The sequence below is a fragment of the Cibotium barometz genome, chromosome 1, assembly GCF_041138505.1.
Source record: "Cibotium barometz isolate CiBa-2024 chromosome 1, ASM4113850v1, whole genome shotgun sequence".
Taxonomy (NCBI): Eukaryota; Viridiplantae; Streptophyta; class Polypodiopsida; order Cyatheales; family Cibotiaceae; genus Cibotium; species Cibotium barometz.
Genome location: NC_141046.1, coordinates 9752570 through 9896748, shown reverse-complemented (window position 1 = coordinate 9896748; position 144179 = coordinate 9752570). Strand labels below are relative to the sequence as shown.

Sequence of the window (144179 nt, the reverse complement as noted above, 5' to 3'; positions counted from 1 at the left end):
GGATGCCCCTTTGTCTAGTCGCACTCGTTCTGGCTCTCATGGTGCCTCTTATGCGTCAGATTGTTATGCATTGGCTGTTTCTAGTATGTGCGATGAAAGTGACCCTGTTTCATTTGATGAGGCACAAAGTTCAGAAAATTGGATGGCTGCTATGCAAGCAGAATACGATGCTATTATGAAGAATGGTACATGGTCTTTATGTGACTTGCCCCCTGGCAAGAAGGCCATTGGCACTAAGTGGGTATACAAATTGAAGCGTAAGCCTGATGGCACAGTGGATCGCCATAAGGCTAGGCTTGTTGCAAAAGGTTATGCTCAAGAGAAGGGCATTGATTTTGATGAGACTTTTGCTCCCACATGTCGTATGACCACTGTTCGTAGCATCTGTGCATTAGCAGCTCATAATGGTTGGAATGTACATCAGCTGGACATAAAGACTGCGTTCTTAAATGGAGATTTGCATGAGGAGGTGTATGTATCGCAGCCTCGTGGTTTTGTTCAAAGAGGGCAAGAAAACAAAGTGTGCAGGTTAAAAAAGGCTTTATATGGTTTAAAGCAAGCTCCACGAGCTTGGTATGAAAAAATACATGCATATTTGACTGCACATGGGTTTCAGAATAGTCCAACAGAAAGCACTTTGTATGTTAAACGTGTGGATGGTGTACATCTAATCATTGCTCTCTATGTCGATGACATGCTGCTTACAGGACCAAATAAGAGTCATATTGCTGATTTTAAGGCTGATTTGAATGCCTCTTTTGAGATGTCAGATTTGGGGCATTTGCATCATTATTTGGGGATACAATTTAAGCAGTGTGATGGAGGTATTGCTTTGTGTCAGACAAAGTATATTGAAACATTGTTGCGGAGATTTGGCCTTGAAGACTGCAAGCCTATTGCTACTCCAATGGAGACAGGTTTGAAGTTGAGTCTTCATGATGCTGGAGATCACTTTGATGTCACACTCTATCAGACAGCTGTTGGTTGCCTCATTTATGTATGCATTACGAGGCCAGACATTCAGTTTGCAGTCTCACAGGTGAGCAGATTTATGCATAGCCCAGGCATTAAGCATTGGCAGGCAGTGAAGCGTATCTTTCGCTATTTGAGTGGTACTCGGCATCTTGGGTTGTTTTATCCCAAGGGGGGATCATTGCCGCCAGATTTACATGCTTTTTCAGATTCTGACTGGGCTGGTTGTTATGACACACGCGTGTCCACGAGTGGTTTTTGCTTCATGCTTGGAAGCTCATGCATATCATGGTTGAGCAAGAAGCAGCCTACTGTGGCCACTTCTAGTTGTGAAGCTGAGTACAGGGCAGCTTTCACAGCTACGGTTGAGTGTGTGTGGCTCAGACGCCTTATGGCTGATTTGGGTGTTGGGCAGCCATCTGCCACCACCATCTTCACTGACAGTCAGAGCGCATTGGCAGTTGCGCGGAACCCAGTGTTCCATGCTCGTACGAAGCACATTGAGGTGCACTACCATTATGTCAGGGAGAGACTCTCTGCAGGAGAGATCAGTTTGGCTTATGTGCCAACACAGGATAACCTTGCAGACCTTTTCACAAAGGCTCTGCCTCGTGAGAAGTTCGAAGCTTTTCGCAAAGCTTTGGGCTTACTCCCTTTTGTGGATTCGTCCACATAGCTAGACACTTCCCTATACATGAGTGCTAGCTCTTGTTCACCGCATCACTCCAGGGGGGATTTGTTACCATATTATAGTAGTGATGTGTGTGAACACACTTAGGACCGCCGGGGCACTTTTTCCCTCACTAGGAGGTTTTTTCCCCCGTGCATTGTATATACGCCCATTATCTTCTAGGGCTTGTGATCTTTCATTTTTGGCACTAATAATACACTACTGTGTTATGCTCAAGCTTCCTCATCTTCTTGAAGTTGTGTGTGCATTCCTGCAACCCTAATTCCAACAGTCGCAAAGGTCTATTTCCTAATGGAAGTTGAGACCTTGTTTAAGATCAGCTACTCTTTGCTTGTTCATTGGTTCTTTGTTGGCACCTCCTCAAGGATAAGGATGATGAGCTAGAAGAATCAGCATGTGGCAAATAATAGTAGGTTGGGGACATATTAGAGGTCATTTAAATTCTTGATTTGGAGCTGCATCTCTGTGGTGGGTGAGGGGTGTGGGGCCATCAATGTAGGGAAACTTATATAGCTGGCCCTTTTCCTTCCATGCATAGAAACTTGCACACTTGATATGAACTTGGGGATTAATGCTGATTATTTTGGGTGTGACCATGTATTCCCATCACATTTAGTTATCATTGAGTAGATATTAGGCATGCACCACTTGGGTTAAACTCCTATGGGACCTACCGGGTGGCTAGGTAGTCCTTGGGATTCACAAAGTGCTAACCTTCACTAGTGTGTTAGGTGATTCATCTTCCACTAGGGCAAATAGGTGATCGATGTGTTAATTCACAAGATATATTTTGGCCATGTCAAGGGGTGTGTCTAGGTGGCTATGGATGTTGGCTTAGAATGTGAGATCCCACACGTTGTTTGCGAGGGGTATGTGAGCTAATGATCATCACAAGCCCTCCATCCTTAAATCATTCCACAAGGGGCTAGATCTCAATAAGAAATCACTAGAAAATACTTAGGAGAAATGCAGTGAAGATGACAGGAAGGACCGAGGTGTGTCCTTACCTATCCGATGCGGTTAATGAGGGGGTTTCGTTGACTAAGAAGGTTGAGACATTAGGGTTAAGTGGGGGATAAGGTCGAGGCTCCCATATAGAAGGTGCAATAGGTAGCATAATGAAAGGGTTATGGTGGGGGTAAAGGTGGGTGGGTTTAGCTCTGGGGGATTTGGTTTGTTGCCCAAACTATCCTAATAAAGGGGGCTTCATTGGCTTGTGGGGGCTTCTTCTCTGAGAAGCACTAGTTTCCATTTGAGAGCTTATCATCAAGGTCATCCTTCACATAATTAGGCTTATGGATTTGGTAAAAGCCAAATCCTCCTATGCATTGTCCATAGAGATGTCCTATGTGGTCAGGTAAGCCACATGGACATTCTAAATGGTGGCTTTGTCAATGTGGCAAGGGCTTATTTGAGGTAAGAGTAGACTATATGATATAGTTGATTACCTTTGTTGAAGTAGCGTTCTCTTCAAGCAATTTCGGAGGCTCCTCCTTGAACATAATCCCAAAATTCAAGGAATTGCTCATTCTAAACTTACATGCATGGAAGTTTTTCTTATCAAGCTTCTCATTGACAATTTGGTTGATGTTCTTAGACATCTTTGCTTTATAAAAAGAACTAGAAATCTGTAAAAAGAAATTTTTTATATACAACCTACAACACAACAGTATCTGTTGTAACTCCTGGGTGATAGAAATACTTTTGTATAATCTATATGTCAGTACATGACCAGAGTACATGTACATACACCCACAATCAACAATACATGTGCAATCGCTCTTTGGACACTCAAAATGCACTACTGCATCCATAATCAGCCAAAGTTTGGATAAAAACAATTCCAAACCAGGACTTCCTTGAAGTGTTTGAAAACACATTGCAAACGGAGGCAAAACGTGCCCGAAACGCAAATCTGGCTACAAAATTGTGGTACAAAGTATTGCGCAGCACAATAGGCACCTCCACACCTACAAAGACACCTCCTCAATTGAAAATGTATAGCTTCCAAAGCTGGGTGTCGTACCAAAACAAGAAGGGAAAGAGATGATGCTGCTCTTACCCATGTATCGCTTAAAAAGTGTCCTTTGCCTTCTTATCTTCCTTTGCTTGTCGCTTAGCTCCTTAGCCTAAACCAAGCTCTAATACCATGAAAAGATTAGGGGAGGAGAGAGATCTTTAGCTCTTACAAGCACACACACACTCACACAACAATGGATAAGATTCACAGAAAGATGGAAGGCTGAAATCTTCTTCTTCTTGTTTCTCTCAAATTAAGTCTCTAAAAAGATGAGTGAAAAACAACATAAGTACTAGAGTAATATGTACAAGTCGTCCATAGTGAGCTTGACATCTCAACAATTACTAATCTCAATTAACAGAATTCCCATAGCTTAAATTGTAAGAAAGAATTCTCATTTGCATAAGACCAAAATTTCACCTTTTATAAAAATCATTAAAAATAATATGTGTCTGTTTTTGTAAAATAATTTGGTATTTTTCTTTGATTTCTTTGCTAATATACCATGACCAGCTTGAAATCAAGATCTATCAGCATAACTCTCAATAATGGCCAGCTTAAAAAAAGTTATAGTTTTTTACCTAGTAAAAATTCTCTTGTTTAATACTTACCACATTGTTCCCTTGTAAAATTTATATATGTTGTTATCTATCTCTGATTATTATCGATCTCTCAATCTTATAGTCAAAAAGTAATTTTATATCTCATTTATAATGGGTAGCTTAAGATTTTTCTTAGCCAACTATAGGGGAAAATTTCATAAGTTCAAATTTTACAACATAGGAGCACAATACTAAGGAGTACAATACACTAAGGTCACTAGATATAGAGAGGAAGGGACCTTACATCCTTTCCCCTTGAAAAGAACCTCAGCTCAAGAAATTGCAATAAGCATGACAAATATCATTAGCCTTGTTCCAAGTAGCATCCTGTAATGGCAAAGTGTTTCCACTTTACCAAAATCTTTAGGAGAAGTCTACTCTGAGGAGGCTTCTCTTAGAAGTCTAATATCTATTATAGCTCTACTTGAAATTCTCCTTATGATCACCAAGGCATCGTCTAATATATGGTAGGTGTCGGCCACATACCTCTTAAGGAGACTTACACATGAAAGACATTGTGAATCTAAAGATAAGGAGAAAGTAGTAACTCATAGGCTACCTTATGACACATATGGACCACAATACATAGGAGAGAGTTTCCAAAATGTTCCCATGGATAGGGAACTCTTATTTGATTTAAATAGGATAAACACCATGTCTCCTTCTTTGAATAGCCTCTCAGATCTTTTTATGCATGCATAACTCTTTAATTGATACTGAGCTGCTCAAATCACCTTAACCTGGTGATCCATTTCATTTGTAGCCTTAACTCTAATCAAAGGATTTGAATAAGTCAAATGTGTAATACATTCTTACCCATATAAGACTTTAAAGGGACACATTTCCAAGCTTCTATGACAAGAGACATTATAAGGAAAATCTAAAAGGATGCAAAAATTCAAACCAGTTCTTAGGTTCTTGCTGGAGTGAGCCCTAAGCATATCTTTAATAACCTAATCAACCCTCTTGGTCTATCCATCTGTCTCTCGGTGATACCACAACCTCAAATAATGTAGAGGAGTGAACTTACTAATCTTATCACCGTGACAATGCGATGAGGAAATCCATGAAGTCTTACTATTTCTCTTATAAAAAATATGGGCAATGTCAGCTTCTAAAAAGATCATCATTTACTGGTAGCAAATGGGCTACCAATCATCGTGATTGGAAGAAAATGGGAAATGCTACTAAAAATTTCATTGTGTGATTGGTAGCAAATAGGCTACCTTAGTCAATTTATGATGGAATCATAGTTATCTACCATAAGTATGATGGAATCATAGTTATCTACATAAGTATGATGGAATCATAGTTATCTACATAACTATGATGTAATTGTCGCGTGAGACTGGTAGAGAAAATGGGCTACCTTAGTCAATTTATCTACTATAACTATGACAGAATCATATCCACCCTACACAATTGGAAGCCCAACGATGAAATCCATACTGATATATATTCCCACTTCATTTGCAAAATCTCTAAGGGGTGAAGCTTCCCTGGAAGCTTAACTCTTTTCACTTTAATCTTCTGAGAAGAAAGGAATTTCTTTACATAATTCAATACATCCTTCTTTAAACTTGGCCAAAAGAAACTCCTTCTAATTGAAGCATAGGTCTTCACATAACTTGGGTGACCTACTAGAGAGGATCTTCTTTCTGATCTCCTGAGGGGAATGCATAATCTTTTTTAATAAAATAGGCATCCATTCTCCAAGGTAAAACCTTTAAGCTTTGGATCCCTTCGATTTAAAATGAGAGTATCCATGATTGGCTAAAAATGAGGATCTTGATTAGAGATGGCCATACTAAGACATTGACAATTGAGAGCATCAACTACCTTACCAAGATAGAGTTTAATCTCAAAATCAAACTCTTGAAGTATTTCAATCCATATCTTCTGCCTCATCATATTAAGATCAAACTAAGAGAAGATCCACTTTAATATTTTATGGTGGGGTTAATTGAAATCTACACCGTAGTAAGTAATGTCTCTAGATCTTAAATACATGAACCACTGTGGTCAAAGCTTTCAAGACTCATAAGCAATAGGAAAACCTTGCTACATCAAGACAACACAAATGATAATACCACAAGTATCCATCACCACCTTGAATGGTTTGTTGAGGTTTGAAAGCTTTAGTATAGGTTAACAAGTGCCACTTCAAGCTTCTCAAAATTACTTTGGAATGGTAGCTCCTTGGTTGAGCTATGAAGTAAGCAACCATTGGTATGGTAGCTCCTTGTTGAGATGAGAAGTAAGCAATGCAACTATTGTGGAATAATCTTTTACAAATATTCAACACCATCCTATTAAACTCAAGAAGCAGCATAATCTTTTACAAATATTCAACATTGTCCGGTTAAACCCAAGAAGCTCCTTGTTGAGATGAGAAGTAAGCAATGCAACTATCGTAGCATAATCTTTTACAAATATTCAACGTCATCCTATTAAACCCAAGAAGTAGAATAATCTTTTACAAATATGTAGCATAATATTTTATAAATATTCAACACCATCCATTTAAACCCAAGAAGCTTCAAATATCCCTAGTTCACTTGGGAATCGACCAATTAACCACGTCTTGGATCTTAGTAGGATCTAGAGTAAACCCTTCGTTTGAAATTATATGACCAAGATAATCAACTTTATCTACAAAGAAGATACATTTTATCTTTCTTGCATACAACTTGTGCTGCCTTGGAGTGTCCAAAACCTTGCTCACATGCATTTCATGCTCTTATTTATCCTTCATATACACCAAGATATCATCAAAGAACATGAGCACAAAATCATCCAACTTCTCTTGAAAGATGTTAGAGACATCAATTTGTTAAAACAGTAGTTGGAGCATAAGTAGTTAACCCGAAAGGTACCACCTTGAATTCATAATGACCAAGCAAGAATTGAAATCAATTTTTGGAATATCCTGCCCTTGAATCCTCATTTGATAATAACCAAATTTCAAATCCATTTTACTCAAGTACTTGGCACCATGCAACCTATCAAAAAGCTCATCAATGCAAAGAATAATGTATTTATTCTTGATCATGTATAGGTAAGACCTTAATAATCCACGTAGGGTCTTAAGGTGTCATCTCTTTTCTTATGGAAGAGAATGGGTGCTCCCCAAGGTGATACACTAGGTTGAATAAAACCTTCATTAATTAACTGGTAAAGTTGCTCCTTAACTCAATTGCCTCTAGGACTGACATCATATAAGCTCTTCTGGCCACTAGCTAGAGGCTCTAGCTCTATCTCATGATCAACTTCCCTACAAGGTAGTAATTTTGTAAGCTCCTCAAGGAATAGTTCTACATGTTCATTAAGCCATTATGGTTACCTTTGACTAAATGGGCAGCTCTAACTATTTGTAATCTAGCCTTACCATCAACCCCACATTTCCTTGTACTCTACTTGAGGATGTATCAAGGGAAAACACATGTCCCAACTTACAATGAATATCTCAGCATCATTCCTACCAAGCTAATCCATACCCAAAATGTCATGGAAGATTCCCAAAGCAATAACTTTGAAAGCTTCACAGGGAGGGTGGATATCAAAGAGAAGTTAAACCTCATTGGTCTCCTATTTAAAGAACTCCAGGCATCCACTAGCCATTTTTTAGTTTCCTTAGACTTAATACAATTCATCTTTCAACATGGAGGAATCTACCTGAATCAATCAAAAACCAGAAACTTATACCTTTGCCCAAGATCTCGATGATGACAAGATATTGCCTACTTGGCCCTTGAGTCTCCACAGCTGCATGAACACGAGCCTCTTCTACTTGATCTTCCTGATTGCATGTGCTACACTCCCACTAGACTGCTTATTTTGAGATTTGGAGTGAGAGTTAATTGAAGGGATCAAACATTGATTCATCGTAGAGAAGGGGGAGTTAAAGTCAAGGGTCTCCCATATTCACAAGCCTTGTGGTTCTTATCAAAACACTTAAAGCATCGGTTCACCTTCCCTCACCCTTCAAAGTTCAAGAGTAAGATTTGAAAAGGAGGTAGCAGACTTTCCATCTCAAGTCAAGGGGCCTTAAAACCTTGGCCCGGAATCGGATTTCCCACTTCTAGGAGGAGAACGATGGCACATTCTATTCAAAGGGTAAGGCTGATCTTAGGCCCTTCAAAGTTCAAGAGTAAGATTTGAAAAGGAGGGAGAAAACTTTGCATCTCAAGTCAAGGGGCCTTAAAACATTGGCCAGCATCGGATTTCCCACTTCTAGGAGGAGAAGGATGGCACTTTCTATTCAAGGTAAGGCTGATCTGAGGCTTGACTTGCCCTAAATGGTTTCTTCTTTAGCCTTAGCTCAAATTAGCATCAAAGATGGAGGTTGGTTGAAGAGCTTCAGTTTCAAAATTTAGTAGATGACCTAAGCCACTGATAAACCATGTTAGTCACTATGCATCGGTTAAGGGAGGTGCATACTTAGAAACTTGGATAAACTCTATAGGGTACACATCTAGAGATCTACCTCTTCTTTGACATTCAAGAAAGGTATCCATATTTTTTAACTCAAAGTTGACTAGGTGGTATCTCTATTTTAAGTTGACTGGATGGTATCTTTCTTTAAGAATAGCTTTGATTTTCTCCCAGGTATTATTTTCGTTATTAATAAGCTGGGTTTGACATGTGGACTTCCACCAAGTCTTGGTTGGACTACAAAGCTTTAGAGAGCCATGATTGATTTATTGGTTGCATTATAACCTTCCATGGAAAAGTAACCCTCCATGGAGTCTATCCCTTCACCTAGAGTCTCCCCTATGTTGGGGCCTTCACCTAAGAATATCCTAGGTTGGGCTCCACATGCAAGAGACATGTACAACCCCTTGAACAACTCCACTGGCTTAATGAGGCATGGTTTTGAAAAAAAAAGAGAGTACAAAACTCTTTAGCTAACTGAATAACCCTTAGAAGAGAACAATTTCCTAGGTTGGGCTCCACATGCAAGAGATCTTGGAGGTATCATGTACAACCCCTTGAACAACTCCACCAGCTTAACGAGGCATGATTTTTTTTTTTTAAGGAGAGGAAAAAACTCTTTAGCTAACTGAATAACCCTTAGAAGATAAAAATTGGGAGAACAAATGCTCACAAGTAAAACCTTTCTACATACAAAATATTTGCATCACTCAAAAAGCTTGGAAAGCTTACTTACATAGAAGGGTTTCCTTTCCCAAGTCTTGCTAAAAGTCCCCAAGACCTTGAAGCTTCCTAATCTTTTTAGATATGACTATTTTATGGGCATGAAGGAGATATCTAAGCTCATTGATTTCTCCTACAAAAATGTCACTTAAGGCGCCCAATAATAGTCAATGAGTCAAGACTCTTCTAATTCATGATAGATGGTGATGTTTTGAACTAGCATTTCTATATCCCCAAATGGGGATCTTCACAATACAAAGTCAATATTGGTTGTCCCAAAATATGGGTCCAATTAGCCCACCCATTATCCCTAAGTATCTCCAGTTCGTGCTCCAAAATTTGTTAGACGGTGCAGATACCCTACCTTGCTTGTAAATTATTTACCCTTTCATTATAAAGGCCCTCAAGAAAGACATTACTTGGCCTTCTAGCCACCATAATTCCTCAAAGGTAACAATCAATATTCTTAGTTTTTTCATTCTTTTTCCAAAATATCATTATGTCCATGGGCTCATCTAGAGGTAACTATTGCCAAATGCCATGACAAGATGGAGTCAATGAAGATGCAGATCTTGACTTTGCAAAAAACTCTTTTGGCGGCACCTACTGCTTCTACCAAAGCAGTTGCTCCATTATTTGCACCAAAGGTGTATGACGGTGAGAAAAAGGAGAAGACTGAGGAACGTGTAGATGCTTGGCTCAATAGGTGGACTACACACTTTGCCTTTCATCCATTCACTGACACGCAAAAGCTACAGATGGCACAGGGGTTATTGAAAGGGAAGGCATTAACTTGGTGGAAGGATCTCAAAGAAGATTCCATTCCTACCACTTGGCAAAGTTTTGAGGAAGCTTTCAAAAAAGAGTTTGTCCAACCAAAGGATGAATTTGAAATAATTGCCAAGCTTGTTAAAAATAGCATGGTAAATTAGTCTTTTGACAACTATGTGCAAAAGTTTAGACAATTGGCTACCAAAGCCAAGTTTGATGATCATACCTTGTGTGGGATTTTCATAAATGGTCTAGCTCATGACTATCAGTGTACGAGGTAAAAAAATGCAAGGTTAAAATTGCTGAGGATGTTATTCACAGGAAACTCAAGTTTTTCATAAGACTATGGTCGGCGCGACCACTTCAAAACCATCGTCTAATGAAAAGAAATACACCTTCACTTTTTCCAATAGTGGACAAAAAAGAAAGTTGGTTTTCACACCAAAACCAAAAATTTCAGATAACGACAGCAAGAAATAGAAATTTGTGAGCAAGGATAATATCACATGTTTCAAAAGCAAGGAAAAGGGACACACGAAGAAATTTTGTCCTTTGAATGGAGCTACAGCACCTTCGGTGCCTGAACAAAAGGCGACACCGAAGAAGTTTATACTAAAGAAATCCGTGCACATTACAGAACTTCAAGGTAAATTTTTTGAAGTCAATATTACATATCTTGAAGGAAGCCAATGTTCAGATTGTACTTTTAGTAAAGACGTTTTTGGTCCAAATGAATTATTTCGTTTTTATGGATCAATAAATGGATATCAGGTTCATATTTTGTTTGATCCTGGTAGTACTTACAATTTTATTGACAACATTGTGGTACAGAGGATGAAGCTGAAAACCACACAGAATGATCACATGTACAAGGCCAGGATGGCTGGAGGACAAGTCCAATTTTGGGACAAGAAGGTATCAAAACTATCATTAGACATCCAGTTATACTCGGATAGACTTGATTTTCATGTCATGAGCGTGGGTCATGTAGACATTTTTTTAGAGATGGAATGGTTTCATTGAACAAATAAGGATTTTTCTGTTGATTGGGTCAAACATTTGATGTCTTTCCATCACAATGGAAACCTTGTTACTCTTATGGGAAACATTATTGTCCCCAAGGAAACTTTTATTAAATGAGCTTGAGTTAATGGAAAATATTTTTAACTATGAACTTTTCTAATTGGTTATGGATCTAGTGTCTTCATGTGTTCATTTTGATTTCTTTGGATGTTTGGAAAAGTAAAGTGTTAAATTCTATTAAGAGTGAATTTCAGGATATTGTTCCTGAGTTACCTCATGGATTACCTCCTAAATGAGAGGTGGACCGTAAAATTGTGAGCTAGTGCTGGATGCAGAACTTGTTAGTATTCCTCCATATCAGCAGCAGCCAGATGGAGGAAGATGAGGTAGCAAAGCAACTAGCTGAATACTTGAGGATGGATCAGATTAGAGGAAGTAAGTCTCCTTGGGGTGCACCAGTTCTCCTGGGGTTAAGAAAAAAGATCAAGGTACCTGGCGAATGTGTATTGATTACAAACATCTTAACAAGGTTATAATTAAGAATAAATACCCATTTCCTAGATCAGATGATCTTATTGATAGGTTGCAAGGAGCTAAGTATTTCACAAAGCTTGCTTGGCAAACCGATTATCATCAGATCCGTATTGCAGAGGAAGATGTTCTTAAAACTGCTTTTAGGACACGTTATGGCCATTATGAATTTTTAGTCTTACCCTTTGGCCTCACTAATGCACCAGCAACTTTCCAACAGATAATGAATGATATACTTCGGGATCTATTAGGAAAATACGTGGTGGTTTTCTTAGATGATATTTTGATATATAGTAAAACTTTGGCTAAGCATGAGGATCATCTTAAAGAGGTTCTAAGAAGGCTCAGGAAGGAGAAACTGTATTGTAAATTATCTAAGTGTGATTTATTCAAGAAGGAATGGTTATATTTAGGGCATAAGATCTCTCGAGATGGCTTAAGAATAGATTTGGATTGGATCCAAAAGGTTTTGGAATGGCTAGTTCCGCATACAGTCAAGTAGTTAAGATCTTTTTAGGTTTCATGGTATTTCTTCGAAAATCTGTCAAGGATTATTTGAAGTTGACAGTGCCTTTTACCAACCTTCTTAAGGGTAAAAATAAGAAGTCTAATTCTTCGATTGAGTGGAAAGAGAAGCTATAGGGAACTTTTGATACTTTGAAATATAAAGTTCGAGTTGCTCCTATGTTAGCCTTACCAGATCCTAGCAGGCGCCTTACATTGTTGAGACTTATGCTAGTGATTTTACGGTAGGTGTAGCTTTGTTCTAGGATGGGAAGCCTGTGGTGGCCTTTGAGAATAAGAAACTCAACAATGTACAGACTAGGTACCCAGTTCAGGAGAAAGAGTTGTATGCGATCATTTATGATTTAAAGGCATGGAGATAGTATCTCTACGGGTCTCATTTTATGTTCTTAACAGATAATCAGTCTTTGCAGTTCATTTGTGATCAACCGGACTTGAAAGGTAGAAAGGCCAAATGGGTTAAATTGATGCAGGACTTTGATTTCATGATTAAATATAGAAAAGGTAGCTTGAATAGCATTGCTGATGCGTTAAGTCGAATTGGTGAAGTTAATGAACTTAGCTTCACAAAAATTACTTCTAACTCAGGGGAAAATGCAGTACAGATATATTCTTTGGAAAATATTAAAATTTGACAAAATCAGGCTCCAACTATGAGGTAGATCAAAACCTAGTGAATGAAGAAAAAGCCAACTAATTTTTTATTCAGAATGGTCTTTTATTCTGAAATGATAAGGTTTGCGTGCCGGATGTGTCGAAAATTGAACCGAGGATCCTATTTGAGTGCCATGATGCACCATCAACAGGACATTCGGGCATATAGTGTACCTTGGTGGCTTTGGTTAGAAGGACTTTTCATTGGCCAAAAATGAAAGATTTTGTTCAGAATTATGTGGTCAAGTGTCATCAGTGTCAGATTAATAAGGTAGAGTGCCTTAAATCTGGTAGGTTATTACATCCTTTGGATATTCCGTCTCGAAAGTGGGAAAGTATATCCATGGATTTCATTATAGGACTTCCACGTACCAGCAGGGGTCACGATGCCATTTGGGTAATCATGGATAGATTGACAAAGATGGCTAGGTTTTTACCCACAAAGACAATAGTTAAAGCATCAAAATTGGCTGACTAATTTGTCGAGAAACTGTTTAGACCGTATGGTCTACCTTCTGATATTGTGAGCAAAGTTCACGGTTCATTTTTGGAAGAAAGTTTTTAAGAAATTGGAAACTACTTTGAGTATGAGTTCCTTTGATCACCCATGATCTGATGGGAAAACAGAACGTGTGAATTAGATTGTAGAGGATATGCTTTGTGTATATGTCTCTGGAAAACCATCGAGTTGGAAAAAATATCTTCCAATGATGGAATTTGCCTATAACAGTTCTAAGCGTACGACTACTGTTTATAGTCCGTTCATGCTTATTTATGGGTATCAACCCAGGGCACCCTGTTGATGTCAGTCTTAAGGACATTGAGCTTGATGCATTGAGGGATTTCTTGCATGATATGCAAGAAATGTTGACCCAAGCATTCTATCAGGAGTGCTTAAGATAGAGCACGGTTTTATGCTGATAGGGGATGCTCACCTTGGTCTTTTGAGTCACGAGTGTTGGTTTATTTGAAAGTTCCTAAAGATTCTCAAAATTTGCCAACAAGAAAGTGCTCAAAATTATCTCCTAGATATTGTGGTCCATTTTAAGTTATACGTCGGATTGGCATGGTTGCGACATGTCAGAGTTTATCTAGTCTTTCATGTCAGGAGACTGAAAGAGAAGCTGGGAAGTGAGGATAACACAGTTACTCCTCAAGAATTTGTTGAAGTTGAAGATTTTTCTTATGTTGCACATGAACCTGAAAAGGTACTTGAATTCAAGGAAAGGAAACTTTATAGTCGCTTAATCCCTAAGGTTAAAATTAAGTGAAAAGATAGGAAAATTGAGGATTCGATTTGGGAGTCAATTGAGAATGTTCAACACAGTTTTCCTTCTTTTCATTGCAAGAGTGCAATGTTTTGAGAAAGAGAAGTATGTTATGTGCACATTATATGTGCATATACTAGGAGGCTAACCCACCCTAGGCAGGTGAACATGGGAGCATGGGAACATGCTCTAGTGGGGCAAGGGTTAGGTCTAACATTGGGTTGAGGTTAGGGTCAGGCAACCAAGGGTCTCACATGGAAATGTAGAGTCAAGAGTCACTTGAGGGCCCTCCTATATAATAGGGGCATGGGGCACTCTCAAGGGATTTTCTCTTGTGTAGAGCATTGTATCTACTATCTTGTCATTTCATGCTAGAGCTATGTGCTTGCTGGAGTGAAGTCATATTTGTTGGTGGTATGGGACACCAAGGTAAGGTATGTGGTACTTCATTATATTTATGTGTGCACCCTTGGGCTCGGGGGTTGTCGGGTGGATGGGTATATGCCTAGTCTATGCATGTTTATTTATGGTGATTAGCTAGAGAGATCTTTAGGGTTTTAACAACCAGATTACATAAGCCAGTGCTATAACTATGCCATAACTCTAGTACACGAAAGTGGCTATCACGTAACCTGAAAATCACTCACAACATATCACCCTAACCTCACCAACCATGCCAGTGGCGTAAGTGCGGAAGTTATCGCACCGAGGCGCGTCATCAATGTCTATAGCACTAGTTGAGCTTGTTGATATCTTGACATGAGGCTTGTGAAAAACTCTAAGGTTCCCTTACTGGTTCTATGATTGGCTCTAGGATAGGGTCTAGGATATGCTCATGTGGGGTTAGGGGTTTATGCTTGATCACTTTCTCTAGCACTCACTCTAGTTTAACTTGCACCTTCCTCACAAGCTCTTGAGCTCTTGGGCTTGCTTCATTCTCTCTTTCTCCAGCATGGGGTTGGAGTACTTCTTCAGTTTCTTTGGAAGGTTCTCATAATCTATAGGTTTCTTTTCTTTTGGAAGAGCAGGTTTCATTAGGAGATTGCTGGCTATCTCCCCAAGGGATGTAGCCTGGGAGCTTTCGTTTGAATCACTTTTAATGGTTATGACATTTGTTGCACTTAACAATTATTGTACATTGTGTTTCCTCATGTTTTCGCATGCTTTTTGAGGTCTTCTTCTTTTGAACCTCTCGTGCTTGGTCACTAGCCTTTTTAGGGGCTACTATAGCCTTTAATTCAACCACAGACTTGGTTTTTTTTTTAAAGTTACAATCTTGCTACTTACACCATGTTAGACCTTTTCTTTGCTTAGAGGGGCTATTTTGTTATTGTTGCTATTCACATAGGTCTTATTGGTCATAAGACTCATAACTCCCTTGTTCTTGGTTTTTGGTCTCTATCAGCACGGTCACTGAGTACTCATACTTCTTGTAGTGGTGTTGTGTGATTCTTGGAGGTGCAGGTGCAGGTTCAAGTGGATATGGTCACTAAGATGGTCTATACATACCTTGCAATAAAGGGGTTTTATTAGGTAGGCACTAGAGCTTGTGACTATTAGGGAGTGACTCATGGGGGTTGGAAAGGCCAATGGCTACCTTGGAGTAGGGAGCATGTCATGGTGCCAAAGTCCACCTTACGCTAGGTTTTTATTGGTACTAATAATGAGTTGTGTCATGGTTCTTGTGGCATTAGAAATGAGCACAAAATTATTGTTATCTAGCATTGGGCACTCTACACTAGTATGATTTTGGTGGCAAATTGTATACACCAAACCATATCTCTTCATGGGAATAAGTGTGGGTGTCTTGCTTAAGGTGCGGGTTGGGATTGACCCTGAGGTTGCCCTTAGGGATGGCATCTGCCACTACTAGCCTAAATAGTTTAGGAGTATCTTTGCCAATTGATCCATGCTCATGTCCTAGCACCCTTGGGCTAATGAGGCTTTGGATGATGCATTCCTTCACTATCTCTTAGTTCGGGTGGATGAATGTCTTGAAGATTATCTACTAGGTCTATTGCCTCAAGGTAACACTCATCGAAGATGTAGTGTCTAGACTAGTAGAGATGGTTCTAAAGCCTCTTCCTCTTGAGACTGATCATGAATTGATCAATGTGAGCGACAAATTATCCAGTCGGGTGTTACATCTCATATAGGGAGATACGTGGTTCTACCAATGTAATCCCACATTGTTTCTCCCTCTTTCTTGAGGTTATATATGTGAGAAATGGGACTTAGATACATAAATCAATCAATGGGAGCAACAAGTCATCTAATCAGGTGTTTCACCTCATAGGGAGATACTTGGTCCTGACAATGTAATCTCACATTGTTTCTCCCTCCTCTTGATTGAGGTTACATATCTGAGAAATAGGACTCCATTTGGCTACACCACTAGATGAGAATCCCACAATGAAAGTGTGTCTCAAGACCTCATAGTTGTTCAAGTGGGTTAAAGACCTAAACCACTAACGTGTTTGGCTCTTATTTCCAAGTGTCCCACTGTTCCTCCACTCACATCTATGTTTTGTTGACTCATTTCATCCCATAGCTCCTCACTTGAGGGGGATCCAAAAGAGTCTAGTCTTCTTGTTAAAGTCGAGTGCTTACCTTAGCCTTCCCAAAAAACATGTATCGTTGGGTCTTTCCTTAGAGCCATAAATTGTAAGTTCACAATGTGGGTGTGCTAGCTCATCCATCATATCCTCACTCTATTCTCACCTACTACTGGAATGCACCTTTACTAATGGGGTGGTGTAGAGAGAGCTCTCTATGGCTCAAGCAAGCATTCATGAATCTAATAGCACATAAGCAATCAAGAAGAGGGAAGAGGAGAGCTCACAAGTAAACTACATTAGGGAAATCTATGTTACAGGTAGGAAAAACCCTAGATTTTGTGGCGATTTGCATGAAATTAGAGCATAAGAGGCTTAGATTTCATTACTTTGATCTAAGAATTAGCTTAGAAATTGTGATTTAGGAGTGGAATCCACTCCAAAATTGAGCTCCATTAGGTTGAATTAGAGTGAAGTTGTTAATTTTTGTTCATGCATTTCATATTTTATCATAATTTATTCATGTATTTTTGGAATTGGTAGAGTAGAAGCATGCTAAAACTTCAAAAAAAAAATCAAAAAACACTTAATTGGTTGTATTAAAATCTTTAGTTACGATTAAAAATATTATACACAACCTATCAAGTAAAAAATCACAAAAAACACCAAAAACTAGGCCAAACTAGCTCGCGGAACGTAAGTCCATAGTCCCATGTAAAAAGACGTAAATTTGGGCATGTAAGCCATGAGCCTAGGCACGTGAGCCATGAGCCTACAGACATGTGAATCTATAGATGTGAACCTAGAGATGTGAGCCTAAAGGTAGGTATGGCTAATATAGTACGGACCAATTATTACACAGCCATAAAAACCCATATGGACATAGTTAGCCATGTCCTTGGAATATTTTCTTACCAGTGAGTGATAAATCATTCAGTCCTTTGTGAGTATTGCATCTCATGTGGAGATGTTTGGTTCTAGCAATGTAATCATGCATGGCTTCTCCCTCCTCCTGCTTGAGGTTATATATATGTGCAATAGGACCCCATCTAGCTCATGAGGCAAAAATCAGTATGTCTCAAGACCTTGTAGTACCTGGTCTTCTCAAGTGGATTTATGACCTAAAGTTGTTTTTCCTCCAAGGAAAATTCCAAATGAGTAGATCTTGGTGGGATCATCAATCCATCCCATGGCCACACAAATTTGATTGAATTTCTCTAGATACTGAATGGGATCTCTAGTTCCATCAAATTTGGTCATCAGAGCCTTGAGATGTGGATTGGCTTGGTTTGCCCAACTGTGAGCTTCTAGGTGCTATGTTGGGGTTGGAAACCCTCTTTCCATTTCGAGTGCCATCCTGAGCATGTCTTCCACGTGTTCATGTAACAATGGAATGTAAGGAGATTGTTGTGTAAGACCCTTTGGGTATGGGATCTCTTGCCATGTGGGGTTGGGATATATGGTTTCCAATGGCACTTTCTCTTTGCCAACCTAGCCATGAGGCTACGTGCTCACTTTACGGTGGTGGTTGAGGCCACATTCTATGAATGCTCACATGGATCCCTTTGGTTTGAGGTAGTCCCCGACATTGGCTATTTACCCTTCCCCATGTTCCATAATCCTCATTTAAACAAAGAAGAAGTAGAACTTGTTTCTATGGTAAAGGCACTTCTACAATGGGCCCCTGTGGAGAGCGGGACTCTTGCTTGCATTGTGTGCCCTTGCTGTCATATGTATTATGGAACATTTATCCTTAGTGGTATAGAAAAAGAGACATGTCCCGTTTGTCATAACTATGGTTGTTGGCCTACTTGGTGGTATAGGAAAAGAGACATCTCCTGTTTGTCATAACTATGGTTGTTGGCCTACTTGTTGTTGTTGTTGGTCATGGTTTACTTGGGATAAACCTAGCTCAATATTGACACCAAATGTTTGAAACATTGTGGTATCAAACATGGTTTGGTCCCTTTTAGTGGGAACGAACCTTGAGGTTCTAGGCCCTACTCCTGCTCCTTCACATGGTTTACTTGGGATAAACCTAGGTCAATATCGACACCAAATGTTTGAAACATTGTGGTGTTAGACATAGTTTGACCCCTTTCAGTGGGAAAAAACCTTGAGGTTCTAGGTCCTACTCTTGATCCTTCACTAGAGCGTTGCACCCAAAGATAGGGCGGTTGAATGCTTTCTTCATAAAATTTAAGGCATTGTTTATAGAGCCAGTTGGTGAATCTAGAGTTCAGAGGATTGTAGTGGCACACTTGTTTCTAGGTGTTTCAGTGTTCCTCCACTCATGTTGGCTCATAGCTTCTCGAAGGAGTCTACCTTCTTAACTAGGGAGAAACACTTGTCATTTGCTAGGATTGAAGGCTTAGTAGGTTTGAGGAGGTTTGGTTTGATGTGTTGTAATTGACTGTATTATCATTTCCAATAATTAGTCTAGATCAGGTTCACATCAAAGGTCTTGGGTGCTTTTGGATCAGGTCTAAGAATGGTTTCAGATAAGTTTTTTTTTCTTAAGCTATTTTTGTTATTGTTTTTTTTAACGTTGCTAGACTCACATGTCTAGGCTCACGACTCTAGAATCACAACTTTAGGCTCATGTTTATCTGGTTCACATGTCCACGATCATGGCTCACGTGTCTAGGCTCGTAGCTCTCATGTGTCCAGGCTCATGGCTCATGTATCTAATTCACATGTCTAGGTTCACGTGCAAGCTCACATCGTTTTCTAGGTTCACATGTCTAGGCTCATATATACAGGCTCGCGCATTTTTTTATATGAACTTGGCTCATGTGCTTCCTTGGCCATGAAATAGGCCTAATTGGGATACATATTCTAGAAATTAGGCCTATGACATGGTTGGTGTGCACTTATTGGGCCCTAATAATTGTGAAGGACAATAGTTTTCCTTAGAAATCGTAAAGAAGGAAACAAAAATCAAAGAGATTACTGAGCCTCAAGAGGAAGATTTAAGGCAAGTGTCTGAGTATTTCAAGTCTACAACATTGGGGATAGAGTGGAACACAGTGGGAAGGCTCAATGGAGCCTGGGCATAGATCTGCATGCTAGGTTCACATGTCTAGGTTCATATATACAGGCTCGCGCATTTTTCTATATGAACTTGGCTCACGTACTTCCTTGGCCATGAAATAGGCCTAATTGGGATACATATTCTAGAAATTAGTCCTATGACATGGTTGGTGTGCACTTATTGGGCCCTAATAATTGTGAAGGACAATAGTTTTCCTTAGAAATCGTAAAGAAGGAAACAAAAATCAAAGAGGTTACTGAGCCTCAAGAGGAAGATTTAAGGCAAGTGTCTGAGTATTTCAAGTCTACAACATTGGGGATAGAGTGGAACACAGTGGGAAGGCTCAATGGAGCCTGGGCACAGAGCTGCATGCCTTATATAATAGTCCCTTCAAGGTCAAATAAATAAACCTTGCTAGCCCAAGTGAAGTACCTAAGCCAATGTTAATTTCCAAGGACCTCAACCCTAAGCAAGAAGAAGAATTGAGTACTAATGTTCATTACCAACAAGGACCTCACCCCTGAGCAAGAAGGAAAATTGATTACCTTAAGGAATTTCATGATGTGTTTGCTTGAAAATACATTGACATGAAGATAACTCCTCTGAAAGTGGTAAAACACACCATCCCTCTGCTTGAAACCATCTAAATAAAGGGCATGCTAAAAGTATGGTCAAATTGTCAGACAAGCTCATTGTTGATGCAAGGTTTGTGTACAAGATCGAGCATACCAAGTAGGTGTCTCTGATAGGGATCATTCCTAAAAAGAATGAAAAGCTTAGAGTGCGTGTTAACCTCAAAAAGATTAATATTACCATAGTTCATGATCACTATCCCTTGCCCTACATAGACCATATGCTGGAAAGTCATTGGAGGAGAAGCTTACAACTTCTTGCATAAATTCTCTAGCTAACCAAGTGATGATAGACCCAACAGATCAATATAAGGTGACAATTTTTACGGAACGGTATATTGTGTCATGTCATTCGGCTTGACCAATGCTCATGCCACCTTTCAACCCTTGATGTGTACATCCTTTAAGGATCTCCTTTGAAAGAACTTGGAGATATTCATTGATGACCTATGCCTGTACTCCAAGTGGAAGGAGCATCTTTGCTCATCTTTGACTATCTTCAAAATGTATATAATCTATCACATCTCGTTGAACCCATTCAAATATCAATTATGGGTTAAACATGGTGTCATTCCTAGACACATCATCTCCAAGAACGACATCTCCACCACTGATGAAAACAAGATGTAATTGATCTTAGAATTGCCACCACCTATCAAAGGGGTACAAAGATAGATACATTTGACACGTACAAAGATTCATGAGACATGTAAGATATTATAGAAGATTTATCTTCCTATATGCCATATATGCCAGACCTTTATATAAGATGTTGTTGAGATTTGAATGGACATACTAGTATGGCTCACCTTAACCCCCCTTAAAACACATCCAACAAGAGATTACCTGGTGAACTACAACTATCATGAGGATCTTTCCAATGGTTGAGCTCATAACCCTTGAGGTCTCCAAGCTCTGTAACTCCTTGAGAAGCAATTCTACCGTGCCTCTCGCAAGCGTTGTCACACCGCTCCATTGTACTATGCGCGTACAACTATCATGAGGATCTTTCCAATGGCTGAGCTCATAACCCTTGAGGTCTCCAAGCTCTGTAACTCCTTGAGAAGCAATTCTACCGCGCCTCTCGCAAGCGTTGTCACACCACTCCGTTGTACTACGCGCGTACATGTCCCTCCTCTCACCTCACATCACTCACACACACTTACTAGCATGCATTAGTAGGGAGAGAGATTAGCAAGAGGATTAGCAAGAGCAAGACTCAATTGCACAATGGGAGAGTTATATACATGGCCATAAGTGTGCACACTCAAAGTGTGGCCGATTGGGCACTTTAGGCTCATAAGAGGCCTAATGCTATTACAATGACTACTCTCATAATATCCATGAAGTACATCACTTGGGACTTCATCCTAACTTGCTACCACATGCTCTTGAAGTGGGAATTTCCCTAAGTATTATGTCATACCATTACGGGTGCCCGTCCAAGTTGTAGCTTTGAACACCATTACTTCATATCTTGAATGTATGACCTTTTGGTGTATCTACCTTGAGTCCTTGATGTAAGATAATGTCGGTAGCTCTTGTTATTCCTAAGAATGGGTTAACATTCCCCCCTTCTTGATGGTGATTGCATCCCCATGAGATCGCGTTGAAGACGTTTATGTGGGGAGAATTGATAAGCTTTGTCAATGGCTTTGATGCTGAGTGACATTCAATGGTCTTTGTTCCTCTAGAAGGAATAAGAGAAGCTAGTTAGTGAACGAAAAGGTTAGTGGTTTATTGGGAATTCCTAACAGGGTGGGAGGCTGGGGTTTTTTGCGAGTGATTGTATTTTTATATTTGTGTGAGCATGTTTTTTTGGGGTTTTCTGCTCACTTTGTTTTTGGCAATCATAAGCAAGGTTACATGTGATTTGTGATAGACTTGGGGATACTAAGAGATGTTAATAATGGGAGAGAAGAGAGGGAAGCATCTGGAGGAACGTAGACATAATCATCAGGGAACGAGATGATGCTTCTCAGTTTGTCATTTGATTAATTGAAGCAACATTCATCGTTTGAAGAAATTGGCCTTCGATGATGTTCCTTTTGTGTGGCAGGATTCTTGTTAAATGTTGTTTAGTAGTAGGACTTATTCCTGCATGCTTCTTCCCATATGCTTTTTTATGTTTTTATATATATTTAAGTGCTCTTAGGAAGCAAATATACATGAAGTACAAGAAGTGAGCCCTATAGACTCTTACTGAACTGCTTTGTGTTGAAGTAGCCACTCATTGGTGAAACTTTGAAGAATTACGTCGACTTGCGATACCCTTTGCAACCTAGTGACATTTATTTTTGAAGTCTTTCACAAAACATCCTTGAGGATTGAACCTCACTCTCTACTAAGGATTAGAGATCATTGTGTTGTGAAGATTTTTGTTTGGAGAGTTTGCAATTTAAAAGAAGGTTCCAGAGGCGATGGGTTATACCATTGACTAGGCTTTCGCCCACCATGGCCCCCTCATCCAAAGATGTACTTGGAAGTTGTCGATGGTGAGGCTTTGGTACAAATGTCCTCCAATGCACATGAGTATGGATATGTACTCATAGAGCATCTGCTACATTAACATAGCCAAAAGAATAGTAAGCTATAAGCTTAACAAAATGGAATGGATATTTAAATCCTTGGGAGTTGTTTGTGATATTCTACCATTTTTAGGGAGGCCATATGTGTGACTCCCTTGTGTTTTTTTATTTTTTTATTTTTATTTTTTGTTACCACCTTGCGAGCAACAGGTTCTTGTGGCTACTCTCCTTTTTGAGAGAATAGGTTCTTATGTCTGTCGCATAGCTTTTGCACTTACACTTCACATCCAGAGGCGTGAAAAGAGCATTGTGAGTTTGTCTTTGATGCGCTCATAAGTCTCTATTGCAGACGTGGGAATTGATTCTTGAATTTTTGGCTCAAATGTTGTCGAGGTGGTAGGTAAGACTGCTGGTTGGTTACCATTGGGGTTGCTTGAACACACAAGCTCATGTAGGTTCTGAATGCACGAGAGTGGTTGAGTGACTTGCTTAGTGTTGCTTGGGCCTCCATTCTTGTCGAACTTTAGGTGAAGCTATTGGGGTTAAAGTCGATAGCGAGGGTGTCTTCACTTTTTTCTATTTTGCAACCATATGATGGGATTGCCACCATAGTATCCTTGTTATTGAAGCATGTGCACAAGCACCCATCTTTGATGAACATTATAAATTGGTGGCTGATGCCTTTGGTGCTGATGTTTGTTTCTTTGAACATGCTTAGGGGACTTTTTGATGCGCTTGGGAATCTAAGCTTTGGTATTACTTTGGTAGTATCCTTGTGCTTGTAGTAATTTTTTTGGTATCCACACTTGTTGACTTGGTGGAGTTCTTTGAGGAACTCATATAGGCTTTTGTGGACGATGTTGTGGAGTACTTTTATTTTTCCTAGGCCTTTGAGCGCTGCGTTGAGGAAGAGGCTTTGACTGTCAAGGCACCCAAATTTGATTGGTACCTTTGTAGTAGCCTTGAGCAACAAGTAGGTGCTTCTCCACCTACATATTGATGCCATTAAGATACCTTGATTTTTGTTGTCTTGGTGGATTTTTCTTCTTGGTTGAAGTGGAAGGTTGTGAGCCCTCCTTCACGTTAGTTGGTGCTAAGGCTACAGGTTTGTGACTCATGGTAATTTTGATGATGATGAGGCTAGAGTCTCTTGTGGAGTGGCTGTCACGATGATGAGGCTTTCGAGCATGCGGTTGTCTCCTTTGGTGAGGTTTGTCGATGAAGAGGCATAGGCTCCGGGCTTTTCCTTTGAGTTCCTTGTGTTAAAGATAGATGGTTGCGCATGGGGAACTTCTTCACAAGAATAGCTGCCAACTGCGAGGTTTTGGCATCAAACTTCGTCCGTTGTTGGTGAGGATGGGATCGAAGGAGTAGATGCTTTATTGGAGTCAGTTGTTGACGCAGATGGGAGGTCATTGTGTAGAGGGGCTTTTGTGGAAGAGGCTTATAACTTTTTGCATTCAACATCATAGAAATCCATTAGGGTTGGATCCTCTTCCTTGCTATTATTAACTTTGTGCCGTTGACCATCATGATGACCCTATCATTGGCAAAGCACAATGGTTTTTGGGTAGTAGCAATAGTCCATTTATGCCTCAAGATCTAATATGCTTTCAATACATACTCAACCACAAAAAATCGTGCAAGTAAGGGGGTTAGTTTCAATATACATTTTATATTCAAAGTACCCCAAACATGGCATGTTCAATTCTTGTGTAAAGGAAATTCTTTCAGGAAGATGAGCCGTGAGTGTTGGTTGACCTAACAAATCCCATAACTCGAGGATTATGAGATTGTGTTCTCGTGTTGGTAAAGTTGTGCTTGAGCTGTGGTGATTTTATTGGAAAGTTCCAATCCAACCAGAATCCTAGGGATCTTTTCAATAAGATATGTTGGAAGTTCCAGCTCCTCCAAGGTCTCTTCTTCCCGTATACTGATTGTACAATGCCTGCAGGAGTGTTCAAGGTCACTGTTTGCATGGATTCAGTAATTGAATACAACGAATCATGTATCCAAGTTCCACCAAGGATGACATCATACTCAAGGAGATCTGTGGTAACATGGAATCTAAATTCCACATCTCCATTGATTGTTTGAGTAGCATAGCTAAAGTAACCGAGAACTTCACTGTTATTTCCATTTGCTCCTCCTACAAGACCATTGTCTGTGGGGATGAGTTTAGGTTATCCCAATGACACCTAAGTGTCTATTGTCATGATGTTATGACTAGCTCGAGGGCTAATCAATGCGTGTTTGCGCTTAACATCATTGCCTGTAGGGAAATCTAACCATACTATGATAGAATCTTCAAGAGGAACCATGGATGTTTCAGTTTGTGTTTTAGCTTTAGATCTCGATTTTGTTTCATATTCCCATTCACTTTTGTCCTCTTTTTAGCTCTCAACTTTTTCAAGAGTACCCAATGTGTACAATGGTACACTTGGTCCTCTGATAACTGAGTTCTGCTTGGAAACTTGTGAATCCTCACAATCATGTTTTATGGTGCTTTTTATGTCTTGGTATAAGTCATGTTAAGCCCTTAAAGGTACAAGTGTTGATGCTATGTTGGCTTCACCAACCATGAGAGAAGAGCATTTGTCCAATTGAGGTTTTGAGAGACTGCTTTAATTTCATAAGGGATTCATCGAATTCTTCACGTGCTTTTTCAACCACATAATTCATGCAATCTGTCCCTAATGACTCTTCTGTAGAGAGTGTGTCTTTCCCATGAAAGAGGAAGCGGTACTCCTCCAGGTTTTGTATCTTGGTTGCTTTTTTAGGATTGGCATTATGAGGTTCAATTATAACCGGTGATCCTGTAAGACACTCAACCATGCTAAGCATGCTCTCTTGAGCTTGCTTTTTATATTCCGCGTATTTCATGTGATCATGATTTTCAATTTTGGGTGGTTGGGCGGGTTCTAGTTTCTTTATTGTTTTATTAAGTGTACTGAGTGATGAATTCGAACTTGTTTCACCCTTATTAAGTGCATACTAGAACTTGTTTCATCTTCTGAGTTTCTTTGGATTATCAGGTTTTTACTATGGTTGCCCATGCCAACAAGATCGAATTCGGGTTTTTGTATTTTGTGTTGCACATATGGGTGTTGTGCTTTGTGTGGTAGCCTTTGAGATGGATGCTTCTACATCATGTGTAGCTTTTGGCTCATTTGGGTTTAAGTCCCCTTTTGGATTTATGTCCTCCACCCATAGGCTCCTTTTACTTGTCCTTTATTTCAACTTTGGGTTCAATAGTTTGTTGTCCCTTGTTTTTCTTGGGTTTAGAAGGTTTTGCTTGCTCTTTTGGTTTCTGCTGTAAAGCATGCTCTTCCACCCATTTCGAAGTGTTATCTTTTACGTTCTTTTTTACCATTTTGCATGCCTTGGCTCGCAATCACGTAAGCACATTCAAGGGTACCGTGGACAATTGCCTGTTTTGTACACTTAAGATGTTTAGAGTTGTTTTCTGTGAGATAGGTTGCACAATGAAGCAACTCACCTTGGGCAATCTTAGAACATGTGGTCGATACCACAACGTTCACACATAGGTTGCAAAGTGTCAGTGATTGTGGGCATGGAAGTATTCCAAACTGTGCAATCAGCCACTTTGTGAGGTCCATGACAATAGGAATACTGAAATGTTTGATTAATTGCTTCTTGAGTGATTTCTACTCTTTGGACTGTTTCTGTTTGGTGCACAGGAGGTAGAGGTTTTGAGTCGGTTGTTGATGAATTGGGACACTGGGTAGTATCATGGCTAAAGGTTTTACAATATATGCAGTATAGGAAAACAGGTGCCTTGTATGCACAATGGAGATTGGGATGGTCGTAGTGATTGCACTGAACACAAGGCATTTCGCTCTTCACTTGTAGAGGCATTAAGGATGTTTGGCTTTGAAGGATTTCATCCTCTCTTAGAGATGTCGATTGAAAGCTTCTAATCAAGGCTGTATAGAATTTGGGGAATGACAATTCCGAGATCAATCGTTCTTTTGCCATTGCTTGACTTGGTTGAGATGAGGAACATCTCGTATCATAATCATCTTCCATCATGTTGTCGTCTAAACGTATTGCTTCTTTACAACATTGATCAAATGTTTCTAGATTGGATCCCAATGATCAAGTTGTGTAAGTTATTTTTCTTTAAGCCCATCATGAAACATCTCTTCAATTGAGAATCGTTTGATTTCTCCCATGACACATCGTGAGTCCAAGAGTTTTATTCGAAGGATAAAGTCTCTAATGGTTCCGTTTGGTTTACGCTCAATTGAATAGAGTTCTTTCACTGCACTCCACCGATCACCTTGTCTTGAAAAGTCGTGGATAAAGGTTGTTTTCAAGGTTCTGAAGTTGGTCTTAATTATAGGCATCAATGTGATAAACCATTGACTAGATTTTCCCTCTAAGCATTGGTTCAACGCATGTACCTTGGTGGGGCAGTTTGTATTTCCAGAGGCTTCACGTCTCTGTTCAAACATTTATATGAATTGAACAAGATCAGTCGTTCCATCATATTTACCCATAATTTTGGAAATCTGTACGGCCGTTGTATGAGTCATTGAGGTTGTATGTGAGTGCTCTTATGGGTAGGGACTCACTCAGTCCTTGGGCAACCCCCCTTCCTAGACTAGTCAATATGTCCAAGGTGTGGGCATCCAGGAAAGGGTTAGTACCTATAGGATTCGTGGGAATGTTAGGTAAAGGACCAAAGCCCAATGGGATTGAAGTGAGACAGGGGGTGCGAAACCCATGACACTCTTGTTGTTGGCATGGCGAATGGTATTGGGAGGTGCATTTGCAGCATGGATCTCAAGGGCTCGAAGATGTCAGCCATTGGGTTTAGTGAGAGTGTTAGCCCACATAGTCCCTCTATTGTTACCATGTGTGAGGTTGTCAATTGCTCCTTAATAAGCAAGCACATGTTTTTTTATAAAGATTTTCTCACAGCCCGTTTTACAGCCTTAGGAGGCCTCGCGTACCCTTCGTTGGGTCAAATGAGTGCCCGTTTGCCCTAACTAGCTTAGACGCTACACGCACATGAACAATCTTAGGGATATTTTTCTGAAAAAAGTGCATGCTAGTAACTTCCCAGATGGAAGAGGAGCTCCTAAAACCTATTTTCCATCATTGTCTCAAGAAAAGGAAACAAAAAAATCAAGAATTTTTTCCCTGTTTCGCAGCACGTTTTTGAGAGTGTTCCAAAAGGAATTTGGAAAAACTCTGTATGAGAGAGATGTAGTATTTTTGGAGTACTACAACTTTCTCTCTCTGAGATCGTTCGTGATTTTGTTATTTAGACCCTCAAAAAGTAGCCAAATATGGTTTCGAAGTCATTTTCGCATTGGGCGATTTTTAGTGCTTTAAGAACCATTTTTTGCCTCGATTTTTGGGTCGAATTTTGAGACTGCTGGTCAAATGCCAAAACGATCAATTTTGCCTTTGGACTGTCAAAAACAATTTCGAAGAGCTCGATGTTGGCTTTCCGATGAGCACTAGAGCGCCTTCATCGGATTTAGCCTCCAAACAGGGCAACCTTTTTTTTTGGCCGACGAACCCCCTTTCACGTTTTGAACTATAGCAGGGTGCAATTCATGGTGTGAAGCCGACTTTATGGATTTTATTCTTTTTTTTTTTGCACGGGAACTATTTCACAACGTGAAACACTTAAGGGTTCACGTCGTGAACCACTTAGGACGTGAACCGATTTTCGATTATTATTATTTTGGGCGCGGACCCCTAGAACGTGAGACCTTAAGGCGTGACGGTGCAGAAATGGTTCACGCGTGAATAATTTTTTGATTATTTTTTTTGGGACGCAAATTCCTAGGGCATGAGACCTTAAGGCATGAGTGCAAAAAATGGTTCAGGACGTGACCTTAAGGCATGATAGTGTAGAAAATGGTTCATGCGTGAACCATTTTTCGATTAATTTTTTTAAGGCTAGTGGGAAATTAGAATTTCCTTGTTTGGGGGGGGGATATTTTTTGAATTTTAAATTAAGGAGATATGGGCATTATTCTAAAAAGGAAAGTGGGAATAAAAAAAGTTAACCTTTTTATGACAACCCCTTACACCCTTCATAAATAACCTCCAAAATGGACAATTTGACAACTCATGGGCATCTACTCATTGAATGCTCATTAGCCTTAATGAGTTATGTAAAAAAAGTGATTAGAAATTAATCAAAGATTAATTCTTTCACTAATCTTTTTCTCTTTTAGACTAATCAAGGGCTCTAATTAACTCCTAATCACTAATTAATTCACACAATTGAGCACATCATTGGATAGAGAATTTCTAAGCTATGTGCATCAACTAATGTGCAAATTAATATATAATTAGATATTAATCACACTCTTAATTTTAATCTCTTCTTTTAAGGTAAAATTAAGCAAAAGAGAGTCGAATTTCTCCATTTGCTAAAGAAATTAATGTAATTAGGTGTTTTGATGTATTCAGGTGCTCTCAAGACACTCAAAAACACTAATTTCGACTACTTACATGAACAATTTGGACTCCAAATAACCTATTTTTTATTTTTTTTCTCTTAAAGTAGATTAATCACCCTTAATGATAAAAAGTAGTCAATTAAAAAAATTAATCATTTTCAAGAGTTTTTTGATGTTTTTTAAAATTTTTTTAAAGGATTAAGCTACTCCTAATGGTTTCTAACATTCTCATATATATAATTCCAACAAAAAACACACAAATTAAGCTAAAATTAATTATTCTAGTTCTATGTTTAACTCTAAGGAGAGCTAACATTCACTAAAAATTTCATTCTATTATATTGTTTGATGCAATGGATGCAAACTCAGCCTAATATACTCTATGTGCAAGCCCTAAGAACATTAAAAACAACATTAACAACAACAAAAACAACAAATGAAGCAAAAGATTAAGCAAAAAAGTACTCTTTACAAAACAAAAAAGAGAGCTATTTTACACAAAATCACACACAAATCCACATCTTTTTCATGGGAAACCATTAATCAAGACAATGGGCAATGGTTAATGTGTAGATTAGAGAAAAACAATAGCAAAAGCCAAGGCAGTGGTGCCAAAAATGTTATGGCTCACCCTAACCTCCCTTGAAACACATCCAACAAGAGATTACTTAGTGAACCACAATTGTCGTGAGGATCTTTCCAATGGCCAAGCTCATAACCCTTGAGGTCACCAAGCTCTAAAACTCCTTGAGAAGCAATTCCACCGCACCTCCCGTAAGTGTTGTTACACCGCTACGTTGCACTATCTGTACTCGTCCCTCCTCTCACCTCACATCACTCACACACACTCGCTAGCATGCATTAGAGAGAGATTAGCAAGAGGATTAGCAAGAACAAGACTCTACTGCACAATTATTGTTGCCTACAGGTATTGTCTCTCTCTTCTACCAAAAGAGATACAAAATATTACATATGTTATAGACATATGTTATAGACCCTCTCATATTATGTTTTGGTAGCCTTGCTCTAAAACACCTTTCGCGTTTCATGAAACCTTGAAATGCCATTTTGTGTTCTCAGTTTCAAGTATCTCTCTCTCTCTCTCTCTCTCTCTCTCTCTCTAATCTCTCTCTCTCTCTCTCTCTCTCTCACACACACACACACACACACACACACACACACACATGCTATATAAATGTGTGTGTGTGTGTATGTGTGTGTGTGCACGTGTGTGTATGTGTGTGTGTAAATAGCCATTTCGATCCAACGTTTCCGTAAGCACTCGTTGAGGGGTGAAACATTTTGGCGTTTCTTGCCCTGTTTCGAGGTGAAATGTTTTGGGGCTAAAACAGAGAGGCACGCCCTCAGGCAGCCGAGCACCATGATCCGACGTGGATGACTTTTCTCCTAGAGAGTGGTGGACTGTTGACCGGGCGGGAAAAGAAGAAGCCCCGCAAGCCAATTAAGCCCCTTCTTTGGACGATTTTGACAACAAAGAAAATCCCACGGAGCTAAACCCACTTACCTCTCCAATCGATCGAACTCTAACCCCCACTCATAACCCTCCCTATAGGCTAGTCGTGACATCTTCCATGGGAGCCTTACTTCAACCTTTGCTCAACCCTAAATCCTCACCCGTCTCCCACAACTCAATCACCTCATTAAATGCATCCACGAGCCCCCACCATCAAATCATTCCACAAGGAGCCATATCTCAATGAGGAACCATCACCAACTACACCCTGTAGGATCTCACATTCCAAGGCAACTTCCATAACCACTTGGACAAACCCTTCACAACATGGCCGAAATATGTATGGGGAATCAACAAATGGATCGCCTCTTTGGCCACAATAACTCGCGGCATACTAGAGGAGCCTAACACTTTGTTGATCCGAAGGATTATCCAGCTGTAGGCCACATAGGAGTCCAACCTGAGTGGTGCATACCCTAGCTTATAACTTTTCCTACATTGATGGCCCTACACCCCTCACCCCCCATAGAGATACAACTCTGAATAAAGAACTTCAATGACCTCTACTACACCAAGGTCCCCAACCCCGCTATCATTGTCACATGTCGGTTCCACCAACTTATCATTTTCATCCTTGAGGAGGTGCCCAAAAACCAATGGATAAGCAAAGAGCAGCTAGTCTTTGATCTCAATGAAGGTCCCAACTTCCACCAACAAATAGATATGTATGGCATAATCAAATACCTCCATGGCCACAGTGGTCACTTTTGAAGACATGCCAGATACCAACTTTTGGAAGCCCTTTGAGATCATGGGTCGATCTGGGCGATGGCTTTCCCATAGGCCCTTCATCACATCTTTCTATGTGAGACCGGTGGTATCTTTGGAACCTATGTGGGTTGGTAAGTCCCACCCCATGGCTACTACTTTTCACATTCTTTATGGGCCCAAATTTGGTACAAAACTCTTGCCCAAGGGATTTCACATAAGTTGCATCACATAAGTTGCATGCAAAAAAGAGTCAAAGAAAGGGAAGTTAAAAGTGTTGAAGAGTGCGGTGTGTCGGAGTTTCCACCGGCTGAAGATTTTACACGAGCCCATATTTTGTCCAATGACCATGCACACCATCTACAATATATACCCAAGCTCTACATGTAATAGACACATAGGCACCATTCTTTCAAGAATTTTCATCAAGTCTCATCACGACAACCTGTCATCACAATACATCTTTGGATGGGGGTATTTTGGGGGGAGCATCCATGGTACAACCCATCACCTGGACCTTCCTATAATTAGCAACAACCTTACGTAACCTTGTCTTCAACCACGCCACCCATTGATCCACACTACCTCTATCCCGAGTACACGTCAATGTCCAATCCCTCAAGCCACACAAGCCACACATGCCACCTAGCTCCATTGCAACCAAGAGTAAAGTTTGCTCCTATGGCTCAAACAATGTAATAATCTTCACTCCCCAAGAAAAGGGATGTCAAGTAAATGTCAAGGAAAGTAGCAAAGAGAGTTGAAGAATGAAGTTGAGTTGGAGAAGTCTTTATGTTGGAGAAGTGCACACAGACAACAGACCTTCCACCAATTATCCATGCACATCACGCTTGCATATTTTGCTACAGGCATCACAATTTTTTCACTTCTCACATCTTATGGTACCCACCAAAACATGTACATGCAAACTCACCTCGTTAACAATACAGGCATCACAATTTTTTCACTTCACATCTTATGGTATCCACCAAAACATGTACATGCAAACTCACCTCGTTAACAATAAAGTTGGAGAAGTCTTTATGTTGGAGAAGTGCACACAGACAACAGACCTTCCACCAATTATCCATGCACATCACACTTGCATATTTTGCTACAGGCATCACAATTTTTTCACTTCTCACATCTTATGGTACCCACCAAAACATGTACATGCAAACTCACCTTGTTAACAATAAATTTTTCAAGTCCAATTCTGGATGAGGAGACCATGGCAAGCATAAGCTTGGCCCATGGTACAATCCATCGCCTAGAGAACCCTCGACCTTGTAGGTACCTCCAAAGAGCTTCAATGCTTGTTGCAACCTTTGATTCGACCCCAATTCAACACCAACAGAACCTCACCCTGTCCAAAGTATTCGCCCTACGAAGCCTTATCTCTAAGTATCACGTTGTGAGATCGAGACATACTCTCGTTCCATGAAGATCCGAACTGCCATATCTACCCATGTGAATCTTTCCATGGTAGTCCTGGTACTCATTCCGTTAATCACAGGGTGCAAACAACTTCTACCAACTACCTAATGTTGAAGGTTCTACACCACTTCTACGACCGACAGAAGCCTAGCATAAAGAACCTTTACATCGCCTATCACTTTCCGTGCCTCCTCAACAAGTTGCCTACCACCAAGGCTACCCAAAGCTTCTCACCAATATACCATGCATATGGCTATGGATCAGTCCCAAGCCATCCCACTTAACCTCACATGTCAACTTCATGGTATATTCAGGACCATCCATCCCTTCACTAGCTTCACCATTGACTTGGGTACATAAGGACACGGTCCCCATTAAAAAGAGGGATATGTTAGCCACCCTATAGGTTAACATGGTTTCACCCCGCCCAAACGAGCACTTCTCTTTTAGTAAACGGTGCTCGAACATATAAAACAACCTTACCATGTGTTTAATGTCAAATAGGGAAAGTCTGTAAACTCCGTGTACATAGTTGCTTAAGACTAGAAACTAGACTGTTTTAAAGTTTAGTCAGCCTAATGTGAAACTAGTTATTTGTATGTAAGTCATTTTTTACAATAAGCAATGAACAATCATTCCCTTATAATAGTTTACTTGTGAGCTCTCCTCTTCATGCATGCTAGATGGATGCTTGCTAGGTGACACCTCATTCCGTTACATATGAGCATACCATGTGTTTGCCTACTAATTGTGCTTGTAGCCTCCTAATCATTTGCGTGTTTAGGTGTGTCCACTCCACATGCATGGTCTGAGTAAGTATCAATGCATCCTTTTAAGAGTCCAGGATCTTGATCTTTCTTTTGTCCTTGCACTAAAGTCACCTACTTTTTAAGAGAATCTCTCTATGTTTGGAAAAAAAGCATAGCATGAGAACCCTCACTCCAATCTAGCCAAAGGCCTTGAGTACTTCATTGGGTAAGTAGCATAGCACTATGCAAACAGCTTGTGGTTGCCTATGCATGTGAACCCAATTGTGTCTCACATATGCATCTCTTTGTACTACCAATAACACCTTGCTTAAATGTACCTAGATGACATGGCCACTCCTCTTGATTCCTTAGCCCTCCTAACATCATGTCTCATTTCTATAGGTGGACTCCCAAGTGTAGCCCCAATGCATCACGCAAGCCTCTTGCCAGGCTCCATTACGTCTCTTTATAAAGGTAACATCACACCACATAGAAATCTCAATGAAGTTGCCAAGTGCCCACCACGCTACACCAATTTAATTCCATGGTGACATGATGATGATGTGTGTGAATGTGTGTGTGTGTGTGTGTGTGAGAGAGAGAGAGAGAGAGAGAGAGAGAGAGAGAGAGAATTCGCAATCCTTATGACGAAGTTGCTCGTGTTCAGCACATTATACGACTCCACAAGGTTGTGTGTGTGTGTGTGTGTGAGAGAGAGAGAGAGAGAGAGAGAGAGAGAGAGGACGTGTGCAGAAAAAGAGGAGAGAGGAAAAGAGAATGTAATTGTAAATTTTTGGTTATTTAGTTCCGAGAAAGCACAAAATAGAAGAGAGAAAACAGCAAACACTACAGAGTAAATTTTTGAACCTCTAAAAATGCAATCTATTTATTGGAAGCTAACTTCTAGAAAGATGGCCAAGAACTCGTGATCACTTAGTTGCATCTCCACTCCCACCCTCTACACAAGCTTGGCATTCACGAAGTTGTGAGTTCTCCTATAGTAAAAAAGAATGTGTACAGGTTTCCCCATGACTAACCCATATATCCCATACATCCATGTTAGGTCAGTGGGACTCGAGGAGTGGAGCTTAGGGTGTTGAGTGTTAGTGGTGGCTTGGTTACTCTTAAGCACTCCCCATGTGTGAGAGGCTTGACATTGAGAGCTTGTGTGGGTTTGCCTTCATCATAATCAAGAAACTACCAAGGCACACGATAGGAGATTAAGGTTTCAAAATTTTCTCATGAAATACTAGATTGAGATACCCTCTTGTTACAAGTTCGGCTCAAAAGATCTAGAAGCATCTGAACTCTTGCCAATTGAGCATTGACCATGATGGAGAAAAATGGAGAAAGAATGATGCATCAGCATCCAAGTCCAATTAGGCTTGAGAAAGGATTTCATATGCAAGGAAACAGCTCTCAGTCGATCAAAATTTGCTCGTGTGCATATTGCCAAACTGCACCCCAATGTGAAGCTGGCTGGCAGCATCCAGCAATATCTTATACTCTTCAACATCATCAAAAGTGTACTCTCAATCTACAAATTTCTCCCGCCTCTCATGCAATGACTGTGACCTCATGAGCTGCTTTGTCCTCTCTAATACACCAAAAAATATAGAGCCTCCAATTCCGATCCACATAACCCTTGGACCAATGCCCTGCGTGGTTGGTTAAACTTTGATGTGAGCATCTTGAAATGGTGAAGAATGCTCACACATACTTGCATCGCACCCTGAAGCTATCAGGTAAGAGAATAGTTCTAGGAAAAAGATATGGCACCTTCAAAAATGCAGAACTGCCTTCCTCTCGCATTATCTTTAAAACACAGTCTGATAAACCTTTATAATGTCCTTTTGCACCCTGGAGGAAGACATGAAAAATTCATGAGCCCTTATCATACATCAAATCAAGAGTACCAGGCAGGTCTTACAGCAGGAGTAACTGTTCCCTATTGCCTGAGCAAACACACATTTTCTGTGAACAAAACTTGCCTGTGTCATCAATCGTGTCTTGATTACATCTAGAGGAGTGGTCACGGCACCAGTTAATGCACCTGTTTGTTTAAATTCATATAAGCTTATGTATTAAGTCTAGGTTCTATAGTCTAGTTAACAATCTTTTGGCTTGTGAACCTTGACAGATCTAACTAGCCACTTGATTCATATTTTACTGCAAAGATTCCCTACCAGAAAATGCTCCTATGAGAGCAATCTCGTGGTCATAAAGGTCTCTCTTTGCCTGCAGAAAAGTCACCACAGTAGATCCATCAGATATACTTGCACAAGCAGCCCTTATTGCAGATCCTACCACTAGGGCATTCCGCTACAAAAATTTGTGAAAATACCGCCTTTTTGTAGCCAAGCTTTATTTGCTCATACAAACAGAACTGTATAGCATCAAATGGAAGGTCCCGTAGCAAAAAAGCACCACCCCCCTGCAACCAAATACAATCATTTCATTGCATATTACAAGGAAACAATCCAGATACAGAAAATAGAACCGGTGAATTATTAGGCATTTTGGATGGATTTCCCAACATATGAGCTCCAAAGAAACCTGCTTTTTAATAAAGAACTACTGAGTCTGCAAGGAGAAAATGCATACCGCATAGAGACCACCAACACCCTCCTTTGAGGCTATCGCACGCACAGCACTATAAGCAGAAGGGAACTGCCCTGTCTGCATTCTTTGCTTCACAACCTGCAAAATTGTTAATCATGTTTGATGTTGGTGTTATTCTCTGGAGGCAGAAAGCACATGGTTCCCCTGCAGAAAGGTAGGATGCATAATCACCTCTGTTGGTACACGAACAAGAGAAGCCGCAGCCCCTCCAACAGCTCCAGCTGTCTACAAGACCGTAAAAATCACCCTTACAAGTCAGATAGCTTCAAATCTATAGTTTTGCAAAGGTTAAGTACTATTCAAAAAGCACGATTTTTTGAGTATCAATCTAAACTCTCATTGCACATAATGTTACAATAATCTGAGCCTAAAAATAAATTATGCCACATTCCCGAGATCACAACAAATTGAGCCTAAAAGTAAATGTGGTCCCATCCATGCCTGCAAGTTATATAGCTAAAGGATGTCCATCCAAATGATGGAACCTCATGCTTTACCAAAAGAATTTTTCACATGCCCAATTCCCCGATCAGGCCTTCTGGCTGAGGCTGATTATAGAACGAACTTTGCATCCAATAGGGGCTACACACATGCAACGAGGGTATGCGGGAGAAAAAGAATGGGGAAAAGATAAAGGATTTCAAATTGTTTATATAAATGATTGGCAGCTCCTCAAATTGGGTGCTTGACCTAGGCTGAGAGGGCACTTCAAGTACTTGACCGGGCGTTCCTTTGCGCTTGAACCTCTGGACCCTTCCTTTCCAGGAAGGAAGGAAGAGTTTCCTCGTATTATAGGCCCCCAGTGTGGCTTTCCCCCCCTCCCCCTCTGATGTAACCCCCCTCCAAGAGCGGCCAGCCACGGTGGGAGCTCTCCCTTTCAGGGAGCCATGTTTGTACTATGCCACTCTAGCAGCCTTTTTCTTTAACTAATGAAAGTATCTTCTCTTGGGAAAAAAAGGAGGGGGGGGGGGGGTTGGGGGGTTCATGTTTCGATATAGACTTGTTTATGAAGGGCAGCCATGACATGACTGCGTAGGTCCACAGTCATAGTAGGTGCCACCATCCACCATGTAGACTCAACTCAGCCCATAAATATGTACTAGAAACTTCCCCACCTCTTGTGGTTATGCGTGCTTATGTTGGGCCCTGCATTGCACTCTGTCCAAGAGTACAGTCTACCTACTCCATGTATAGACCACTATAAAATAGCAGTCCACTATGGCATGTAGCCTTTTTTTTTTCCCAAGAAAGTTTTTTTCCCAAGAAAGAGATCCTTCTATTAGTTAAAAAATAAACAGCCATAGGCTACATTCACACCTCAGAACCCTCAAAAGAGGTCAAGTAAAAATTGGGGAGGGTGGTTCCATCCATGGTTGGCCGCTCTCCGAGGGAACAAAAACCTCATGCAAGGGGGGGGGGGGGGGGGGGGGGGAAGCCACATAGGTTGCCTTTAATGCCAAGTGATCTCGCCGTCCCGATCAGAGAGAAAGGGAGCCGAGTGCCATGTGCACAGAAAGGCCTCTCTCTGCCTATGCATATGATCCAATCCACCTTGCATCTTCCCCCACGAACCGCAGAGGGTATGAATGATATCGTTCCAAATGGAGCGGATGGACTCAGCTTTTTTTTTTTTTTTTTGGGGGGGGGGGGGGGAGGGGGGGTGTCAAGGGCCTCTTTGCAATGGGCCCGCCACATATGCCAGGCAGCAATACTGCTCATAATCTCCCATCTCTTACTAGTGCCTGAAGACCATGTCCCTGCACATAAGTCTAGAGTGGGGATTGTCTCTATCCTGCAGTAGAGAGCTGGAGGGATTTCCCCCCTCTGTCTCCTCATAGAAACGGGCAGGGCTGGTCTCTGTCGCTCAGGCTACTGATCCCCACGGGACAATGCGTGGAATAGCCCACACCGTCGTGTAAAGGTGAAGAATCCTGAACCACAACTGTTGTGCCTTGGATGCTGCACGGGGTGGCTGCAATACATACACTGTGTCAGACGTCCTCCAATAGTCAACCAAGTGCCGACAGCGAGGCTGTGGTGGCCAACCTGCCAGAGGAAGAGTGTGACCTTCCTTGGCCGAAATCTGTCCCACACAGACGCTTCCAAAAATCTTCAAGGAAGCCCTTGCACCTTTTGATTGATGCTCTTGACATGCAAATAATGCATAAAGAATTGTCCATTGCTCACCTAGCTTTGATGAAGAACTGCCAAACGCAAGAAAAAGACCTAAAATATGAGAGCAGCCAGGTAGTCCTTGTTCTTTTTGCAGGCATAGCATGGCTTCACCTTCAAGAACTTCCCCACAAAACTTACAAACCAATTGTCTTTGAAGTCTCATACTTCCTTACCAGAACTGAGTCTCCCAAAACTCCACAAGTCAAACCAAGCATATGTGAGCTAGAGACAACTCATGCAACGGACTGGAAATGTCAAGTTCCACAACGATGTAGGGATGTGAGCCTGCAACAGGAAAATAAAGGAGATTTGGGGATAAAAACCTCCAATTAAAACTTTTCTGGGCCTTGGTTTGGACAAAACATTGTTTCGAAGGAGAGGTTTCGAACCATATCATGTTACCTCCCATTCCAAAGAAATGATACACGTTTTCATGTGCCTATGGAAATAGACCTAAGTGACTGGAGAGTTGAGAGTCGACCAGGCATGTGCGAGCTGGAGAATGACTAGCATACTGCTACAACTAGTCCAATGTGATAGTGCATGATTTGGGAGCTAATACAGAACTGTAACCTCGAATTTAGGCACTAGTGCCAAAACGCAAGCAGGTCTTTAAGCTACACACTTACAATAACTTGAATTAACACATGAGCTGCCACCGCCTTCTCCATACCCTGTTTTTGCTTTGCACCCCTTCCCCAGTCTAAGAGAGATTCCCAAAAAAGCATTGGTGATATGTGAACATTACAAGTAAGTAGGTAGACAACAATCAGCACCCACCTTTTTTTTTTTTCTAAATGCCTCCTAGAGATTGCCATAAATAAGGATACACACATCCAAACAGTTTTAACATGAGCTCCACCATTGTAGAAGAGAAAGGACCAAAATATCACAAGAGAAGTAAATGGTTCATGGCAGACCAACCAGATGTGCAACAGAGCTCAGATTTTCTGGAAAGAGATCTTGTAGTTTCTGCTTCACGGGCTCATATACGCCTACAAATATTGCTGAAGCCCTGTTTGCACAACGAGAAAAAGTAAAAGATGAGAAATTTCAAAAATTTTGAGAATTGTGAAAGTTTGCAGTAAAAATGGCAATTTGCACGAAGTAAGATTACTGAAAGCACTTTCTTTGCATGGCATATACAGCGTAACCACAAAGCATTGCTCCAAAAAAAAAACATAATATGGTATACGCACAGATGCATTTGCAAGCAAAAGCATCTGCCTCAGTTCTGTATTGATGGGATTGCCCTAAGCACGGGTATGTAAATAGGGAGTCTGGAGGGCTTAACCACTAGGTGAGGTGGCCAATTATAGGAAATGCTCAAGGGAGAGGCCCTCACCACAGATATATATATTTTAAGGTTAAGGCCCAAGAGATTTAAACCCTAGTTGGCCACAAGGCAACCACTAGGCAAGGGGTGACTTGGTCAGGAAGCCCCAATTGATAAATTTACCAAAAGGGGGCTTTGAAGAAGAATCACCCTTGGATACCCCCACTTGCACACCTGCTTAGCCATTTTCTCTACCTCTTGGTCATAAAAGTGTTTTGATCCTTCCATTACTTCATCATGCTCCCCGCTACCTCTTTCTGCAAATCCCCTTCCTCTGCCTCTGTAGGAATGTCACCTCTCTGTTCTAATTTCCTCTTCCCTCTTTTCAGCATTTTTAGCTCCTATCTCTCTATCTACTTCTTCACAAGTTCTTCTAGGTTTGTAGGCATATGCTCACTTATGGTAGCGCTATGTGTGAACAGGGCTTAACCAAGGGCACTTTTTCCCATGTGGTTTTTCCCCTTGGACATCAAGTGTGAAAGGACACTCTAACATATAATATTTTGTACTCCTATATTATATGGATGTGGCACACATGCAAGGGTTGACTTGCATTTTGTGGATACCACACTTTTGGCTCTCTCTCTCTCACACTCTCATTTCTGTGTGTGAGCTTCTCTACCCTGCACCTAACCCTAATGTGCAGGTTTGTGTGTGTGAGTGTGTGAGTCCAACACCCAACATTTGGTATTCTGCTGCTGGAAAAATTCCTGCGAAATTCCGTCCACAGGCTGCGAAATTCCGTCGCCTGCGTTTTTCCGTCCGTCGGATTCTGTCACTCCTCCGCCGTCCGGCCGTCAGAGACGGGCGACACTAGTGGGGAGCCCACCACCACCGCCCAGCTCGCGGGCGGTTCTTCCACCTCCAGCCGGCGCCCGCTCCCGTCGCGCCGCCGCCCAGGCGCCTCTCCGCTACGTCGTAGCAGCCGCCGGCCAGCGTCGTCTCAACCTGCCGTTCTGTTCCGGCCGACCACTTCCGCCCACGCCCCTCCGTTCCGGCCGAACACTTCCGTCCACGCCCCTCCGTTCCGGCCGATTCTGCTCCGTCTCGACCCACCGTCGCCGTTTCTGCTCTGTCCGCCGTCTGTCCTCCACCGTCGACTCCAGGCACCTGCGCGCTCGCCCGTCGCTAGTCCAAGGCCGTTCACCCTGCTCGTATTGCTTTCCTACGCGCATTTGCGCCTCTCGCTGGGACCCGACAGCTGCACAGCACCCGCCTCTGGATCGCCCGTTTCTGCTGGTCCGCCTTCACGACAAATTGAAAAAATTGGGCATTTTGCTTTGCCTGCAATTTGGGGGTTTTTGAAATTGAGGTCAAAATCAGCAAATTGAACCTCTCTTATTTGCATAAATTTGGGGGTTTTCAAAATTGAGGTCAAAATCAGCAAATTGAGCCTCTTTCACTTGCAGAAATTTGGGGCTTTTGTGAAAATTGGCCAATTAGATGCACATTGAAGCGATTCGAGTGCATAAAAATTGGGGATTTTCAGATTGGAGCATGTAATTGGGCATTACAGCTGCGATTTGTCGCGTATGTATACACATTGTGTGTAATTGGACAATTTGGTGCAGGTTTACACTTGCTTTGGTTTGCAGGCATACATTTGCACAGGACATTTGGTTGCCTGGCAGTGCACATTGGTGCTTGGTTTGCTTGCAGTTATACTTTGTTGACATGGCACAGAATGCTACAGATGTATTTGGTGTGCTCACCCAGGAGGACAAGCTGGATGGATCTAACTACTCCCTCTGGAGTTTTATGATCCGTAATTTGCTGGTAGCCAAAGGGCTTTGGGGCATCGTGTGCGGTGATGACACACGCCCACTTACCATACAGCCAGCCACGCCTCAAAGGGGAGGTGCTCAAAGAGCTCCTGATGTAGATCCTGCTCCCACACAAGAGCAGAAGAGATGGGACTCTAGAGATGCACAGGCCATGTCATTGATAGCCCTTTCAGTGAAAAGGACTATTATTCCGCACATTCGTTCATGCAAGACATCGAAGCTTGCATGGGACACATTGGAAGCAATGTATCAGGTACGCAACGAGGCAAGAGTTGCCTACTTGAAGAGGCAATTGGATCTTCTTTCTATGGATGAGGGTGACTCCATGGCAGATCATCTCACCAAAGTGAAAGATTTGCAGGAACAATTGCTCAACATTGATGAGGTTATCCCAGACAGACAGATGGTCACCAACACTCTTCATTCTTTACTGCCTTCCTACTTGGGCTTTCACACCTCTCTGAACCTCTCAATGAGAGGAGGTGGTGATCCCGTCACTTTTGAAGAGCTCGTGGGTTTACTCTTGCAGGAAGAGCAAACAAGAGCAAACATATCAAGCAACCGTGGTGGAGAAAAGGCATTTACAGCCAAGGATAAGGGTAAAGCAAAGAGCTTTAGGCATGGGGGACAACAGTCTAGCAAGGCTGGTCATGGACAGCCCTCTTCTAGTGGTGAAAAGTCTGACAAAGGGGATGCAAACAAGCCCAAAAAGAAGGGCAAATGTCACTACTGCCATAAGCCTGGACACTACATCAGCGAATGTAGGAAGCGGATTGCAAAAGAGAAAAGGAAAGAAGCAGGCAATGCAGTAGCAGACTCTTCGGATGACAAAGCACAGCAATCAGCTAATGTAATCCAGGAAGAGTACACTTTTTTGGTCACATGCACTAGTGACACACCAAGTGCTTCAGACACTGATATGTCTTGCATTGCATCTGACAGACAGAATGCATCATGGTATTTTGATAGTGGTGCTTCGAGCCACATCACTTCATGCAAAGATGTATTTCAGCACTTGGTTTATGCTCCAAATGGCCGCACTGTATCATGTGCAGATCATACCATATATCCAGTAAAGGGAATTGATAATGTCATACTTATTGCAGCCAATGGTGCCAATATATGTATGAAAAATGTATTGTATGTTCCAGGAATAAAGAAAAATCTGCTCTCCGTCTCAGCCATAAACGACCAAGGTTTAAAGGTTGAATTTGAAGATGGGAAGTGTTTGGTAAAAGACCCATCAAAGGGTTATGAAATAGTCACTTCTGGAACACGATACAAAGGCTTGTATAAGCTGGACAGCTATGACAAGTGCACTTATGATGCAAATACAGTGGCTGCCCACACTCCTGCTATGCATGATGCAGAGCTATGGCATGCTCGTTTTGGGCATGTAAATTTTCAGAGTTTGATCCTTTTGCAAAAGCATCATATGGTTGATAATATGCCGCCTCTTGAGTCTCCACCAAGACATGTATGTGAGGGGTGTATTTTGGGAAAGATGCAACGAAAACCATTCCCCAAAGATGGAGCTGCTAGAGCTGAAAGTAAATTACAGCTCATACATAGTGATGTATGTGGTCCAATGCGGACACCATCCATAGGGGGGCATCTTTACTTTGTCACATTCATTGATGACTACTCCAGGTTTGCTTGGGCTTACCCTTTGAAAGCAAAAGCAGATGTGTTTACATGCTTTCGACACTTTGTAGCAATGGCTAAAAATATGTGTGCATGTAAAGTCCAAACACTCTGCTCAGATAGAGGTAGAGAATACAGGTCAAATGCATTCAAGGATTATATGCTTCAAAAGGGCATCAAACACTAATGTACTGTGCCTTATACACCGCAGCAGAATGGTGTAGCTGAAAGGAAAAATAGATCTCTCATGGAAATGGCAAGATGCATGGTGAAAGCACAAAAGTTGCCTCACAAATTTTGGATGGAAGCTATAATGTGTGCAACTCATGTGTTGAACACGTGTCCAACAAAAGCTTTGAAAACCATAACACCATTTGAGGCTTGGTATAGCCGAAAGCCAACAGTGGATTATATGCGTACATTTGGGTGTTTGGCATATGCACATGTGCCAGAACAACTCCGAACAAAGCTTGATGACAAAGCAATTAAATGCATTTTTGTGGGCTAAAGCAATGAAAGCAAAGGATACCGTCTTTATAATCCAACTACACGAAGGATTTTTGTGAGTAGAGATGTGGTATTTGCTGAAAATTCAGAACAGTCCATGGTCAGCTTGTATAAAAGCAATGATACAGGCATACAGGACATGTTTGATGGACTTTTACCCATTGCAATTAGGGGGGATTCAGATCAGCCAGCCCCTACACAAGAAAACCCACATGTAGAACATGTGGACCAGCCAGCCATTCAGCCCCCTTCTATGGAAGAAGTGGAAGATCTTGTCAAGGAAGAGCAAACAGCCATAGACACAGCCAAGTCAGTGCCAAGATGGTTGCTGAAAACTTTGCAAGAAAGCAAACTTGCAGCTCCACTCACAGGTAGAACAAGGGCTAGTTCCAGCCATGCTTTGAATGTACATCGTGGGGAGTCTGCATTCGCAATGGGTGGTCTCTTTGATTCAGAAGAGCCTTCTTCTTATGAAGAAGCACATGAGAATGAGCATTGGTTGCAAGCTATGCAAGCTGAAATTTCTTCTATCATGAAGAACAATACATGGGATCTTGTGGAATTGCCTAAAGGCAAGCATGTAATTGGAACAAAGTGGGTGTACAAAGTCAAAAGAAAGTCGGATGGTACTATTGACAGGTACAAAGCAAGACTTGTGGCTAAAGGCTACTCCCAGAAAAAGGGAATAGATTATGAAGAGACTTTTGCTCCTACTTCGAGAATGACCACAATAAGATCAGTGATTGCATTGGCTGCCCATAAAGGATGGAAAGTGCATCAATTGGACATCAAAACTGCATCCTTAAATGGGGATTTACAGGAGGAAGTATATGTAAATCAGCCCATTGGTTTTGTAGTTCCTGGTGAGGAACATAAAGTATGCAGGTTGCACAAAGCATTGTATGGGTTAAAGCAAGCTCCAAGAGCTTGGTATGATAAGACACATGCTCATCTAACCAGCCAAGGTTATGAGAATAGTCCAGCTGAAAGCACATTGTATGTGAAGAAAACCGATGCCGATATTCTCATAGTCATCTTGTATGTAGATGACATGCTCATTACAGGTACAAGCAAAGCACAAATTTCAGATTTCAAAGCTGATTTGAAAGCTGAATTTGATATGTCAGATTTGGGGCCTTTACACTACTATCTCGGCATACAGTTTATGCATACAGATGATGGCATTATTATGCAGCAAACTAAGTACATAAAAAGTTTGCTAAAAAGGTTTCACATGGATGAATGTAAGCCCATTTCTACTCCGGTAGAACCAGGTGTACGGCTTACTATGCATGATATTGGAGAGCCTTTTGAGGCCGGCCTTTATAGCCAGGCAGTGGGATGCCTCATTTACTTGTGTAACACGAGGCCAGACATATCTTTTGGGGTGTCTTTGTTGAGCAAATTCATGCACAGCCCAGGCACAAAGCATTGGCAAGCAGTCAAACACATTTTCCGATATCTTAAGGGTACCCTGGATCTTGGTTTGTTCTATCCCAGGGGGGGCAGCTTGCAGCTTTATGCATACAGTGATTCAGATTGGGCTGGTGATTATGATACCAGGCAATACACTAGTGGGAATTGTTTTTTTCTTGGCAGTTCATGCATATCTTGGTTGAGTAAAAAGCAACCCACTGTTGCTACATCTACTTGTGAGGCTGAGTACAGGGCAGTCTTTACAGCTACAGTAGATTGTGTATGGTTAAGGAGACTATTGGCTGATCTTCGTGAGTGTCAGCAGACACCCACCACCATTCTCACTAATAGCCAGAGTGCTATGGCCGTGGCACGAAATCCAGTATTTCATGCACGTACCAAGCACATAGAGATTCATTATCACTATGTCAGAGAGAGGCTACATGCAGGGGAGATCAGTTTATCTTATTGCCCTACACAGGATAATGTTGCAGATCTATTCACAAAGGCTTTACCTCGAGAAAAGTTTGAAGCTTTCTGCAAAGCTTTGGGCTTACTCTCATATAGAGAGTGATCTGCTACCCTTGTACAGGTTCACACTTCCACTACAGGGGGGATTTGTAGGCATATGCTCACTTATGGTAGTGCTATGTGTGAACAGGGCTTAACCAAGGGCACTTTTTCCCATGTGGTTTTTCCCCTTGGACATCAAGTGTGAAAGGACACTCTAACATATAATATTTTGTACTTCTATATTATATGGATGTGGCACACATGCAAGGGTTGACTTGCATTTTGTGGATACCACACTTTTGGCTCTCTCTCTCTCTCTCACTCTCTCATTTCTGTGTGTGAGCTTCTCTACCCTGCACCTAACCCTAATGTGCAGGTTTTGGTGTGTGAGTGTGTGAGTCCAACACCCAACAAGGTTAATATTTTAAAAAAGAAATTGCTGAAAATTAGTGGTTAAGAATAAAAGTATGAGTATACATTTTCCTTTTTGCTGCAGCCACATCAATCTTGCGTTTTTTCATAAGAGCTTGCCTTTTCTCTTCTCTATGCCATCTTTACAATGTACATAGATAATCTTTGTGTTTTTCCCATATGCTGCCCATCGCTTTTTTGTAGCTATCAGCATGATGCCCAGCACGCTGCCAGCACCCTCTCAGCCTACCAGCCGCCACTTCCTGCTGCCCAGCCACCTGTTATCATGCATGTGCAGCCCGAGCTGCGTTTTTCTGGCCATACACAATCTGCACGTTGCTCTCTATGTGCCGCACCTGATGCCAACAGGATAGCCAACCACGACTTCGTCTGTTGATGCGCTGCTGCTCCACGTCATCATCAACGTCAGTGTCATGTGCTGTGCCAACCAGTAGCAGCATTTGCATCATTGTGTGAGCCGCCATGACCAGCAGCCACCACCTCTGCCCAACCAGTCCACGTCTACAAATGCCGCCGCCATCATGACTTTGTTGTGAACAAAACCAGCAGCAATAGCTTCAGTAGCATAAAACGCCACGTTTTCTCATGCTTCAACAGAACCATCTCTCTGGGCTGTTCCGGGTACTCTGCCTTGGCCCATGTGCCTAAAATGATGGCCCAACCGTCAATAGCTTGGAAACGACGCTGAAAAAGGATCTTCATCGGCATCGAGGGGGGGATCTTCATCAATCTCTAGTTTTTTTTGTTTGAGTCTTGGGTTCTCTACCCGGGTTGTCCCCCAGAATCTGAGTTATATATTTTGGATCCTTTTGGATTTTGTAACGCCTTGTTTCTATAAAAGGCTCCTCTCCATCATTTCCTTTTTGCCCCTACTTTAGGCAAGGGGGTTTTGTTTTGGTATGCCGATTTAGGCTGTCTTTGTCCCCTAGGCAGGACTTGACCTCTGAGTCTTTCACAAAGACCATACTTGTTAAGCCTCTGAGCCATGCTTACTAGCCTCTAAGTTTGAAGCGGGGTCCGTGTCTAGTCTTGGCTTGTGTTGGACTGTTGAAGGTTATGCATGCAACTCCACCATCATTCTGATTCCCGAAGAGGGGTTTGTTGGGTATTTCGGAGTTAGTATGGAGTCTAGTCAAGTGTCCTTAGTGGTGTGTACATTTTATTCTCACTCCACATTTTCCTCTTGATGACTGGAGGAACATCATTGTACTACTTGTTTGTCTCATAGGCCAATTTTGGCCTTTTGCAGACGTTAATATATCTTTCTTTCTTTCTTTCTCCTCCCCTCTCTCTCTTCTACACACTCCACCATGATGATGATATTTCATCCTCCATAGCTCCATGTGTGATCTCATGTGATATCCAATAGATACTCCACCCAATCCAAACGGCAGGTGAGAAGAGTCCTTAAAGACCCCAAAAACTGAAGCGATCGCCAATGAAGCCAAAAATTCTCCACTAAGTGCAAATGGCAGCTCTGAACACTCTCCCTCAGGGACCTAGCTGAAAATTTCCTCTATTCGTACCTGTGGCCTCATGCAGTGAAGCGTCCTAGGTGCGTGCTCAACCCGAGAAATGACCTCTTGTGGTGCCTCCATGACTTTTTGCTGTGGCTCCTATGTTGATGGAAGCCTTGTTCCAGACAGTCACTTATATACAGAGTGTGAGGGAGATGGATCGACAGCGACTCCCCTAACTTGCACTACAGTCATCACAGGAGACAGCAGCCAGAGGAGAGCATTCATCTTGGTATGGCACATTACTAGCCTGGTTTTTCAAGCACATGGATTACAGATGAACCGGCTCCCTCCATTTCAATATGATCCATATTCCACATACATTAGGCTTCCACATGAGGACAGGAACCAGGTGATCCAATACGATCTACTGGGGCTATACACACATAACACATGGATCACACCGGTAGGCCCTGTGAGGATTATGTTGTTAATCTTGCATATTGTGTACTAATTACTACTTAAGTAATTAACTTAGAACAAGAACCTTCAGGAGAACACTTGAGATAAGATTGAATTGACTTGTTGTGTTAAACTGAGTACAATAGGTCTCTTATATAGGAGATGAAGACATTTGAAGAGGCATGTCCTTTGATGAAAGGACATGACCTTAGACGAAAGGGTACAACTTTAGGCTAAGGGATGTGTCTATTCGATGTAGAGGCACAACCATTCATCAAGGGATACAACCATTCGTCGAAGGGATGTGGCTATTCGATGAAGAGGTACATCCTTTGACGAAGAGTCACAACCAGTCGAGGGTAGGGGTTCCTTTTGGCTGGTTACTCTTTGCATCTGCAACAGGAATCAGCAATGAAGAGAGAATCTGATACATAAATACGTCACAATTGTGACATTCCCTCCCTTTTGGCTGGTTACTCTTTGCATCTGCAATAGGAATCAGCAATGAAGAGAGAATCTGATACATAAATACGTCACAATTGTGACATTCCCTCCCATTTAAAATAAAACCCAAGGGTAGTTGTTGAGACTCTGGAAGAAGGGAAATGATTGAATTGCTTCTGCATCCAAAGCTCTAGCTGCTAGATCCCATGTCATGGCATTATTGTTGACCATAACAATCTTGCATATACCAAACTGAATATTAACTGTATCTGCAACTTGTCTCATCTTTACCAAAAGCATGAGAATCATATCTGTAACTTGAGTAGAACTTTTGTTAACATCATTGGTAACTTCGAGCTTTGTCCAAGAAAAGACTGAATCTTCATTTGCCTTTAGAGAAACCATAAGCAAACTGTCTTGAATCTCCAATATCAAGGATTGTGTCACCAAACTTTGCATTTGATTAGTGACCATCATTTGAAAATCTGAAAGGGAGTCCATTGGCTTGTCTGGAACACGGATGTCTTCAAGGGTTGTCGTAGATGAAGAAGAGGTATTGTTTAAAGGCTCTTCCATCTGCAAAGATAGTGCATCGAGACTAGGACAAGTATTGTCCAAAGAGTCATGTGCAGTGACTGAAGTCATACTGCAAGAGTCTATATGAGAATTATCCTTTGTACCATTCAAGGTAGGAACTGGAGCCTACAGACTTGAAGAATCTTCATTCACCATTGCAACTGCATCGGTTATTGTGTAAAAGACAAAGACTTCATTCTGCAGGGGCGGTGACAAGGCTTTTGTTTTTGCCTGGACCACAGCCAAAAAAGTTGTGTGCATTTGGGATGCCACACATGAACCAGAACCTCTTGAATCTTCAGCTTTATCAGCGGGTATTAAGGCTTCCAGAGTAGGAGGAGCATGGCATGGCTCGCAAGGGGGAACTTGTCCAGCGTTGCGGCATTCACGACCGAGTACTCGACTAGGGTCGGAAATATGTGCCACTATGTGAGCCCACTTCGAAGAGATTGATGACTCTTCAAGGGGAGATCTTCTGAAAGCTTCATATTGCTGCTTTGGCTTCTGCTGATAGTGATTCAAAGATGGATCTTTCTCATAACTGTTGTAATGCTGAGAATGTTTGCGATGAGCATGCAGAGGCTCAAACGAAGGTATTTCACGTCTGGAACTGTGCTGAGGACAAGAAACCTGTTGTGGGTGTTGTACGCCGAGAAGTTGCTTGCCGGGAGCTTGAGGAGGCTTTGGCTCACCATGGATCAAGTGTGACGAAAAGGTAGCCAGAGAGGGCTTCAAGAGTAGTTGAAATGCCTTCATTTTGATTGCGCTAGTAAGAACCATTCAATGGAACATGTGCTACCACGAGCATACGCGCCAAAGAAACCTTGGAAATAGACAAGGTAGCCGGAGAAGTGTGAAAGGTAGTCAACATGCATGCCAAGAAAGCCAGGAAAACCCACGAACAGCCAGGAGGAAGGGCGCCTAATCGCTGGGAAGAGGGAGGCGAACAAGAACAAGGCGGCATCCTGACAGCCCGGGGGGGGCGGGTGGTGGTTTCCGAATCGCCCAGGGCGGCAGTTCACACCGGCGAATTCCCAACGCACGCCCAGCGCAAGCCCGGTGAAGGCCGTCGCCGACTAGGAGGTGCGAAGGTGACGCTTCGAAGGGCTGAATCGCCGACTGAAGGTGTGTCGCTTCGAATAGTGTGCCACCAGCAATGTGAAGAGTCGACAGTTGCTGCATGTATCAACGAGGCTCATGACCGGCAGCCACTCCCAGCAAGCAAAAGTGCACGCTCGCAGCAAACAAGGCGAAGAGAGGGGGGGGCTCCATATTCAGCCGCGAAAGGGGCAGTTCCTGCCACGTTGCGAACGCTGAACACCACCGGTCAGCAGGGAGGGAGGGTATTCCGAAAATACAGCAGGGGGTCCCTCTCTGCTATACACACAATACGTGTGTATGGGTGTGAGACCTTTTGTTCTTGTTTACATCACTTTGAGCAAGGATTTACGCCAAGTCCACCATCGCTCTGCTTCTTCCATACAACACCGAGAGGAGAGGTGGATGAGGGAGTACCGCGGAGAGGGTGAGGGCTTCACAACCCACGGGTAGGAAAAAATTTGCTCTGATACGACTGTGAGGATTATGTTGTTAATCTTGCATATTGTGTACTAATTACTACTTAAGTAATTAACTTAGAACAAGAACCTTCAGGAGAACACTTGAGATAAGATTGAATTGACTTGTTGTGTTAAACTAAGTACAATAGGTCTCTTATATAGGAGATGAAGAGACACATTTGAAGAGGCATGTCCTTTGATGAAAGGACATGACCTTAGACGAAAGGGTACAACTTTAGGCTAAGGGATGTGTCTATTCGATGTAGAGGCACAACCATTCATCAAGGGATACAACCATTCGTCGAAGGGATGTGGCTATTCGATGAAGAGGTACATCCTTTGACGAAGAGTCGCAACCAGGTAGGGGTTCCCTTTGGCTGGTTACTCTTTGCATCTGCAACAGGAATCAGCAATGAAGAGAGAATCTGATACATAAATACGTCACAATCGTGACAGGCCCATTGCCTACCAAGATGCGATACTACAGAGATCATTTCCTAAGATTCACAGTAGTTGGTTTCATACAAAGACCAAGTTATCTCGATGCCTTCATGTCCCAGGCTGAGAATAGCCATTGGCCAGCTTAGGATATCGTCCCATAGACTGAGGATAGAGACTGGCGGAGCTGAGTGGATACCCAGAAAGGACAGGACATGTAGACTCTATCAGACGGCAGTTGAGTTGGGGGGGTACTATGTTGCGAGTGCCGAGTCTACTATGAGATCAGAGGAAGATTTCACTATCTAATCAGAGAGGACTTTGGACCCTTATCCCGGATCATGGAGTACCCAGCTCAAAGGTGCCTTGGACTCTTCCTACTGGATCTCAGCCAACACAGAGAGTCACTACTCAGAGATCCTCAACCCCAACATGATAGAATGCACAGCGGAAGAAGGGAAAGTGGAAACATTCGAGAGAGAGAGTGAGAGAGAGATGGAGAGGGAGGCGAACAAGAACAAGGCGGCATCCTGACAGCCCGGGGGGGGGGGGGGGGGGGGGGGGGGGGGGGGGGGCGGGTGGTGGTTTCCGAATCGCCCAGGGCGGCAGTTCACACCGGCGAATTCCCAACGCACGCCGAGCGCAAGCCCGGTGAAGGCCGTCGCCGACTAGGAGGTGCGAAGGTGACGCTTCGAAGGGCTGAATCGCCGACTGAAGGTGTGTCGCTTCGACTAGTGTGCCACCAGCAATGTGAAGAGTCGGCAGTTGCTGCATGTATCAACGAGGCTCATGACCGGCAGCCACTCCCAGCAAGCAAAAGTGCACGCTCGCAGCAAACAAGGCGAAGAGAGGGGGGGGCTCCATATTCAGCCGCGAAAGGGGCAGTTCCCGCCACGTTGCGAACGCTGAACACCACCGGTCAGCAGGGAGGGAGGGTATTCCGAAAATACAGCAGGGGGTCCCTCTCTGCTATACACACAATACGTGTGTATGGGTGTGAGACCTTTTGTTCTTGTTTACATCACTTTGAGCAAGGATTTACGCCAAGTCCACCATCGCTCTGCTTCTTCCATACAACACCGAGAGGAGAGGTGGATGAGGGAGTACCGCGGAGAGGGTGAGGGCTTCACAACCCACGGGTAGGAAAAAATTTGCTCTGATACGACTGTGAGGATTATGTTGTTAATCCTGCATATTGTGTACTAATTACTACTTAAGTAATTAACTTAGAACAAGAACCTTCAAGAGAACACTTGAGATAAGATTGAATTGACTTGTTGTGTTAAACTGAGTACAATAGGTCTCTTATATAGGAGATGAAGAGACACATTTGAAGAGGCATGTCCTTTGATGAAAGGACATGACCTTAGACGAAAGGGTACAACTTTAGGCTAAGGGATGTGTCTATTCGATGTAGAGGCACAACCATTCATCAAGGGATACAACCATTCGTCGAAGGGATGTGGCTATTCAACCGGCCCCACGACACGTGAGACCGCGATCCAACCATATGGCCACTGGGAAGTCGAATCAAGGGGTTCCAGATCAATGGTTGCCTCAGGCGCTCCTCATCGGTGCCCGGGGGAGTCTGGAAGAGTGACGGCCTCAGATGCGCCCAGGCCCTCAGAAGGCTAGCTGCAAAACGCTCCTCGAAGCCAAGGCCCACTCCTCTGGATCGCTGCTCTGTAAAGATCCACCTGATGCAGGGGCCGCTAAGAGAAGGAGTGCGGCTGAGCATCCTGGAAACAAGAAACTCGTTCCACGGCTCAGCGCCTGGCAGGAGGCCACGAACTACCAACTTGCCAAGCAAAGCTCGGCTTTGGCAAATAGGATCAACAATGCCCAGGCCGCCTCTCTCCCTCGGCTGAGTGATCACAGCCCATGCCACCTTGGCCCTAGCGGGCCGCCCGTCGCCACCGGACCAAAGAAAGTTCCAAATGAGCCTCTGCACCTGGCCAATGCACGCCCGAGAGAAGGCCCAGCAAGAAGTGATGTACCACATGGTAGCAAGCAGAACCTGGTTGGCCACAACTATTCGGCCAGCCAGAGATAAACGAGCGGTACTCCAATACAGAAGCTTCTTCCGAATGCTCAGAAGAAGGGGGGCTATCTGCTGCTCCGGAGATATGTCAATGCCCACATAGCATCCCAAATAACGCACTGTAGTGCCGGGGGGCAGCCACTGAAAACCATCAACTGGCCTCCAAGTCGGGGGGGGCATAGAACTGACCCACAACCCACACGACTTGTGCCAGTTGATCAAGGCGCCCGAAGCTCTGCAAAACCTGTCCATGGCTGAGGCGAAGCGGCGGAGGTTCTCCTCACCTCCCTGAAGATAGACAGCAGTGTCATCCGCAAACTCCGAGTCTAGGAGCTCCTCCGAGGTGCGGATGGGAAGCTGGAGGCCCCGCAAACCTGTATCCTGTGCCATCAAAAAAGTGCTCATGGCCTCCGCCACAAAAAGAAAAAGAAAGGGCGCCAAGGGGCACCCCTGCCGCACCGAGTGCGAGAGCTGGAACCTCTCTCCGCGCACGCCCTGTATCAGCACCTGGCTATGAGCCGATGTGTAGAGTGCAGAGACCCCACGGATCCACTGACGGGGGAAGCCCATCCTCTCCATAGTGCCTTCCAAGAAGGCCCAGTCCACCCGATCATATGCCTTCTCGAAGTCGAGAAGGAGCACTACCAGATCCTCCTGCCGGAATCTAGCCAAAGCCGTAGCCTCCCAGAAAGAGAAAATGTTATCCAGAATGCTCCTATCCTGGATGAAGCCTGTCTGCGTGGAGTGGATGATGTCCGGAAGGTGAGGCTGAAGCCGCCTGCTGATCGCCTTAGCTAGGACCTTGTAGGCCGTGCCTAGCAAGGTGATCGGTCTCCACTGTCTAATCTCCAGTCTGTCTCCTCCCTCTTTGGGGATCAAAAGAATCAACCCCTCTGCCATGCTGTCCGGCATGACTCCCGACTCCATAATCTCCTGGAATGCCAATCTGAAGCCCCTATGTAAGAGGCCCCAGTACCTCTGGAAGAAAGCCACTGAGAGACCGTCCTCTCCTGGGCATTTGCCCCGAGGTAATGCCTGAAGAGCCTCCTCCAGTTCCGTATCCGAGAAGGGGGAGAGAAGGGAGTGCTGCAAATGGGCCGGCACAACCGGTCTCGTGAAGCTCCAGACTGCCTCCCGAGCCTCTCTCACCCTGTCATCTGCTGGCTCAGCAGATAGAAGATCCCTGTAAAAATCTGTGGCTATCCCCGAACCCTGGGGGGATCCACCACAACCTGGCCATCAGCCTGCCGAAGACGCCTGAGACCCTCTCGTCTGAAGCGAGGCCCTGTCGCCTCAAAGAAATCTCGAGTCACTCTGTCTCCAGCCTGTGTCCAAAAAGAAGCCCGAGCATGGAATCGGAACTCCACCCTCCTCTCCTCGATGGATCTGATCTCAGTGCGAGCTGACTCCATCTGCTCTGAGATCCAATGGCTCGAAGGATCCCTCTCCTGGAGTCTCTGGAGGGACGCTAGACTCCTCCGTAGGCTCCTCTCCTGCTCTCTGAAGGCCTCCAGACGGTCCAAGGCAGCCTATCTGAGCATCCGACTGATCTCCTGCAAGCCACTGGCAAGATCGCTGGCTGCCGATCCTCTCCTGAACTGCAGCTCCTGCCAGACCTGCTCAACTCTGATCGCAATCTCGGGCTCCTCTATGAGACAATCTGGAATCCGGACGCTCTGGCCCCGCTCTCCTCTCGTAGGGTCCTCGATCTGGAGAAGCACTGGAAAGTGGTCTGAAAACGAGGAGCCTGCAAGTATGCCCACAGTGCCACCTCTATCACAAGCCCACTCATCAATGTAAAACCTGTCGATGCGGGAAAGGTTAACTCCTGTGGCCCGTCTATTCGAGCGCGAGAAAGATAGACTCCCCTGCAACCTGCCAAACTCCGGGAGAGTCCACGGATCTTGGCCTCTCACCTGCAGCACTAGTTCCTCCCAGGCAGCGAGCTCTGGCCCATGAATGGTCTCCTGCTGCCCCCCATCCTATCCTCTGCATCCTCCAGCATGTTGCAATCCCCTCCTAGGCACCAGTGGTCTGCCAAGGGGAGGGACTGCCTAATGGTGCTCCAGAACTCGGCTCTCTCGGTCGCCCCATTAGGGGCGTAGAAGTTGAGGAAGCCAATGCGGTCTTCCCCAACCCGAAGGATGATCCACTACGCTCGACCCTGGACCAGAGTGCCAGAGTCCACAACCTCGGATAGAAGCTGCTCGCTGACTGAGATGCATACTCCACCCTGGTTCCCCTGGGAGCCATATGCCGGTGACCAAAAAGTGTGACTCCTGCCTAGCAAGATCTTCCCGCAGGTGCGGGTACGCCCGGCAGAAAGGTGGTGCTCCTGGATGAAAAGGATATCTATGGGTCCTCCAACGAGAGCCCTCTGGATCTCCTGGCGAAGTCTGCCCCTACCAATGTAGCAGCGATGTCCACCGAGACCCTGGATGTTCCATGAGAGGATCCTCATGGATGAGCTATGGCAAGTGAAGCAGCCGCCAAACTGGCTCACCCCTCTCAGCCGGCCCGGATGATCTGCCCTCCACTCTGTGAGTCTTGGGCGCCGGCTTGGAGGGAGAATAGTCACTGTCTGTCTGGGTGTGGAGTCTCTCCAAAAAGAGGGTGACCTGTCTCTGTGTCCAGCCCCACTCCGCCTTCGCCCTGTCCAGGGCATAGGCGTGAGACCAATCCTCTGCATATATGTATCTAAAGGTAGGCTGCACCCTCGGGGCGGCATGGAGGAGAATCAGTAGCACCGCCTCAACTGAGGTGTGGACCGGATCCGCCCGCCAATCTCCTATACCAAACAAGCTCATGCGGGCTGAGTGTAATCGGGTCTGCAATAGGTCCGTGAGCCCCAAGTCACTGAAGTGGTGAGAAAACTCTAGTATCTGATCACGCAAAACTTCCTCTACAGAGTTGCAATCCCATGCTGTGTCTGGGGCAACACCGAGAGGAAAGGACAAGGCCACCATGCTGCTCACCACTGAAGGAGAACGAGAGGGATGGCACACCACGCAAACTTGCAAGGGCGCGACCAGTGTCTCGAACGGGCCAGCATCCAGCTGGAGGCACCTGAAGAAACCGTAATCCACTGGTAGCCCCATCACTCGCGGGGGCCCCCTAGGGGAGGCTGGAGAGAACTCTGTGGCGGGCGAAGCTAGGATTGCCATCTCCACCGGCCCGGAGTGGCGGTGGAACAGCCGCTGGACTGAACTCTGGCCTACCCAGCTGCGCTGCCCCAGGGCAGTGGGTGGTCTGGCGAAGTATCCTGGAGAGGCCGAGGGAGGGATGGGGGCTCGCGGCGAGGAGGGGGGAGAGCGAGGAGAGGATGGATAGGCATCTGCCAGAGGATAGGTGTCAGGGGGGGCCGCCGGGGGAGGCGGGAGGGGGGGGGCTGGGGGGGGGGAGAGGGGGGGTGGAAGGAGTGCTCTCCGGGGGGGGGCTGGGGGGGAGAGGGGGGGTGGAAGGAGTGCTCTCTGGGTGAGGGGAAGGGGAGCCGGGGATCGCAGAGTGCGGCCCGGGGACCTCAGGAATCTGCTCCAAGGAGGGGGCGGGGCCCCCCGCGGGGGGAGGCAGGAGCGGGTCTCCACGTGGGAGGCTCCACCAGCGGCCTCAACGGGCACTGAGTCTAAATCCTCGTCCATCGGGGTGGGACCTGCTGGCCGCCTATCCCTGACTGGAGCATAAGTGCGGGTAGGTGCCTGTACGCCAGCCGGAGTCGCCTGTCCGCCAGCCTGTCCGCCAGCCTGTGCTGCCTGCTGGCGTCTGCGACGGTCCCTGTGGGCCGGGCGTTTCCGCCGGCGAACCTCCTGCCATCCGCCAGCCTCCTGAGTCTGCGCGGCATCCTCCGCCGGGGCCTGCTCGTCAGATGATGGCGCCTGCTGTGGCGAGCCAGGAATGTCCGGTCTCTAAGGTGGATGGCCACCCCTCGGGCCTCCTACAGGGGGTCCAGAGGCGGCATAGCGTGAAGGATGAACCCCCTTGCGGGGACAGGCGCGTGCGAGATGGCCCATCTCCCGACATGTGTAACACTGGCCGGGGAGGCCCGAATACTCCACGCGCTGTATCAGATGTCCTCCAGAAAGACAAGGGAGGAGGATCGTCTTCGGGAGGGACTCCGGTGACGGAACCACAACACGAATGGCCGGGAGTCCTGCTGCCCGAGCAATCACTGAAGCCGCTGTCTGAGGCGTCTCCACCACCTGCCCGAACGCCTTGCCAATGGATGACAAGAGGGGCAAGTACTCCCTACGGAGTCCAGGAAAGCAGATAGTGACGGGGAAACCTGTCGCGCCTGCTAGCGGGTCAGAAGCGGGGTCGAAACCATGAGTCCATCGCGCCAGGAACGCCCGGGATGAGCGGAGGGCAATGGGGCTCCGAGCCAGCACCATCTGAGCTGCCTGGGGGGACTCGAAATCCACCTGATAGTAGCCACGTCCCAAAAAATCTACGCTGACGATCTTGGCGGGCACGCCAACAAGGCTGCCTTGCAGAAGGTCGCGAAGCTCTCTCCGCATCGGACGGCTACCCACTATCTTGCAGACCAAGGAGGAGGCCTCAAGAGCGGATACTGTGGAAACAAACAACTGAAGATCTTCAGCTGTGAACTCCAGACGGAGACCGGAATCGGCAGGGGTAGTCGGAGCGGCTTCCATGGAGTCCTCCAGAGGGAAAAGGCCAGAAACCGGGGTCACCAGCGGGAGGGACACAGCCCTGCGAGGAAAAAGAGGAGGCGGAGGGCTACAGGATAGCGGGGGCGGGGCGCGGGGGGGGGGGGGGGGGAGGGGGGAGCTGAGGCGGGGGGGAGCTAGCGGTGGGGGGAGGGACGAGACGGAAGGGGAGGAGAGGGAGAAGGCGGAGGGGAAGAGACGCGCAGCGGAGGAGAAGGCGGAGGGGGGAGAGGTGGCGGGGGAGAGAAGAGAGGCAGAGGAGAAGGAGGCGAGGGGGGTAGAGAGGCGGGGGAAGAGATGTCGGGGGAAGGAAGCAAGCGGGGGGGGGGGGGGGGGGGGGGGGGGATGGCGGGGGAAGCAGCGTGGAAGGAGGCAGAGGAGGAGAAGGCGGGGGAGGAAACGAGGAAGGAGACGGGGGAGCGATGGCGGGGGAGGATGCGAGGCAGAAGGCGGGGGAGAGATGGCGAGGAAGGGCGCAGTGAAGGAGGCGGGGGAGAGGACGGAGGAGAAAGCGGGGGACTGGCGGGGGGGAGAGGGGGGGCGCGACGGCGAGAAGCAGCGGGGGGGGGGGGGGGGGGGGGGGGGGGGGCTCGCAGGCGAAGTCCAGACAGTCACTTATATACAGAGGGTGAGGGAGATGGATCGACAGCGACTCCCCTAACTTGCACTACAGTCATCACAGGAGACAGCAGCCAGAGGGAGAGCATTCATCTTGGTATGGCACATTACTAGCCTGGTTTTTCAAGCACATGGATTACAGATGAACCGGCTCCCTCCATTTCAATATGATCCATATTCCACATACATTAGGCTTCCACATGAGGACAGGAACCAGGTGATCCAATACGATCTACTGGGGCTATACACACATAACACATGGATCACACCGGTAGGCCCTGTGAGGATTATGTTGTTAATCCTGCATATTGTGTACTAATTACTACTTAAGTAATTAACTTAGAACAAGAACCTTCAGGAGAACACTTGAGATAAGATTGAATTGACTTGTTGTGTTAAACTGAGTACAATAGGTCTCTTATATAGGAGATGAAGACATTTGAAGAGGCATGTCCTTTGATGAAAGGACATGACCTTAGACGAAAGGGTACAACTTTAGGCTAAGGGATGTGTCTATTCGATGTAGAGGCACAACCATTCATCAAGGGATACAACCATTCGTCGAAGGGATGTGGCTATTCGATGAAGAGGTACATCCTTTGACGAAGAGTCGCAACCAGTCGAGGGTAGGGGTTCCTTTTGGCTGGTTACTCTTTGCATCTGCAACAGGAATCAACAATGAAGAGAGAATCTGATACATAAATACGTCACAATTGTGACATTCCCTCCCATTTAAAATAAAACCCAGGGGTAGTTGTTGAGACTCTGGAAGAAGGGAAATGATTGAATTGCTTCTGCATCCAAAGCTCTAGCTGCTAGATCCCATGTCATGGCATTATTGTTGACCATAACAATCTTGCATATACCAAACTGAATATTAACTGTATCTGCAACTTGTCTCATCTTTACCAAAAGCATGAGAATCATATCTGTAACTTGAGTAGAACTTTTGTTAACATCATTGGTAACTTCGAGCTTTGTCCAAGAAAAGACTGAATCTTCATTTGCCTTTAGAGAAACCATAAGCAAACTGTCTTGAATCTCCAATATCAAGGATTGTGTCACCAAACTTTGCATTTGATTAGTGACCATCATTTGAAAATCTGAAAGGGAGTCCATTGGCTTGTCTGGAACACGGATGTCTTCAAGGGTTGTCGTAGATGAAGAAGAGGTATTGTTTAAAGGCTCTTCCATCTGCAAAGATAGTGCATCGAGACTAGGACAAGTATTGTCCAAAGAGTCATGTGCAGTGACTGAAGTCATACTGCAAGAGTCTATATGAGAATTATCCTTTGTACCATTCAAGGTAGGAACTGGAGCCTACAGACTTGAAGAATCTTCATTCACCATTGCAACTGCATCGGTTATTGTGTAAAAGACAAAGACTTCATTCTGCAGGGGCGGTGACAAGGCTTTTGTTTTTGCCTGGACCACAGCCAAAAAAGTTGTGTGCATTTGGGATGCCACACATGAACCAGAACCTCTTGAATCTTCAGCTTTATCAGCGGGTATTAAGGCTTCCAGAGTAGGAGGAGCATGGCATGGCTCGCAAGGGGGAACTTGTCCAGCGTCGCGGCATTCACGACCGAGTACTCGACTAGGGTCGGAAATATGTGCCACTATGTGAGCCCACTTCGAAGAGATTGATGACTCTTCAAGGGGAGATCTTCTGAAAGCTTCATATTGCTGCTTTGGCTTCTGCTGATAGTGATTCAAAGATGGATCTTTCTCATAACTGTTGTAATGCTGAGAATGTTTGCGATGAGCATGCAGAGGCTCAAACGAAGGTATTTCATGTCTGGAACTGTGCTGAGGACAAGAAACCTGTTGTGGGTGTTGTACGCCGAGAAGTTGCTTGCCGGGAGCTTGAGGAGGCTTTGGCTCACCATGGATCAAGTGTGACGAAAAGGTAGCCAGAGAAGGCTTCAAGAGTAGTTGAAATGCCTTCATTTTGATTGCGCTAGTAAGAACCATTCAATGGAACATGTGCTACCACGAGCATACGCGCCAAAGAAACCTTGGAAATAGACAAGGTAGCCGGAGAAGTGTGAAAGGTAGTCAACATGCATGCCAAGAAAGCCAGGAAAACCCACGAACAGCCAGGAGGAAGGGCGCCTAATCGCTGGGAAGAGGGAGGCGAACAAGAACAAGGCGGCATCCTGACAGCCCGGGGGGGGCGGGTGGTGGTTTCCGAATCGCCCAGGGCGGCAGTTCACACCGGCGAATTCCCAACGCACGCCCAGCGCAAGCCCGGTGAAGGCCGTCGCCGACTAGGAGGTGCGAAGGTGACGCTTCGAAGGGCTGAATCGCCGACTGAAGGTGTGTCGCTTCGAATAGTGTGCCACCAGCAATGTGAAGAGTCGACAGTTGCTGCATGTATCAACGAGGCTCATGACCGGCAGCCACTCCCAGCAAGCAAAAGTGCACGCTCGCAGCAAACAAGGCGAAGAGAGGGGGGGGCTCCATATTCAGCCGCGAAAGGGGCAGTTCCTGCCACGTTGCGAACGCTGAACACCACCGGTCAGCAGGGAGGGAGGGTATTCCGAAAATACAGTAGGGGGTCCCTCTCTGCTATACACACAATACGTGTGTATGGGTGTGAGACCTTTTGTTCTTGTTTACATCACTTTGAGCAAGGATTTACGCCAAGTCCACCATCGCTCTGCTTCTTCCATACAACACCGAGAGGAGAGGTGGATGAGGGAGTACCGCGGAGAGGGTGAGGGCTTCACAACCCACGGGTAGGAAAAAATTTGCTCTGATACGACTGTGAGGATTATGTTGTTAATCCTGCATATTGTGTACTAATTACTACTTAAGTAATTAACTTAGAACAAGAACCTTCAGGAGAACACTTGAGATAAGATTGAATTGACTGTTGTGTTAAACTAAGTACAATAGGTCTCTTATATAGGAGATGAAGAGACACATTTGAAGAGGCATGTCCTTTGATGAAAGGACATGACCTTAGACGAAAGGGTACAACTTTAGGCTAAGGGATGTGTCTATTCGATGTAGAGGCACAACCATTCATCAAGGGATACAACCATTCGTCGAAGGGATGTGGCTATTCGATGAAGAGGTACATCCTTTGACGAAGAGTCGCAACCAGGTAGGGGTTCCCTTTGGCTGGTTACTCTTTGCATCTGCAACAGGAATCAGCAATGAAGAGAGAATCTGATACATAAATACGTCACAATCGTGACAGGCCCATTGCCTACCAAGATGCGATACTACAGAGATCATTTCCTAAGATTCACAGTAGTTGGTTTCATACAAAGACCAAGTTATCTCGATGCCTTCATGTCCCAGGCTGAGAATAGCCATTGGCCAGCTTAGGATATCGTCCCATAGACTGAGGATAGAGACTGGCGGAGCTGAGTGGATACCCAGAAAGGACAGGACATGTAGACTCTATCAGACGGCAGTTGAGTTGGGGGGGTACTATGTTGCGAGTGCCGAGTCTACTATGAGATCAGAGGAAGATTTCACTATCTAATCAGAGAGGACTTTGGACCCTTATCCCGGATCATGGAGTACCCAGCTCAAAGGTGCCTTGGACTCTTCCTACTGGATCTCAGCCAACACAGAGAGTCACTACTCAGAGATCCTCAACCCCAACATGATAGAATGCACAGCGGAAGAAGGGAAAGTGGAAACATTCGAGAGAGAGAGTGAGAGAGAGATGGAGAGGAAACACAGGTATGGACCTGGTCTCAATATCATCAACCAAGAATACATGTCCTGAGCAAGAGGGGAGAAGACCTTGTATGTGAGGGACTGCAGCAAACAATGCTAAGCAATGAAAAAGAGTGAGGGTAAGCCCGGCTATATATATACCCAGATGTAGGCAGCCGACCAGCTCACGACTAGGGAAAAAGTGCCCAAGACTCCATAAAGTGGGGATAAAATATGGGAAAAATATGTGAGGGGTGACCCGTCCCTCTATTTTTTTTTTTTTTCCGGAAAAAAGATCCTTCTATTAGTTAATGAGAAAACGCCATAAGGCTACAAAGCTCACCTCGCAAGGAGGGATAAAAACACAGTGAACTCCTGAGCTCCACCCCCATGGCTGGCCGCTCTCTGGGGGGGGCTACCTAGTAGTACATGTGGGAGGTGAGAAAAGCCAAACTGGAGGCCTGTAGTGCCAAGTGACATCCTCGCCCCTCGCGGTGAGGAAAGGGCCAGGCTGCCAAGTGCGGAGGAAAGCCTTGCGGCGCCCTCTCATGCGATCCGAGTCGCCCTGGAGTTTCCCCTCAAGGTGTGAATGATGTCCACCCAGAGGGCCTGTATGACCTCCGCCGGTGGAGTCGCCTGGCGGTCAATGGCCTCCCTGCATCGGGCTCTCCAAATGTGCCAAGCCATCATGCTGCTGATCAACTCCCATCTGTGCCCGACCCCCTCCTGAGGGGCTGCCGAAGAGAAGTCTGGCGTCGGAACCACCGCCATCACCCTGTCAGAGACCTGGATGGTCGCACTGCCAGGGACGTCCTAGAGGCTAAAATAGAACGCCACACAGGAAGTCAGCAACAAGGAGATTATGTCTAACACCCCCTCTCAGCACTGGATGCTGAGTGAACTCCAAGAAGACAGAGACGTCGTCCTCCTCGATCAAAGATGAAAGACTGCAGAAACAAGTACCAAGAAAGCTCCACAAGCAATCTCCTCATCAACTCAGCTACAAAAGCTACATAACAAGTTGCCATGTACATCGCTCCTCTGGAGAAAACAGCCATGTAGGCTGCGATGTGCTGCTCCAAATAATGGTTGCAGACCCAAGTGTAAGAACACTCCCCGAAGTCAAATGTCGTGTTTCCAGCCTGGAGAAGGTATGAAAAACCTCATAACCAACCAAGATCATATCCCGTAGACAAAAAATCCTGGGCGAAGAAAACTGCTCCTCACTGGAACCCTCAAAAGAAATAGATTCAATCTGCTCCAACTCCGTACCAAGAGTAGCCAAATGCTGTACAAAAGCATCCTCTGAAAAGGTCGGCATCGCAAGATGTAAACATGGGGTCCATCTAATCAAACTCCGTAACATGAGTTGCCTTATGTTGTACATAAGCACACTCCACTAAGGTGGGCATCGCCACATGAAAGGAATCCACATCGCCCTCAGAAAAAAAAATGTCATCGGATTGGTACAAGCCCAACTTGATTCTGATCCAAATCCAAAAAACTTTGGAAGTACCACTGTGCCCCAGGCACGGTTAGCAACCACAAATCCAAAGCATCCCACCGGGTCCAAGAGTCCATCCTCTAAAACAACAAACCTGCACACCGCATCAAACTAGTAGAGGGAGGGGCAACCTCAAAAGCATCACAAAGAGAGGCAGAGGTAGACTCCTCACAACGAGGAAGGGAAGCACAAATATAAACTGCAATGGTAACAAGATCCGAAGAATCAGCGACAAACAAGTGATCCATATGAAAGGATCACACCTCACAGGCAAAACACCCTCCTTTCTCTGCAAACACTGCAAAGAACACAGGCTCAGACAAAATAAACTCTGCTCAGGATCTCTAAAAAGATCACTACTCTCCTCCAAAATCTGTAAACTCCTATCACAAAAGAAAGTCTCCATAGATACAAAACAACTCCCAAAACTGATCCTCAAGTGAAGTAGCTAGAGATGGGTCCCCTCTATGAGTGTAGAAAACTCCTTTGGGAAGCAAAACGCAGCCAAAAACGTTGCTGTCCAGCAAAAAACAGCACTCCACCGCCAATAGAAGGCAAGGAACATGAAGAAACTGGGAAACCATGAAGGCTAGGAACAAAACACAGGTATAGATGCTCCAAAATCAGCAAAACGCTGACTGAAATAAGAAATTCAGTATCCTCCTCAAGTACCAAACTGCCTCCAAAGCCACAAACCAAACAAAACACCCCCTCTGCAAGTGATCTGTGTCCACTGGAGAAGAAAACGAAGCCAAACAAGGGCTACAAACTTGAAAATTCAGGCCAACCAGATGACACACCTCATATGAGGAAAAAACGCTGAAGAGAAGGTACCTTCGGGTCCAACGAAAAGAGCCCAGGTGAAGGTAGAGCTACCAGCAAGATCTATTCAGAAAAACGCAGCAACTTTGGTTGCAAATCTGAAAACGCAGAGGTATTCGAGGCAGTAGATAGGGCAGAGTATGGAAAAGCAGAAGAGATATGGTACCACCAAGCCTCAGAGCAACAAACAGAACCAACAAACCTATAGGAGAAAAAAACGCAGCAAAGATGCTGCTGTTGTCCTGTACAGAACAGTTGGTTCACACTACAAGGGGGTAGATGCTGAAAAACATTACAATCTGCTGTAGAAAACCACCTGAAGAAAAACGCAACACACTAGGTGCTGCTGCCTTGAAAACAGAGCAAAAAACAACTGTGAAAGGGGTTCTCAGAGGTCAAACCGATGAAGGAAGACCATGGGGCTGCAATGGAGAAGTGCCTGGAAGAGGCAGGCGACCAGCAGCAACCTAAGAAAAAAAAAACGCAGATCCGTCCACCTGCTGAAAAACGCAGATTTTGACCACCTGAGGAGGAAGAGGAGGGATCATCCAACACTAATCTTCACCGGCGCTCTGATACCATGATAGAATGCACAGCGGAAGAAGGGAAAGTGGAAACACAGGAGAGAGAGTGAGAGAGAGTGAGAGAGGAAACACAGGTATGGACCTGCTCCAAATATCATCAACCAAGAATACATGTCCCAAGCAAGAGGGGAGAAGATCTTGTATGTGAGGGACTGCAGCAAACAATGCTAAGCAATGAAAAAGAGTGAGGGTATGCCCGGCTATATATATGCCCAGATGTAGGCAGCCGACCAGCTCACGACTAGGAAAAAAGTGCCCAAGACTCCATAAAGTGGGGATAAAATATGGGAAAAATATGCGAGGGGTGACCAACCCTCTAGCTAACATGATCAGCCCTAGAGGCTATAAAATAGGACACCACACAGGAAGTCAGCACCAAGGAGATGATGTCTAACACAACAACCCTCCTTTCATGTTACCATCACCAATTTTTTCCAGCCTAGGAGGGGGTGGATAGGGAGGCACCAGAACCCACCACAGTAGATACTAGAGCCTATACCACAGTCCCCCCTCGTACCTAGCAGGCCCATAGGAGTCTCATCAGATTGGGCACGCACACTCCCGAGAGCTAGATGCCCTTGTCCTGTCAGACCCAGTTCATCAACCCCGGATTCATGAGATCCTAGCTCACCATCAAGCAGCCTCATCCTCTCAATAGACTATCGACATCTCTAGCCTTCTTGTATCACCCATGATGGACATCCTGGATGGGCCCTTGCCTGACATACCCGGTTGATTGACCGTTTATATGCAGCTCTCCCATATCCCATCACTTATCGTACCCTATACCTGGCATAGTAGGATCTAGATTTTTTCATCTTGTATAATCTCAGAGTCTGAGATCTTAGCTTTCGGTTTTCAGTTGTAGTTTATTGTTGCTTTTTCTTATTTCATCCATGACGAGATTTCATGGACACTATGTACACATCATTTTGGTCTCATAGACCTTTTGCGTCTTTTGAAGACGTAGACACAGGGAGTCTTTAGTGAGATCCAGATCAACTGTACTTGCTCGAGGACCAACACAGAGAGCTCTCACCGACTTCTTCCATACCAGCACTCCGAGGGCCGATCCACCCATCATACCTCGACCACAGGCTAGTGCAGGAGCTCAGCCGAGAGGTGTGACACTCAACAGAGCCACTGATTTATGCAGAGCTAGACGCCCCAAACCCCATGGCCCTCGCCCACGGCCACGCCACCACGAGGATCCGGGCCATCATCTCCCATCATCGTAGGGACCTTCTCATGCTAGCTCAGTTTTACCACCTTGAGCACCATGTCACAGCGGCCCATGAGGGATGTATTAGGGTGATATGAGAGCTCTCTACTCATGTACCTAGATCAGATTTTATAGTTCTAGATTTTTGTTATCTTTCTTTATTACTATTTTGTACCCAAGATGATGTACCGCATGGATATGATGTAACCTTTTGGTCTCATAGGTCATTTTGGCCTTTTGCAGAGACACTTCTAGTCCACGTCCTCTCATATTACAGTTTGAGGATGACACGGGCAGGGTTACATTCTTGGAAAAAAGGGTAGTACCTAGAGGTTTACCTGGAGACAGAATTTACTTGGATGATGACCTTACCAAGGCACAAGTGGCACATCGCAAACAAGAGATGCCCAAAGTGAAGGTGGCACGAATGGCAGGAAAAAAAGCCTTCTATCGCAACTGAAAGAATGGGTACTATGCTGTGATACCAACAAAGAAATGCTGCAAGAACTGTACAACACTGTAAATGGACAGCAAGCATAAAGGAGAAAAGAATATCACTACTGAATATCACCAGAAAAGGTAGTACATCATTGGGCAGCATGAGGGAGGTCCTGTAGATGCTGCCTATCATTGCAGAAGCTGAAAAGAGAGATAATCTGAGGGAAAAGGGAGCCAGCCATTTTGTACTACCTGAGTTTGCAGGTCGGCCAACTGTAGCAGGCCGACAGCATGGCTGAAGCAAAAAATGCTATAAAATGCCTAAAAAATACCAAAAAATGGTAGAAAAAATGCTGAATAATCTCTGCTAAGATATGCCAATGCAGGGCTTCATATGGAGCCAGATACAAGCATGAATATGCATGGGCTTCATATGGAGCCAGATACAAGCATGAATATGCATGGGAAAGTCCATTTGGGGATGGGAAGGAACAACCTCCTCATAAAAGGCACAAAGCTTGCGAAGGTATGGTACATCTGAATACTGAGAAGGTCTCCTAAAGAAGCCACGAGAAGATCGAGAAGACGAAACAATAGGATCAATCTGGAGAGAGAAGCCCTTAGGATGGAACCATAGATAGCTCCGAAAAATGTGGTACCTCCTCTGCATCTGCAACAAGTATCAGGACCGAAGTAGAACCCTCCTCTGAAGAAGAAGGAAATGAAACAACCACTGGAACAAACTGATCATCAGTGATAGTTGAATTTGCCAGGTTCGAAGTAGGAACTAGCTCCATGATAGTGGAAGATGCCTCCTCTGAAACATAAGAAGGAGAAGCAACTGCCAGCAGAGAAGCCGCCAAAGTAGGAAGCTCCAGAATATGTGAGGATATCTCAACAAAATCATCCACCTGCTCTGTAGAAGAACCACTATCCTCCTCTAAAAGAGAGAAGAGAAAATCTGCAATAATAGCATCAGCATGAAACAACACAAGGCAAGGAAGATACTCATCCAAAGGGATTAGAGGAACTGATAAGGTCTCTGTCAGAAACTCTTGTAAATAATCCTCTGGGGCACTGACTTCTGAATCAGAAGTCTCCTGTGTGACCACCAAGATGGACTCATCCTACTCCTGTGAAGATGAAAGAACAGGGGGATCGTAGACAGCAAGAAAAGCCATCTTAGCATGAGACTTCATACTCTCTTCTATCGTTGGTGAAGTATCTGAGCCATCTGTCGTGGGTGAAGTGTCTGAGCCATTGGAGGAGGACTCCTGCTTTGCTTTAGCTTTGGCTTTAGCTTTGCGGGAAGCAGCCTGTCGGGCAAAACATTTGACCTCTGAATGACTCTAATTTGGCAATCTTCACTGTTGAAACTCTCCCATACCTCCTCTGGATCTCTGTCCACATCTGATGAGCATTACTCCGAGAGGAGACAAACTGTGCCTGTATGGATGGAGTCATGCAATGGATGATGATAAGACGAGCCCGAGCATCCAATATGCTTCGCAAAGCAGGGTCCACCAAGTGAGGAGTGGAGCTAGCCATCCACACACCGGCTCCTTCCATGTAGAAAGACCAAGTATGATAGTTGGTTGCTGTAAGCTTCATGGAGTCATTGACTTGGGGAGGATTGTAGGATGGTATGTGGGTAGGGGAGGGAGCAAGACCTGGATGAGAGAAACTCAGAGAGGAAAGATTGGGAATAGGAACCACCTGTGGAGCGGCGGGAGCAAGGGATCCAGGCTGTGATGGAGCGGGAGAAGCGATAGGAGAAGGAATGGATGTAGAGAAGTGGTCTCCTGAAGCCATGTCTGCCGACAAATAATCTTCCTCTGTCGTCGCAGGTGGTCTGCTGACAACCTGCTAAGCACCACTCCTGCAGTGCACAAGAGTATGGAGAAGTAACGGGAGCAGAGAATACTTTAGTAGCCCTGTCTTCTGACAAAGAATCCTTCTCTTACTGAAGTGGGCTGTAAAAAAACAGCAAAGTACCTCCTCTCAAGCTGGGCACAGCAAGAGAAAGAAGAAAGAAAGGTAAGGGAGGGTGGGAATCTGAAAATAGAAGCAACAGACTATCTCAGGAAGAAAGTGTCATCTCCATAAGCCATCACCTCCAAGAGCCCAAGCCTCCTTTAGAAAGACTAGAAGAGAGGGTGGGTGGGAGGGAACCAGAAATAGAAGAGAATAGATTGACTCTCCAGTGGTAAAGGCTGTAAAGCAGCTCTGTAGAAAGAAATTGCAGCACTTGAGGCAGTCCCGAGTGAAAATGCAGCTCCACATGAAAACGCAGGCTCCTGATGAAGAAAACGCAGCAAATGAACAGCTCCTATATGCTGAAAACAGTCAACAGCAGAATGGGAATAGAAAACGCAAGTCCCTGTAGATGTTACCCGCTTTGAATCCTGATACTATGAAAGAATGGGTACTATGCTGTGATACCCACAAAGAATTGCTGTAAGAACTGTACAACACTGTATATGGACAGCAAGCATAAAGGAGAAAAGAAGATCACTGCTGAATATCACCAAAAAAGGTAGTACATCATGTGGAGCAGCATGAGGGAGGTCCCGTAGATGCTGCCTATCAATGCAGAAGCTGAAAAGAGAGATAATCTGAGGGAAAAGGGAGCCAGCCCTTTTATACTACCTCAGTATGCTTGTAGCAGGCCGACAGCATGGCTATAGCAAAAAATGCTATAAAATGTCTAAAAAATACCAAAAAATGGTAGAAAAAATGCTGAATAATCTCTACTAAGATATGCCAATGCAGGGCTTCATACGGAGCCAGATACAAGCATGAATATGCATGGGAAGGTCAAACTGGGGATGAAATAATTTCCAACAACGATGGTTATGTCATCATTGATGGCAAGATCGTCGAATAGGGACTCACGGCCTATGAGACAAAGGTACAGATGGCAGTTTGGAACTGCAATGGGTCACTATGGTCAGATCCAGGGCGTTTTGAGGAGGTGCTTGGAGATCGGGACATTATTTTTCTCACAGAGACACACCAGAGTCAAGAGAGAAGTTTGCCGAGGGTCACAGCTATACATGGGAGTCTGCCTTTAGAGGACAGACTAGATGGGAAGAAGGTGTTCGAGGATCGGGGGGAGTGGCTGTACTTTTTAGGGAGGAGCTCCAGCCACGTGTTACAGTGATGAGCCGAGATGAGGAGGCTAGGTTCATGTGGGTCAGAGTGCAGCTCACGAATACGAGGGCGGTATATATTGCTGTATGCTATTTCTCACCAAATGGCTCACTTTTTGCTCAGGGGAAGCATCATAGAGATCAGATGGAGGATGCAAAGGAGCATGAGGATGCTATAGTAGAGGAGGGGGAGATATTCACAGCATTGTCGGAGGGGATAACAGAGTATAGGAGGAGGGGGGATATTTTGCTAGTGGGAGACTTTAATGCCAAGACCCCATCTCGCGCTCGCTGAAGCTTCCGCTCCCCCCCCCCCCTGCTCGCGCTGCAGCCTGCACGCTCACCCCTTCCCCGCCGCCTATCCGCCCTCGCCTCTCCCCCGCCTCTGCTCTTTAGCGCCCCCCCGCCTCTGTTCATTGCCGCCTGTGCCCCCCCACCTGTGCTCATTCGCGCCAGCACCCCCCCCCCCCCCCCTGCTCCGTCTCTCTTCCGCCCCCCCTGTCCTTGCCGCCTTTGTTTGTAATCCCCTCCCCTCACTTTTTTCCCGCCCCCCTTTGTTCTCCCCCTCCTCCGCCGTTCCTCGCTCCGCCGTTTGTGCAGCTCGCTTCCTGCAGGGCTTTCCATTTACGCTTCGCCTTCGACAAAGCTTCAGACACTGATGGAGGCTCCTCCCGCCCCACCTCATAGGGACTTTTCCGCAGCCCCCTCGCCCGCCCGCGAGGATACCCCCATCAGGCTCTCTCTTTCGCCGGAAGAGGAAGCGAGCCTCGCCGTGCAGAGGTGGAACGCCTCGAGGCACATTCCACCATCTGCCGTATAGTCGGCACTCGCCCCAGCAGAGGGGAGATCCGGGATCTTCTCCAGGCCCGCCTTCTCGCAGATGTGGGCAAGATCCTGGACGTTCAGCTACTGGGCCGCAGACACTACCAGATCGAGTTCGAGACAGCCCAGAGCGCGGCCCAGGTCCTAGCCATGAGTCCCCTGGACATCAGGGGCGCTCGGGCCTTCTTCAGACCTTGGCAGCATGGCTTCGACCCAGTAGCGGCCGAGCAGGGAGAGCGCCTTTTTCATGTCACAGTTTGCTTCCCTGGACTCCGCCGCCAGTACCTTCCGCTCCTTTCTAGGATAGGGGCATTGGTGGGCTCGGTGCTTGAGACTGGCCCCACAACAGCTTCAGTGGTGGCTAGAGCAGCTGGCCTGCCTTCAGTCAGGGTTTTGGTTCCTGACATCTCCTCCCTTCCGAAGGTCATTCAGCTACCTAGGATAGGGGGGGGGGGGGGGATGGATTGATCAGAGAGTGGAGTTCTCGGGGCTCCCGAACCAGTGCTTTATATGCAGGCAGGTGGTCACCTGGCCAAGGCCTGCCCTCGCAGGAGACCCCGACCTTCACCACAGCAGCAGGCCCGCGATGGCCCGCCCACAGATGCAGCTCAGCAGGCAGCCTCCGGGACACCTGCTCAGCCCATGGAGACCTCGGATTGGCAGCCTGGACAGGGGCGCCATAGAGGGAGACAGACACAGCAGCAGGCCCAAAGGCCAATGCAGCAGCAGTCACAGTCTCAGGATCACTGGGTTCCAGTGAGGAACAGCTTTGCTCCCCTTCAAGAGGAGACCCCAACGCAGACTGAGGATCTGGAGCTGCCAGCACCCCCTCCTTCGCCCCCACCCCCCCCTCCCCCGTCCCCCCCTCCCGCCTCGATTCCGCCTTCGCCTCCTCCCGTTCCCACTCCGGTTTTGTCAGCGGCTCCTTCCCCACCCCCTTCTCCCCCCCCCCCTCCCCCTCCGCTCGCCTCAGCTCCCCGGGAGGCCCTCGCAGTACCATGGCGCTCACCTGCTGTCCGGCGGGCACTGAGCACCGACCTTGCTCGAGCTCCGCAGAGGAGACCTACCATGCCGATTCGGGCTTCACGGATATCTTCTATCCGCATTCGGTTGAGTAGGCTCGACGCTCGACAGCACTCGGAGCCTTTTGACTACTCCTTCACACGGCTTTTTGGAGCGGAGGGCCCCCATGAGCCAGCACCCATCAGAGTGCATGTGGTGATACCTCCGGCCCGAGGGGAGGAGGCACTTGATTCAGCGGTGGCCTTCTCCTTCCCTCTTTGCGGCACTAGTGACCGAGAGTGGACTATGGATCTCGCTCTTAGCATTCTGAAGACTCAGGCAGTTGAGTTTTCTCACCATGTGAGCGATCTGGAGGTGACAGACGTGATAGGCCGACTCTGGGAGCTGGCTCACTTCTTTGATTCCGGGAGTGCGGATGCCTCCGGGGTTCGCCGCGTAGTGGTTCGCATAGTGGCAGACCTAGCACGCGACCCTGGATATGTATGTATACACGAGGTTGCTCTCTCTGAGCGGGAGGCAGTCGCCATGGGACACAGCCACTGGCGCCTGATCCGAGATTCTTGCAACACACCGGGTGGGCAGATTTGTAGCCGCTCGGATGGGGACTATTCTTCATCCAAGCCGCTTGCGAAGGCCCGCCGTATGGCTGAGACAGCCTCCACCTCAGCAAGTCATCCACGAGGATCATCTCATGGAATGTACAGGGCCTTGGCAGCGCACACTATGTACGCTATCATGGATGCTTGAGGCAGGAACTTCAGAGATGCCTGGTTGGGGGCAGTATTGATATTCTGATGATGCAGAAGCACCATTTGAGTGAGAGCAGGATTCGGAGATATGGTTCCGTGATGCTTGGCAGATGGGACACATTTTGGTCTGCAGGGTTTGGCCCCTTGGGTGGGCAGGGAGGAGTATTTATTTTCATTGCAGATGCATGGCGGCAGGCCATTGTGGATCGCGGGGTCATTGTGCCGGGTAGAGCACAGTATGTTATTCTGAGGATGCATGATGAGCTCTTTGGCGTGCTCAATGTCTATGCGCCTAACCATGCTAGTGCCAGAGCAGAGTTTTCCTAACTCACAGTAACCGACAATATATTCACATATCAAAATAGAATCTTTGTTGAAGATCAACAAGGTCAACCAACGGATCCATATAAAAGAGCCATGGACTCATCCGTTGAGGACTAGCAAGGTCAATCAACCAGATCCATGCCCGAATTCAAAAAACAACTCTTACTCCTTGTTCCAATATCTTCCTCGACGCACGCGTGGGTATCGTCGGCGACCCAAAGCCCGAGCACCATATGGTCAGCACCCTTTAGGATCCTTTGCAGGTGACCTAGCGCTAATGATTGTTTTAAAGACAGTTCATTCTGTGAAAAAGGTAATTTCATATTGGGTGTGTAAGTGGTGTGACTAATTTTAAGTTTACATGAATACTCGGCTAGGGGGCCTGGGAACTCTTTTCCCTGGTACCCAGGACAAAACCTAAGACCCTTGTTACAGATGCATTGCCCGAGGCCGCACATTGGTGTGTCGGAGGAGACTTCAACATGCTTGAGGACCCGGCCGATAGGGTGGGAGGCAGTCATGTTACCGTGCACGGCACGGAGCTTGCAGCTTGGGAGCGATTTTGCATGACACTGCGGATTACTGATGCATGGCAGCATGAGGCTTTCTCTTGCTCTCAGGACAGTCTTAGTTTTTCTCGGTCAGATCGCCAGCAGGGAGGGACTAATCTATCACGGATTGATCGCTTCTATGTGGGCGACAGGTTCCGGGAGCGTGGGGGCTCCGTTGGCATTCTCGCTGGAACTTCTTTTTCCGACCATGCGCCAATTATTTTGACACTTGAGGAGGGGACTCGGGAGACCAGCTTGCAGTTGAGGATCCCAGAGAGGATACTTACAGATTCCAGTCTTTCTGAGGACATTGGAAGGATATGGCATGATAGCCAGAGCTCTGACCTGGATGCAGCAGGCCAGTGTGCCCAGGGACTCATTGAGCTCAGCTCTCTTTTGCACGCTGTAGCCTTGACACGGCTGGGAGAGACACGAGAGCGGGAGCACCGCTCGAGGTGTAGCCTTGCTTCGCTCCAGCGCCTTCAGGAGTAGCAGCCCACATGTGAGTGGGTGGCGTCCCAGCTGAGCCAGGCACGCCAGGAGGTTAGGGAGGCAGAGGAGCAGAGACATGAGTTCTACTATCATCGCTAGGCCTCACAGTGGACGCAGCTTGGTGATAGAGTGACTGGGGACTTCTTTGAGATTACCGGACCCCGCCATGCTCGAGCAAGTGTACGCCAGCTCAGGAGACTGGACGGCTCGTTAGCCACTGAGCCCAGGGAGATTAGAGCCATTGCCACTGAGTTCTATAGACACCTGCTCTCAGCGGAGCCAGCCACGGAGGCACGTGATGCTTGCAGACAGACTGTGTGGGCCCATGTACAGAGGAGGGTCACAGATCGTATGCGCACAGTTCTGGGTGAGCCTCTTTCAGAGGATGAGCTGGTTGAGGCTTTGAGGGTCCTTCCGCGCCATAGTTGCCCTGGGGAAGACGGTTTGACGCCAGCCTTTTTTATGCGTTATTGGGACATTTTGGGGCCAGGGGCTTTCAGTTTGTTTTGGACACTAGGGTGATGCCACAGAGCTTTTCAGAGGGCTTGATCTTTCTTATCCCCAAGGGGGAGGGAGTGTCTAATGATATTCGGCAGTGGAGACCTATTACGATCCTCAATACTGTCTACAAGGTCCTGGCCAAGGCCTTGAGTTTGAGGATCCAGCCCTTCCTTGGGGAGTTGATTCATGCTACCCAGACAGGATCCGTCAAGGAGCGCAATATCCTTGACAACATTTTCACCTTCTGGGAGGCGACGGCCCGAGCTAGATTTCTCGGCGAGGACCTGGTCGTTATGCTTCTCGACTTTGAGAAGGCATACGACAGAGTCGATTGGGGTTTCCTAGAGGGCACTATGCGTCACCTGGGTTTTGAGCCAGTCTGGATTCGAGGGGTGGCGGCACTATATTCCACAGCTCGTAGCTAGGTGCTGATGGCAGGAGGACGGGGGCCGGGTTTTGAGTTGACCAGATCAGTCCGTCAGGGATGCCCTCTCGCCCCGTTTCTTTTTCTCTTCTTTGCTGAGGCCATGAGTATGTATCTGACAGCAGAGGAGGTTGGTTTGAGAGGACTCCAGCTCCCAGTCCGGGGAGAGGACCTGCTCGATTCTGAGTTTGCTGATGACACGGGATTATTTTTGCATGGCCAGGAGGCCAATCTTCAGAGGGCAAAGCAGTCGCTACAGGTTCTTGGGGCAGCTTCGGGAGCATTGATCAATTGGCGCAAGACAGTGGCCTTTTGGATCAGTAGCGCTCCCACTCCGGCATGGAGCCCAGACCCGGGTTTTAGATGGATTCCTCCTGGCACAGTAGTGCGGTATTTGGAATGCCAGATTGGACTTGATTTGTCACCTGAGCAGCAAATCGCCCCGCTTCTTCTCAGTATTCGGAAGAAGCTTTTGTATTGAAGTACAGCTCGGCTATCCTTGGCTGGGAGGGTGGAGGTGACAAATCAGGTGCTTTTAGCGACCATGTGGTACATCACGTCTTGCTGGATCTTCTCGAGCTCTTGCATCAGCCAGGTACAGAGGCTGATCAGGAACTTTCTTTGGTCTGGGGGGCGGGATGGTCAGCCAGCGCGGGCTAAGGTTGCTTGGGCAGTTATTACTCTTCCGCTGGCCCAGGGGGGCTTGGGCATTATAGATCCAGTTGATCAGAGTAGAGCCTTATTGGGGAAGCTTATTGTTCGGGGGCTGCTTCCAGGCGCTGAGCCTTGGAAGGAGCTTCTTTTTCAGCGACTGCAGGCTAGGGCTCCTCCAGCAGGGGGCACTTGGGCACCAGAGATACGATGGATCTTCATAGAGATGAGGAGGACACGCCTCAGTAGAGGATGCCTTGAGCATCCTGCGAGCTTGGGAGCTGCTGAGACCGGGGCTTTCTCAGAGACGACCGACTTGTGATGAGGAGCGGGCCAGACAGCCGCTCATATGGAGCCCCGCAGTACGGATGAGGAGCGGGCCAGACAGCCGCTCATATGGAGCCCCGCAGTACGCACTGAGCAGGGTCATATGCTGGGTTCTCAGCCTCGTCTAGCCTGGGGACCATAGACGGCAGGCCCAGCACGCAGTTTTGGAGACTGGCAGGCCTTTTGCAGTCTCCCAGAGGAGGTCCAGGTGGAGAGGCTGAGTCACTTCAGAGGGGGGCTGATTATGCGGGATGACATTCAAGAGGCACTCACTGAGGAGTGGTTCACGCCTTTCGAGCCAGCGGCCCCACGGTGGATGGGAGCCTTTACACAGTTGGAGATCCTGATTGCTGTCAGAGCTTGCACTGAGGATGGTAGATGCCTCTACTATGAGATCCAGGATGAGGGCAGACTTCAGAGAGTGGAGGCAGAGCCGCCTTTGGTTGCAGAGTGCATCTTTCACAGGATACGGGTAGTGGCCGCCGCTTCCCGGAAGTGGCATATTGATCCAGACCCTGCAGATGTGGACTCTGATTGGCGCATTTGGGCATAATGATGCGCACCCTTTGGCCCGGCTCCAATGGGACCCTGGCGAGTACGAGTGGCATGATCCTTATGCGTCCCCCGAGGGCACAGAGACTACCTTTTTCCAATACACTATTCGGTTGGGGAGGCATATTCTGACTGCGAGGAGGATGGTCTCTCCAGCCGCAGCGGAGCATTGGCGGCTACAGGGACTCTCATAGGAGTTCCTGGAGGATTTTTGGGCCAGGCTCTGGGCTAGTCGACAGGCACGCAAGATCTCGACTTTTCAGTGGCTGGTTGCCCACAAGGGCTCTACAGTTGGCACCTGGCTTGTCTACAGTGGTCTTCCGGCGGCCTGTGTCCGATGCGGCACCCTTTGGAGACACACAGACACTGCCTATGGGACTGTCCACAGGCGCAGCAGATTTGGCTGAGGATGCTGCGCATTTTGGTCCCCCTCTCTCCAGAGGGCATGTATACGTGGGGTGCGCTGCTTGGTCGACATCGTCAGGGCCTGCTCTGGGATACGAGATGGAGCAGGACAGCCAAGCCATCAGATTCATTAGGGGCCAGCCTCGCCTTGTTCCTTCACCGGACTTCTCGTCCGCCGTCTGGACACAGGAGAGGGATCTACGATGGGAGCTCCTCAGCAGCCTCACCATCTGGTTCACCTGGAGAGCCCGGTGTTTCAGGGCCTTTGAGGGGAGACTGGAGCCACCAGCAGAGACTGTTCAGGGGATTTGGCAGGAGCTGATCCACACCCTGCGCGGACAGTATGACCGCATCCGGGGCGACTCGGATGCGGCGCCAGGCCTTCCACACCACTTGGCGCAGCGGCCCCTTCTATACACTACACGCGGGAGCCCCCCGCTGGCATTACAGGCCACCTGTTTCGCTTTTCCCCCCTCCTATTGTATGATATAGCTCTCAGTTTTTTGTACTGATCTTTGTACCTTTTTGCACCTAGGGAGAGTCTCCCTAGCTGCCTTGATTGAATCTCTGCTCTGCCTTCTTATGAGCAAGAGAGGTTTTTTGTAGCCCAGTGGGCGGTTTTTTAACTAATGAAAGGATCTTTTCTCGAAAGAAAAAAAAATGCCAAGACCCAGAGTAGACAGTGTGAGGTGTATGACATGGAGGATTCACATTTGAGGGGGCTGGATGAGGAGGACCTTGGGATAAAGAGATCTTCGAAGGATCGAGGGGAGATCAAAAAACATGGGAGACAGCTATTGGTGTTTGGTGCACATCATCGGCTCATTATTTATAATGGGCTCGAGAGGTGGCCAAGCTCAGGAGCCTACACTTGTTTTCCATATGGAGGAGGGAGGAGCATTGTTGACTACATTCTTGGTCCCATAGAGACCATGAGTCTCGTGGACTCTTTTTTCATCCCTACTTGTCCTATTGGGGCAGACCATACATACCTGCTACTATCTTTACGAGCACATCCTTCTAGTTCTACCACTTTACCTACTAATAGTACATCACTTCGCCCTACTATATATTTCACACATGATTGTGATCATCTATATAGTACTTCTATCTACTGAGGCCTTCTTCATCTAGACCCACACTCACCTCTTGACACTCTTACTACACAGCTTACAGATTTATTACATACATCCACCCTATTGAGCTTCCCACATTCCTGTAGGAGTACTGCCAAGAGTAACACTGGAAAGATGCCCCAAAATAGTTGGTACGATGACGAGTGTCGGGCTACTCATTCACGTCTCAAACGGGAGGTAGAGAGAGGTGAAATCTCGGGCCGCAAGGCACAGAGACTTAACCAATCTTTAACTCGCCGTAAGAAATGCATGTTCGAGGAAACCAAACACTGGGACATGTACCACTTATTTTTGAGCAACGATTTAGCTGAGAACACCGTTCACATACCCCTATCTCTGACCCCGAGATCTTGCATCATACGTATGCTCAGTCACTATATGATGTGCCAGATCAGTCGCCTATACCCTATCCTTCAGAGCCTCGGCCCACTCACTCTACTTTCTTTACAACAAATATGGTGGAGAGTGCTATACGCCGACTCTAGCACAGATGCACGGAGGACCACACAGGCCTTAGAGGTGAGCATTTTTCATATGCAACCGACATAGTGGCACCATTTATAGCACATCTCTTTAATAGGGCTATCGTAGAGGGGTTCCTGCCCACAAGGACTTTACACACTATTGCCCCCATCCATAAGGGTGGTAACCCTATGGATCCGGGTAACTACAGGACTGTGATGATAGGCCACACATTGGCCAAACTTTATGGGTCGGTCACTGAACATGAGCTCAGTAAATAGGCAGAGATCTCTGGATTCGGAGCTACTGGGCACGCTGGTTTCCGCCAAAACCACTACTCTTCATCATATCTTCACACTCAAGAGCCTTATAGAGGAGGCGAAGGCACAAAGACATAGATTATATTGCTATTTTGTGGATTTCCGCAAGGCATTGGACACTGTGCCTCACAACAAACTTATGCAGAAATTGCAGACACTTGGGGTACCATCAGAGATGATATGGGGGATTATTGCTTTGTATGAGAGAGTTGTGGGTCGTCTGCGATGATCGGGCGGATTATCAGAGGAGCTTGCTAGCACTATTGGTGTTAAGCAAGGATGTCCATTATCTCCCACCTTGTTTGGATTATAAATTGATGAGCTAGCAGATTTTGTGGGCAGAGGGGGGGGCAGTGGATCATCTTTGGCAAATCCATCTGTAGCTTTGATGCTTTACGCAGACGATGTAGTACTTGTCTCGGATACACAGCAAGGGTTACAATGACACATGGATGCCTTGGGAGAGTTTTGTAATCAGAGGGGCCTGACGGTCAATCTTGGTAAAACCAAGGTTATGATTTTCAATACCACGAAGCAGGGGCGAGAGACCACCCACATCATATACCAGGACAGACGTGTGGATGTACTGACTTCATATGTATAATTGGGTGTCACCTTTACTAGCCTAACAGGGAGGTTCTCCATGAGACAGGCAGTTCAGGACAGGGTAGCCAAAGGGTATGTAGCTTCGCTTTACTTGAGAGGCAATGTCACCAAGTGCATTTTCAAGAACCTCGTACAAAGGGATGGCTTTTTGATACCATGGTCACACCAGCCTTGATGTATGCATCCCCCATCTGGGCTCCAGGACTATCAGTGAGCGGATGGTGAGGTTTAGAGCACCCACAGATACTTATGTTCTCACGGATGATTCATAGTAAAACCTCGACACCACATGAGATAGTTTTGGCAGAGTTTGCTTCTTCGCCCATGCTAGTGGAGGCACTCTTTCAAACAGTGACATTTATTCAGCGGGTTAGGCACATGCCCCCAGATAGATTATCGAGACAGGCCCTAGAGTCATCAGAGCGAGTAGCAACATCAAGGCAACAGTCATGGTATGCAGAGCTTTTACAATGGTTTTCACTACATGGGATGAGTATGGACAGGCTCCCTCCGTTTCAATATGATGAGGACCATCCGACCATGAGACTCTCCCGTGTGGAGAGGAACCAATTGATATGTCAGGATTTGATACAGCTATACACACGTCATACACGGATTGATCCTCTACAGCCTCTTCCTATGAAGAGGCAGCACTACCACGATCATTTCTTACAGCTCACAGAGGATAGGTTTGTACGGAGACTAGGGTACATGGATGTATATATGTCTCACACCATGCGCACTACTATTGGGCAGCTTCGGGTATCTTCACACACTCTAGAGATAGAGGCAGGGAGAGCTACAGGAGCCCCGAGGGAGACACGTATCTGCAGATTGTGCAACATAAAGGTGGAGGCAAAGGAGCATTATGTTTGCCATTGCCCAGTATACTATGAGATTCGGGGGAGATACCATTGTCTCTTCAGGGAGGGATTTGGTCCACACAGCAGAGTTATGCAGTTTCATGATCAGAGATGTTTGGGGGGATTTTTGATGGAGTTACGACGTCATAGAGAGCGGCTATTACAGCAGCTCCCACAGCAGAGGGATACTACATCTCAGACACGGATCACTACCTGCTTCCAGCCACTCATTGGTGGGACATCCTCCATAGCTCCTTCGGTCCAAACCTGGGTCACTCGGAGACGCACTATCTCTACATCTACTAGTAGAGGAGTGACATCAGCCCGAGCGAGAGAGCTACGATCCGGGAGACGCCCCCGTCCACCTGGCCCTCGCCCCCCAGGTCTCTACCAGACACAGATTGATGAGATCTTGAGGAGACATAGCATGTATATCCTGTGATATCCAAGTCCACCATTCAGCCCACTGTCCAACAGCATATACAGCCCTTAACACAAGCACATATGAGGTCACACATGCTGTCCACAGCAGGCTAAACTTAAAGCAGCCATTCATGGTGCCACAGGGAAGGAAAACACAGTTCTTCAGTGCTTTCCATACACAGCTAAGCGCTTCTCCTTGCCACCTCTTCGTCATCATGGCTGTCCCGTGCTATAAACAGCCATATGTGTGATCTTCCTCGACAATATGTCGGCCAGCAACACCTCACTGGCAGCTCCTCCTCCACTGCACCACCTCTCCCTGCCTACCAACTTATGCACGGCAAGTCTCAGCCAGAGGCTTCAGAGGCCCTTTTTGCCCTCCTACATTTTTGCTTGGCGACGTCCTGCTCTATATAAATATATATATATATATATATATATATATATGAGAAAAACTTTTGGCATAAAAAAATACATATATATATACCTAGATGAATCCAGGAACATGCCCAAATTCACCTTTTAGGAACGCGCATGCTATATACTCATGGTAGTCAACCCACAAGACTATATAACTATCAACTCCATTATGCATAGTATGGAATAGATACTACGACATCCCCACTAACGTCATCAGTGCCCAATAGTGGGTGTAGAACTTTGTATCAAGATATGCTCTCACACACGCACCACACACACACACACACACACACACATAAGAGCATATATATCTTGTTTGGAATTCCACACACCTAACTAATGCAACAACCCAGCTCTGTATGAACTCCCTTACATATACATGACCACCCCACAAACATAATGAACACCATCAAACCCCAAACCCTGGCCCCTACCTAACTATGATACCATACATTTGTGGTTCATAACCCTTGTACTTAGGGCAATCAAAAACTTCTTGGCATTCGATACGTAGGGTAGCGATATTGTCAAAGGAATTCTGCTGATTTTAATTTAACAAAACACAACAAAGACTACGCTCAGATCAACCATTAAACTTTCGGTAATCAAGATCTTTATATAACTAACAATATTGTCAATAGATTTATGCTACTTTTATTTTAAGAGATACAAGAAAAAACTTTACTCACGGTAGTACACCAGCAAGATTGCCTGCTAAACCCGAATACAACCCTTTGAAGGTTATCTTTCCACCTGCCCTCACTGCCTGTCAATAATTGAAAAATCTACAACTAAGCAAGGGAGTAAAATGGCACAACACAAAGTTTGTAAACAACGCCAAGTTCAAAACAATAAATGATCTAAAACATTAAGTACAAAAAAGCCTCAAAGAAGATCACAATCTGATAAGAAACTAGAAAAGTAGCATGCTAAGTTGTCTCCCTCAACTTGTATCCCGTGCACACACAATTGGTGTATAGGTGACATGGCATTCTTAGCATTTATAAGCATTAAGCAGGGCATTCATGAGCATTAAGCGGGACATTCATAAGCATTAAGCGGGACATTCAAGCATTAATCCAGTTGTTACAGCAAACATTCAGCACATCAGGTCGGGGACTGTGGAACCAGCCGACAACAGACAAAGAGGCTTTTTGGGCATTTATGAGTCGTGGAGAACAGGCCGACAGCCGTATTCTACCTGACCAGCAGCAGCATCTCATATATAAAGCACAAGCGCATCATTCATTCAACCATCTTCTTCTTCTCAGCATTTCTGGCCTGAGGAGCAACGGCATCACTCATAGGCAGCATTCAGCCAGCCTCCTGCCTCCTACATAGAGGAAAGCCAGCAGCCATAGGGTGGACCTCAACATTGGAGAAAGGAACATTCAGTCATCATCTTCATTCAGCATACCTCTCTCTTCCCGAGAAGGATATTCATTTAGGACAAGCATAGATCTATTCATAGATCTCATTGTAAACATCACAATTCATTTAGTTGCATTGCATTTGCATTGAAACCATTCTCTTTCTCTTGAGTGTTTCTAAGTGAAGCTTAGTTAAGCCTAAGGTTGTTTTACTACAATCAATCCCTCGCATGTCACATTGGTATCAGAGTGTTTCTAAGTGAAGCTTAGTTAAGCCTAAGGTTGTTTTACTACAATCAATCCCTCGCATGTCACATTGGTATCAGAGTGTTACAGGTAACCAGCCTTAGTTCATGTTCATTTCATAAGTCATTCAGTAAGTCAACATGTTAGTCTCGTCTGCTCAATTAAATCCAGTTCTCAAGATCCTGCAGGCCATCCTTAGGGTTTTTCTAACCCATCCATTTGCATTCTTGCATAGCTTATAGGGTTGCACATGGCTTGCATCAGCATAGTAGTCATCCTAGTAGTCCAGTAAAGATAGTCAGTCTAAGCATCTTGCATCTGCAAGGCATACATGATTTACCCATGAGTTTTCTAGGGAAGAATGGCATCCATCATCAAAGGAGCAAATGGAGTTTTGGGCTTCAACTGGCATCAGTAGGGGGGTTCTCTTCCACATAAGAAGATGGAAGTTTGCTCCAACATCGCCTCAGGAGGTTCAAAGTTCCATGAACGATGGAGATGGTGTGTGAAAGGATTACACAGACAGTTAAGGGTGATTCAGGTTTTTCCGAGTAGATTTATCAACATTTGCCATGCAGTACCCAGTACCCGTAGTGGAGAAGTCTTTGGCTCAAAGGATTCAACTCCTCCAGTCGACCTCAATCCCGGCAGAAGAAGACAAAGTGGGGCAGTGGTTTCGGTGGAAGAGGATCAGCAGAGGGGTCGAAAGGTTGTCAGGTGTACCACCCAGCAACAGTTTGGCAGAGTGGAATGTCATGTGCACACCCAGTTGGTGTGCAGGTGACATGGCATTCTTAGCATTCATAAGTATTAAGCAGGGCATTCATGAGCATTAAGCAGGACATTCAAGCATTAATCCAGTTGTTACAGCACCTATAGCAGTTCATAAAGCATTCCAAGCACTTAGGACATTCAGCACAACAAGTCGGGGCCTGTGGAACTAGTTGACACGTGTGGAACCAACCAACAGCAGATAAATGACGTCGTCGGACTAGTACAAGCTCAACTTGATTCTGATTCAAATCCAAAAAACTCTGGAAGTACCACTCTGCCCCAGGCACGGCTAGCAACCATAGATCCAAAGCATCCCATTGGGTCCGAAAACCCATCCTCCAAAACAACCCTACACACCGCATCAAACCAAATGCAGAACTAGCAGAGGGAGGGGCATCCTCAAAAGCATCACAAAGAGAGGCAGAGGTAGACTCCTCACAATGAGGGAGGGAAGCAGGAATATAAATTGCAGTGGTAACAAAGTCCTCAAAAGCATCACTGAGAGCAAAAGACTCTTCCATAAGTAGAATTAGATCCCAATAATCAACAACAAACAAAGGATCCCTGTGAAAGGATCACACCTCACAGGCAAAACACCCTCCTTTCTCTACAAACACTGCAAAGAACATAGGCTCGGACAAAGTAAATTCTGCTCAGGATCTCTGAAAAGATCACTACTCTCGTCAAGAAAGAACTACTCTCCTCCAGAATCTGTAAAGTCCTGTCATAGAAGAAAGTCTCCACAGATACAAAACAGCTCCCGAAACTGATCCTCAAGTGAAGTATCTGGAGATGGGCCCCCTCTAAGTGTAGAAAACTCCTTTGGGAAGCAAAACACAACCAAAACACTGCTCTCCAGCAAAAAAACAGCAGTCTACCGCCAACAGAAGGCAATGAACATGAAGAAACCGGGCAACTGTGAAGGCCAGGAAAAAACACAAGTATAGATGCTCCAAGAATCAGCAAAACGCTGACTGAAATCAGAAATTCAGTGTCCTCAGGTACCAAACTGCCATCAAAGCCACAATCCACACAAGACCCCATCTGCAAGTGATATGTGTCCATTGGAGAAGAAAACGCAGCCAACCAGGGGGCTGCAAACCTGAAAATACAAGCTGACCAGCTTCCACACCTCATATGAGGAAAAAACGTTGAAGAGAAGGTCCCTTCGGGTCCAACTTGTGAAGCCAAGTGAAGGTACAGCTAAACAAGGCTGCAAATCTGAAAACGCAGAGGTGAAACGGGGCAGTAGATAGGGCAGAATCTGGAAACACAGAAGTGAAAGGTACCACAAAGCCTCAGATCAACCAATTGGCAAACCGACTGTTGCAAACAACCTGTACATGAAGAAACGCAACACAAACAGTGCTGCTGCCCTAAAACAGAGCAGGCCGACAGCTGTATAGGAGTCCCAGGGGTCAAATCTGATGAAGATTGACCACAAATCTGCAGTGGTGAAGCGCCTGGAAGAGGGCAAACCGACCAGCAGCAGAACTAAGAAAAAAATGCAGGAGAGAGAGGAGGGAGCAACAAACACTGCAAGTCACCGGCACTCAGATACCATGATAGAATGCACAGCGGAAGATGGGAAAGTGGAAACACAGGAGAGAGAGTGAGAGAGAAAGAAAGATATATTAACGTCTCCGAAAGGCCAAAGTGGCCTATGAGACCAAAACATAGTACACAGCTGATGGTGTCTCATCAAAAGTAAGACAAATAGGACTAAAAAGTCCTAAAACAGTCCTAAACCGCTATGAAAGGAAAAAACTCCTACTGAGGTACAACAAAAGTGTAATATATCTACAACTAGCATAGGACTAGTGTAATCTGCTCATCTCAGTATCTCTCTTATGGGGTCCTGTAAGATAGAGAAACTAAAGTGGCAGGGCAGTTGTCTCTGTGGCGGGTGATGATGGCTCTAATCCACCGGTGATGAAGCGTCCGTGGACGAGGTCCTAGTAAGCGTGGGCATCTCGCTCGACAAAGTGCTATGGCTCTGTCAAGGGTGACTCCTCATGAAGGACGTCTGGCTTGCCGAGGGGGTAGTGGAGGTCCTGGTCGTATCTGCCAGGGTGGTCCTGGCCCTGAAAAAATCTGTCATGGATTGTTGGCGGGGTGGATCCTGGTGTGCTGTCCTGGCTCGTAGGAGAGCCTCTCGATGGCGTCTGAGCTCCAATAAGAAAAGCCCCAAACACCTCTGATCCTCAAACTCCATCACATGTCATAATGGTCCAAAACCCTCTCGGAAGAGACACCAGTATCTCCCTCGTATCTCATAGTACATAGTACATCGGCATATGTAGTGCTCCTCTGACTCCACTTCCTGGTGACATAGCTGACAAATGCGGTCTTCTGGCTTCATCCCCTCATATCTGCCAGTCTCTATCCTCAGCTGATGTGATGAAGTGCGGATCTGTCCAATGGCATTGCGAATGCCATGTGAGAGATGGCTGTCCATGTATGTAGACCGTGTCACAAAGCCATCTGGGGAGAGATGTAGAAAATGGTCCCGATAGTGGGCCATCTTCGTGCCTAGTGGTAGGGGGGGGCTGGACCATGTCCTTTCTGAATGGGAGAATTAGGGTTAGAGTAATTCATGTGGGAGACATACACAGAGAGAACAAGGGAGAGAGAGAGAGAGAGTTGTGGGGATAAGTCAACTCACCAAGTGAGAGTGTGTGACTCCCCTATCACACATGTATATTGCACTAGTACACATAGTGCACTTAGTACATTAAAAGTACTAAGTGTACTATATACTATAACTTATGGGCTTGTACACACTATAAGGGTGGGCATAGTGCCTTTACCCCAACAACCTCCCACTTAAAGGCAAAGTGCCCTTAAGTAAAGGAAAAGAAAAAATCAGCATGTACATGATAATATACAAGGCCATATCAAGGCTGAAACTGGCCTCATCCAATGCCCATCAAGTGTCTGCAATGAGCAAACCGCTCCGGAGACAAACTCTTTGTCAACAGATCAGCCGGGTTGTCATCTGTACGAATCTTAACAAGCTGAATTTGCTTGTTCTCTATCACCTCTCTGATGAAGTGATACTTCACATCCACATGCTTCGTCTTTGCATGAAAGACAGGGTTCTTTGCCAACTGGATGGCACTCTGACTGTCACAATGCAACAATGGAATATCCCCTGTACAACCCAAATCAACCACTAACCGAGATAGCCATAATGCCTCCTTGCAAGCCTCTGTGGCTGCAATATACTCGGCCTCTATAGTAGATAAGGCAGTGCACTTATGCATCCTGGATATCCATGACACAGCACCTCCTGTGAATGTAAACACATAACCGGTAGTAGACTTCCGGTTATCTGGATGACCGGCATAATCCGAATCCGTGTAACCATGCACTAATGCATCCTGTTTGCCAAAGCAAATGCACATATCCTGTGTGCCCTTCAGGTATCTCATGACACCTTTCACTGCTTCCCAATGCTTCTTGCCAGGTTTGGCCATGTATCTAGAAACCACTCCCACTGCAAATGCAATGTCCGGCCTAGTAGCAACCATGGCATACATGAGACTGCCACAAGCTGAAGCATACGGAATCTTGGCCATATCAGCCCTGTCTCTATCGGACTGTGGGCTGTCCATAGCACTGAGTTTCACATATGGAGGCAAAGGAGTACTAGTCTTCTTCCCCCCGTCCATATTGAACCTCTGCAAAACTTTGCCAATATATTCCTTCTGAGACAAATACAACACATGCTGATTTCTGTCCCGAAGTATCCGCATACCCAAAATGTGATTTGCATCACCCAAATCCTTCATATCAAAGGTTTCATGCAGCCTCTTCTTCAAGGCATCCATCTCTTTACGAGATTTCCCGGCAATCAACATACAAGATGAGGATCAATAGACTGCCATCCAAAGCTTTCTTGGTGTATAAGCAGTGATCTATGTCACTTCTCCTGAATTTCTGGGATTTCATGAATGTATCAAATTTATGATACCATTCCCTTGGTGCCTGTTTGAGCCCATAAAGACTCTTTTTCAGCTTGCATACAAGCTTCTCCTTTCCACTCACTGCATAACCCTCTGGCTGCTGCATATATATCTCCTCATGGAGATCACCGTGAAGAAAAGCAGTCTTCACATCCATCTGAATCAAGTCCAGATGATCATGAGCAACCAAAGCTAACACAGCTCTAAGTGTGGTCATTTTGACCACTGGAGAGAAGATCTCCTCAAAGTCCACACCATATTCCTGCTTAAAGCCCTTAGCCACTAACCTGGCTTTGTATCTTGGCTTTGCATCAGGTGCAACTTTGAGCCTGTAAACCCATTTGCATGGCAAAACCTTCTTGCCTGCAGGCAAATGCACCAACTTCCATGTTCCATTTTTGTGCAGAGAATCCATCTCTGACTTCATGGCACGCTCCCAAAGAGCTTTGTCTGCCCTCTGTAAAGCCTCCTTATAACATGAGGGCTCCCCACAGTCAGTGAGCATCAAGTAGTCAACCCCTGGAACAAACCTGTCAGGGGCTCTGGAGGGTCTAGTGGACCTCCATACCCAATGACCATCATTTGCAGGTTGCTGTCCAGCCTGCATATCACCCATTGGTGGCTCCTGTTCCATGCCATAAGGCTGAAATATCATGCCCGGTATCTCCTCTAACTGTGGTATATCCATAGGGATATCTTCTGCCATATCTGGCCGTCCATTTGGACCATTTTCAGCACCATTTAAGGGCTGGTTTTCCTGCTGTAATGGCTGATTTACAGCCCTTGGTTGTTGTCCATGATGTCCATCATCATCAAAGATGACTCTGCCAGGCTCCTGTTGCCTTGCAGGCTCCTTATACATGCATGTTTCATCAAAAATGACATCATTGCTGCGTATAATCTTTCTATTCACGGGATCCCAAAGTCTATACCCCATTTCACCTTTGTCACCATATCCTAGGAATATGCATTTGTGAGACTTAGGATCAAGTTTGGTGCGCATTTCCCTACGTATGTGCACGTACGCAACGCAACCAAACACTCTCAAGTGCTTGTATGACGGAGGCTTCCCTGTCCATACTTCTTCTGGCACTTTCCCACCAAGCCTCGTGTTAGGTGACCTGTTTATAAGGTGAACGGCTGTCATAACAGCTTCAGCCCAAAAACCATGAGGTAACGCAGCATGTGACAACATAGAACGGACCTTCTCCTGAATGGTCCTGTTCATCCTCTCTGCTGTTCCGTTTTGTGGAGGATCATAAGGAGTAGAGAGCTCCCTCTTGATGCCTTTAGCATCACAAAAGTCCTGAAACTGTTTGGACATATACTCTCCACCATTGTCGGAACGCAAAGCCTTCAGTGTTTTGCCAGTTTGATTCTCAACATGAGCAACAAACTTCTGAAACACTGAGAATGTATCACTCTTCAAACGAAGAGGATAGACCCACACCTTGCGTGTGGCATCATCAATAAAAGACACAAAGTATTTTGCCCCTCCCAAAGAAAGCTGAGGCATCTCACATACATCTGTATGCACAAGCTCTAACTGAGTATCTTTCTGTCCAAGAGCTTTCTTGTGGGGACACTGTAGTTGCCTACCATATATACAATGCTCACAAAACTGAAAACTTGAAAACTTTAGAGAAGGCAAGTAACCCAAACGAGACAATTGCTCCATTCCCTTGACACTCATGTGTCCCAACCGGCTATGCCACATAGAGATTTCCGGCAGCTCGGTTGCATTTACATTAGCATGGTGACAAACACCTGCATGCATAAAGTAAAGAGTGTCCACCTTAGGGCCTCTGGCAACAACCAGTGAGCCCTTACTAATTTTCCACTTTCCACGACCAAATGTGGTAACATAATCAGCATCATCAAGCTGTCCAGTAGAAAGCAGATTCTTCTTGATCTAAGGCACATGCCTGACATCATGGAGCATAAGCTGTGAGCCATCTGAAAACACAAGCCTCACATCACCTCTGCCAAGAATCTTGCATGCATGGTTATCACCCAAATAAACCACTCCTTCATTGCCAGCAGTATACCTGACAAACAAGTCTCTGCAACCTGTGACATGAAAGGAGGCACCTGAATCAATGATCCATGAGTGCATACCATGACCACCTGTAAGAAGTGAATGGGCATCAAGTGAAGACGTGAATAGGACCTCATCCTCACTGTCGCCTGCATGTGACACATTGATTTCTTCAATCTTGACTCCACTTTTGCCCTTTGGCTTTACATCTTTGGCTTCATCTTTGTCTTTGTCTTTGCCTTTTCCCTTTTCTTTTTGATCATTTTTCCATTTGTAGCATTGCTTTTTAATGTGTCTCTGCTTGCCACAATAATGGCATTCCAAATCCTTTTTAGAGCGAGACTTGCTCCTTCCCCGTTCTTGGCTTTTTCCCCTTTGTTGGGATCTCCCACGTGCATTCATTGCATTGGACTTTCCAACAGAGTTGTTTTTCCTGTTCATCTCTTCTTGAAGAAGAGCACCCTCAATATCTGCATATGACAGCATAGCATGCGAATTGCTAGTGGCTGTCCTGAATGTGTCCCAACTCTCTGGCAAAGTGCATAACAGAAAAGTGGCTTTGAACTCATCGTCCATTGCCAACTTTTGATTGATGACCTGGCTGACAATACCATTAAACTCATTTAGATGGGCTGTCATAGACGCCCCTTCCTTCATCTGAAGACCTATGAGTTTCTTCAACCAATACACTTTGCTTGAGGCACTTTGCTGGGCATACAAGTCCTGCAATCTCTGCCACATTCCCCAAGCTGTCTTCTCTTCACGAATGCTGAAAAGTAAAGAGTCTGACACACAGACAACATGATGGTGGATCTTGCCAGCTCATCCATATCTTCCCACTCTTCAGCAGTAAGAGAAGCGGGCATTACACCCCTTTCTTTGATAGGCTTGTGCTGCTTCTTCTGGAGCAACACATTATAGCACTGGGTTTGCCAAATATTATAGTTATGTGAGCCTTCAAGCTTCTTGATGTGAAGCAATGAAGAGCTCTCACCTGTGGTTGCCATAGCAATATGCAACCTGTCAATGCCTGACTCCCTGCAAAATGTGCAAACACTGCACTAAAAGCACACAAAGTGCTCACAGTTGTTCTCCCAAGCTTTATCTCCCACTGCGGAAGCAAGAATGCAACTTTTCTCCCACTGTTTGTGATGAAATCACCAAAATCTGGTTGCTGCAGATTTTGGACAGCACCTTAAATGTGCTTTGTTGCCCTTCCAAAGTACTGTACAATAGTACCAAGTGCTCACCTGTGATGTACCAAACCTGTACCGGCAAGTACAGCAGCTGAAATTGAACCTTTTCCTCACTCAAATTAGTGTACAGCCATGCCAAAACTTGCACAAAGCTGTGCCAAATCTGTACCAGCAGGTACAGTAGCAATAAATGCTCTCTTGGCTGTCCAAATGAGTAAAAATCAGACTTTTACAGTCCCGAACACTGCATAAAACAGTCCCGAACAGAAATTGGGCAAAAGCCCCTTGACTGCAAGCTGATTTTTGAGGATTCAAGGCATAAATATCTTGCCTGCTGCTTTGCCAAGCTTAACAAGCATAAAATCTTGAAAAGCCCCTTGATTTAAGATCAATTGCTGATCATACATGGTACATTGACGCACATAAAGGCATCCAGAGTGTTCACGATGCTTCCCCCTGGCCACATATACATCAAATACATGAAAGCCCCTTGATTTACAGGCACATTGAGTGCTTGTAAGGCATCAACACATTATCCACAGCATCAAATGCGATTGCCTGCATGCAAATCAATCCAATCGGCACAAAAGCCCCTTGATTTGCACTGCAATTTGCTGCAAATTTTGCAAATCAATACAATCGGCACAAAAGCCCCTTGATTTGCACTGCAATTTGCTGCAATTTTGTCCAAATGTGCGATTTCTCACATCATACAGCATGTATGAGTGCTTAATTGCACGATTACATCAAAAGCCCCAAATTTCGACATCCAATTTCCTGCAAATTGATCCTGATTGTGACCAATTTCCTGCAAATTGATCCTGATTGTGACCAATGTCACCCAATTTTGCCAATTTTGCTCAAAAATTGGGCAATTTGGCACCTGTACCTGCTCAATTGATTGAATTGATAAGAAATTCTCAAAATTGAAGGCAAATACCTCGTAATTTTTGAATTTCTCTGATCTGCAGGCTGAATTTCAGTTGTTGCAGGAGAGGGGGTTTGCTGATGCTGATGCTGATGCTCCTACAGCTGTAGCTGATGCACGGGCTTCTGTTGAATGTGCTGTTGACGGGCACCGGGGTTCTGCTCGCACTGGGCCAGTGCTTGCGGGTGGCTAATTACCCGATGGAGCTGCTCCTTTTTCACACCTTGTGTATTCGCCGGACCACCACTCGCAGCAGGTGAGGAGCTAAACGCCGCCAGCAATACGTGAGCACTGCTGTAGGCGCCTGACTTATGCGAGCGCTGCTGTAGGCGCCTGACTACGTGTCCGCAGCCAGTTACGTGTTATGGGTGAGCGCCGGTGACGAGTTGGGTTTCTGCCCGGCTATAGCCCGCGTGAGTGCTTTGCTCACCGCACCATGGTGTGTCGAGCCAGTTACGTGTTATGGGTGAGCGCCGGTGACGAGTTGGGTTTCTGCCCGGCTGTAGCCCGCGTGAGTGCTTTGCTCACCACACCATGGTGTGTCGCCTTCGCCTGCACTTCGCTGCCTTATGGTAGGTTCTCGCCTTCGCCGAGTAGCAGCGCTACAGCATCTGCGCAAGCAATTTGGGCGCCCACTACCTCATTCTACCTCAGCAGTAAGTGCTGACTCCGTTTCTCACAAGATCGGCCTCACTCACTCACTCCACGCCTTACAGAAATCTGATACAGAAAAGGGGAGGGAGGCACTTCTTGCTCTGATACCAGTTGAATGGGAGAATTAGGGTTAGAGTAATTCATGTGGGAGACATACACAGAGAGAACAAGGGAGAGAGAGAGAGAGAGAGTTGTGGGGATAAGTCAACTCACCAAGTGAGAGTGTGTGACTCCCCTATTCCACTAGTACACATAGTGCACTTAGTACATTAAAAGTACTAAGTGTACTATATACTATAACTTATGGGCTTGTACACACTATAAGGGTGGGCATAGTGCCTTTACCCCAACACTTTCTGCATCTAGCCTCACGATGTCCATCCTGATCACCCTATTCTACTCAGAGCGACTAAGGTCCAAGAAGGGAAAGTCCAAGCTGTAATCATATGGAGGGAGCGCATCAATCGTCATGCCATGTAAACTCAGCCAGGTACACATCTGGGTGTACCAACATCGTGTATCGCCGTCTGCTGCTAATTGCCTGGAAGAGATAAGTGCTAGGTGTGGGTATCTCTGTCTGGGGAGCTCCCATATCCTCTGTAAAAATGTCACTAACTGGAACAGGGCTTCAGTAACCACTGGTGCAGCTCCTATCTCTGCTCTAACAATCTCATGAGGTACCGATGGTTTGCTCCGAATCATGTGTGCGATCATAGTCACTAGTGGTTTCTCTAGTACTTGCCATCCATCATAGAAATCTCTCTCTCGTCCGACCTGGTCAACAAGCGGCTCCCTCCTCATGTGGTAGAGGCTGGGTCCCCATATGGGTGAGCCATATAAGAGCGTAGGTGTGACCGATGTGTCAAACAACCAGAGTTTGGTGCACGGCTCCTGAAACTGAATGTAGCCACATTGTCTCTCTAGTGCCCCTAGGGCTGCATATCCACGTGCCAATCTAGCCTCTGATGCCTGCCTCATAGAGAACTGTGGTCCACTGAATGTGACTCCTAGGTACACATATGATCTGGTGTATTCCACTGATTCACCTCAAAAGGTGAACTGATGGTCGGATCTAGTCACCCAGGCCTGTGCGGTATTGAAGACCATAATCTTAGTCTTCCCAAGGTTCACTGTGAGGTCCTTATCTGCACAAAACGACTGCAAAGCATCCAAATGTTGTTGCAAACCCTCAGGGGAGTCTACAATAAGTACAATGTCATCGGCATATAGCAATATGGGTATCCAAACCCCTGCCAGACTGCCCCTGCCCCCCCATCCTGTCAATGTAGTCGGATATCTCATCAATGTAAAGTCCAAAAAGGGTGGGTGACAGTGGGCATCCTTGCTTCACCCCAATGGTGCTAGTCAATGTATCCGACATGCCTCCGGGAGTCCGTACTCTACCTATCACCGCCTCATATAATGCATAAATGCCCCACTGCATCTCACGAACACCAATGTCATGCAATCTCCTCATGAGTCTGGCACGTGGCACCGTGTCAAAGGCTTTGTGGAAGTCCACAAAGCAACAATATATCCTCTTCCCCCTGTGCCCGTCCCTCCTCAATGAGAGCCCTGAGGGTAAATATGTGATCCAAAGTCGTGAAACCTCGTCTAGAACCTGTCTGCCCAGGTGCTCTGAGTCCATGTGTCTCAGCCCATCTACTCAGCTCTTGACCCAAAATAGATCCGAATATCTTGGCCAAGCAATGGCCAATCATGATGGTCCTGAAGTTCCCTAGTATCATGGGGTCACCACTCTTAAATAGAGGTACAATAGTATGTGCCGACCAACTGTCTGGGAAACCTTCGCAAATGGCCCTGTTAAAAACATGTGTACTAGCAGTGGTGCCAACACATCTCTGGCATGTGAAAAATGTTCTTCCACCAGACCATCCTGGCTTTGGTCTCTTCCATTACGTAGTCTATCAATAGCATCCAAAACCATCCGAATGGTGACAAAAGTACTATGATCCGGGCGAGTCGCTTACGGATGAGGGATGGGGGGCTGCCCTGGTACTTCATATAAAGTTCTTGCATATTCATGCCATGCCTCGGGTGCTGTGATAGGTGTGGGTGGCTGTCGCTCATGGAACATCTTCCACGCCCTCTTGTTTTTCTTTCCGAGAAAAGATCCTTTCATTAGTTATAAAAAAGCCCACTGGGCTACAAAACCCCTCTCCTGCTCATAAGAAGGTAGAGCAGAGATCCAATCAAGGCAGTACAAATAAAAGTACAAATAACTGAGAGGCTATATCATACAATAGGAGGGGGCAAAATCCAAACAGGTGGCCTGTAGTGCCAGCGGGGGGTACCCGCGTGTAGAGTATAGAAAGGGCCGCTGCGCCAAGTGGTGTGGAAGGCCTGGCGCCACAAGATCGCTCGATCCGAGTCACCCCGGATGCGGTCATACTGTCCTCGCAGGGTGTGAATCAACTCCTGTCAGATAGCCCGAACACTCTCTGCTGGTGGCTCCAGTCTCCCCTCAAAGGCCCTGAAACAACGGGCTCTCCAGGTGAACCATATGGTGAGGCTGCTGAGGAGCTCCCATCGTAGATCCCTCTCCTGTGTCCAGCCGGCTGTCGAGAAATCCGGTGAAGGAACAAGGCGAGGCTGGCCCCCAATGAATCTGATGGCCTGGCTGTCCTGCTCCATCTCGTATCCCAGAGCTGGCCCTGACGAAGTCGACCAAGCAACGGCTCCCCACGTATACATGCCCTTTGGAGAGAGGGGGCCCAAAATGCGCAGCAACCTCAGCCAAATCTACTGCGCCTATGGACAGTCCCATAGGCAATGTCTCTGTGTCTCCAATGGGTGGCCGCATCGAACACACGCCGGCAGAAGGCCACTGTAGACAAGCCAGGTGCCAACTGCAGAGCCCCTGCGGGCAACCAGCCACTGGAAAGCCGAGATCCTGCGTGCCTGTCTGCTAGCCCAGAGCCTGGTCCAAAAATCCTCCAGGAACTCCTGTGAGAGTCCCTGTAGCCGCCAATGCTCCGATGCAGCTGGAGAGACCATCCTCCTCGCAGTCAAAATATGCCTCCTCAACCGAACAGTGTACTGAAAAAAGGTGATCTCTGTGGCCTCGGGGGACGCATAAGGATCATGCCACTCGTACTCGCCAGGGTCCCACTGGAGCCGGGCCAAGGGGCGCGCAGCATATGCCCATATGCGCCAATCAGAGTCCACATCTGCAGGGTCTGGATCAATATGCCACTTCCGAGAAGCGGCGACCACTACCCATATCCTCTGAAAGATGGACTCTGCAACCAAAGGCGACTCCGCCTCCACTCTCTGAAGTCTGCCCTCATCCTGTATCTCATAGTAGAGGCATCTACCATCCTCAGTGCAAGCTCTGACAGCAATCAGGATCTCCAATTGTGTAAAGGCTCCCATCCACCGTGGGGCCGCTGGCTCGAGAGGCGTGAACCACTCCTCAGTGAGTGCCTCCTGAATGTCATCCCTCATAATCAGCCCCCCTCTGAAGTGACTCAGCCTCTCTGCCTCGATCTCCTCCGGGAGACTGCAAAAGGCCTGCCAATCTCCAAAACTGCGTGCTGGGCCTGCCGCCAATGGTCCCCAGGCTAGACGAGGCCGAGAACCCAGCATATGACCCTGCTCTGTGCGTACCGCGGGGCTCCAGATGAGCGGCTGTCTGGCCCGCTCCTCATCACAAGTGGGAGGTCTCTGAGAAAGCCCCGGTCTCAGCAACTCCCAAGCTCGCACGATACTCAAGGCAAATCTGTCCTCCCATCCTCTACTGAGGCCTGTCCTTCTCATCTCTGTGAAGATCCACCGAATCTTCATTCTCATAATCTTCATCATTCTCAGATCCCTGCTTTGATTGACCAGCCTTTAATCCATAGGTTGCTGCCTCAACCATAGAGATAGCATGACTAGCAGCCATATTCTCAACCAGCTTTTTCATCCCTCCTTTCCCAAAGTTTGTACTTAATGGAAGACCAGTCTCTGTAAGGTGGATTTTCCCATCTTTGAAAAACACAAGTTGATTTTTAAGGGCTTCTTTATAGCTAGCACAATCTTTCTTTGCATGTTCTGGGTCATCACACCATATGCATCTGTATGTAAACCCTTCTTTGCTTTGAGGCCTTTGCATAGAAGCCTGCCCTAATGGTAGCCCCTTTTCTTCAATCCTGGACATCTTCAATTTTAGGTCCCGCATGCCCTTAATAAGTTCTTCCATCGGCCCTTCTACCTTTGGGATTGCAGCAGCTGGTTTTGGTAGATTCTCAGGGGTAACAGCAGTTATAGGAGTTCCCGAGCTCATCACCATTTTATCCCTCCTTCGTTGCCGCTTTGCTAGCATGGTGACCGCATCCTCAACATCATTCCAATCACTCTTTAGTCCCTACTCTGTATCCTTATCCTCAAGGAGAATTTCCAGTTTTTCTTGGAGATCTTTCCCAGCTGCTTGTAAGAAGAGCTCTGTTTTTTCTCTGTCCAAAGTTGTGCGCTCTATCCTTGACAGCTGGGCATAGCGCTTCTCAAACTCTCTTAGCAGCTCTGTGGCAGAAATTCCCATTTTAGGTTTTGTGACCCATTCCAAGAAAGTTCGTTTGGTCACTCGCTCAGAATCCTCCATGAAATATTCGTCCTTTAAAGCAAGCTTGAACTCCTCCCAATTTCTGCCACCATGTGCTGTCTGCAATCCTCTTATGCGCTCTCTTATTTCAGGAACACATACCAGCTCAAAACTTCGAACTATATCCTCCTCAGTTACCCTGTTTAGCTCCATTTCCTTTATGTAATTGCGCAGGTACTTTGTGATATCCTTTCCATCAAATTGATCCACCTTTTTCACAATTGATTGTAGTGCTTTGGTCGTGGTAATTTGTCCCCTCTCAGCAGCTTGTTGTCTGCTGTTGCATGTACATAGTAAACATCTGAAACATCTGCATAACTCCGGGATCAAAATGAACCCCCTGACCCTCAAAATTCTCAGCCATAGCTTCCCTGTATATTTCACCACACTCTCACCCCAGCAGTTTCACGTCGGGTTCACCAAAGAGCTGTCGTGACGTGGACGGTGTCGCTGGGAAAGTACGAGACTTCTAGCTGTGAGAGTAGGTACCAAACTCCACAAGGAAACTCACACACAAAATTTTCCAAGGAGCATAGGACATATCCATTTTTAATGACATATACATGTGTCAATTCACCTCAATACATCCTTGAATTCATCCTGATGATTGCACAAAAATTGTGTACCAAGTGCTTGTCCCTTTCCAAGCATAGACTCACTGACTCCTCTTTCCAAATCCCTCAAACCAATCACATGTAGGCATAACATAACCTTCAAATATTTTCAACATACATGTGACCATTTACATTCCATACATCCAGTGTCATCAATTCCATCATCTCATGATGTTCTTTATCACCTGAAAGCCTGCCTTTAAATTCCAACAACTCACAAACAAAAGACGATATTTGGCATAACTATAACACGCTCACATGATTTTAAGAAATTCCATGACTTGCATTCCAGATCCACTAGGGTAGAAACAAAATCAAATTTACCAGAATCCTTGCTGCATTTTCTGATACTTTGATTCCATGTATTTTGATGCATTAATATCACAACTCTTCATATCAAGTCCTTCTTGATTTACAAAACCTTTAAAGGTTTATTGACTTTTACGATTTTTCAAATCGTAGGTAGGTAGGATAGTGAAATAAAATTAAATTAAATCATCACTTATCTGAAGGTAGCAAGGCGATTTACACTTGATTTTTGTAAACTCCCATACGACGCCTCGCTGCAGGCCGTGAAGGGCAAAAAACATGTATTTATTGAAAATCCCATCACTGGATAACACTCAATTAGCTCTTTAATTCTAACTCCTACATGCCATGAACAGTAACGGCCTCCTCGATTTTATTCACTCTGGTTAGTTGGCGGACTGGTTTTCTCTTTTTTCTGCAGACCCCTTTCTGATATATGCGCTCCCCTCGTTCTCTGGTTTTTCCTCATTTTCCCGCAAGGAAATCGGGCGCCCAACCACCTTTTGCAGCCCAAAAATCGCTAATTTCCAATTTGAAATACTGCGCCTGCTTATATTCACGCAAGCCGCCACCCGCCACCTTGCATATATGTTTCCAGCTGGCGCTTTGGGAAGCTTCTCAAACACTTCTTGTGCTTCTATTACCACATATATGGATGTCCCCTTGGGTGTATTAATCAAGGTACACGCAAGAGCCAACAACTCACTGTGCCTACACAACAACTCTCTCTTTACATCATCTGAAATGCTGTGTGACACCCAATGCAAACCTGAGACATACCCTTCTTTTGCCACTTTGAGTGAAAGATCTTCTAGCTGCATGTTCGAAGACATGGCGTCCAAGCTCGGCATTGCTCCATGTTCGACAAGCTCCCAACACAGTATGCCAATTCACAATACCAGGATGAAATGGCATCTTCTTGATCAAAGCTACCGTCTTGTCTACATGGCCTGCCCGGCCAAGGAGATCAACAATGCAAGTGTAATGCTCAAGAGTTGGGATGAGACCATAGTCATTGCTAATGGCCTCAAGGTACAACTGACCTTTTTCCATTAGACCTGCATGACTGCATGCATTTAGAACACTACCGAATGTAACCAGATTTGGCTTGATACCTTTCCCTATCATTCTGCCGAGCATATGAAAAACATTTTCACTCTCTCCAAGCTTAAAGTCTTTTTTGCATTTCCATATATGTTAAGAAGGGTGTTCCCTACTACAAGGTCTACCATATGCATAAAACTCCATAATTCATACCACACTCATGTACAGAGGCTTCGAGACCTGGCTCAGCCTCCGCTCGTCTTATTGAACCGTATTTACAATATGAACATATATACTCAGGCATCATATAATGACTCGTCATGGCACTTAACCCCATGCATCTGGATTTGCATTTGATGGCCTCACATGCATGGTTTCACACCATAGACGTGCCATGGCACGACAACGTGATATACCACATAGTCGCTAAAAGCACCTGATTTGTCACCACCACCCTCCCAGCCAAGGATAGCCGAGCTGTACTCCAATATAAAAGCTTCTTCCGAATGCTCAGAAGAAGCGGGGCGATCTGCTGCGCAGGTGACAAATCAAGTCCAATCTGGCATCCCAGATACCGCACTGCTGTGCCAGGAGGAATCCATCTAAAACCCGGGTTTGGGCTCCATGCCGGAGCGGGAGCGCTACTGATCCAAAAAGCAACTGTCTTGCGCCAATTGATCAATGCTCCCGAAGCCACACCAAAAACCTGTAGCGACTGCTCTGCCCTCTGTAGATTGGCCTCCTGGCCATGCAGAAACAATCCCGTGTCACCAGCAAACTCAGAATCGAGCAGGTCCTCACCCCGGACTGGAAGCTGGAGTCCTCTCAAACCAACCTCCTGTGCTGTCAGATACATGCTCATAGCCTCTGCAAAGAAGAGAAAAAGGACCGGGGCGAGAGGGCATCCCTGATGACGGACTGATTTGGTCAACTCAAAACTCGGCCCCCGTCCTCCTGCCATCAACACCTGGCTACGAGCTGTGGAATATAGAGCCGCCACTCCTCGAATCCAGTCTGGCTCAAAACCCAGGCGAAGTATAGTGCCCTCTAGAAAACCCCAATCGACTCTATCGTATGCCTTCTCAAAATCGAGAAGCATAACGACCAAGTTCTCACCGAAAATTCTAGCTCGGGCCGTCGCCTCCCAGAAGGTGAAAATGTTGTCAAGGATACTGCGCTCCTTGACGAATCCTGTCTGGGTAGCATGAATCAAATCCCCAAGGAAGGGTTGGATCCTCAAACTCAAGGCCTTTGCTAGGACCTTGTAGACAGTATTGAGGATCGTAATAGGCCTCCAATGCCGAATATCATCTAACACTCCCTCCCCCTTGGGGGATAAGAAAGATCAAGCCCTCTGAAAAACTCTGTGGCATCACCCCAGTGTCCAAAACATACTGAAAACCCCTACGGAGGCCTAGCCCCAAAAGGTCCCACTAGCGCATAAAAAAGGCAGGCGTCAATCCGTCCTCCCCAGGGCAACTATGACGCGGAAGGACCCTCAAAGCCTCAACAAGCTCATCCTCTGAAAGAGGCTTACCCAAAACTGTGCGCATACGATCTGTGACCCTCCTCTGCACATGGGCCCACACAGTCTGTCTGCAAGCATCACGTGCCTCCGTGGCTAGCTCCGTTGAAAGTCTCTATAGAACTTAGTGGCAATAGCTCTAATCTCCCCGGGCTCAGTGGCTAACGATCCGTCTTGCCTCCTGAGCTAGCGTACTCCTGCTCGAGCATGGCGGGGTCCGGTGATCTCAAAAAACTCCCCAGTCACTCTATCACCAAGCTACGTCCACTGAGAGGCCTCGCGATGATAGTAGAACTCGTGTCTCTGCTCCTCTGCCTCTCTAACCTCCTGGCGTGCCTGGCTCAGCTGGGACGCCACCCACTCACATGTAGGCAGCTGCTCCTGAAGACGCTGGAGCAAAGCAAGGCTACGTCTCAAGCGACGCTCCCGCTCTCGTGTCTCTCCCAACCGTGTCAAGGCTGTAGCGTGCAAAAAAGAGCTGAGCTCGATGAGTCCCTGGGCACACTGGCCTGCTGCATCCAGGTCAGAGCTCTGGCTATCATGCCATATCCTCTCAATGTCCTCAAAAAGACTGGGGTCTGTAAGTATCCTCTCTGGGATCCTCAACTGCAAGCTGGTCTCCCGTGTCCTCTCCTCAAGTGTCAAAATAACTGGCGCATGGCCTGAAAAAGAGGTGCCAGCGAGAATGCCAATGGAGCAACCACGCTCCCCGAACCTTTTTTTTTTCCCCCGAGAAAAGATCCTTTCATTAGTTATATAAAAACGCCCGTAGGGCTACAAAAGATCCTCTCTGCTCATAAGAAAACAGAGCAGAGAACAAAGCAAGGCAGCCAGGGAGACTCTCCCTAGATGCTGAAAAGTACAAGTATTAGTACAAAGAACTGAGAGGCTATATCATACAATAGGAGAGGGGGAAAGCCAAACAGGTGTCCTGTAGTGCCAACGGGGGGACCCCGCGTGTAGGGTATAGAAGGGGCCGCTGCGCCAAGTGGTGTGAAAGGCCTGGCGCCGCAAGATCGCCTCATCCGAGTCACCCCGGATGCGGTCATACTGTCCTCGTAGGGTGTGGATCAACTCCTGCCAAATCCCCCGAACAGTCTTTGCTGGTGGCTCCAGTCTCCCCTCAAAGGCCCTGAAACACCGGGCCCTCCAGGTGAACCAGATGGTGAGGCTGCTGAGGAGCTCCCATCGTAGATCCCTCTCCTGTGTCCAGCCGGCGGACGAGAAATCCGGTGAAGGAACAAGGCGAGGCTGGCCCCTAATGAATCTGATGGCCTGGCTGTCCTGCTCCGTCTCATAGCCCATAGCAAGCCCTGACGAAGTCGACCAAGCAGCGGCACCCCACGTATACATACCCTCTGGAGAGAGGGGGGCCAGAATGCGCAGCATCCGCAGCCAAATCTGCTGCGCCTGAGGGCAGTCCCATAGGCAATGTCTCTGTGTCTCCATAGAGTGGCCACATCGGGCGCAGGCCCCCGGAAGACCGCTGTAGACAAGCCAGGTGCCAACTGCAGAGCCCCTGTGGGCGACCAGCCACTGGAAAGTCGAAATCTTGTGTGCCTGTCGACTAGCCAAGAGCCTGGTCCAAAAATTCTCCCGGAACTCCTGTGAGAGTCCCTGTAGCCGCCAGTGCCCCGATGCAGCTGGAGAGACCATCCTCCTCGCCGTCAAAATATGTCGCCCCAACCGAACAGTATACTGGAAAAAGGTGATCTCTGTGGCCTCAAGGGATGCATAAGGATCATGCCACTCGTACTCGCCAGGGTCCCACTGGAGCCGGGCCAAGGGGTGCGCTGCATATGCCCATATGCGCCAATCAGAGTCCACATCTGCAGGGTCTGGGTCAATATGCCACTTCCGAGAAGCGGCGGCCACTACCCGTATCCTCTGAAAGATGCACTCTGCAACCAAAAGCGACTCCACCTCCACTCTCTGAAGTCTGCCCTCATCCTGGATCTCATAGTAGAGGCATCTGCCATCCTCAGTGCAAGCTCTGACAACAATCAGGATCTCCAACTGTGTAAAGGCTCCCGTCCACCATGGGGCCACGTGCTCGAGGCGTGAACCACTCCTCTGTGAGTGCCTTATGAATGTCATCCCTCATAATCAACCCCCCTCTGAAGTGACTCAGCCTCTCCACCTGGGTCTCCTCTGGGAGACTGCAGAAGGCCTGCCAGTCTCCAAAACTACGTGCTGGGCCTGCCGCCAATGGTCCCCAGGCTAGACGAGGCCGAGAACCCAGCATATGACCCTGCTCTGTGCGAACCGCTGGGCTCCAAATGAGCGGCTGTCTAGCCCGCTCCTCATCACAAGAAGGTCTCTGAGAGAGCCCCGGTCTCAGCAACTCCCAAGCTCTCAGGCTACTCAAGGCAAATCTGTCCTCCCATCCTCTACTGAGGCCTGTCCTCCTAATCTCTATGAAGATCCATCGTATCTCTGGTGCCCAAGTGCCCCCTGCTGGGGGAGCCTGAGCCTGCAGCCGCTGCAAAAGAAGCTCTTTCCAAGGCTCAGCGCCTGGAAGCAGCCCCCGAACAATAAGCTTCCCCAATAAGGCTCTACTCTGATCAACTGGATCTATAATGCCCAAGCCTCCCTGGGCCATCGGAAGTGTAATAACTGCCCAAGCAACCTTTGCCCGGGCTGGCTGGCCATCCCGCCCAGACCAAAGAAAGTTCCTGATCAGCCTCTATACCTGGCTGATACAAGAGCTTGAGAAGATCCAGCAAGACGTAATGTACCACATGGTCGCTAAAAGCACCTGATTTGCCACCACCACCCTCCCAGCCAAGGATAGCCGAGCTGTACTCCAATACAAAAGCTTCTTCCAAATGCTCAGAAGAAGCGGGGCAATCTGCTGCTTAGGTGACAAATCTAGTCCAATCTGGCATCCCAAATATCGCACTACTGTGCCAGGAGGAATTCATCTAAAACCCGGGTCTGGGTTCCATGCCGGAGTGGGAGCGCTACTGATCCAAAAGGCCACTGTCTTGCGCCAATTGTTCAATGCTCCCGACGCTGCACTAAAAACCTGGAGAGACTGCTCTGCCCGCTGAAGATTGGCCTCCTGGCCATGCAAAAATAAACCCGTGTCATCAACAAACTCAGCATCGAGCAGGTCCTCCCCCCGGACTGGGAGCTGGAGTCCTCTCAAACCAACCTCCTCTGCCGTCAGATACATGCTCATAGCCTCAGCAAAGAAGAGAAAAAGAATCGGGGCGACAAGACACCCCTAACGGACTGATCTGGTCAACTCAAAACTCGGCCCCCGTCCTCCTGCAATCAGCACCTGGCTACGAGCTGTGGAATATAGAGCCGCCACCCCTCGAATCCAACCTGGCTCAAAGCCGAGGCGAAGCATAGTGCCCTCTAAGAAACCCCAATCGACTCTATCGTATGCCTTCTCAAAATCGAGAAGCATCACGACCAAGTCCTCACCAAGAAATCTAGCTCGGGCCGTCGCCTCCCAGAAGGTGAAAATGTTGTCAGGGATACTACGCTCCTTGACGAATCCTGTCTGGGTAGCATGAATCAACTCCCCCAGGAAGGGCTGGATCCTCAAACTCAAGGCCTTTGCTAAGACCTTGTAGATAGTATTGAGGATCGTAATAGGTCTCCAATGCCGAATATCATCTGATACTCCCTCCCCCTTGGGGGATAAGAAAGATCAAGCCCTCTGAAAAGCTCTATGGCATCATCCCAGTGTCCAAAACATACTGAAAGCCCCTGCGGAGGCCTGGCCCCAAAAGGTCCCAATAGCGCATAAAAAAGGCAGGCGTCAATCCGTCCTCCCCTGGGCAACTATGGCGCGGAAGGACCCTCAAGGCCTCAGCAAGCTCAACCTCTAAGAGAGGCTCACCCAGAACTGTACGCATACGATCTGTGACCCTCCTCTGCACATGGGCCCACAGAGTCTGTCTGCAAGCATCCCGAGCCTCGGTGGCTGGCTCCGCTGAAAGCAGGTCTCTATAGAACCCAGTGGCAATGGCTCTGATCTCCTCGGGCTAAGTAGCTACCGATCCGTCCGGCCTCCCAAGCTGGCGGACTCCTGCTCGAGCATGGCAGGACCCAGTAATCTCAAAAAACTCCCCAGTCACTCTATCACCAAGCTGCGTCCACTGAGAGGCCTGGCGGCGATAGTAAAACTCGTGTCTCTGCTCCTCTGCCTCTCTAACCTCCTGGCGTGCCTGGCTCAGCTGGGACGCCACCCACTCACATGTAGGCTGCTGCTCCTGAAGGCGCTGAAGCGAAGCAAGGCTACGTCTCAGCCGACGCTCCCGCTCGCGAGCCTCTCCCAGCCGTGTCAAGGCTGCAGCGTGCAAAAAAGAGCTGAGCTCGATGAGTCCCTGGGCACACTGGCCTGTTGCATCTTGGTCAGAGCTCTGACTATCATGCCATATCCTCTCAATGTCCTCAACGAGACTAGGATCTGTAAATACCCTCTCTGGGATCCTCAACTGCAAGCTGGTCTCCCGTGTCCTCTCCTCAAGTGTCAAGATAACTGGCGCATGGTCTGAGAAAGAGGTGCCAGCGAGAATGCCAACGGAGCCCCCTCGCTCCCCTAACCTGTCGCCCACATAAAAGCGATCAATGCGTGATAGATTAGTCCCTCCCTACCGGCGATCCGACCGAGAGAAACTAAGACTGTCCTGAGAGCGGGAGAAGGCCTCATGCTGCCAAGCATCAGTGATCCTCAGTGTCATGCAAAATCGCTCCCAAGCTGCAAGCTCCGTACCGTGCACTGTAACATGACTGCCTCCCACCCTATCGGCTGGGTCCTCAAGCATGTTGAAGTCTCCCCCGACACACCAATGTGCGGCCTCTGGCAATGCATCCGTAATCTGAGTCCAGAACTCTGCTCTGGCACTAGCATGGTTGGGCGCATAGACATTGAGCACGCCAAAGAGCTCATCATGCGTCCTCAGAATGACATACTGTGCTCTACCAGGCACAATGATCCCGCGATCCACAATGGCCTTCCGCAATACATCCGCAATGACCATACATACTCCTCCCTGCCCTCCCAAGGGGCCAAACCCTGCAGACCAAAAGGTGTCCCATCTACCAGGCATCATCGAACCATATCTCCGGATCCTGCTCTCACCCAAATGGTGCTCCTGCATCATCAAAATATCAATACTGCCCCCAACCAGGCATCTCTGAAGCTCCTGCCTCAAGCAACCACGATAACGTATATAATGTGCGCCGCCAAGGCCCTGTACATTCCATGAGATGATCCTCATGGATGACCTGCTGAGGTGGATGCTGTCTTAGCCGTACGGCGGGCCTTCGCAAGCAGCTTGGATGGAGAATAGTCCCCATCCGAGCGGCTACGAATCTGCCCACCCGGTGTGCTGCAAGAATCTCGGATCAGGCGCCAGTGGCTGTCCCCCATGGCGACTGCCTCCCGCTCAGACAGAGCAACCTCGTGTATGCATACATATCGAGGGTCGCGTGCTAAGTCTACCACTATGCGAACGACCAAATGTCGAATCCCTGAGGCATCCACACTCCCGGGATCAATGAAAAAATGAGCCAACTCCCATAGTCGGCCTATCACATCTGTCACCTCCAGATCGCTCACATGGTGCAAAAACTCAACTGCCTGAGTCTTCAAAGTGCTAAGAGCGAGCTCCAGAGTCCACTCCCGGTCGCGTGGGCCACAGAGAGGGAATGAGAAGGCCACCGCTGAATCGAGTGCCTCCTCCCCACGGGCCGGAGGTATCACTACATGAACTCTGATGGGTGCTGGCTCATGGGGGCCCTCTGCTCCAAAAAGCCGTGTGAAGGAGTAATCAAAAGCCTCCGAGAGCTGTCGAGTGTCGAGACGACTCAACCGACTGCGGATAGAGGATATCCGTGAAGCCTGAATCGGCATGGTAAGTCTCCTCTGCGGTGCTCGAGCAAGGTCGGTGCTCAGAGCCCTCCGGACTGCAAGTGAACACCAAGGGACTACCAGGGCCTCCCGAGGAGCTGAGGCCAGCGGGGGGGGAGGAGGGGGGGGCGGAGAAGGGGGTGGGGAAGGAGCCGCTGCCGAAACCGGAGCGGGGACAGGAGGAGGCGAAGGTGGAAGCGAGGCGGGAGGGGGGAGGGGGGAGGGGGGGTGGGGGCGAAGGAGGGGGTACTGGCATCTTCTGGTCCTCAGTCGGCGCTGGGGTCTCCTCTTGAAGGGGAGCAAAGCTGTTCCTTACGGGAGCCCAGTGATGCTGAGACTGTGGCTGCTGCTGCATCGGTCTCTGGGCGTGCTGCTGTGGCTGTCTCCCTCGACGGCGCCCCTGTCCAGGCTGCCACTCCGAGGTCTCTGTGGGCTGAGCAGGTGTCCCGGAGGCTGCCTACCGAGCCGCATCTGTGGACGGGCCATCAGGGGCCTGCTGCTGCGGTGAAGGTCGGGGTCTCCTGCGAGGGCTTGGCCAGGTGGCCGACCTGTCTGCAAATAAAGCACTGGTTCGGGAGCCCCGAGAACTCCACTCTCTGATCAATCCATCCCCCCCCCCCCTATCCTAGGTAGCTGAATGACCTTCGGAAGGGAGGAGATGTCAGGAACCAAAACTCTGACCGAAGGTAGCCCAGCTGCTCTAGCCACCACTGAAGCTGCAGTGGGGCCAGTCTCGAGCACCGAGCCCACCAGTGCTCCTAGCCTCGAAAGGAGTGGAAGGTACTCGCGGCGGAGTCCAGGGAAGCAAACTGTAACATGGAAAAGGCGCTCTCCCTGCTCGGCCGCTGCTGGGTCAAAGCCATGCTGCCAAGGTCTGAAGAATGCCCGAGCGCCCCTGATGTCAAGGGGACTCATGGCTAGGACCTGGGCCACGCTCTGGGCAGTCTCGAACTCGATCTGGTAGTGTCCACGGCCCAGTAGCTGAACGTCCAGGATCTTGCCCACATCTGCAAGAAGGCGGGCCTGGAGAAGATCCCAGATCTCCCCTTTGCTGGGGCGAGTGCCGACTATACGACAGATGGTGGAATGTGCCTAGAGGCGTTCCACCTCTGCGGCGAGGCTCACTTCCTCTTCTGGCGAAAGAGAAAGCCTGATGGGGGTATCCTCAGGGGCGGGCGAGGGGGCTGCATAAGAGTCCCTCTGAGGTGGGGCGGGAGGAGCCTCCATCAGAGTTTGAAGCTATGGCGAAGGTGGAGCGAATGCGGAGAGACCTGCAAGAACCGAGCTGCACACAAAGGGCGGAGGGGGAAGGCGGAAGGTTAAAAAAGGAAAGAACCCCCAGGGGGCGGAAAAACTAGAAAGAAGGGGAGGGGGGGGGGAGTAAGGCGGCGAAGAAAAAACCCTAGGAGGGGGGGCGGAAGCAGCGCAAAAGGAGGGGTGGGGGGAAAGAGAGGGCTGGCGGAGGGGGGGACGGGGCGCTGAAGAGGGGAGGGGGGCGCGATGGCGAGCAGAAGGGGGCGGGCGCTTCAGCGCAAGAGAGCAAGGCGGAGGGGGGGCGCATAAGCGAGGGCAGGCGGGGGGGAAAGGGCGCGTGGGTGGGTAGGGGGAAGGGCGTGCAGGCAGCGCAAGCGGGGGGGGGGGGGGGGGGGGGGGGGAGAGAGCGGGAGCTTCAGCGAGCAGTCTCCACCCACGCTCCCCGAACCTGTCGCCCACATAGAAGCGATCAATCCATGATAGATTAGTCCCTCCCTGCTGGCGATCCGACCGAGAAAAACTAAGACTGTCCTGAGAACGGGCGAAAGCCTCATGCTGCCATGCATCAGTGATCCTCAGTGTCATACAAAATCGCTCCCAAGCTGCAAGCTCTGTAACGTGCACTGTAACATGACTGCCTCCCACCCTATCGGCCGGGTCCTCAAGCATGTTAAAGTCTCCCCCGACACCAATGTGCGGCCTCGGGCAATGCATCTGTAACAAGGGTCCAGAACTCTGCTCTGGCACTAGCATGATTGGGCGCATAGACATTGATCACACCAAAGTGCTCATCGTGCATCCTCAGAATAACATATTGCGCTCTACCAGGCACAATGATCCCGCAATCCACAATGGCCTGCCGCCATACATCCGCAATGACCATACATACTCCTCCCTGCCCACCCAAGGGGCCAAAACCTGCAGACCAAATGTGTCCCTTCTACCAGGCATCACCAAACCATATCTCCGAATCCTGCTCTCACTCAAATGGTGCTCCTGCATCATCACAATATCAATACTGCCCCCAACCAGGCATCTCTGCAGCTCCTGCCTCAAGCAGCCACGATAACGTACAGTGTGTGCCGCCAAGGCCCTATACATTCCATGAGATGATCCTCATGGATGGCCAGCTGAGGTGGAGGATGTCTCAGCCATACGGCGCGCCTTCGCAAGCGACTTGGATGGAGAGTAATCCCCATCCGAGCGGCTACGAATCTGCCCACCCGGTGTGCTGCAAGAGTCTCGGACCAAGCGCCAGTGGCTGTGTCCCATAGCGATCCCGCTCGGAGAGAGAAACCTCATGTATGCATACATAGCCAGGGTCTCGCGCTAGGTCTGCCACTATGCGAACCACCAAATGTCGATTCCCGGAGGCATCCGCACTCCGGGTATCAAAGAAATGTGCCAACTCCCAGAGTCGGCCTATCACGTCTATCATCTCCAAATCGCTCACATGGTGAGAAAACTCAATTGCCTGTGTCCGCAAAATACTAAGAGCGAGATCCACAGTCCACTCCCGATTGCTAGTGCCGCAAAGAGGGAAGGAGAAGGCGGGACGGGGGAGGGAGGGGTGGAGGTGAAGGGGGGGTGCTGGCATCTCCTGATCCTCAGTCTGCGCTGGGGTCTCCTCCTGGAGGGGAGCAAAGTTGTTCCTCACTGGAACCCAATGATGCTAAGGCTGTGTCTGCTGCTGCGTCGGTCTCTAGGCATACTGCTGTGGCTGTCTCCCTCTACGGCGCCCCTGTCCAGGCTACCAATCAGAGGTCTCTGTGGGCTGAGCAGGTGTGCCGAGCCACATCTGTGGGCGGGCCATCGGAGGTCTGCTGCTGCGGTGAAGGTCGAGGTCTCCTGCGAGGGCAGGCCTTGGCCAGGTGGCCGACCTGCCTGCATATAAAACACTGGTTCGGGAGCCCCGAAAAATCCACTCTCTGATCGATCCATCCCCCCCCTATCCTAGGTAACTGAATGACCTTCGGAAGGGAGGAGATGTCAGGAACCAAAACTCTGACTGAAGGAAGGCCAACTGCTCTAGCCACCACTGAAGCTGCTGTGGGGCCAGTCTCAAGCACCGAGCCCACCAATGATCCTATCCTAGAGAGGAGCGGAAGGTACTCGCGGCGAAGTCCAGGAAAGCAAACTGTGACATGGAATAGGCGCTCTCCCTGCTTCGCCGCTGCTGGGTCGAAACCATGCTGCCAATGTCTGAAGAAGGCCCGAGCGCCCCTGATGTCAAGGGGACTCATGGCTAGGACCTGGGCCACGCTCTGGGCTGTCTCGAACTCAATCTGGTAGTGTCCGCGGCCCAGTAACTGAACGTCCAGGATCTTGTCCACATTTGCAAGAAGGCGGGCCTGGAGAAGATCCCGGATCTCCCCTCTGCTGGGGCGAGTGCCAACTATACGGCAAATGGTGGAATGTGCCTAGAGGCGTTCCACCTCTGCGGCGAGGCTCGCTTCCTCTTTTGGCGAAAGAGAAAGCCTGATGGGGGTATCCTCAGGGGCGGGCGAGGAGGCTGCGGAAGAGTCCCTCTGAGGTGGGGCGGGAGGAACCTTCATCAGAGTCTGAAGCTGAGTCGAGGGCGAAGCGAAGACGGAGGGTCCTGCAAGAACCAAGCTGCACGAAAAAGCGGAGCGGGGAGGGGAAGAGGGGGAAGGGTGGAAGACAGAGGAGAAGACAGAGGGGGAGGGGTGGAAGACAGAGGCGGAAAAAGGGCAGCGGGGAGCGAAAGGGGGCGGGAAAAGCGCGAGAGGGGGGGCGGGGGCAGGCAGGGGGCGGGACGCGGAGGAAGGGGGGAGCGGGGGGCGTGAAGGAGACGGGGGCAGGCGGGCAGGGGCGATGGGCGCGAAAGGGGGGGGCGGGGGGGCGCGAAAAGCACAGGGGCGCGGAGGGGGGGGGTGCGAGCAGGCGGGGAAAGGCGAAGGCTCGAAGGGGGGGAGGGGGGGTGCGAGCAAGCGGGGAAGGGTGAAGGCAGCTCGAGCAAGGGGGGGGGGGGGGGGGGGGCGAAAGCTTCAGCGAGCCGTATCTTTCCACATTTCTCGACAGTCCTTCAATCGATGATCTTTGAATCCCTTGAAACCCATGTTATGGGAAAAAGTAGAAAAACTCCACGCCCTCTTGTTGTCCTGCCCCAAAAATAGTTGGTATATCTCCCTCTCAAGCTTGGCCAGGTAATCCCGCTTCTTCTTACACACAAGGCGTTTGAAGAGCGTTCTAGCCTGTCTATGTGTGTGGATGCCAAGGGTGATCTCCCGCTGCAAGCGGTCACGAGTCTTGAGCCTTGCAAATGTCCCCTTGATCCTAAATACCACCTTACTCTCGCAGATGCCATACATATCCACAAGTCACAGAAAATGTCAAATATGCATGGTTTGCTGCTATCCCATTGGGTCTGCCCGAAATGGAGAGATCCTGTATATCATGTATCAAGGTATGTGAGCCCATCAAGTAATCCATTGTACTAGCTCCTCCCTTTTTGTTCCAGCATGTGAGAGCATCTGAACCTGGCCAACGAGATAGGCCATTATAGATAACTAGCCCATGTGCACTCCCCAAAGCTAGGAAGTGTCTCCCATATTCTGTTGTAACACGCGGAAGCTCTGGGGAGTCTTCTTTCAGCCCTAAACACTCTTGGAAACCTTCTGATGCAAAAACGCACCATTTGATGCAAAAACGCAGGTAGAGAGAGAGTAGAGAGAGAGAGTGAGAAGTGCTGGAAATTCAGTATATACTATGGTACAAAAAGGGTACATATCTTGCAGCCCTTGGCTGCCTTCATAAAAAGGTGGTTAACCCTAAAATCTGTCCCCTATGGGACCTCTAAGGATCCAAACCCCTAGTGGGATTGAATGCCTACAATGAGGAGCACCCTTTGCCTTTTATACCTCCTTTTGGACTTCTTGGACTGTTGGTAAATTGGCCGACTGCTGGTCGGCCAGTCATACATGAATTAAATGCCTCTTAATTCAACCGACTGGTTATCTTGCCTTGTCATCATGCGCCTTCAGCCACCTTGCTTCCTGGTACAGCTGACAGCTCCTGTACTCAGCCGACTGCCCCCTGGTGCTTCTCCAAGTCCAATCTGGCCACTTCTGTATCTTGTGCTCCACACTCTGACTCTATCTGGTTCATACTATTTATCTGTTTGCCCCCTCTGGATCTAGCCCTGAGATTGTCCATGGCATCTATGATGCACATGACATCCCCCTCTGCTAAACTTGATGACGGGAATCCAACCTGCTCTTGGATGACTGTCATCATCCCAATCCTGTTCCGAAGTCCCTCTGTCATCATCCATCCCTGGCAAAACCTTTTTCTCTGAAAATCCGGTCTGTTCTCCAAACCACTCTGTCTCTGATGAAGATCTATGCATCTGGTCTTCCTCTAGTCCACAATCCATTCCTGCCCTGACTTTGAACACCGTCTTGGTCTTCATTCCTGGAACTGAGTCTGGCACTCTCACATCACCCTTGGAGGATCAACCTCCCTTGGGACCGTTACCTAAGAACCTATCTGGCTCACGGAACTGCCATCCCCATCTGGCACTGTGGAACACCACCAACAAACCTCCTGGGAGTTCTTCCCGATCTGTGTTCTTGCCTTGGGCTTCGAATCCGTGTACTTTCCTGTACCTTGGACCTGTACACCATCATATGGGACTGAATCAGCGTTTAGCCTGGCTGAGCCTGATGCTCTGATACCAATGTAACACGCGGAAGCTCTGGGGAGTCTTCTTTCAGCCCTAAACACTCTTGGAAACCTTCTGATGCAAAAACGCACCATTTGATGCAAAAACGCAGGTAGAGAGAGAGTAGAGAGAGAGAGTGAGAAGTGCTGGAAATTCAGTATATACTATGGTACAAAAAGGGTACATATCTTGCAGCCCTTGGCTGCCTTCATAAAAAGGTGGTTAACCCTAAAATCTGTCCCCTATGGGACCTCTAAGGATCCAAACCCCTAGTGGGATTGAATGCCTACAATGAGGAGCACCCTTTGCCTTTTATACCTCCTTTTGGACTTCTTGGACTGTTGGTAAACTGGCCGACTGCTGGTCGGCCAGTCATACATGAATTAAATGCCTCTTAATTCAGCCGACTGGTTATCTTGCCTTGTCATCATGCGCCTTCAGCCACCTTGCTTCCTGGTACAGCTGACAGCTCCTGTACTCAGCCGACTGCCCCCTGGTGCTTCTCCAAGTCCAACCTGGCCACTTCTGTATCTTGTGCTCCACACTCTGACTCTATCTGGTTCATACTATTTATCTGTTTGCCCCCTCTGGATCTAGCCCTGAGATTGTCCATGGCATCTATGATGCACATGACATCTGTCACCTCTCCTGTGTGTCCTCGGCAAATCTCTGCATCCCTATCTCATCCGCTGCTAGCTTGTGGTACATGGGATCATCCGTAGCATAGAGAGCTGATTGTTCCCGGTCTGTACGTGCATTAAAGTCCCTCGTTAGTAGTACATCTCCCAAGCTCGCAAATCTCATGATGTCCTCGTACAGCGGCATATATGGTGATTCTCCCGGCGTAGCATATCTGGAATGTGCTGGTGGGAAGTAGCATACTGCAACGTAAATGTCCCGAGGTCTATTTGTGCTCACTTTGATCCACATGTAGCGTGTGTCTACACCTCTATGCATCACATGTACTGCCTCCCGTAAGTCCTCCCTTAACAGTACTACTACCCCCCCCACTTCCTCTAGTCTCCTACTATGCATGGTTGGGGTCGGCATACAGATTCCCATCTATACCCAGGAACCTCCGGTAATTTACCCCCTGCACATTGGTGCGTCTCTGTATACATGGCAATATCCCGGCCTTTGAAAGTGTCCTCGAAGTACCCTGCATCTACCCGTAGGGCTCCATTGCAGTTCCACACCGATAGCTTCAAGGCCCCATAGGCCGCGCCCCATCAAGATGACCGACGCTCCTGGATGAATACTTGCCCATCTCTATATACATCCCACTTCCCCTCCTTACGTGCTTCGAACACTCGAGGCATGTTTTCCTTCCGGTGTGCTACCTGGGCCGGCGTAAGATCCTCATCTAGATAAATTCTCTCCCTTAAGCGCGGCCCTCTTAGCGAGAAAGGCCTTCTTCTTATCCATATCTGCAATTTTCAATATCAATGCTCGTGCTCTGGTGGCATCCTTTCAGTGATCTGGTAGCTTCAAACGATATGCCACCTCACCAATTTTTTCCAATACCTGAAAAGGTCCATAATAGCGCATGCTCAACTTAGGGAATAAGCGCTCTTTACCCGTCATCTTTTTGAGCCGAGCTTTCTCAAATCGCAAAAGAACCCAATCACCCAACGCAAACTCTAATGCACGTCTGTGACGGTCTGCTGCTTTCTTTTGCTTTTGCTGAGTTTTTTGGAGTGCCAACTTAACTCTTCGATAAGCAGAGATGTGCTGGAAATTCAGTATATTTCATATAGTACAAAAAGGGTACTCTAGTTCTACAGCCAGAGGCTGCCTTATAAAAGGTGAACATCACCAAAATCTAGCCTAATACTTGATCCACTCCATAGGGGAGAGAATGATTCTGATAATGAGCACGCTCTTCCTTTTATAGTAGTCTTGGACACTTTGGTGTACTGGCCGACTGGTGGTCGGCCAGTCTTATATCCTTTAAATGCCCCTTTTCAGCGCTGCCCGACTGGTGGTCTTCTTCGATCCTTAGTCGCCACTGCCGCCTTGTCCTCTGGAGCGCCTGCAGCCACCTTGCCCCCTCTGGTACAGCCGACAACACCAAGTCATGCAGCCGACAGGGTTTTTCCCCTTGCTCATCATGCGCCGGCTCCAGCCTTCCTCTGGTTCAGCCGACTAGTGCTGGTTCGGCCGACCCCATGTCCTGGCTCCTAACGCATGGTCATGAAGCTCCTCCAAGCGGCCTTGCTTTGAATCCACCTTTGTCCTCTTGTGCTCCTAGCTGGTTCATAGTCTTTATCTGACTGCCTCCTCTGGATCAGCACTTGAGAAGGTACATGGCATTGATCATGCACATGATATCCCCCTCTGCTAAACTTGATTACGAGAATCCAACCTGCTCTTGGATGACTGTCATCATCCCAATCCTTTTCCCGAAGTCCCTCTGTCATCCATCCATCCCAAGCACCCCTTTTTCTCTGAAAACCCGACCTGTTCTCCAAACCACTCTGTCTCAAACGAAGATCTATGCATCTGTTCCATCTAGTCCACGATCCATTCCTGCCCTGACTCTGAACACTGTCTTGGTCTTCATTCTTGAGAAATGAGTTTGGCACCCTCACATCACCCTTGGAGGATAAACCTCCCTTGGGACCGTTGCCCAAGAACCTATCTGGCTCACAGGACTACCATCCCCTTTGGCTTTGTGGAACACCACCAACAAACCTCCTGGGAGCTCTTCCCGATTCTGTGTTCCTTGCCTTGGGCTTCGTATCCGTGTACTTTCCTGTACCTTGGACCTGTACACCATCATATGGGACTGATTCCGTGTTAGCTTTGCTGAGCCTGATGCTCTGATACCAATGTAACACGCAGAAGCTCAGGGAGTCTTCTTTCACCCCTAAACACTCCTGGCAACATGCTGATGCAAAACGCAGATATGGAGAGAGAGTAGAGAGAGAGAGAGATGTGCTGGAAATTCAATATATTTCATATAGTACAAAAAGGGTACTCTAGTTCTACAGCCAGAGGCTGCCTTATAAAAGGTGAACATCACCAAAATCTAGCCTAATACTTGATCCACTCCATAGGGGAGAGAATGATTCTAATAATGAGCACTCTTCCTTTTATAGTAGTCTTGGACACTTTGGTGTACTGGCCGACTGGTGGTCGGCCAGTCTTATATGCTTTAAATGCCCCTTTTCAGCGCTGCCCGACTGGTGGTCTTCTTCGATCCTTAGTTGCCACTGCCGCCTTGTCCTCTGGAGCGCCTGCAGCCGCCTTGCCCCCTCTGGTACAGCCGACAACACCAAGTCATGCAGCCGACAGGGTTTTTCCCCTTGCTCATCATGCACCGGCTCCTGCCTTCCTCTGGTTCAGCCGACTAGTGCTGGTTCGGCCGACCCCATGTCCTGGCTCCTAACGCATGGTCATGAAGCTCCTCCAAGCCTTGCTCTGAATCCACCTTTGTCCTCTTGTGCTCCTAGTTGGTTCATAGTCTTTATCTGGCTGCCTCCTCTGGATCAGCACTTGAGAAGGTACATGGCATTGATCATGCACATGACACTACCCTCACCAACACCCTTTTTGTCGGAGAATGTGTAAACACAAGTCCCCAGAAAGTGGAACAACATAGACAAAATTGAACCCTTTAATGAGAAACAAGCTGCTGTAATTAACTCTAGATAATGGACAGAAAATACAGAAAGTACTACACTTCATAAATGTACCCACATTCAAGTGAATGAAAAAAACACTTACATAAATACACCTGATCTGTAGTTGCTCATAACATACAGAAGCTTGTGAAAGCAGATTTGTCTTTTCTTAACCTAAGCATGTGTGGAGTTGTCTCCGTCAGTGTGTTTCAGCTTTATCATGAACAGGTCACAGGATAGAATATATGCTTGCAAAGAAATTACACGAACGTGTCACCTGCATCCCACACTTGGATGCCACGTGGACATATCTGTGCAGCAGGTGAAGGACGATGAGTCAGCCAGGGATCCACTCTAAGCTTCCATGGTCAAGTGTACAAGTCCCGTACATGGTCATATGAGGTCAAGCGTGCATGCCCCGCACATGGAGCAGTGCCAGTCCGTATTGTGAGTCACCCTTTGGAATGATGATGTGGTGTTCCGAGCATTGATAGGCTTTCAGCCAGATGCAAGGGCACTGGGGTAGCACATAAATGCATGTAGAAGCAAGAAGTGCAGGGCCATAGACTATGTCTATGTTGGCCTACACTTCGGCTACACTTGGGCAGCCCATGGGCCATTGTTTGGGCCCATAAAGGCCCCTAGGCACAGTCACCAGCCCATGGAAGGGTATGAGCATGTCGGCCAGCCCATGAAGCCATGTGTGAAAAGGCGCCTACTGTATGGTGTTTAATCAACTTGTGAAGCAGTCAAAAGCAGGCCGGAAGCCCCCTCTACAAACTGACCAGCATATATATGACCTATATAAGCATGGGCTTGGCAAAGGGTTAAAGCATCTCATTATTCACAATTTGCTGAAGCACTCCAAGCAACAGGACAGCCAAAGGGTCAACACGAAGGTGAACTTGAAGGTCAGGAATAGGACATCTTCAGGCTGCTGTTAAGGTCTCCAAGAAGTCAGTCTTTTACATCAATCAATAAAGCAAATACACCAGTCCTTGGTGGGGGCCTTTCAGAGGGTATTTTGGGACCCTATCCTGTGTACTTGCCTCTTCTGTCTCTCCCTCTCTCTTGCACTCTTACCTCCATTACATTGTGCTATCGTCAAGAGCCAAGGTGCTGAATATTCATTATCAAAGTATAATCCTCTTTGTAAGCTTCCCCACGTTACAGTGGTATCAAAGCTTTGCCTTTTGGTGCAGAGATTCAGCCAAAAGAAAAAAAAAATCGCTTGTGTGGTTGGCTTTTAGACACCGGTAGCACTCCCCGTTCTGGTGTGACTCTTGACCCTCGAAGGACAGTTGGTTTATAGCTTCCGGCAGCGACCGGAGACGTCTCCCACACACATAGTGGATGGTTTATTTGCGGTTAGGGAAAAACTTAACCACTCCCACTATGGCAAAATCTGACAATGAGAGAGAACACTAGACCCCTAAAGAAACTATTTCTTCTACAGTGACTGCATCAAGAAGCCAAGTTGCAAGTCGTAATACAAATGCCATGTTCCAAGAATTTATGCGCATCATAGCCCACCAAGGGAAACAAATGCTAGAGTACAAGCCTACGATACAAGCCTTAGAGAAGCAGATACCACTTCAGGATACCTCCTCGCCCATTCCCACCCCCTCTCCTCTGCCAGTTATCACCGAGATCCCTTCCCAGACCCCTTCCCAATCTTTGCTTCGGCTACCTCCATTGTGGAGTTAACACAGTAGTCCCGTGCTTTATATGATTTATAGGTATGGGAGTTAGAGCTTCAGACGCATGCGGCATCTCGCACTGCCGCACAGTAGTCCCGTGCTTTATATGATTTATAGGTATGGGAGTTAGAGCTTCAGACGCATGCGGCATCTCGCACTGCCGCACAGGAGAAACAAAGACGCCGCGTGGAGCACGAGTGGTTCCTTGCAACTCTCGACCCAAGGACAGTACCGACAACTTCCTCGACTCACCTTCACAGAAGGGTGAATTTAAGTAAGTATAATGGTAAACTCGACCCCACAACTATGTACTCATGGATTCATCAATTTGAGGCTTATTTTGCTGCTGGTAGAAAGTCAGATGTGAAAAACGTTGTGTTAGTTGGTTGTTACACAGAAGGGGAAGCTATCTCTTGGTGGACACATAAGGCCCAAGCGAACTCCCACTTTGGCATTGATGCCTATGAATGGGACCAGTTTGTCACACTCAAGAAGCGGTTTCTTTACTTTGATAATGAATATTCAACACCTTTGTTCTTGACGATAGCACAATGTAACGGAGATAAGAGTGCAAGAGAGAGAGAGAGAGAGAGAGAAATGAAATGAAATGAAATGATATATTAACGTCTTCAAAAGGCCAAAATGACCTATGAGACCAAAAAGGTTACAACAATTGGTGGATCTGATACAATGTCTGTGTAAGGAAAGCTAAAAACAATTAAACAACTAACTGAAACTGAAACAACTATGAGGAAAAGTACGGTACCAGGAGCTCCTAATGGATAACATGTGGGAGGAAAACTCCAGCAACAAAGGTAAGCATCATACACATCACTATCCAAAGATGTCTCTCATCGGTCGATGGCGGATATCCTCAATGTCCTCCATGGTGAGTACTCTGACTGGACGTCTCCCATGCCGTGCTAGTATGGTCCTGATCCTCTGTTGTAGTCTCCGCCGGTGTCGAGATGGACCTCTCATCTTGGGGCGCCTGGACCGCCCCAGCTCTATAGCCCGATCAATCAGTGTACCTCTGGTGCGGCTGTACTCTGGGGCTAGCTGCAATGCCTGCTGACCTGACTGCTCAATCTCTGGTCGAAAGAAGTCTGTAATCTGCCTCTGTAGGTGTCTCTCCCTCTCTGTAGAGAGAGAGAGAGAGAAAGTCATATTAAATGTCTTCAAAAGACCCAGCGGGTCTATGAGACCACTATGAGACCAAAAGTGATACAATAGTGTCCATGTAATCTCATCATGGTACAAAAGAAAACAAAGACGAGAGCTATGAGTTGGGAATGCCAAATCTGAGCCATATGATACAAAGTGGGACCCCCGGTAGGGGGAGGGGGCCATCAAGGATATTGAGCATGGGGTTAGCCTGTAGAAGGCTCTGCAGATCTGCTAAGGTGGCTCTATGCCTCTCCAAGATCTCCTCAAGCTGGGATTAGCCTGTAGAAGGCTCTGCAGATCCGTTGGGCGTGGGAAGGTGGCTCTGTGTCACTCCAAGACCTGCTCAAGCTAGGACTGATGTCTGTGTTGCTGGCAAGGTCCAAGGAGTCCGGGGCATTGGGCTCGTTGTAGTGGCCCGGTCTAGAAACACACCAAAGTGGGGTCAGATGAGGCTGTGGATATGTCATCCATGGCTCGTGGGGCGTCCTCTTGTGGTCGGAAGAACAGAGTGATGGTCGTGTGGGGCCGGGGTGGATGTCTGATGCGAGTAAAGTCCCAAATATTATCAGTGACATTGTCAAATTCACTGATGGAAATCTTCTCAAGATCCACCTCCATCTTAGCAATCTTCACAGAAGAAACAGCACCAAACCTCCTTTGAATCTCAAGCCACATCTGTCGAGCATTACTCCTCGTAGAAATAAACTATGTTTGTATGACACGAGTCATGCAATAAATGATGATGAGGCGTGCAAGAGATTCAAAAACTCCTCGTAAAGCTGAATCCACCAAGGCAGGTGTTGTAACTGACGTCCATACACCAGCACCTTCAAGAAGCAACTGGGTATAATAAGACCAAGTACGATAATTGGTGGCTATAAGCTTCATGGAATCACTGATTTGGGAGGAGATTAGGATGGAACATGAGAGAAAGAAGGGGAGATGTTCTGTGGGAGGGGAGAAACAAGAGAAGAAGTGGTTGCAAAAAGGATGGGGGGACCACCAAAGGGGTGGAGGGAAAGGATACCGATGAAATGGTAGCCTGGGAAGTAGGGGATAGGATTCCCTGGGAGGATAAAAGAAGTCTAGAGAAGTTAGAATATCAATTTCCAGAAGCCATATCCTCCAAACGCAGAATCCTCCTCTTCAAATAGGGCTAGAAGCAGCTAGACCTCCTCTAAAACTAAGCACAGTTAGTATGAGGATGAAGAAGAAGGAACTCATGGTGGGAGGGTGGGAAAGGAAGAAAAGAACTGGCTCTCCAAGTTTAATGGCACGATAGATGCTGAAAACACCTCTTTGTGAAGAAAAACGCAGCCTGATTGAAGAAAATGCAGCACCTCTAAAAAAATGCCGGTCCCAAATCTGAAAATGCAGGTCTTTATGAGCTGAAATCTGTAAACAACAGGTTCATGAAGTAAAACGCAGCTCCTACAGCAGATCTCGCTCTGATACCATGTGAGATTTATGTGCTACTGCTGTAAATCTGAAAACAGAGAATAAAACAGAAAATATGTATAGATAGTAGACTGCAGATGATCAAGAACCTGAATACGATTGAAGGTACAGCACTAGGGAGGCCTGTGAGTGCTGGTATGTACAAATCAGGACCGAAAAGGAAGATAATAATGAAGAGGACTGAGGCAACTATTATATAGGTCCTCTAGAGCTGATAGGCCAGGTCCAACAGGCCGACCAGTACAAAAGTCCATAAATTGCTAAAAATGCTATTAAAAAAAGGCTCCCAAAAATGGTGCGAAAAATAGCAGAAAAATATGCAATGCAAGGCCCTATAAATCCATCTGGGGATGAACAATATTTCCAACACAAGAAACTATACATGATATGAGTAGCACTTGTATTGGTCATGTTAATTGCAGCTATCCACGCTAAATGGTTGTTGCCAATGCTTCACAAATATGGGCCATGATGGGTTGACCTCACTCTTGACCATGCAATGAAACCCAGAGGCAACACCACAACTTGTGAATATGTATGAATATGTAGGCAGGAGTCATACTTGCCGGCCGTTACAAGCCAAAGGGCTCCATCTCCATCATTTCTTCTCTAGCATTTCAAAGTGTGAGATTTCATGTATTAAGAAAACACAATGGTTTCTTCCTCTAATTTTCCACTCTCAAGAAAAGCAACGTACAATGTGCCGATCTAACGATAATAAGACACCATGGTTTCCTCTTTAGGGTTTCAAAATGTACGACCTAAGATGTGCTAGGGAAACAATAAGGTTTCTTTTTTGTAATTTTCACAAGACTCGTGATAGCATTGGCCTGTGCTTACCTGAAGGCGAGTCTTGATGGTGTCAATGGGATACAAGACTGTTTCTACCACAACGCCTGCAGTTCCCCCAGCCACTGCTCCCTCTGCATCAAAACCCCCCCCCCCAAAAAAAAAACACTTAATTAACCCTAGCTGAGCTTTGCATTACAAAAAATTGGCATCATATAATTGAGATTAATTTCCCCGTACCGAACAGCACACGAAGGAAGTCCAAATTGTTTTTCCTTGGTTTTTCTGAGACCCTTGTTGATACCAGCTTGACCTGCGAGGACCTCTTCGTTGGGAGTTCATCCGCTGACAAAACACACACACACACACACACACACACACACACACACACACACAGCGCAATTGAGCTATGCATTTGAGAAGAGTTTGCGGTAAAGAAGACTCGTGAAGGTGGAGGAGCCATACAATGGTTGGTCGCTGCCATGCCTACTAGCAAAAGTTAGCTGTGCATGTATGGATTGAGTTTTTATACTCTAGTCTGCTTATCCTGCTCCAAACGCCTGAGCCCGGCCGCCCACCCACGCATCAAAATTATGGCACATTGGTCCGCCCACTTTCTTGTGCAATGTCCGCCTCTAACACCTAATGAAGGTCTAGTTGGGTGGAGCTAAATAGGTGTTCCTTATCACATGTGTTGATGCAAAATGCATTGAAGCCATCCTCTATTCCTCATCACAAAATTCTCTCTTTCCACCCTCTCGCTCAGGGTTTTGACAACTACTTTCACCATAAAATGCATCGAAGCCATCCTCTATTCCTCATCACAAAATTCTCTCTTTCCACCCTCTCGCTGAGGGTTTTGAGAACTACTTTCACCATGACACCCTAGATTACTTACGTCCTCACCATTCAACTCAATGTCTTCATTTAGTTCATCATTCAAGTAAAAGATTCTGCCATAGTATTTGCAACATTTGGCTCGGCAATATTTCTAGAAGGCACATTCCATCCAAACAATACACTAATTGTATTTTATTTTCTCTTTTTGGGACCCATGTCTTGGTTTAAAACCATCACCTATTTTCTATCAAGCAAGTTGTAAGACAATAATGCATATCCACATATTTAATCAAATAATTCAATAAAGTTAGACTGCTTGGGATCCCTTTTGGGGTAGGCATCACTAATAAACATATGTCTGATTGGGCTTTCCATAGATCCTTGGAAAAGCTGAGGAAATGGGAGGGCATTAGAGTTCCATTTCACAACAGAGTGGATATTTGCAATGCAGTTCTGAATGCATACATTATGTTCCTTTGCCCATTAATGGAATTTGGTAAATGCCATTGGCAAAAGATTATTGGACCTATCAAAGATTTCTTATGAAGAAATGGCAAAGGAACTAAAAGAGTTCTTGCCTAGTTGACTTGGAACAAGGTGTCAACCCCAAAGGCTGCAGGGGGGATTGGCATTCTTCATATGCCCACTCATTGCATTGCAAGGAGTGCTCGCATGCTACCTAATGCTTGCTTCAGAGTGACTCTTGGGCTTTTATGTGGTAAGAGAAATAATTGATGCCTCTGAGGTCTATGCAAAAGGCAAATGGTTAGACCTGGCTGGATTAATAAATTGTTTTCCTTTGCTCCTCTTAAAGTTACTACTTCAAGATGGAAAGAATGCCTTGTCTTAGGATGGGGGATACAGGGTAACTGGGAGTTTTGTGCTCAACCTTAGGATATGGTGGACCCATAAGTTCAATCCCCCATTGGGTCTGCTTGATACCTCCTCAGTCAAAAAATTAAACAATAAAGGTTTAAGGCATCTGAATGACTGTTGGGATTGGGAGGCTGTGGGGTGGAAGGATTTGGATCGTATTACTTAGGAATTCCAGCTATCAGGCAGAGAGAGAGAGAGAGAGAGAGAGAGAGAGAGAGAGAGATCTGATGACCCAGGTTGTTGTTTTGATCTAAAAGGATTGGTATTCCACTACATTTGATGATTCCACGTGGATAAAGACTGGAATTGGGCCAATGGTATTAAGATTACCAATGGCAAGACCAGAGACCTTTACTCTATGATGAGATGTGGGGATAACAATGTTGACTATTGTAACAAGATATGGAAAGTGAACTGGGGCTCTGCATCATGGAAAAAGAGGTGGAAGCAACTCTGGGAATGCCAGATTCCTAAGAAATTTCAGGTTTTTTTATGGAAGGTTGACATGTGGGCCCTCCCTATTGGGTCTAAACTGCAAAGTAAAAATACCTTTGGTGGAACCTACCCCAAGTGTAGATCTCATTTAGAGGATGGAAAACATGTGTTCTAGGAATGCCCAGCCATTAGAGGGACTTGGACTAAGATAATCAAATGGGTTGAGAAGGGGCTAGATATTCAGACCTATTGGGGAGACTGGATTTTGTGCAAATGATCTTTTAATGATGAGCATGCTGGATCTTTATTTAACATAACCAAGGCTTGTGTGTTGTGCAAGATTTGGTGTACAAGGAATGCCATTGTATTTCAAAAGGTTTTAATCACTAGAATTGATGCTTCAAATGTTATGCATAAGTGTATTCACATGTGTTGGGCTGTATGCAATGTAAATAAGATGAGATGTGCTGAGCTGGACTATCTGATGAGATGGACTATCATAAGTGTAAATAAGATGAGATGTGCTGAGCTGGACTATCTGTTTGCAGAATTTGCAAAGGGATATCACTTGATTTAACACCCTGCTTTGGATGTGGTATCAAACATACTGGGAGCTGGCCTCTAATTTTTGTTTACTTTGAAGGTTAGTATGTTTGATGGGTTGAAAAAGAGGAGAAAAAGAGACCACCCAGATTTGGCCCAAGAACTAAAAGGTGGTATCTCAAGGAGAAGCAGATGGACTACACTTTTGTTGCATTCATAGAGAACTTGGTGGGCACTAGACCCACAGTGAAGATCTGGTCCAAGAAAGGGGAAGAGTTGAAAAAACAATCACCTAGAGGTTGTACCACACAAAAGCTATGATGGAGGCTTGGCTACAAGATATCTTGGGAGCAGTCCAGCTTTCTATTTGAAGATGAGAAATGGGATTTGCTGTGTAAAAAAATGTGAAGTATAGGTGTCTATTGGAGTAACCCAGAGTTATCTTTTGTGATCTTGTGTACCTGATCATTTTCTGTTGATATAAAGATATAATTATTATTGCTCCCAAAAAAGAGAAGAGGGGATTTTAATTTAATTAAGCATGCTTGTAATTTAAACATGCTTGCAAAGATGCACTAGCAAATCTTTATATATCAACTCATAACACTTTGTGGTGGGAATGAAAAACAAGGTTTAAAAAAAGAGTTGATAAAAGTTCTTGCTATGAAGCTCAATCATTCCTTTGTTTCTTCAAAACCACAATTAAAAACATTTGAATCCAAATTTTTTTTTAAAAGTAATGTGTAGCCTTCATCATATTTTTATAATTTACAAAACTGTTTAATGAGAGACAATAATTTTATTGAAATAACAAAGTTGTACTTAAAACTTTTATGAAAGACATAATTATTTTATTGAAATAAAGAAATTATTGAAAAAGAAACATAAAGTTACCTTGGAGACTTGGAAGTTGGTGCTGGGCTGGACTACTCACGAGGATAATGGCATCGAGTTGTGGGAAAGGCACCACCTTAACTACGTAGTGCCACGAAATATTTCTCGCCTCCGCATTGGAGCTATACCTAGACAAGAAACACCTAGCAAAGAAGAGATACACGCACAACACTATACCAGAGCTGTAAGAAGGAACCAAAGGCTACTGTGTGTGACTAATATTTCTCCCACGAGTATGAAATGCAGTCAAACTCAACCTCCTCACTCCTTTCCACAAGTGTTATGTGATTAGTATTCTTGCAATGTTTATAGTGTATCATGCAATCACTGAAAACGAATCAAGTTTTGAGTACAAATATTACGCACTGAATTCACAATGGCCATCATCATTTTCATGGCATGAGGGTGTGAGCTAATATTTAAAATATTATGTATGTACAGTGGATAAATAATGATACAGATAAAGCATGCACATGCAATGCACTAAAAAACTGCTTTGGGGGTCAAAAAAACTCCAACTCCTAGATATTGTTCTCACCCCCTTGTCACACGTGTGGTTGTACAAATTGTTTTCTTGCATGCAAGTAGTGTTTTTACCCAAAGTGAACTTTAACTTTAGTATTTTTCGTATGCTAGAGGCTTTAAAATAGGTTGCGCATTCGACACACCTTATGTCTTATTTACGTACAAGTTTTTGGGGGTTTTGGGTTTTTGTTCCTTTCTTCCTTCCTTCACCTCTTTATTTTATTTCATTATTTCTCTCTCTTTCTTCTCTTTTCTTCTACATGTCAAGAGTGCAATACTAGAGTTTTTCCTTAGTCTCTTACCACCATCATGCCTTACTGATCGAAATGGAATGGCTTGCAAGCCAAGATTTGAGAACACATGGACATACTATTGCATCTTCATCTAATCTTGTAGCCCAGATTATTTGAAAGGACATTGACTTGCTAAAAGATGCAATGTTCATGCACACATATAAACTAGAGACAAATATTACATTCCTAAGAGAGGAAAATGAGAAGTTGAAGAAGCAATACCTCCCTCTCTCTCTCTCTCTCTCTCTCTCTCTCTCTCTCTCTCTCTCTCTCTCTCTCTCTCTCTCTCTCTTTACATCTTAAGTTCTTGCACATTGAAGTTTCTACACACTGAAAATTCTACGAATAAGTTTTTGGGGTTTTGGGTTTTTGGGGTTTTTGATTCTTTCTTCCTTCCTTCGTCTCTTTCTTTTCTTTCATTATTTCTCTCTCTTTCTTCTCTTTTCTTTCATTATTTCTCTCTCTTTCTTCTCTTTTCTTCTACATGTCAATAGTGCAATACTAGAATTTTCCCTTGGTCTCTTACCACCACCATGCCTTACTAATCAAAATGGAATGGGTTGCAAGCCAAGATTTGAGAACACATGGACACACTATTGCATCTTCATCTAATCTTGCAGCCCAAATTATTTGGAAGGACAATGATTGACTCACTAAAAGATGCAATGTTCATGCACACATATAAATTAGAGACAAATATTACATTCTCGAGAGAGGAAAATGAGAAGTTGAAGAAGCAATACCTAACACCATTCACACCCTTTGAAGATGCACAAGAGGGCACATTAATGGCTACATTGGAGAATGGAGAATGTAGCTCTCTATTACAAATGCAGAGTATTCAAACATTAAGCATGTAAGTGAGACCTCCAAATGGGTGGATGCTGTATAACGAGGTAGAAACCCTATCATAACATGAGATTATGATAGCCACTTTGGATGAAGAGAAGGAGAGATAAAGGGATCCAACTTTTTGGCAAGCTTTTTGCAACCAAAGTGAGCTTTTCTAAGTGGAATTTTTTTAAATGAGATTTATAGTTTGGCAAGTCTCTTTTTTTAATCCTTAATATGTTTTGAATATTGAGACAACCTTTTCAAACTAGTAATGATATGATGTGTACTAATAATGGTACCTGGTTTGTAGCATATTGGGTTGTACTATATGATGTGTACTAATAATGGTACTTAGCTTGTAGCATGTTTAAGTGATTTGTAGCCCATTTATGCCTCCCGTTTTTTAGCTCCATCATTTCTCATTTGGCAAGTAATGTGCTATCACAAATTTGTATTTTTAAAAACCCTCATTAACTAAATTATTATTTTAGTCAGAAACGATAACCTGGTTTCATTGATAATAAAAAAGAATTTCCCATTATGATATTTTAGTATAGAAAGAAATGATATTTTATGTTACATTAAAATTTAGCAACTTCTAAAGTGTATAATTTTAATTTTTGATCATGTTAATGGCTTTATTTGGTTTCATTTAATCATTTTAGTAGCTTTGGCTAAGTATTGCACAAAAAACCATAAAGTCTAATTTATCTCCAATAATGGCTATATTTGTAGTTAAATCAACTTAAGTGTTTGGCATTTTAGTAGAGAAAGAGACTATATTTTATAGTACATTAAAAGTAAAAATGTTTTAAAGTACAAACATTTAAGCATGATGGCTTGACACGTCGTAAGATTACTAATTTGGCTCGTTTAGGCTGGAAGAATCATGTTGAGGCCAACCACCTAAATCAAGACCAACTAAAGTGGGATGATTTGAAAATGTATTTACTCTCAAGGTATTGCCCACTAGGATATGGAGAGGATAAGAGATGAATGAGTTCTTGGAATTATTTTAGGATTGTAAACCTATTGATTCTTATCATCAATCTTATGTTAATCTTATGCAGTTCGCTCCATCCATAGATGATATCACGTTTCTCAACAGATTTGTTAGAAAGCTTGATTCACCTATAGATATCTTGGTTAAAAATGCCAAGCCAAACTCTAAAGCTAAAGCAGTGTGTATGCAAGAAGACTTTGCCATGAGTTTTCTGAGGAAGAACTCTCAATTTAGAAAGTTGTTCCTAGTTGGTCCGAACAGATCATCAACCCCATTTGAGAACTAGATTCCACCTAGGACAAAGAGAAATGGGCTCAAAATATGAGCCAAGGGTTCCAAAGTGTAGAGCCAAGAAAAGAAAAGTTTCCATGTGTTCGATGGATCTTTGTGGCAGCTCAGAAGGAACGAAGATGATACCGATCTCACCAGCGACTCGGACACATTATGAGTGATTTCCCTAATACACCAATCATAATTTATCTAATGCAAAGCATAGTACGGGACCTCACTTTCAAAGGGCGACGGCATCTATCATCCCAAGCAATCAGAGACTTGCTACTTCCACCTAAAGTTACCAAGGGCCTTCGCCCCAAAATTGGGGAAATCAGAGAAAGAACTTCCCATGTTAGCTAGCTGCTTGTAAAGCTATCATTGTTGCTGACTTGGAAGAGGATGATAAAGGCAAAATTAATGCAGCCAACTGAGCATCAAGACCCAAATCAATATTTCCATGCCTGTTAATTACCAAGGTAAGTAGCTTAAGCCTTTAGTTGATTCTGGAAGAACTTATTTTTTCATTTTGCCTACCTACTTATGAAAGTTAGAATTATACCAAAGATACTATAAACTAATGCAAGTCAAATTGGCTAGTGGAAAACTTTAACTCACCCGCATTAAATGCAAGTCAAATTGGCTAGTGGAAAACTTTAACTCACCCGCATTAAATGCAAGTCAAATTGGCTAGTGGAAAACTTTAACTCACCTGCATTAAATGCAAATTCAAGATCTTACCTTTTGGGGTTTCTGATGAAATCCTCGAAATGGACTAGCTTACTAAGAACCAGGCAGATATTCACTACCATAAGGGGACCATCTCCTTTTGGATCTTCGTAGAAATAAGGTCCAAGATTTTCTAATCAATGGATCTCGAAAGTTGCAGTTGGTAAAGCCATCTATAGTGTTGAAAGGGATTAAGAAAAAAGAAGCGATCTATCTTATTACTCAACTCTACTAGGAAAGGCTAGTTTGAACTTGAATGGCTGAGCGATTATGCAAATGTATTTCCCGAATAGTTGACCAAAATGCCCCCAACCCAAGAAGTGGATCATGAGATAGAGCTTATACTCGGAGCTGAGCCAGTTTTGTAAAGAGGGCTTTTAGGATGGATGTACCTAAAGTAATTTGAGATAAAGAGTAGTTAAAGAAACCCTTGGAGCATAAATTTTTCAAGCCTAGTGTGTCCCCTTGGGGTGCACTAGTTCTCTTTTAAAGAAAGAAGGAAAAAACTCTAATGTTGTGTACTACTACAGGAAACTAAATCAGCTTATAATCAAGAAGAAATACTGTGATACTTAGGATTGATGAACTTTTGGATCGATTACATGGTGTGCAAGTATTCACCAAGATTGACAGCTCTTTAACATCCCTATCTTGAAAAATTCTCTTTGAATGAGGAGTGACTTGTATGACATACCACCATATCTTGTCATTTATATCCGCGTGTGAAACATAACCTTGTAAGAAGAAACACATCAAGTGTAAATTAAACATGCATAAGGATGATATAATAAAAGCTTATGATTAGAATTTACTTGTTCACAATGGTGAGGTAGCACAAATGCGTCTCTGTTTTTGCCAAAATTTTGTGGAATCGATTGCCATAAATCCATTTGGATGTCTTTTCATGGTTGCTTAAGTGCCTCCGCACACCACATCCTTGAACCAATTCACATCTAATATAAAAATTTGGAATGTCCTGAATCCAACCTTTAGGATGTTTTGAATCATGCCATAATAATCAAGCATTGCTCCACTCTCTTGCTAAAAGTTTGCCATAACCCCACAATCTTGGGTATTTCTCTTTGTATTTATACGTTGATTGCGGAAATGCCTTCCTTAGTTTAGATTTGAACTTTCTTGAACTCTCCTCTTAGCATACCAACCTGGACAAGATGCATATTACATACTTAAACTCTGTTGAACTTTTCTCCTAGCATACCAAGCTGCACGCACGCACGCACACACACACACACACACACACATGGCTCTTCCCTCGTACTCTCTATCTGGGTACTACTCGTTAGCCCCTTAGTATGTTGCAAGAAAGAATACTAGTAATGATGGTTCGGTTGAAGAAAGGCGCCAACTAGCAGCTAGCTTGTTCACTTGCCACAATAAGTAGTTGTGTTAAATTATGATGCCATCGACGACTTAATTAAACATTCTCTTTTGTATATCATTACGTGTTTAATAACTTTTGCATAATAATGAGTTGATCTTAGTTTATATTTTTCTAGTGACTTTATCTTATGCAATGCAAGATGATGATGGAGTGAAGACATAGAAGATAATGATGAGCATGTTGGCGAGGGCACCAAGGAGGGTGATGATTAAACATAGAGGCTAGCCCACATTACTTAATTGCTTGATGAGTTCTTTTTTTATAAGCTCCAATGGAGTAGCTCTATTTATATCTTTGTCCATGCATCGATCTATGTAACTTACCTTCCTAGCATTGTAGGTTGTCCTAAATAACATTTTTCCCATCAATTTATGTAACTTGCCTTTACGGCAAATTTAGATTAATATATGTTAACCTATGATGGCGAACATTGAGACGTATTACTTTTTACGTCATATAATTATTTTACGTATTCTGAGTCATGGGCCGGGCTTGTCGGCACCACATGTAAAGGGTAAGGGGATTGGGTGATCGCCGATATGAGAGGCGCACCTCGAATTTCATCAGGGTAAGGGTTAGGATCGATCGGCCATGTGTGGGCGCCCATGTGTGAATGGCCAGGTCACATATAAAAGTCAAATGTAACCTAAAACCTCTCATTCTTTGAGTGTTGAATACAAGGAATGCTCTTGCTCCATCTTCTCCATCTCCTTCTCCAGCGTGTGCGTGTGTGTGTGTGTGTGTGAGAGAGAGAGAGAGAGTGTGTGTAGCGATCGAGCATTGCATGGTGGCACAGCGGCGGCGAGGCGGTAGAGCGGCGGCGGCGGTGGCTCCTTCTTCATCATGGCGCGAGAATCCTTCACAACGGCGGTCTGAGCGGTGAGTGACACACCATTGCTCCCTGTTTTGAGCTTGCTGGTTTTTTGGTTGTGTGCTTGCAGCCATTCGTGGCTCGCAAATGGTGCTTGGCAAGTCCCTAGCTCCGACACGTGCGCAAAAGCGCACAATATATAATATCTTTTGATTACATGAACATAGTTGTATTTGGCCTTTTTTATAAATTAACATAATTATTTCATTTATTATGTATTTTTATTTTTTGGTTACATGAACATAGTTATATTTGGCCTTTTTAAAAATTAGCATAATTATTTCATCTATTATGGTTTTGCTCAAAATGCATTTTGAAGAGTCTATTAATTTTTTTTAATTTTATAACATGGAGAAAATTGGGAGATTTTCAAAAAAAATCCTTAGCGGTTTAGGCATCGGTAAAAAAAAATGCCACACAATGATGCATGATGATGGTCTTAACATCTAGTTGGACTAAGCCCCTTTAAACTATCTCAACATGTTAGCCAGTAGCCTAGGAGTCTTGAAAGCTCAAGCCCCCCATGAGCGAAATTATGTCGTCCATGACTTGGAACTTTAGCAATCACTCATGCATTGAAGGTATGGAGGCATTATCTTCTTAGACAAACTACAAGAGTTTGAGATGGATATTTAAATAGAATGATCTCAATATGTATCCAAGGAGATGGATGCAGATACTGCAAGAATTTGATTTTGAAATCAAATACAAGCCTAGAGTTGGAAAGTATCCTACAAAATGGTGAGTGATAGAGACGCAAAGTTTACTTCTTGATTTTGGACATACTTCTTTGAAGTAGTCAGGAATTCTCTTAATCTTAGCATAGCTTATCATCTAGAGAGAGACCGATGGCCTTAGAGCTAAAAGGGTTAATCAAGTTATCGAGCATACCATTAGAGATTTATGTGGAAATGAGCCAAAAAGATAGTTGAGCTACTTACATCTGGTGGAATTTGCTTATAATGCTTCTTATCGTTGAAGGGTATGAGTCCTAAATTAAACCTCTATATGGTCAAGACTGCCTTACGCCTTTGAATTGATCTGAAGGACATGGGGAAAAATAGTACGAGGACATTGGGAAAATAAAATTAATTTGGTGTGTGGGCCTTTGGGTAATTTAATTAAATAGTCTAAGATACTCAGTTTTGGGTAAAAACCATGGTTTGATGTGCATGATGGGCTCATACTTTATTAAGCCTTAGTCTAGCCCCTTTTCTATGAAGTTAACTAAGTTGATATAAAGTGCATAATGGTGGCTGGAACTCTACATACCAAAATTAGTGGATTTCATGCATGTGAGAGAGCCAATATCTATATAAAGGAATCCCTTTTCTCATTTCTTTTCCATGCCTAGTAAATGCTCTTCATTGGTCTTTGAATTTATTTCCTTTTCACCCTGCAACATTAGTACCACCTCAAATAATCAACTATGTCATTTATGCCAACTCTCTGCCAACTTTGGGAGTGTGTGGGAATTGAAATCTATGCTAAAAGGAGGCGTGGATTTTTGAAGGGCTTGGAGTCTTCATCTGCAGCATACTCACATCAAGCCTTGGGCTAAATTCAAGTATGTTATCAAGTCTTACATTCAAATTTTTTAATTTAAGAAGGTACTCACTTGAAGTCTTTGCCTTTTCATTTTTCAATTCTTTGTAAAGGTTATAAATAATACTTTGTCATAAGGTTATTGCCCAATTTTAGAAGAAAAGCTTATATGTAAAGCAAAGAAAGCTATTTTTTCTTGAAGATGTATTTTGAGCCCCAAAAAGTTAGGATAAAATAAACCAAGAGAAAGCATGGGCTCACTCTTGTGTGGGGGACAATTGGACCCAATCTTGTGTTCTTATCTCTACTCTTTTATTTTTAGTGCAATTTCATATTTTAAGAGTCCTTGTCCCCCAACAATATAAGTGTAATTTCACTATAGAAATGTTCCTAAAATTCTTGCATATGTGAGCCTAGAGACATACCTAAAACATAAGTCTAGAGTCGTGAGCCTAGAGACGTAAGTCTAGAGTCGTGTGAGTCTAGAGTCATGAACCTAGAGACGTGAGTCTAGAGTCATGAACCTATAGACATGAGTCTAGAGACATGAGTCTATAGTCATAAACCTAGAGACATGAGCCTATTGATATGAGCACACCATGCATGAGGTGAGTCTAGCTCACCAGACCTGCATGGCCTATTTCCATACAAAACAATGCATGAGAGCCTACAGACATGAATTTAGAGATGGAGTCTAGAGGCATGAGCAACAAACATGAGTCTACATATGTTTAGAGATGTGAGTCTACATGTATGAAGCGATAAATATGAGTCTAGGAGAAAAAAAAAGTTTTAAAAAACCAAAAAACTTAAATTAAAAAAAGCGTATTTTTTGTAGCTTGAGCAAAACATTTGAGTTTAAAATCATTTTCAAACTTGCTTCACAAGAAGCAAATAGAGAGATTGTTTCACCATAGTGAAACCTTTGGTGTGAATCCAATCTAAACTAATTGTTGGAAATGATAATATATAATTGACTTAGTACATCAAACTACATTTTCTGGAATCTACCAAGCCTTCAATCCCAATAAACAAATGAGTAGTAATGAGTACACTATAACATATAAAGGTTGGTCCATAGTGTGAACCCGACTACATGAGCTGGCACTATAACTATGCTATAACTCTAATACACCAAAGTGGTTTTCACACGGCCTAAATCACTGGTGGGTGACATATTATCCATAATCTCATTAATCCTCATAAAATCAATATCATAAGTATGTGCATATCCCTTGGTATGTGTATAATCAATACCATAGGTATGTGCATATCCCTTGGCTACCAATCTTGCCTTGTACCCGCTCGCATACCCATATAAATTCTATTTTACTTTATAGACCCACTTGTATCTAATTTCCTTCTTCTCATTAGGCAAAGGCACTAACTCCCACGTCTCATTTTCATCTGATGGTAGCCATCTGTTTATCCATGGCATCTTCCCAATGTTTATATCCAAGTGCCTCCTCAAAACATGTGAGCCCTATTTTTTTGTACTGCTTTAACCATATAAGCATAATGATGGGATATATATCCATTATATGTTAACCTCCTATTCACTAGATATCTGGCCCTTGTAGACTTGCATACACCTAGATTAGTGCCAAGTGTTCTCAACACTGCTTTGGCTCTAGATCCTACACTCCTTATTAAGGCTTTGTTCTAAGCCACTATGCCTATTAACAATGGCTTGTAGAAACATCAGGCATTATGAAGGCTGGTCCATCTTCTCTTTTTCCTTAGGTGTCCCCTAGTCCACTAAGCATGTGTGATTTTTGCCCTTCATATATTGTAGCCACAATGTTGTTTACATATTCTATGGAATGCTTCATTGGTGTATAAAACTACTCGTCTCATAAAAAACAACATCCCTACTTATTGGCATCTCACGAGCAGTGGGGTTATAACATCTATGACCTTTCTGCTCAAGGAAATATCTAATAAAGATACATTTTTTTACCTTAGGTTCCAATTTAATTCTCACTTCATTTTGTATATATACATGTACAATGCACCCAAACACTTTGAAGTGTGCCAAATTTAGTTTTCTACTAGTAAATTTTTGTCCAGGCATCATGCTATTAAATTGCTACATTGGAGGTTCTATTCATAATGTAAATTGTAGTTGTTGCTACTACTTCAGCACACAAATATGAGGCCTCTCTTTTTCATTCATCAATGCATGGGTAACTTTTGTAATATACATGTTCTTTCTTTCCTATAACTGCATTTTGCTTACAGGGTGTAACTACATGTGAACTACCTCTTTATCTCTCATGCTGTCTTAGATAATCACTGAATTAATTGGAGAAAAATAATCCCCCACCATTTGATCTTAGCATTTTATATACATGCATTTGTCTTTCTCAACCATTTCCTTCAAGCTCTAAAGTACATAAACACTTCACTTTTCTCTTTTATGAAGTAAACCCACATCTTCCTACTAGTGGTCATCAATGTGAATGATACATAAGAGTGGCATCCTTTGATTGGTGCCATTTTTGTTGGTTCCCAAACTCAGAATGTGCCACATCTAATGGTCTTTGACTCACATTCCTATCATGTGGAAATTCATGCTTATATTGGTTTCCTAATTGGCATGCTTCACATACTTTGTGCATTCCATCTACTTAAAATTTTGCTACAATGCTTGGGGCTTACATATTTTTTCAGCCACTGAATATTTTTATGACCAACACGCTTATGCTAAATGTTAATACATATGTAATCACTTTGTACCGTGTGCAAATATTGTACCCTTCACTTCAAGCATGTTTGCATCCAATGTAAACATTCTTCTAATTTTATTGCCCTTTGCAACCACGTGGCATTGGTTATTAAAATCTTTTATATAAAATCCGTGAAGCACTTCACTTATAGACCTTACTTAATGTTTGGAACAAGAAGTATATCACTCAGATACTTCATTTTGCCATCCTACGAGATAATGGCACCTTACCAACATCCGTAAATAGGATGCATCTATTTCCACATACCTTGGTTTTTCCATTTTTTGCATATCTCTAAACCACTCTCCATGACTGGTCATATGGTTAGAAGCACCCAAATCAACATACCATACATCTACAGTTATAGAGCTAAGCATATGTGCTACATCACAAAAAGCTACTCACTTCTATCTTCAACTTGCTTGCAAATACATAATTCTCTTTGTTGAAGCATATGTGTGCTACTCACTTCTTGCTTGCTTGCAATTATGTATTTGCTTGCTTGCAAATACATAATTCTCTTTGTTGAAGCATATGTGTGCTACTCACTTCTATCTCAACTTGCTTGCAAATACATAATTCTCTTTGTTGAAGCTTCTCACCTTTTAATGGCATTCTGCTTTTTATAGCACTCATTTACTTATATGACTTGGTTTGTCACAACAATAGCTCTCTATGCTATTTTCACTCTGATTGCTTTGCCATCCACCCTCGCTCCCCTTGCCTCCAAAGTGGCCTCTTCCTCTTGTTTATACATTAAATTTCTATTATTGTTGCTACCCCATGAACTCTATTTCCAAAATAGCCTACACCCATGGTTTCTGTTGTTGCTATCCATGATTTTTTTTTCCAAAATATCCTACACTTTAGCCTCTAGATGATGATCTTCCCTCTACCACTACGTGTGTTTGTGTGGAAGGCGTGCTCCTACATATTTCTAGAAGATGATTTACTCCTAAAATTCATATCCTTTGTGATTAGAAGGGATATAAGATTCTAAAAGTTTGTGAGGCTTTCCTAAGTTTGGATAGATCTCTGAAACTAATCATACTCCTAAAATTCATATCCTCTGTGATTAGAAGGGATAAAAGATCTTCAAAGTTTGGGAAGCTTTCCTGAGCTTGGATAGATGTCTGGAACTGATCATACTCTTTGCCAAGCCCATTCGATGTGATTGACACCAAGTCATCTCGTCTCACAGGAGCTCTAATATAGCCGAGGACATATGAAAGCACCTTAATTTTAATCATTGATATTATTAATAGGACTTGTAATATAGTTGAGGGCATTTGCAAGCACTTTAATTTTTATATTATTCCTCTCCACACTATATAACTCTTACTGTATCTTTCTTGCCTAGGTACTTATGCTATACAACTTAACCAAGGTATCCCATACATCCTTAGGTGTCGTTGCTATCACCTTAATCTATAATCATCTACATTTTTGTAGTTTCCCACCCTAGCTTAGATGGTTCACATTATATAAGGCTTGTAGCTCTTTTTTGCAATGGAAGGCTAGCTGCATAAGGCTTATATATATATGAGAGTCTATTTTGGGCACCTATAATTGGTGGGGCGAAGCCCTTTGTATATAAGTGACATATCATAATGTGAGGGACACAACATCTTCTAGTGAACAAGCTTCTTTCTTCTTATTTAAATTTTCTATCTTCTTGCTTGTGTTTGTTTATATGCATGTGGTGATGGATTGCTTACACGTGATGAGAAATTTGTGCATGCTTGCTTTCATTTGAGTAGCTTGTAAATGCTTGGATTAGGAGTAGGGAGTGCCTTCAAGCTTGCTAGCTTAGCCAAGGTCTATGAAAGGGTTGTCTCACGGGGGATTAAAGGCTCAAAGTAGAGGGATTAACACACCTCTAGGATTCTCTCATTCTTCCTATAGTAATAAGGGATTTTCATACTTCAAGAAAGAGGTCAAAAAATGATGATTCCTAGCTTTGGATGGAAGGCACACAGTGGAAACAAAATGAGGAGGGGAAGTATGTTATGTGTCTAGTATTAATGTTTAGGATTAGTGATCTAATCTAGCAGGGTTAGCAGAGCCCTAGGATTAGAATCAGGCTCATACAAGCAGCTAAGACTCATGGTATATGGCTATTTATAACTAGATAATTATTTATAGTGGTAGCCACTATATAAGTGAGACTTGGGTTATGATTGTTCACAAATAGTTATTCACTTTGTGGTCTATGATGGATCAGGATTACTATCGGGAACATGATTGGATCTGATGGATCATGCATTGTCTTGGTGAAGGCCTCAGCATGCAAGCATTGGTGGTATACCAATGTTGATTGGCATGGTTCGTGGGATTGGAGCCTTACACTTTGGCTTGGGGGAGATTTATGAACGTAAACCTACGGTTGGGTGATGAGCAGCCTGAACCTCTCTTAGGGGGTTTATACTAATCATTCATGTTTTGTGTTTAAGAGATTTGTGAGCACTGCTATCGAGGAAGAAACTTGCCTTGAAGGAGGGAGAGGAGTAGAGATTTGATTCCATTTCATTTTCTTTCGTTAGCACATAATTGTGCCCTTGGATTAAAATCCTTGGTTTTTAGAAGGGTGTGTGTTTAAGTGTAGATTTGAGTGCGTGTGGGAGTGTGTTTGTATGCGATTAGAGTGCGGAAGTGTTTGATTTGGTTGAATAGAGTAGAATTTTCTAACCCTATTTTTGTTTGATTCTTAACTCATAGGTGGTGATGGATGGTTGATTTGATCTCCCCCTAGCAAGATTGAGGCTAACAATCTCTCTTGTATAGCATTTCCATGGTCATCTTGAGTTCTAGAAAAACTAGGATTTTTTCCACTATGTCCAAAGGGCTAGTTTTCCCGATTCAATTGATTAATCCCCTAATAATTAATAATTTTTTGGTTAGAAACAAGGCAAAATAACCTTTAGGAATAATCACAGGCCAAAAATCAAGCCAAAAATGGGTGAAAACAAAGTTGAATCGTGGCTGTCTCATTCTCAAATCGTGACTAAAAGTTGGATCGTTTTGGGTTGGGTCATCCATCCGACCCTAGAAGTTTGAGCATTGGCCAGTGAAACCTATCGAAATTGGTCAATTACCTTAAACAGACAATAAAGTGTCTTAAAGTGGGTAGTAAAGTGGATTTATGCACTTGAAATCACAATCTAACAAAGCATGATTAGGGAATTCCAGTCATTTAATGGCACCTTAAACGAGGAGCACAAACTTCGAGCAATGTTAAATCATCGATTCAGTGCATAGACTTGAATCGTGATCATAGTAGCAAGAATCATGCAATTCGTGTATGAATCATGGATCGTCCAGACTTGAATCATCTATGTTAGCATTAAACCATGATTAGTCTAACCGAAAAAAGGACTATCATTTGGTACAATTATTGCAATCAGAGAATATTTGGTCATGATTGTAATTAGAAAATATTTGGTCATAATTGCACGTAGATCAACGTCATCATTTGTGCCAAAATCGAGAAAATCATTATGTAGAATTTGGTGTGACAAATCACATGGGACGTCAAAATCATCGATCATAATTTGTGAATCGTTTGAACCATGAATTGGTCCGAGAGTATCTTGAATCGTGAACTATGAATCATGAATTGTGCATGGCTCAGATCATCGATCCAAGTTTATGAATCCTTTGATTCACCTATTTAAGAGAGACCTCTTAAGTCAGTTCCAGGAGGGTATCTCATGACCAAATTGCTACGAGGAGACCAAGTTTCTTTTGATTGATCACCCTAATCTATTTGATTGCTTCCTAATTCATCTTTCATGGTTAGGAAAACTAAAAAATACAAAAACATTGAGAAAACCTTTAAAAATCATTAAATAAAACACTCAAAAATCAGAAAGCCCAAAAACTCAAAAAATCCAAAAACACTAGAAAATTCTTGAAAAACCATACAAAATAATAGAAAACAAGAAAAGACCAAAAACATTAAAAATAAGAAAAATCTCATAATAAGAACCTGAGCAGCACACTATTCTAATGCTAGATCAGGTACTTATGCATTTGTGGTCAGGCCACAAGAGTCAATGCTTAGTCATACTCTAACCCTATTTTTAAACACGACATGTCATCATATGCTTTGATGCTAGGAAGTGGTACTGTTGAAAATACAAGTGAATAGGGTGTGTGCGAGAACAAGCCCTTGGTTAGAGGCTATAAAAGAGGAGATGTAATTGTGAAAGAACCTGTGAAAAGGTGAGTAGAATCTACTGGGAGAGAATAAAGGGTAGCATGAGAGAATTTAGGAAGTGTGGAGATATTCTGGGAAGTGTGGAGTTATTCTGGGAGATATTCAGGGAAAAGAGAAGAGGTGGAGAGAATCAGGCAAGAGGTGGAGATATTCTGGGAGTGAATCATGGAGAAATCAATGGGATTAGATGCTTGATGTAAACTCTATAAATTGAGGCATAGCCCTAATGAGAATTTGCTGGTTTTTGAGTATCCATGCCTACATTAATCTATTTGCTAATTATCCACTAATTATGTCTTAATTATTTGCTAATCGCTTTGTTAATGATGTTGATTCTAGTGTTTGATCCACCATAGCTCATCATTATGCTCAAATTTCAACATGGTATCAGAGCCATGCCTAGAATCCATCAGGTTTATGAGCCCATTATTTAATTAATCAAGATTAGTAGATAATTAGAAAATAATCAAAATTTTAGTTATTTTTCACTTCACCTCTGTACCCCCAGCCAGTGGAGGATCTCATTCTCCTTGCACACTCAACCATTGCCCAAACCCTTCTAGCCCAAGATAGCTAACCCATAGGAGCTCCAGCCTATCGAATCAGAAGCGCAAACCGCCCACGCAAGCTCCCGATTTTCGCTGATTAAAAAGCTACGTTTTTTTGCAGAGTAAATCAATGATTGCTACTTCATCAAATCAAATGGGTCTAATTACTCTTAGCCCCGGGGGTTTTCAAGCATGCTCTACAAGCTGGTGAAGACAGAATTCAGTTTCATCAAGTCTACAGTGAGATCCAAGCTCTTCATCAAATCTGCAGGTGACTTTGGTAAAACAGAGATTAAGATTTCAATATTTGGTCAAATCTTGTGTTTCTTGGCTTAATCCTCTACTAGACTCATTGCTATTGATGCCTTTGAAAGCATTTGAGCTCATTTGAAGTCTAAGCACCATATCTGGACTCCCCGCATACTCTATTTTCTGCACACAAAATAGAGCATTAATTTACTAATCAATGATTAATCAGTGCTAATCACTGTATTTTGGTACAATTGAGGGTTCAAATTAACCATTAGGTATGATACAAATCCCTATAACTTCAGATTGCAAATCGGAGTTGGTTTAATACTCCAACCATCCCGTACAAATTGGTTTGATACTCCAACCATCCCGTACAAATTGGTTACCCTTGATTTAATGTAATTTCTGGTAAAATTGTGCTGATAAAATTATGAAAATCATCATTTTACATTTAACCCTTGGTTAATGCCTGTAAATCTCACTCAAAATCAAGATTATTCACAGCCAGAGTTGCATTTTGGAATGTGCATGAGAATGGATGCTATACGCATTATGTATTGGGCACATTGCATCAGTGTAAATATGGGATCAGACACTGCCCTTGTCCAGAATAAGGCAAGAGGTAAGACCTCCCGCATCAATTTGGGTTTGCATTACATAATGACACAAGATAAACATCAAAAACCCAAAGGAACTGTCAGCAAAACATTGAAACATGTTGCTCACATGGAGCAAAAAGACCTGACGGACAAGCTCATGGCCCCAGCCATGAAAGAAGAATATCTCTTTCCAAGAAGAGGATCCACACCAAGAAGATCTAAAGGAAGAATTGAAGGAAGACATGGACATGAGAAGAGAAGCTGCCATGAGAAGAGAAGCTGCCCCAAGAAGACTGAAAGAAGAGACGGACGCGTGGAGAGAAGCTGCCACGACAAGAAGACTGAAGACAAGAGAAGATGTGAGGCTCCAAAGAGTGAGGAGCCATGTGAAAATCTCTGAGAGAGAGAGAAAGAGAGACCCCACAACCCAGTGTAACCTGCCCCAACAAAGTAAAACCACCTCTGAGCCACCGATGATGTAGGCCACGTGGTAGATGTATGTGTGAGCACTTTAGTCAAGGTCACGGGCACTTATAGTAGCCTTGGACACATAGAGAGAGAGTGTCAAGGACTATGGAGTTTAGGGACTTGAGGCACTGGTCGCGGACTGTCAAGTAAGAGAGAAACTTGATACAGGGTCCAGGTGTGCTAAGATAACTTGAGGGGAGGAGTAGACACTGGTCGCGGACTATCGAGTAAGGGGAGGCAAACTTGGTATAGGGTCTAGGTGTACTAGGAGTATTCACTTGAGGGGAGGTGTTGAAAATACAAGTGAATAGGGTGTGTGCGGGAACAAGCCCTTGGTTAGAGGCTGTAAAAGAGGAGATGTAATTGTGAAAGAACCTGTGAAAAGGTGAGTAGAATCTACTGGGAGAGAATAAAGGGTAGCATGAGAGAATTTAGGAAGTGTGGAGATATTCTGGGAAGTGTGGAGTTATTCTGGGAGATATTCAGGGAAAAGAGAAGAGGTGGAGAGAATCAGGCAAGAGGTGGAGATATTCTGGGAGTGAATCATGGAGAAATCAATGGGATTAGATGCTTGATGTAAACTCTATAAATTGAGGCATAGCCCTAATGAGAATTTGCTGGTTTTTGAGTATCCATGCCTACATTAATCTATTTGCTAATTATCTACTAATTACGTCTTAATTATTTGCTAATCGCTTTGTTAATGATGTTGATTCTAGTGTTTGATCCACCATAGCTCATCATTATGCTCAAATTTCAACAGGTACTAGACCATGAGTGGTGTTGAGCACCCTAATAGCACAAGACACTAGTTTTGAATTAGACCAACAGTCCTTCATTATGGAGGGGTCTAGATCAGTGTTTGTGGGATATATATACTTGAGTAATAATAGAAATGGAATCGTGTGGGAGCATCAGGTAGTTATTGATGAATCTTCTATAAGAGTTGAGAAAGCTTAAGTACCTCACAAGATGGGTGAAAGGAGAGCTGCCAGTATGGCGATGGGGGAAAAAATGCAAATTACTCAGTGACAATGTACCAATGGTAGTTAGATCAATAAGAGGAATGAGAGAGAAAGCAGAACATATCAATCCTATAATTAGACCTCCTCTCATAGCCAAGCTAATTTTGAAGATTGACGAGAATAGAGATCTCTACAGCCACGACATCTTTTAAGCAAGTCTATACCACAAAAAGATAACTGATCCTTAAACCAAGATTGGTGCTTTTGGATTGACCCTAGAAAGCAATTCTCTGGTGGTTGCATTTTGGGATCTTGCAAGATGTTTTGAGAACTAAAGTATACTAGTCAAACAATGCATACTTGCCACTTGATTGCAAAAGATTGTGTTCACATGTTGATGACTCCGGAGATCAATTTTACCATTTCTTTGCATATTTGCAAACCGAAATCCTTTAGTGGTGCTCTCTAAGCTAAGAAAACAACGTGCCACTTATCACAAGAACCTACATTTGGTTTTTAGATTTTTTCTTTTCTGCATATATTAAAATCTTTTCTCTTTCCTCTTCAAAGTTGGGAATTCACACACATTTTTGGGTTCATGCTTGAACTTTTATGAGGTGGGCTTCAAAGCAAAATCTTTTTGGGGAATTTTTACCATGGTTTTTTCCATGGTTGCATTGAGCTTCAAGATGGTGGTTTTCATGCTCTTCTTTGCCTAAGTTGGGAGCATACTTGTGTTCATTTGGGGAGGTTCTTTTGCCTTGTTCTTTCAAAATTAAATTGGCAAATTCTTTATGAAGTGTTGGTGATGATATGAAGAAGTTGGAGATTGGTGGAGTGTGGAAGTGTGAAGTGTTGGTGTTTTTGGATGGGTACCAATTGAGGTGGTCCAATGTGAAGATAAGAGAAGTGATAGAAAGATTGTGTTTTCTTCATCAACATGTGGTGCTTATTCCAAGGAAGAGTTTTCTTTTCAAAGTGTTCGTGAGGACGTTTCACATTTAAGTGGAGGAGGAATGATAACCCCCAAATTTGTGCATTATTTGGCACATTTTTATGGTCTTCATCGATAAATTTTTAGCATTTTGGCTATTAAAAACATTTATTTGATGTGCTTTTCAATGTAAAATCAAATGTAAATTGACATGGCAAACATTAGCGGGTCCACAAAAATTTTAAAAAGCCATGATAAAAAAATATCAGTGTGTGTGAGGTTTTAACTTTTGAAAGTTTGAGAATACTTTTTTTTGAAGTTCGTAGTTGAAAAATGGAAAGCCTTTAGACCTTAGGCAAAAGGTGTATTCAAGAATTTTCAATATCAAGAAATGGAAAGAAGTTGGTTTTGGGTCATGTGACTTGGGGAGATGGTTGAGGAAGTTTCAACTTCCTTTCCCCTTTTATCTCCTTGCTCACGATTCTTTTTCCTCTCTCTTGCAATTTGGGCACAACTCTTGTCTCTTCTCTCTCTTGTGTTTTTTACTTATATCCTCTTCAAGAATAAAAGATCTATAAGGAAGTGTAATGCATAAACGCTTTTGAAAGAAAATGAAACCATCATTATATGCATAATCATGAAGAGGCAACCAATTATTAGTTTCTAACTTATGCCAAACATCAAAAAAATTAGGATCTGTAATATATGAATCACGCATATCATGCAAAGAATGAATGTCAACAAGCACTGAAATGTTAGAAATAGAAGGTCGTTGACTAAGTGCATTAGCCACTACATTCTCTTTACCAGGTTGATATTGGATAAGAGGATGAAAACTCAGAGTAAAAGATGCCCATTTAATATGGTGGTATGAGATAAGAGGTTGATTAAGAAGATATCTAATACTTTGTTGGTCGATCTTAATCATAAACTCAGAACCCATAAGATAATGTTTCCACATGCATAAGGCATGGACAACTGCTAATAATTCCTTGTCGTATGTACTATATGAAAGTTCAGAAGGTGTTAATTTTCTACTCTCATAAGCCAAAGGGTGTCCATCCTGCATGAGGACTGCACTGATTCTTCTGAGCCATTAGCATCAGTGATTATGAGGAAGAACGATTAAGATTGTTGTGTAGATGATTTACCTCCTACCTTACCTCTTTCACGTCCTAAAGGCCATACTGTAGAGATTATTTTGGGTAGCCAACCACCTCTCATAGAGCTCCTTATCGTACAAATCCTCTTCAACAAAGAGAAATAGAATGCTTGATTCAAGAATTATTAGACAAGAAACTTATTCGACCTTGTAGTTCTCCTTTTGATGCACCTGTTCTTCTTGTTAAAAAGAAAAATAAGAGTTACCGCATGTGTATTGATTATAGAGCTCTCAATAAGGTCACAGTTAAGTATAGATATCCCATCCCTCGTGTTGATGATTTGCTAGACAAGCTTAAAGGTACATCTGTCTTTAGTAAAATTGATTTGAAATCTAGATATCATCAAGTTTGAATGACTAGTTCTGACATTCATCATGCCTTTTGGTTATGCCTTTTGGTCTAACCAATGCACCTGCTACTTTTGCATGCATGATGAATCGTATA

At 45.3% G+C, this 144179-nt stretch overlaps 1 protein-coding gene across 1 annotated transcript; it reads right to left on the bottom strand.

Annotated features, from left to right (window-relative positions):
* Positions 1–35055: 35055 nt before the first annotated feature.
* Positions 35056–121414, bottom strand: LOC147641582 (S-adenosylmethionine carrier 1, chloroplastic/mitochondrial-like). The gene is made up of 12 exons (XM_086790738.1): positions 121264–121414; positions 121039–121143; positions 120850–120932; positions 81669–81745; positions 39562–39652; positions 36634–36687; positions 36445–36540; positions 36185–36274; positions 36027–36078; positions 35832–35893; positions 35620–35700; positions 35056–35498 (listed from the first exon to the last, which is right to left on the bottom strand). Exons 1-12 carry the CDS (start codon positions 121280–121282, stop codon positions 35373–35375), a joined length of 936 nt encoding a protein of 311 aa, XP_086646864.1. The 5' UTR covers positions 121283–121414; the 3' UTR covers positions 35056–35372.
* Positions 121415–144179: the final 22765 nt, after the last annotated feature.

Coding starts and splice junctions, on each gene's coding strand:
- LOC147641582 (XM_086790738.1), bottom strand. Junction 81,746..120,849: donor CCATCAAGACTCGCCTTCAG/GTAAGCACAGGC, acceptor AATTATTGACAG/GCAGTGAGGGCAGGTGGAAA. Junction 35,894..36,026: donor TCTCATAGGAGCATTTTCTG/GTAGGGAATCTT, acceptor TTAAACAAACAG/GTGCATTAACTGGTGCCGTG.